At 34.5% G+C, this 144,179-nt stretch overlaps 6 protein-coding genes across 9 annotated transcripts in view; 3 read left to right on the top strand and 3 right to left on the bottom strand.

Annotated features, from left to right (window-relative positions):
- The window catches only part of LOC142984671 (uncharacterized), a 35,131-nt gene extending 5,836 nt beyond the window's left edge, over positions 1–29,295 (top strand). The window contains exons 2-9 of one of the 2 annotated variants that reach the window (XM_076132424.1): positions 18,353–18,464; positions 18,775–18,856; positions 20,637–20,781; positions 21,403–21,503; positions 23,049–23,181; positions 24,096–24,196; positions 24,829–24,952; positions 25,652–29,295. In XM_076132424.1, coding sequence (XP_075988539.1) covers positions 18,353–18,464; positions 18,775–18,856; positions 20,637–20,781; positions 21,403–21,503; positions 23,049–23,181; positions 24,096–24,196; positions 24,829–24,951 — 797 coding nt within the window. In that variant the 3' untranslated portion in view covers position 24,952; positions 25,652–29,295. Of the gene's footprint in view, positions 1–18,352; positions 18,465–18,774; positions 18,857–20,636; positions 20,782–21,402; positions 21,513–23,048; positions 23,182–24,095; positions 24,197–24,828; positions 24,953–25,651 lie in introns of both variants that reach the window. The other variant, XM_076132423.1, reaches the window with a different exon arrangement.
- Positions 29,296–30,077: 782 nt separating this feature from the next.
- Positions 30,078–47,097, bottom strand: LOC142984670 (uncharacterized). Its single transcript, XM_076132422.1, has 12 exons — positions 45,860–47,097; positions 45,312–45,446; positions 44,623–44,739; positions 44,046–44,258; positions 43,575–43,655; positions 42,606–42,755; positions 41,271–41,441; positions 40,775–40,923; positions 40,094–40,315; positions 39,411–39,532; positions 38,671–38,777; positions 30,078–38,245 (listed from the first exon to the last, which is right to left on the bottom strand). The coding sequence occupies exons 1-12, from the start codon at positions 46,617–46,619 to the stop codon at positions 36,681–36,683; spliced, it is 3,792 nt and encodes a 1,263-aa protein (XP_075988537.1). The 5' UTR covers positions 46,620–47,097; the 3' UTR covers positions 30,078–36,680.
- A 299-nt stretch (positions 47,098–47,396) lies between these two features.
- LOC142984599 (carnosine N-methyltransferase) lies at positions 47,397–60,150 on the top strand. The gene is made up of 8 exons (XM_076132337.1): positions 47,397–47,615; positions 49,663–49,960; positions 50,411–50,532; positions 51,007–51,157; positions 52,052–52,204; positions 53,120–53,271; positions 53,940–54,021; positions 54,571–60,150. Exons 1-8 carry the CDS (start codon positions 47,527–47,529, stop codon positions 54,676–54,678), a joined length of 1,155 nt encoding a protein of 384 aa, XP_075988452.1. The 5' UTR covers positions 47,397–47,526; the 3' UTR covers positions 54,679–60,150.
- A 327-nt stretch (positions 60,151–60,477) lies between these two features.
- Positions 60,478–62,742, bottom strand: LOC142984508 (protein KTI12 homolog). The gene is made up of 4 exons (XM_076132188.1): positions 62,414–62,742; positions 61,877–62,072; positions 61,262–61,400; positions 60,478–60,765 (listed from the first exon to the last, which is right to left on the bottom strand). Exons 1-4 carry the CDS (start codon positions 62,679–62,681, stop codon positions 60,478–60,480), a joined length of 891 nt encoding a protein of 296 aa, XP_075988303.1. The 5' UTR covers positions 62,682–62,742.
- Positions 62,743–63,926: 1,184 nt separating this feature from the next.
- Positions 63,927–79,370, bottom strand: LOC142984628 (trypsin-4). Of its 2 annotated transcripts, none has more exons than XM_076132374.1 (10): positions 79,109–79,370; positions 71,085–71,204; positions 70,382–70,503; positions 68,997–69,189; positions 68,502–68,619; positions 67,947–68,076; positions 67,427–67,547; positions 66,719–66,966; positions 66,280–66,387; positions 63,927–65,793 (listed from the first exon to the last, which is right to left on the bottom strand). In XM_076132374.1, exons 2-10 carry the CDS (start codon positions 71,132–71,134, stop codon positions 65,615–65,617), a joined length of 1,269 nt encoding a protein of 422 aa, XP_075988489.1. In that variant the 5' UTR covers positions 71,135–71,204; positions 79,109–79,370; the 3' UTR covers positions 63,927–65,614. The 2 variants fall into 2 exon arrangements, with proteins under 2 accessions (XP_075988489.1, XP_075988490.1); XM_076132375.1 differs by having other exon boundaries at positions 79,204–79,368.
- Positions 79,371–86,024: 6,654 nt separating this feature from the next.
- Positions 86,025–143,576, top strand: LOC142984536 (uncharacterized). 2 transcript variants are annotated; one of them, XM_076132237.1, is made up of 7 exons: positions 86,025–86,928; positions 107,622–108,161; positions 131,539–131,650; positions 133,079–133,138; positions 136,061–136,314; positions 139,221–139,388; positions 139,880–143,576. In XM_076132237.1, the coding sequence occupies exons 1-7, from the start codon at positions 86,235–86,237 to the stop codon at positions 140,110–140,112; spliced, it is 2,061 nt and encodes a 686-aa protein (XP_075988352.1). In that variant the 5' UTR covers positions 86,025–86,234; the 3' UTR covers positions 140,113–143,576. The 2 variants fall into 2 exon arrangements, with proteins under 2 accessions (XP_075988352.1, XP_075988354.1); XM_076132239.1 differs by lacking the exon at positions 133,079–133,138.
- The last annotated feature ends 603 nt before the right edge of the window (positions 143,577–144,179 follow it).

Here is a 144,179-nt window from a genome sequence, read left to right as displayed (position 1 = left end):
TAACCAAACGATTTCTCGATTACCATAGAAGAAATTTGACAGTTCTAAAAATATTTTCGAATACTTTTAAAAGCTTTTTTATTATTAAAAAAATACAGGTCTTTAACCTAATCAGCATAAGTCGCCGTAATCAGAGCGAAACGACTCGAGTTGCCGACTCTTAATTTAATTTTTTGTTAATAACTATTTATTTATGCAATATGGTAACCTTGTCTTTTTTTGTTGCGGCAATCCTTAGCTTGTGGAGTTTGTGGTTATTTCGAAATGTTACATGGAGACATTTTTAATACTAGTTTATGGTATACTTATGGCCGATTTCAACACCTCTGAATAAGATACGGGAATTAACGCGAGCACGGATTTTACCTTGAAATGCCTAATGTTTTAGCGCAGGTTGCACTCGCCGTGGTCGCAGGCTCTCTCTCTCAGACCTCTGAATAAGTATTGGATAGGTTAACAGTCACTTTATTCAGCGGACAAATTATCTGAAACCGTGATCTGTGAAACTGGCCTTAAATCTTATATTTTACTATTTACGTCGAAATATAACTTCCGATAAAAATGTCGATGTTATACTAAAGACAAAACATGGCGGAATTAATTAAATTCGTCGATATTTCGATGAAATTAACTGCCGAAGGCTTTTAATTATTGATGTGTTAATTACCTTCGTGTGGCTATAACATGAGGTTGTCATTGCTGTAAGCGTAAATAAAATACTAGACTTCTATTCCATAAGTAGATAAGAAATGTGTTCTGAAAACTATTATAAATAAGTTTGTTTGCAAAACCATGTAATTTTATCCGTTGCTGTCTCAATGCTGGGCAGAGGATTCTCCTCATCATGATCATGCTGCGCAAGAGCAGCTTGGGAACCTAAAGTCCTTTAAGGAACTGTTTAAAAACTATCAGGTAACTTTTGTCAATTGCATATTTCTAATGAAGAAGAAATGATTTCTAATGTCCAAGGAATTGAAAACATGCATAGAAAAAGTAAGAATATACAGTTATTTTTAAATATCTTTCCACATTCGCGCTTACGAAAACATCGAATAGCACAATACGACTACAAAGATGTAACCGAAAGGTCATCGAACTCCGCTGATTACAGTGATTGCAATTCGCTATGAGTTAATAACTAGACGTTCTTCTTACAATGGTTTTTACTTGAAAATCATTAAATATTGACACAGACTTAGTGCTCGGACCGTAGCTCGGTAACTTTAATCAGCGCTTACACAACGCTTTATGATGTTTTTTACAGGAAATCTCAAAGCATATTATTAGGACTAAACATCCATACCTAATACCTATCCTATTTTTTCTTCATGTCAAATTGCAAGGGTCATTCCTCAGTTTTTCTGGAGAAAAATCATCTTAGTGATTGCTTGGAGTTAGGAAGTTGACGTCGTAAAACTTCGTGGTGCTTATCCGTTGCACCGGATCATAAGACTGAAGGAATAGAGACTGTACCTGTATTATACACACACTTTGACACTAACAAAGTCCCACACCGTTTGCGGAAAACAAAACATCGTTTCAGATTATCTGGCCGCCATTGTCGTAAATCGGTTAGGAGGACGTCGTTAGTATTGAACGCGAGTAACCCCCGGTTTCTGAGTACATTTATACAGTTTATCTATGCAATAGCGTGTTTTTATATGAGTTCAAAGGCTATTGAAAATATAAACTACCGCTAAATGTACCTCAGAAACCGGGGGTAAGACTGTTGTCCTAAAGTAGGACAGTAATGTCTTAACTATTATCATAGCCTGCTCCTTTATTTACTCAGTCGATGTCCAAACGAGACGGGCATTACATAGGTTAGTTGCAAAGTTCTGTCGCAATCAGTGCATCGAGTGCAAACATTGTGAGATGAGTGATGCAAGTGCAAAGTGCATGGATATTAGACAACACACTGTGTTTTATTGACTGGAATACTACAGAATTTGGTCATACATTCATTGGTTAGTGGTCAACCAAGGGTTGAAGTCGTTCGAGCCCCGCGAAGACCTTTAACTTGATAAGGTTAATATAGATCTGCGAGCTTAGCTACTCAACTTTAGTTATGACAAAAACTGGCCCCTTTATACGAAAATTGCGCGAACGCAGGAGGATAAAATTTGACACACTTATCGTTTATGTGTAGGAGGAGAGCAGAACGCTGATATATTTTAATAATAATGCTTATAAAGTACATTAAATAAGTAAATAAAACATAACACATACTACCATACATTTGAAATTTGTCTATATACATAGAGCACTGAGAAAGACATAGAGTACTGCTTTATATGTTTACTGTGGTCTCACTAAACTAAAAAAAATATTTAAAAACTTACAATTTACATTCATAGACTCGAATTTCGACTACTGGGCGATCACTAGTAAAAATAGTTAATTAAAACTGTATAAATAACATAAACATTTCTATAAATAGTTTTACAGCTCTGAATACATTTCTAAACTCTCGTATTGTAAAAGTATCGTCGCATCAGCAACACGTTAAAATTGAAAGTGGTTGCAACCAGTTCCACTAACTGAAACATCGAGTTTAACCTGTTTTGTTCAGCGAGACGATTGGCCTGAACTTCATTACGGTATTGTAATAAAAGTTAAGATTACTAGAAAGACATACATCATATCGGTGATGTCTTCCAAAAAATTGTCTTATTTAAATTTAAAAAAGACAACTCCCGCACTAGGAATTGCTCTCGTGTCGCGGGGACTTTTACAAACATACAAACAGCGGACACAAAGTACAACCAGACCCGAAACAATTATTTGTGGATCGCACAAATAATGAGTGCGTGTGAGAATCGAACCCGCGACCTCCAGACTCAGTGGTAGTGGCGTGGTATATGTATGGATGTGAATGAAACAAGGACAGTTTGAGAGGATCATATCAAGTGAAGTTCTTTGGTGTGTCTGTACTTATGGAAGAAAATTGTGACTTTAGGCGGGCCTTACTGCTGGGTCTACCCTCAAAATTAGAGTGGGTTAGACCTTGAGTCCACAATTACGACCATTTCTGTGTGCTGATTTTCAGGCCACTACTGTATTTTATTTTTTTGAATAATTGCTGCTTCTGCCTGCAATGTCAACCTTGCTGTGTCCATATAGGGTCAGTGGAGGCTATGGAAACATGAATGGCGGGTATTTTACTGTTACTGGTCGCCCTTGTGTCAAAATGTCCAAATATGAGTAAAGAAGAAGAACAAGGGCTAGTTTTAAATAACTGTGCCATAAAATATTTGGCTCGATTTTAAACGAGGAAGTTATTTGTAGCACAGTCCGAAGTAAAATGTTTGATAATAATAACTAAGGAAAGGATAGACTCCTTAAAACTGAGAGTAACTAATATTCGACGATATATTTATTTATATTAGGTCGCGGAAAAAGTATTTTCGCATTATAGTATGTATGAACTTGTAAAAAAATCTCTTTGGCTTCAAGAATCACAAATGAGTACACGGTTCATTAGGTTTCTTTCAGTGAGCTCGTGAGGTAGCCAAATATCGAGCTTTTTTGTGTAGAGGAAAGGTTTTTTTACAAGCTTATTCTTTTCATTGTTCATTCTTCTCCCTTTAAAACAACAGACGAATTTCAAAAAGATTTAAACACAAAATAACATACTTCAACTATAAAATGATGCAAAAGTTACAATTTTCCCACCACGGACTCTTAAGACGTCAAATTCTGTGGTTTCCCTCCACCGCGGCGATCATCATTTATTTTGTGGTTACGTGGTTTCTTCGTGTTTGAAAACAACTATTACAGCAAAATAAGCATAATTTTATATTTAACTTATAATTTAATGTACCAGGAAGCTAGTTAAGTACATTGTCTACTTTTTAAATTGTTTCTGCAATTATATAAAGTGGCGAGAGTTTGTGATTGTCGCTGTGTCTCTTGGATACTAATGTTTTAGGAAGGCTCTGTTACAGCGATTTGTTGAAGGCCTGCAATATTTGTGATATAGGTAATTAGAAAATATTCAGATTATACGTCCAGTCGTAAGGACAAATCTAGTAATTGAAAAATCTTCGATTTGAATCTCATTTGGGCCAATAAATCCATATTTTCTGCCTAATATTCAATGTTTGTCCAGACTCCAGATAACCCAAATTTGGTTATTGAGGTCACCTTAAGGATCGAATTGTCAAGCCGTCAGTCGTCGACTTCTTGCAAGTCATGATAGTCCTTCATCAACTTCCGCAGCAACAGATTCAGAGTAGAATAGAGGTCAGCTAGAAATAAAAATATTTCTTAACTCATTCTTATTAGGATGGGAGTTGCCAAAAAATCCTCAGACTATAGGAACAACAGGCCTATAAAATGTTTAATTTGTCCAAAAACTGGCATTCTTTATTAATAATTGGTTGAACAAAAAACCGCACTGAATATAACACATTTCACTGAAATCGTTCGGCGTGTTCCCTTTCATTACGGAGCGGTCGGCGCCGCGTTACGTCACGACAATCAGACGGCATCAGATAATGATTACGTGACGGTAATCACTGCTCTCGAGTGCATTCTCGTTTATTGTGTAAGATTCTGTTGCATTCATTCCTTTGAATGGAAGGAAGTGGATGGAGATTGAGATTGATAAAAGCGTTGGGGAAGATCTTTGCCTTATGTTGCGTCGATAACTCGATAGAGGTATGATATATTAATTGGGAAATTTTAGGATTTATTTCCGGGTTATATATCAGCCTAGCAGTGAATACTGAATACTGAATACCAATGTTTTACATGGAGCGACTCTTATTTATACTTATTTTGGTCGAAACATTAAACAATTATTTATGTAGTAGTTGTTTGTAAGTAAATAGTGCATAATTTTGGAAGAACGTGGAAGATCAAATCTAATATCTTTATTGGTTCAGCAATATTGCTGTGAAACTGTAGACAGTGTCTTTAACTTTTATAACATCTAATATATAAAATTCTCGCGTCACAGTTTTCGTTGCCATACTCCTCCGAAACGGCTTGACCGATTCTCATGAAATTTTGTGAGCATATTGACTAGGTCTGAGAATCGGCCAGCATCTATTTTTCACACACCTAAGTGACACAAGAGATTTGTGAAAATGTAGCCATAGATTTTTTAATTCAAAATTCGGAAAAAGAAACATTTAGCTGTACTTACGTATTTTTTTAGTGTGGCAACTATTTTTGACTCGTGTCAATAAACTTAAAAATAACTTAAGAAACACTTAAATGTGTACACAATTAATGAATTACCTATTGTTTAAAAGGTTTTTGTTTAAAACGATTAATTAAGCAATGACCTTTTCACCTCGTTTTGTCCTTAGTTTAAAGAACTTCTTAATGAATTAGTTAGGGAAATAATAATTGTTCTCTTAAGACAGATAGAAGAGATAAAACACGGGTATTCTCATACTCTTAGAAAGGCACTGGCCAATCCAGCATTTTGGTTTAATTTGAATGTTTTTCGTGAATTTAACACTTATCGACCAAACGGTTTTGGGCTTCAAATGGCTTGGAGCTTAATTCAGACCAGGCATTGTGTGGAATTCATGTACTTTTTTGACTGCCAGTCTTTAAAATACTCCTGAAGAGTCAGACTTTTTGCTAGTTTTTGACCGAATGCGGAAGAAAGTAAAAAGTGAATGGCTGCGAAACGAAAATTGTGGAAAAGCAGTAATGTGGTTTATCAACTTTTATCATTTTCTTAGACTCTATGTATAGATATATTTTCGATATTGTACGCTCGCTACTAGTTTCTACGAGCTACTGTTATCATGTAGACGCTAATTGTATACCAACAATAAAGTTGTTCTAGAACACAATGATTGTGTTTAGTAAACATACACAATGGCTGTACAATGTCATTCATTGCTTAGTTGAAAGACAGATTTTATGTCTCACATTGAGGTAGGTCAAATTAAACGCACCTTCGTAAATTTTGTCAAATTACAACATTTCATAAATACGTTTAGAGGCAATTTTTCAAAATGTTATGTATCTACTTAAATAATAAAATCGGAAATCGGATTTGATCCATTTTGTGTCTCCTGATTCATATTTATTTTGTTAAAATATTGTTTGCAATAGCCAAGATCAGCCAAGATGTATTTAAAATGACAAAAGGCTTGCATTTTAATACATAGGTCTAACATAAACGGAGAAACATAAACTCATTTCGTATAAGTACCTACAGAAAAAAGTAAAAAAAATTGAAAATTTTCACTATAAAGTAAAAAATTAAAAAAAAAAAAAAAAGAAAAAAGTTATTGTATAACCTTTAACCTTCTACAAAAAGGTGGCGTCATAAAAAGCATCTGTTTCTTTTCATAGTATAAAAGCGTGTATAGAAATTATAAGGTGGGATTATCGATCGACCTTCGTATATAATGATGGTCATGATGACACCGCTCGTTACTTGTTAGAATGAATTGTACACCTGACTTGAATGATGAACTGTTCATCAGAGTACTTACGTTCTTTGATAGAAAATTTCGTAAACCAATAAAATGTTTAGTTGTATGTTAGTGGGAAAAGGTTTTATGGGCGCTATTTTAAACCCCCGTTCTCCCTGGTAATACATAGTGAAGTTTTAGATTAATCTCCATTTCCGTTAATAAAAATAACTTGCTATTTATTTAGTAAGCATTTATCATATCAAGTACGCTACATTCCTAAGAAGGATTAAAGTCAGGCAGTCGGCAAATACTTCAATAATATTTTTTTTTTAGTTATAAGTCTCGTTAAGTGACCAAAGTAGCTCGATACACGTTCATAGCACGTTGCCGAGAGGCGGTCCTTAATTTTAGTTAGAAGCATTTATTTAAATGTGATAAGGAGCATTCGTTTTTCAGCACCAATTTTGTGGTTTCAGTCTATTACCTGGATTAACACAGAGTACCCTAGGAAACTTATTACCTAGTCGAAGTCGCCTGCAGAAAGTAACGAAATTATAATGCACTAGAAGCCGCCCGCGACTTCGTCCGCGTGGAAACTCTTCCCGTGTAAATCCCGATCTCTCGGGAACTCCGGGATAAAAAGCCTATGTGTTATTCTGGGTCTTCAGCTACCTATATACTAAATTTCATCGTAATTGATTCAGTTAGTAGTATTTGCGTGAAAGCGTAACAAACATACATACATATCTACAAACATACATACTCACAAACTTTTGCATTTATAATATTAGTAGGATTTAACTTTGTGTTTTGTTAACTTGTTTCATTCAGGGCTATTTATATAGAAGTGAAGTGTTACGTCCTTCATAAAACTATTGCGCCAATTATGTATTTACTACTTTAATTTGTAGCTGATTATATGGTTAGGGCTCTTTCAATTTAGACGTTTCGTGTCGTACGGCTGCCGCACGTTAACCGTGCCGCTGGTTATAGCCCGCTGCCGTACCGCTGCGGTACGTTAGCCGTCCGACACCAAACGCCTAAATTGAAAGCGTATCTGACTGCCGTGCGTTTGTATGTTAGTGTTGTTTTAAATTCATGTGACAGCAGTGTAGCCATGGACTCTGACGAAGAAACAACACTGTTAGTGCTCCTGTTAAAAAATATCAAACAGAAACAAAAACGCCGCGCCCGTAAAAGAACACTACCGATGTTTTCATTAACATGTAATTTTGGTGATTTCCATATTCTTTATCCTAGGTTAAAACAAGACCCAAGCAAATTTTTTAATTACTTAAGAATGTCAAGAGAATGTTTCTACGAATTACTTGAATTAGTTAGAAGTCAAATTTCATTTATAAATTCTTCCACGTCTATATCATCCATTTTAAGCAAATAATAAACATGAAAATTCAATGAAATTAGCTGTCACGTTTAGTCACCGCACTATTCAACAGCGAAATGAACACGTGGAGCTTGCGACGTTGGCGTCCTGTCGTCGTGCGTTCTCGGTACCGACACCGCACTGTTGCTGCACCGTGCGATTTGTATGAAAACAAATGACCGTCCGTGCACCGTACGACAAACGCACCGTTTCGGCACTGCTGCGGTCCGACACGATACGGCTAAATTGAAAGAGCCCTTACATAAATGTTAAAATTGCACTTAACCTGAATTGAACGCAGATACAGCTATTTATAATTACCGTGTGTAACTAAGTTGTTAAGCCACGTCAAAGGCCTTCGGGCGGCTTGAACAACTTTGACACTAGGTTGACCACTAACCATACGATAAGAAGAAGAAGACTAAGTTGCTGAGATTTTGTATTAGTATATTTGTTAGCGCAACTTTGCTTGCAATAGGACAGAAATGAATTAAGTGCGTAGATGTATTATTTAGTTTATGAATTATTTTAGAAATTGTTATTTGATTTCCTAGGGGCCCCCAGTCCACGGACTCCTAGAAAATGGTGGAGAAGCGCTGGTATATAGAATTTAGAGTCCTCTCTGAATTTCTTATTTTTATTATTATATTTTTAGAGGCAAAAAGTTATTTGGCTCGTGCTACAGTCTGCAACACGAAAAGATGTAGCATCTTTATATTATGTCATAATATTATCAGCAACACAACCCCTTATACAGTTCTTAAAACCATCAATTAAAATCGCCATTCACTTGACATAAATTTCCTTCAAATTTCCAAGAAAACTGACTGGTGCAGGGCTATTAATACAACAAGGTTCAGATCGGTTCGGCGCAAGTCAAGGCTGACTGCCTGCCATATGCAGGACCGGTATTCGATACCTGTTTGTTGAACGAGAAAAAATTTAAGCTTACTTTTTTGTGGTTGATGAAAATGGTAGTGAAGGTGTTGTACAGTTATGGGCATAAATATGTTCGTGTATGATGTTTAAATAACAAAGAGGATTTGATGTTTTTAATACGAGGTAAAATGTAGTGAAGAAGATTATAACCTTCCTTCTTTCTTTTTTTTGAAAAAGACGACTCCCGCACTTATGATTGCTCTTGTGTCGCGGGGACTTTAACAAACATACGAACAACGGACACAAAGTACAACAAGACCCGATAAAATTATTTGTGGATCGCACAAATAGTTGTTCCGTGTGGGAATCGAGCTCACGACCTCCCGACGCAATGGTAGCGGCGCTAGCTAAACCACTGCGCCACAGGGTCAGTCAAGTTTGTTAAGATTGTTATCATATCTATCTAGTCCTGCAAGGTTTTTAGTGGTTTACAAAAAGCCCCGTATTTAAAAAAAATCAAAGTACTTGTTAATCACAAATACATACATCGATTTAAAACGAGGCTAAATGTCGCATCTTTTCCGAAGTTTACGTAGCTTTTTAACCGACTTCAAAAAAAATGAGGAGGTTCTCAATTCGTCGCGATATTTTTTATGAATCTAACTAGTAAGTATACAGGGTGTCCCAAAACTCAACGATAATCCGAGACAGGATGAAAGGCCAAGTCATACCGGTTCTAGGAAAAATAAAAAAAAAATCCATATCACTTAGTTCAGCAATAATAGACATTTTTCAAAAAAGTTAAAATTCCACACCCTTGGTCGCATTTTCAAGTCCTGTGATCACCAATGTCACAATTTCGCTGCGTTTTTTTTTATTTCGTGATCTTTATTAAATATGCTATTAATCGTAAAACAAATTAATGCACAAAACATTGTTAATTTTCTAAAAAAAGTTAAGTTTTAGTGAGTCATGGTTCACAAAAATATCGTTAGGTAACTTTGACGCTTCATATTGAAAAAAAAATGTACTACACTACCCTTGGCAAGTTATTTCAAAAGTTGGCGCATTTAATCAAGATTACAAAATGGTGCAACACTTGCCACTTTTCTTGCCAATAAAAATGTTATTTTTATTTGAACGAAGCATGTCCTCACAGATGGATCGGACGCAGTGGTTGAATTTTATGGCCTCATCGCTCCCCCGATCTAAACCCAGAGATATTTTTGACTAGGAATGCATAAAAGAGAAAGTCTATTCGAAATAAATACAAAATCTATCAGAACTTCGCCAGAAAATTGACACAGCGTCAGAAGAAATAATACCAAGGAATTTGCACAACTGGTGAAAAGGTCTTTTTAAGGCGTTGCAGAGCCTGTTTTCGTGCTAGAGGAAAACAATTCGGAATTACTTTAGTTTATGGAGAAAAATTAAATAAGAACCATGGGTCGTTCATTTTTTTTTTAATTATTCATACCTATTATGTTTATTACATTAAATATTGGTTATGGACTAACTCAATTACCTCTTTACTAAAAATAATTGCTTTCCTCTGGCACGAATACAGGCTCTGCAACGCCTTAAATAGACCTTTTCACCAGTTGTGCAAAATTCCTTGGTATTATTTCTTCTGACGCTGTGTCAATTTTCTGGCGAAGATCTGATAGATTTTGTATTTATTTCGAATAGACTTTCTCTTTTATGCATTTCCAGTCAAAAATATCTCTGGGTTTAGATCGGGGGAGCGATGAGGCCATAAAATTCAACCACTGCGTCCGATCCATCAGTAAGGACATGCTTCGTTCAAATAAAAATAACATTTTTATTGGCAAGAAAAGTGGCAAGTGTTGCACCATTTTGTAATCTTGATTAAATGCGCCAACTTTTGAAATAACTTGCCAAGGGTAGTGTAGTACATTTTTTTTTCAATATGAAGCGTCAAAGTTAACTAACGATATTTTTGTGAACCATGACTCACTAAAACTTAACTTTTTTTAGAAAATTAACAATGTTTTGTGCATTAATTTGTTTTACGATTAATAGCATATTTAATAAAGATCACGAAATAAAAAAAAACGCAGCGAAATTGTGACATTGGTGATCACAGGACTTGAAAATGCGACCAAGGGTGTGGAATTTTAACTTTTTTGAAAAATGTCTATTATTGCTGAACTAAGTGATATGGATTTTTTTTTATTTTTCCTAGAACCGGTATGACTTGGCCTTTCATCCTGTCTCGGATTATCGTTGAGTTTTGGGACACCCTGTATACAAAATTGAATACTATCGTATGCATAGCAGTTTGTTTGTTAAATAACGTAATAATGATAATTAAATGGCGAGAATAATCGGATCTTTATTATTTTTATATCATTATGATATGAGATGATTTCTCCGTCATGAAAAAAAATTATTCGTCTCAATTTTGACCAAAGGTTTCTCCATAATTTTAACAGACGTGTAAGGTCACAATTTTAATTTATTGCAAAATTACCTTCGGAGGTTAAAATCTGCAATACCTATATGATTTATGTTAAGTTGATCAAACTTGTATTATGGTAGACTTTAGTCGTTGCGTTATTTTAATACTTTAATTAATGCCTTGTTTCTATACTTTATATTACAAATGCAAAAGTATCTCTGTCTGTCTGTCTCTACGTCATGTCCTAACCACGAAAACGATTTGCAAAAGCTTGCTTTTTATAAAATTTTGTGTTTTTATAAATCTTATCAAATATTGTGCAGTCGTGAGCATAAAACTGTTTACATTTTCGTCGTTTTAATTCTCGTAACCCATACAAAAGTTTTATTTGATTGCATGTTAATTCTTCTGTAGATAAGTGTGTATGTCACTGAACTTCTCTTAAACGACTGGACCGATTTTCATGAAATTTTTGTGTGTGTGTGTTCAAGGGGATCTGAGAATGGTTTAGATTGACAATTTTGTCCGCTGGACAATGTTTTTTTATTTAATTTTTATGGCAAAAAATGTTTGCCGGGTCAGCTAGTTTATATACAAAATTTTAAAACAACATTTTGGATCAAATCTAACCTAAGTTCAGACAGTGACAAATAACAGCATCAAACAACTATTTCTATGATAAAAACGGCTTTCGTATAAAAGCGGGTTTACTTTAAAAGCGGTTAAACTACGGGTAATTTTCCGTCACTATGCCTCTAGTAAAATACGGCGATGTGATTAAAAAACCATAAAGTAAAATTTCACTTGACGGGTCATAGAGTAACACTTTCTATTCTCTATGGCGGCTGTCAAAAACGAAACTTGTTTTTTTACTTGCGTTCCACTTTTAAAAGTAATAGGGATTGTTCACTTGGTTCCTAAGTTGAAATATGTTTTTTTTTATTGTCTATTGAGTAATGTTGACATTGAATGAGCCTATGATTTTTTTAATATATTCAAAAGAACTTGAAATTTTGTAACATTTTTGCTTAGATTATGCATATTTTTATTTTGAATTTGAATAGGGTTTTGTGTGTTAGTCGTAAAAATCTTAATGTACTATTTTATTTTTGATAAATCCTAGGTTTGTGGAATTCAATATTTATGTTCTATTCATAAGTAGACTGATTGATTTTATTTACATACATAATTTATTAGGCAGCGTCAATGGCGCAATGGTTGTGTTCGCAGCACACCGGTTGTCGTCAGTTCGACTTTTACATATAACATAGCAAACATTAATGTGAGCATGAGTTGATTTTAGACTGATTTATTAAGTATTTATATATTTGTTTATAAACAAAAACTTATTTATGAGTCATTATAATTCTTTAGTTTAGTTCAATTGAACATAAGCTTCCACCTGCGACGTCGTTCTCAAGGAACGATTTCCCCCGAGTTAACGGTTACGGAAAAAAAACATCAAAATCCGTTCAGCAGTTCTGGCGTGGTTCAGCAAAACATTCTACTTATAATATTATAACTAGAATAAATTTGACACATTATCATAACTTTTGTCATATCGCATCAGTTTCCTCATATAGAAAATCGCCTTATTATGAGAACTAGGCCACAAGCCCACAGTTTGTTATATTTCACACACATTCAAGGACTATCTTTATAATATAAAAGCACAATTACTTGTGAAACTCGTTTCATGTGCGATAAATGACAGTAATTATTATAATGTTCAAAGGTTATAGATTATAGCAGTCGATTTCATTGTAATTATAAAAGGTCGTAGTGATAGGTTAATTAGTAGACAAATAATTAATTTTATTCGCATAATATTATACCACCGGTCTTGTGCGACCTTGCTTCTTTGTTCCCTTAACACTAGAAAAGACAAGAGATTAAATAAAACTGACACCCCACTAGGACCCTAGGATCCCTAAATTTGAGTTGGGTTGAGAAAATAGGGATTTAAAAAATATATATAAGTATTTTTGGACAACTCACACAGTCATTTGATTCCAAACTGAGCAGAGCTTGTACTATGGTGACCAAATAACTGATAAACATACTTATATACTTCTTAATACATACTTATATGTATAGATACATCTACAACCAGGCTCAGAACTACTCGTGCTCATCACTCAAATATTTATCCCGGGTGGGATTCGAACCCACCGCACGCGGCGCTGAGGTTATTGCGGCGAGGTGACCATGTTTACTTGAAATTAAGATATCAATAAAAAATATTACGAAATTGCAAAAAGATTTAACGCCATCTAGTGCCAAATATAGTAACTATGACTACTGTGAATGTTTACGTTTAGAAAAAAGAATAGTTTGAACAAAAAAAGATGGCTACCGCATGTAGGTATTACTTTCTCTTTTCGGCCACCGTCCAAAACGAGCCGATTAAGTTTAGATAACGGTTGTTTGTTGGGGTCCCATGTGGCTAGGTAGAAAAACGTTCTATGATTTATATAAACGATGTATTTATTTACTAATCAGAAGATTTTGTAATCTAATTTATCTGCCTGGTCATTTTTTTGAAAAACTGTACCCGTTTTTCCTTCCCTCCTTTAACTTTATTTACTAAAAATGTATTTAATAAAAAATTGCAGAAGCTGAAGAAAAGTCATTACTAACTTAGCTTCAAGCATTTATTTGTTTTTTATTCTATTATTTGAAATTTTCTGTCTAATAATAATTTATAAATGAAGTAATTTGAAACATGTTTGACGTCAAATCTATTCATAATGGCAAAAATCTTTTCATAACGAGAGATGCATTTACAGATTTTTCCTAATTTATTATTTTGCGAATCTTCTTCTTCTTATCGTATTGTTAATGGTCAACCTAGTGTCAAAGTTGTTCAAGCCGCCCGAATGCCTTTGACGCGGCTTGCGTTATTTTGCGAATGACAGGAAACATTGGTAGGTACATTAAACTTACAAATGACAGTGAAAGGACTTTCAGTAAAAAAAAACGTTACCATAAATAAAAAAATATAATCTGATTTTAAATGAACATCTCGTGTATCTGTTAAAAAGTTAAATTAAAACCGTATTTTTAAACCATAAATATAAAAAAAGCACTTAACCACGAAATATTTTGAGAAAAAGTAATTTAATTTAACTCGATGTTCAAAAAGGACCACTAATGTACGATATATCGATTAAAATACACTACAATTAACCAAAATATTTTCGAAATGAGCGCCTCTTACTTTTTGGGAAAGTGAAAAAAGACGGTTTACGAAACGTGAACTCGTAATTAATATTGTTGTCTGCCCTTATTAATAACTTGGTAATGTTTTTTTGTGTTTAATACAGTAATTAGAAAACATTTTGTACTTCCGTAGCTGCTGTTTTGCTTGATTTTGAAAAATCTCTTTATTGTACACCATAGAATATAATACGTTTATTTCATACAATTAATTTAAAATGGAGTACAATTGGTGACCTTCACAGAAGACAAATTCTTTTAGGCAACTATTGCATGTATTGGCTGGTAAATTGAATCTAAGCCCGATTGACGATTTTTAAAGACGAAGACTGAAATGTCAATCAAAACTAAATGTTTAAGGACCAGTTTCATTCCTTTGCATGGTTTTCAAATAACCTATCCTATATCTGGTGTTGCTACCATCAGTTAAGCATAGATTGTTGCGGGTTGCAATATAGGCAATATGGTCAAAATTACGTGTCTTTTCGGGCCATTGGTTATGTTTTTGGAAAATACCAAATTCCTCACAAAAAAGAAAACCGCTGTCCAAGTTCACGGTTCACGCTTGACGTTTACATTTTTTGTTGACAACAACATTATCGTGAAAGGTGGCCGGCGTCGAGCCACTATAATTTATTAGTATTACATTAGAATGATAATTTTTAAGCTTCTTGTATGCTTATGCTGTTTATAATAACGTTATTTAATTATATAAATACAATGAAAAATAAATAAAATTTCGATATAAAGTACTTGGTGGCAACATATTTGTATATTTTCTTAACAAATTGTTGTTTTTTTTGGAAATGGGGCAATATATACTAACAAAAATATGTGCAGGTACAAATTTTTGTCTGTCCCTCTTAAAAACTCAATCAATTTTGATGAAACTTTCGTGTTTCGGAAGGCACGTTAAATTGTGCGGCCCGTCTTTCATTTTCAACAACCCTTGACAATCGTTAACAGTAGTCAGAAGCTTGAAAGTCTGACAACCAGTCTTACCGAAAGGTACCGTGTTATGACACAGGTAACTGTGTTGTGGAGCTCCGATAGGCAGTCGTTCCATGTAAAATACTGGTATTCAGCTGCATCCGGTGAGACTGGAAGCCGACTCCAACATAGTTTATTTGTTAGAGTGTTGCATCAAACAAGTTAGAATTTCTATATTATTAGCATTGCATATAATAACACATTGGCGAGGAACCCGTCTACATTAAGTGTTCAATTAACAAGTAATTTAGTGCAGAACGTTGTATTTTACATAAGTTTTAATTAATAGTGTACGTTACTATGGTAAATAATTAACTATGTGTTCCTACTTCCGTACCTTATATACTGCTGTTATAAATGCGAAAGTAAGTCTATGTATGGATGTGTGTTTGCATGTTTGTTACTCTTAAGTGTAAAAACTACTGCACTGAATTAGGATTCGCTTCTTAATAAATATTTACGGCATATAAATAAGTATTTTATAAACCGGATTAACAAATACGATTATTATCCGGTCTTCTTATTGGAGCAGCAGATGCATATTATGATGTACTAGCTGACCCGCGCAACTTCGCTTGCGTCACATAAGGGAATGGAACATAATATTGCCCGTTTTTGTAACATTTTTTACTGGTACTCTGCTACCATTGGTCGTAGCGTGATGATATATAGCCTATAGCCTTCCTCGATAAATGGGCTATCAAACACGCAATTTTTCAAATCGGACCAGACCGTAGTTCCTGAGATTCGCGTTCAAACAAACAAACTTTTCAGCTTTATAATATCAGTATAGATGAGTCCTCATTTTGTAGTCATTTAAGCAAGTAGCGTTCTTTGATCTCTGTCGACCCCTATGGAAACTAGGCTAGATCATTTTTTATAAAAGAAAATTGTTTTATGCTTATTCAAATCGCTTATTTTCAGGGTTGAAATCTCGACCACTTGTAGAAGAAAAGTTAATAGGTGCCATTTGACAATCACTGCATTTTTACCCGGATTTAAAAACCGACTCAAAATCCGGTACTTTTCCATACTTACTACTAATTTAAACATTCACGGTAAGATTATTTTAAAACAAAGTTTAAACACTCGCTCAATAACTAGATAATGTTTACTCAAAACGTGTGATTTTCCTTGAAGCAAGCTTAGAACGCGATTCTTGTATGCTCAGAGGTTTTATGTTCCATACATTTCCGTGTCACTACAAATTGCATTTGTAAATTGACGTTTAAATTTTATTGTTTGGTATGATTGGAGAATCTTGTGGTTAAGTAACAGAGGGGCTCATGCCTAAGTAATAACAGCCGTACGGATAGATCTCTCATCCGAGATTAGTCTGTGGATGGGTGATCATATTATGCATACCGAATTCCTTCGTGTAATAAGAATGCTACGTGTTAACCAGAAGTAGTGGCCTTTCTACTGTGATGAAGACTTTCTTGACAAGAAATAGCCAAGGTACACGCCGCTACGGTTTGTACTCATAATACATACTTTTAAAACGCATTTTGAGAATCGTAAACTTAAAAACGATCACCCATCTACTTCCAGACCTCGATACACATCACTTAACTCCAAATGCAGATTGCATTAGCACCTCCGTGTAACGTGCACGAATGTCTTAATTATAACGATTAAAACAACTAGATATAGCAACCTCTATATAAACACGTAAGTAACAATAGGTCAATGGTTCAAGATTATTTCAAACAAAGGCACTTTGAAATGCAGTTCAAAATGCACTTTATTGCTATGACAATAGAGAACATTTTACTTTATATAACGATTGTAATTAATATGTTTTGTATTCTAGAATAGTTGGTAAGAAAGTGAATGTACGTTTAATGTTCCAAGTCTATTTAATTTAAAGTAATAGTTGCAGTTTTTTGTCTATTATTTTATTAGAAATGTAGTATGTTTTGCGGTGTACAGTGCAATAACCCTTATTTCTGGTTAACGGATGTATTTCCGTATATTATGATAAAAACTGTAAACAAATAGTAACGCCATCTATCGGAATGGAATTGAACTAGTAAGCATATGACATGTTCTGAATCGCGATTTCAATATTCATTTTGAATTTTTAAAATTCTGATGATTATTTTATTGTGTAATTTTTTTAAGTCGTTCAATGAGTACAAGCATTTCAGTCAAGGATAGTTCACTGCGTTCTTCAGGCTGTAGTATATACGACAGCTGACCACGAGATCTTGGGTTCAATGTCCGGGTTGGGCAAAGTGTAAAGTAGCCCGGACTTTGGGAACGTGCCCGGTATATGGTATTAGGTTCGCTCCCTATTACATGGGATTCATATTGAAACTGGCATCATGTAAGTGATGTAGGTGTATGTAAAACACCACTGCCTTTACGCCTTTGCGTAAAATAAGCGTGATGTAATTTATGTATGTATATTGTTAATTAGTATCTGAACAATTAAACGATACTTAATTTGAACCAAAGTGTTAATGGGCATAATTAAAACCAAAAAAATGCAAGCAAGCCGTATCGTGTTTCCTTGGCCCACGCAAATATGTTATCTGTGCCTGACCTTGTATTGCGATATCGTACTTTTGATTATGTTTAAAAAAATGCATTGTTTTGGTTCATTGAGATCAGCTGTAGCAAAATATTGTTGTTTTGGTATTGATAAAATAAAGTAAGAGTAAAGTTGATAATGTGTTTTATATTGGTAATTGAGTTTCATGCACTTAAAAATTTAAACTTTTTTTAAAAACTGATATCGTGTATCTTTTAAGTTGATGATTTGATCAATATAACTGTAGTACCTTTAATTAAAGAAATAAGGTTCATCATAACTTCACTCTCTCTTCACACTACTACGTATTAAAGAAGATATTAATTCCGTCTAACAATACTAGGAGATCCTTTCAGCTCTTGAAAAAGTAAGAGTACCAACCTGCTTACTTTTAGAGAAGATTAATAGCACTTAGAACCTGGGATCTCATGGTTACCAGTCGCATACACTACCGACCGCGCCACAGCGGCAAGCACCTACCAACTTACAGTCAAGAATATCTAAAACTCAAGTATTTCTCTCATCTTTTCCAGGGTCATATCAGCCGAGCAATGAGTTGATGCTGCGTTTCTACAGCTACTTCAAGCAAGCCACAGAGGGACCATGCGATAAACCGAAACCGGGATTCTGGGACGTAGTTAACAGGTGAGTTTCCATCATCATTGCTTATGACATTTTCCTGCGTACATCACACTCGCACATCAAGGTCTCTTAACCAAACAGCCATTTTAACGTTAAACTACTCCCATAAACAGGCATTTATGGCTCAGTCAAACAATTTTTTTTTTTGCGAAGATAATGTCATTGTGTCATGGCTACTTATGGCCTCATGGGTGCCTATGTGGCCTATTGACTACCACTTATTGAAGTGCCTGTATGTACAGATTACATACAGGCACTGTCCATAAAAATAATAACAATTATAATAATTAATTAATTTTGTTTTTTCTTTCAGAGCAAAATGGGAATCATGGAACAAATTGGGCAATATGACAAAAGACGAAGCGATGCAGGCGTACGTCGACGAATTACACAAGGTATTATATTTACACACTGAGAGCTCACGAATATACAGTTGTTTGTTAAAGTCCCGCGACACAAGGGCAATTATTAATGCGAGAGTTGTTTTTTTTTAAAAGAAAGAGGAGGTTACAAATTCGTTGCCTAAAAGGATATCGTTAGAAAGCTTATTTTAATTACTACTGCGAACTTAATATTTCCGTGGCGCAGTGGTTTAGGTCACCACGCCAATACCACTGCGTCGGGAGGTCGTGGGTTCGATTCCCACACGGAGCAATTATTTGTGCGATCCACAAATAATTGTTTCGGGTCTGGTTGTGCTTTGTGTCCGTTGTTTGTATGTTTGTAAAAGTCCCCGCGACACAAGAGCAATTCTTAGTGCGGGAGTTGTCTTTTTAAAATCAAGAAATCAATCAATCAAATCAAGAAAATCAAGATTTATTTGGAAGAATTTAAAATCCTGAAATGTAAATGTTCAAAAACAATGTAATCGTAGAAATAAATCCGTTTATGTTGAGTGTGTGAGTGTTGAGAACATAAATCAATATTGACATGTACTCAGAGATAGTGCAGTGTGTATTTGATTACAATAACATTATATTCACATTGGTGTCTCAACTGTCGTGTATCAGTAGGTTATCTTGAGCTGGCTATCTGTAGTGGGGTGGAATCAGGTCGAAATTATTTCATACAAGAATTTATTAGTCTGATATAGGTTCAAATATAAGTCCAAAATATTCCCTCTCCTTAATAATATACATTTCAGGAGTAGTGGTTCAAAGTATATTTTTAAGCTACATCAAAGGCCTTCAGGCGGCGTGAACAGCTTTGACACTAAGTTGACCACTAACCATACGATAAGAAGATCTATATTTTATCACTATCATAACTGAATGGTCAAAAAACATGACCGGCATATCGTTAGGTAATATCGACTAAGGGCCTTGCAATCTGAGTTTCTGAATCTGAAGTCATCTGAAATATTTACAATAAAAAACAATCAGGCATTGGCCAAATCATAAAACGCTGTTTCAGCCTGACTGTACAAAAGCTGGGCTCAATACCACCGCATAATAGAAGGCCTATGGTAGCATTCTAGTCAAGCAAAATAATTGTTTACGACACCCATATACCGATTGAGAAGTCGTCACACATCTCCGGAATCTCCCACTGCTGGGCAAGGGTCTCCTCGCGCGAAACCTTCATTGGTGTGTTGCCTCGGGTTCGAACCTCCAACCACTTGTGTGGGAGGTACCATCTTATACCAATCGTCACTTATACATTTATCTATACTAATATAAAGAGCTGAATAAAGCTGAAGAGTTTGTTTGTTTGTTTGAACGCGCTAATCTCAGGAACTACTGGTCCGATTTGAAAAATTCTTTCACTGTTAGATAACCCATATCGAGGAAGGCTATAGGCTACATATCATCACGCTACGACCAATAGGAGCAGAGCATGAGTAAAAAGTGTTACAAAAACGGGGAAAATTGGGATCCATTCTCTCTTATGTGACGCAAGCGAAGTTGCGCGGGTCAGCTAGTCTATACTAAGATTATAAAGCTGAAGAGTTTGTTTGTTTGTTTGAACGCGCTAATCTCAGGAACTACTGGTCCGATTTGAAAAATTCTTTCAGTGTTAGATAGTCCATTTATCGAGGAAGGCTATAGGCTATATCATCACGCTACGACGAATAGGAGCAGACTAGCAATAAAAAATGTTACAAAAACGGGAAATAAATTGCAAGCGAAGTTGCGCGGGTCAGCTAGTAATCCATGTTTTTCCTCGTTCTTTCAGATAGTAGAAACGATGTCATACAGCTCAGATGTAGCGTCGTTCCTGTCAGTGGACGACGACGACCAAGGGTTCCCCAACACAGACCTGGAGCTGGTCGCCGGCGACGTGCTGGCGCGAGTACGGTCTGAACACAACTCACCTGTATGTGAGTATTACACTACATTTGAATCTGCTGGTAAACTTGGATAGATCTTTGTTGTTAAGACCCGTACAACAATAATGTTTTTAATATTTTGGTAAATTTTCGCTTGTCCCGTCTAATGCTGTCCCTCGGGTTGACAGTTGGGAATACAAGTAGAAAAATTCCCAATTGTAACCCCGGGAGACAGTGTTACAGGTACAGGGGACAACTGGGAATATACCATAAATCTTGTCGAAATAGTAAGTCATTGAGTTACTAGTTGTAGTTTTTAGTACAATTTCGACTTATCTTACGTATACGCCCATATACGTGCTCGTTCATTGCGTGCGACCATCACAATATGTCTTGCACAAAGATCAGGTGCTACTCGTAACCGGCGGTCCTGTATGACAAGATATGGATGTGAATGAGACAAGGGAAGTTTGTAAGGATCGTACTAAGTTACGTTCCTTGGTCTCTTAGTCTACCCTTATGGATAATAGGCGTGATTTTATGTATGTATGGATGTATGTTAAACTAACTAACTAACTAACTTGAATCATCTGCAATAGATGGACACAGGCCATGATGATGTATGTTATACTATAAAATATTGTTATATATAATGTATGTTTGTCTATCCAGGTTCTAGGTCAGTAAGCGGCGCATCATCTCCCAGACGCGGTCAGTCGCCGCCGCCGCGGCCGCGCCACGACTCCGAGGACGAGTATATCGACACAGTAGATGTTAGTATTGTACGTATTTGTAACTAATACTCGCTGGATACAGCACGGAATGAGCAGGCAGGGAAAGCTTTAGCTTGCTTACCCCCGGTTTCTGAGGTACAGTTAGCGGTAGTTTATCTATTCAATAATGTCAAAACTCATGTAAAAAACGATATTGAATAGATAAACTACCCTTAAATGTACTCAGAAACCGGGGGTTAGAGTATTACGGTGTGTTTCCAATGAAACAGTGTTGAAGCGCTCATAGCCAGTTGTGCTCGCCGGTCGGTAGACGATAGATGGGTGACCGCATAGTGGTATTTGAACTGAGCGTCTCCGTGCTTTAGAGGACACGTAAAAGTCGGTCCCGGTTGTTGTCAATTAAGATAACAGTCGTTAAGCCATGTCAAAGGCCTTTCTGGCGGCTTGAACAACTTTGAAACTAGGTTGACCACTAACCATACGATAGATAGATAGAATGAAACAATGACAGTGGACCGCGATTGAAATGACCAATCACAGTGCCCGACATCTTCACTTCGCGTCAGTGTTAAGAGTCATTGGTTGATTCTTTGACAACCACTGCCCCACCCAGGTCTGCTTCAGTGGTTCTATCTACTTCGAGGTATCGCGTCCTGGTCACCTTATAGTGACCGTGGAAAGAACACTGTTAGGTTTTTCGTCGGTATGCCCAAGTTGCATTCCATCCGATTCCTCTCTGAAGCGGGGCATGCAGTAATGCATTTTTCTGACTCAAAAAAGGTCCGCATCAGTGGAAACGAGAAACAACCCTAAAAGACACTATGGGATTGTAGCATTGCACTAATCGGTGGTGGCTTGATGGAACGCATTAAGTCGGGGAAAAAGTCTTTTCGCATTATAGTATGTATGAACTTGTAATAAAATCTTTTCTCTACACAAAAAAGCTCGATATTTGGGTACCTCACGAGCTCACTGAAAGAAACCTAATGAACCGTGTACTCATTTGTGATTCTTGAAGCCAAAGAGATTTTATTACAAGTTCATACATACTATAATGCGAAAAGACTTTTTCCCCGACCTAATATTATTTACTTAATTAACTTTATACATTTACTATTATTTAAATTTGTTCCGTTATCTGCATTCTTTGTCTATATCTCTTGTATTTCTCTCTCTTGAAGCTAATATGTCTAGTATTCCAGTACTATCTTATTAGATATTCAACCACATTCTAAATCTTTGGTGATTGAAAAGAGTGGTCGTGATTCACTCGCTAGCTCTTCTCATAAGGCTTTACCCCCTTTCCCAGCTAGTGGTAGATTTAGTACAGTCAACCTGGCTAACTTTGAATCATTTGGGTAGCATTGACACAATTGATAAAAGTTTGCAAAACTAAAACAAAACCTTTATCAATTGTGTTGGTTTCATATGAAAAAATAATCGAAACTAGTTCATATTCCCACTGTTAATGTTACCCAAATGATTCAAAGTTACCCAAATTGACCTTAATAGTAACGACTATAAGTGTGAATATTTGACGATTATTCCAGTAGTATATTGACAGATAACATGGTACAATTACAGAGTGACCCGGACGAGCAGGCCGCATACAGCGTGGGAGCGATACAGGCGCCGCCGCCCGCCCCTCAGAGGAACACCAGCACCGCGCCGCGACTCAGCAATGGACACGCGCATCAAATTACGTCACAACTTACACGTGAGATTAACATTAATTAATTAATTATTTAACCCATTACTGTCCCACTGCTGGGCGAGTCTACTCCCGTAATGAGAGAAGAGTTAGGCTTTGAATCCAAGGATAAATGTGGGTTGGGATTATTATTATTAAATTTAAAGGTATATGAATATATTTAAATCATTACTTTCCTTGCTGTTAGGTGATGTTTTTTTCTTTTTTTTTAACTCATTACTGTCCCACTGCTGGGCAAGGGTCTCCTACCGTAATGAGGGAGGAGTTAGGCCTTGAGTCCAACCACGCTGGCTAAGTGTGGGTTGGGATTATTATTATTTAATTTAAAGGTATATGAATACATTTAAATCACTATTTTCTTGCTGATAGGCAATGTTTTTTTCTTTTTTAACCCGTTTCTGTCCCACTGCTTGGCAAGGGTCTCCTACCGTAATGAGAGAGGAGTTAGGCCTTGAGTCCAACCACGCTGGCTAAGTGTGGGTTGGGATTATTATTATTTAATTTAAAGGTATATGAATACATTTAAATCACTATTTTCCTTGCTGTTAGGCAATGATTTTTTCTTTTTTTTAACCTATTACTTTCCCACTGCTGGGCAAGGGTCTCCTACCGTAATGAGAGAGGAGTTAAGCTCACAACGCTGGCCAAATGGGTTGAGGACTTAACAAATCTTCAAGAACTCTTATTACATACAAGATGTCAACACGATGTTTTCCTTCACCGATGTAACAAGAGATAATTATTTCTAATACACACATAACTATACTATTTGGAAAGACATTGGTTACAAGGAAAAAAATAAACTTATCCTTGGCTTTACTCGTTGTAGACTCAGGTCTAATTTCTCTCATTATGATAGAAGACCCGTGCTTAACTATAGTTTATATATAAATAACATTGAATTTGAATATGTTCCACAGATCTAAAGGTGCTAGAACAGCTACCAGGCACGCTGGCGCGGCTGGAGGCTGATGTCGCTGCTCTAAGGAAAGCAGTAGAGGGTGATCGCAGAATATTGGATGTGAGTATAGTGAAATTACAGCTATAGGGGCTCAGAATTATGATAATGTCATGAAAGGGGCACATAGCTTTAAACTACGTTAAAAACATTAAAGTAATCCTAATTTACAAAAATAAAATATGTATGTAATTTTTGAATAAAGATACAGCATCAGAAAGTTCGGAAAAAATATTTCTTTAACCCCGAAGGAAAGTAGAACTTACTACATTAAAACATATGAGAACAAATTTATTGTGCACAAGATTGAAACAAATAAAATGATTTACAGATAAATTGATCACTGAATTAACAATTTCAATTAATATTTAATTATCTTGTTTAAATGTTGTATGCCTCCGCCAACCGCAAACCATATATACAAGACTCTTTACTTAGTTGTCAGACTATAGTTGTTATCTAATATATAAAATTCTCGCGTCACAGTTTTCGTTGCCATACTCCTCCGAAACGGCTTGACCGATTCTCATGAAATTTTGTGAGCATATTGAGTAGGTCTGAGAATCGGCCAACATCTATTTTTCATACCCTTATTTATAGTTTCATATACTATTTCTTTTTAATTTATATGGCAAAGCAACGATTGCCGGGTCAGCTAGTTTAAATATATTAATATGATATTGTTTGTGTCGCAGCAAGTGTCCCGCGGCTGGCGCTGGCCGTGGCAGGAGCTGAGCGCGCCCACGCTGGCGCTGCTGTTCGTGTGGCCCTTCCTCGCCTACAGGCTCGCCGCGCGCCTGCAGCGCCGCACCACGTAACGTGAGTATACCAGTTCTTATCCCAGCTGAAGCAAAATTAAATTTACTATTAATAATAATGTCCGATGTTTTGCTATGGTGACCAGTTTCGTTGAAACGAGATAACTGTGCAGGACTTTGTTTATAGTGTATGTTTCCAAAGTGGGCGATACCGTCCCCTAGTGGGTGATGACGCATTTCGTTTTATGGTGGGTTGTAAGTCCAAAGACAAATGATAATGATGAAAACACATTAATATATAATTATGTCGGGGAAAAAGTCTTTTCACATTATAGTATGTATGAACTTGTAATAAATTCTCTTTGGTTTGAAGAATCACAAATGAGTACACGGTTCATTAGGTTTCTTTCAGTGAGCTCGTGAGGTACCCAAATATCGAGCTTTTTTGTGTAGAGAAAAGATTTTATTACAAGTGCATACATACTATAATGCGAAAAGACTTTTTCCCCGACCATAATTCTGCAGCAGTTAGCTTCTATGAAACTGCTCGGTTTGGCCGATATTTGACGAAGAAGACATAATTATTATCATTAACTTTTGCATAAATGAATAAGGTTTAAAAAAAGTTACTTTCATGAAGTCACATTTTAATATAGTAAAAGTAGTAATTATTATAGAAGTTGTTTGTTAAAGTAGATTTACTAACATTATTATTATTTATTTATTTATATGTTGTTATTTATTATGTTGTTATTTGCAGGTCACAACGATACACAAGACATAGTGATAAGCACAGTCTGTCGGTTAAGTGGCAGATAACACTAGATATCGGTGTTTTGTAATATATACCCACTGTGGCATAGTGTACTTTATTATATACTATAATATAATAATAAATAAAGAAAAACATAGTAGTATATTTCCATAGTTTTCTTTCTAACCGACTTCGAACAAAAGAAAGAGGTTCTCAATTCGTCACGAATGTTTTTGTATGTTCTCCGATTTTTCGAAAACACGTCGACCACATTCGAAATATATTTTTTTGGCTATAACAATAATAATTTTAATTTAATTGTCTCACTGCTGGGCAAGGGTCTCCTCTCGTAATGAGGGAGGGGTAAGGCCTTGAGTCCACCACACTGGCCAGAAACAGCTGTCTAGCAAATCACATTTTGGTAAACATCAAATATTACCTATTACATCACCTATTAATTCAGTTTTAATATCTCTTAATATGTTCACATTTTCTTAATTAAATGCAAGTTTTTAGTAATTTTGCCATTTTCATAAAAATTGTAAATTTTCAACAGCTTTCACACTCAATTATAATAATATTTATTTATAGTTAGTTTAATAAAATACACTATGTCACTTCATATCCATGTATTTATAAGGGTTGGTCCATTTCATCCAAAATATGATTATTTATAAACGCATTTATCAAAATAACGAAACAAAGATTCAGTTCCGGTTGTTGTCAATTAAGATAACAGTCGTTAAGCCACGTCAAAGGCCTTCGGGCGGCTTGAACAACTTTGACACTAGGTTGACCACTAACCATACGATAAATTGTATACCTTACAACGTCATAATCTGTCTCATAGGAATGTGACAATGTGTAAGTGCGAGCGAGAGAGCCAGATAAATTGATATGACGTAGTTCGCACGTTTGTAATCGCCCGAGTAATGTAAATGCGTTTACAAATAATATAGTTGAATCGTTGCATTTTTCATATTGTTGAGAAGAGGCGAGTTTTGTATGGGTATTCGGTTATTATAAGTTATTTTTTTATCAGTTACTAAATTGAGTGTGCCTCGATTAAAGTCGTTCTTGCACTGAACCTTTTCCCATAAATTGTAGTGTTATGTTGTTAACAGAAATAAGTTTTCAACGCGAACTAACTATAAACTACATTTTTACGAAATCCTAAATAAAAACCTCTTTTTAAAATCTTTATTCAAATGGAGATGGTTGAAATTTGAACAAGATCAATCCCCCATTTACACAATAATTTGGCTCAAAAACACATTTTTTTTAGTTTCAGCTAATTCAATATTTTTTGTCCTTTTCTCGAGGCATTCTCAAACGCCATGGGTCGCCAACTCGCTTTATAATAAATATTCAAAGAATTTAAACATTGTTACCTATATTTTTAGTTAAATAAAAAATAATACATTATATTTTATTTTTCATATATTTTCATTTTATTGTTTAAGTGGTAATTAAGTTGTTTGTTGGTAATTTTTATGTGATATATAGTTTAGTTTTTATGTACAGACAATAGAATATATTTAGTTAAATAAAATAACCTTTGACACAAAAAATATTTTTCTTTTGTTGTGATAAGACGACGCCATATTAATTTTGCTTCTATTAGATTCGTACATACTCTCTAATTTCGAATAATTTCGAAAACTGGAGTATGTTCATATGAAAATAGTTAACCTAATTATTTCAATTTTTTCAAAATAAAGTTTCATATCTACAGTGTGAGTATCGAAATGCACAGACACACTTTTTAACATACATAGACAGTACGACAGTCGGTGTGTGGACTCACGAGGAGAAATTACTGTTACGTGTACACACACGCACGTATACGTAGATGCTTTTCTTTGTCGTTAAACAAGTGATAATTATTTCTAATACACACAAAACTTCGAAAAGACATTAGTGTGTTAAGTTTTGAACTCACGACCACTTTTGTGTAGGTGGCAAATGCTCAACCATTACTGTCCCACTGCTGACTTCTGGCAAATGTCTCATTCTGGAATGAGGGAGGGTTCAGGCTCCTCTTCTAAGTTCTTCTGAATACAGTCTACTTATGAAATGAGGCAGGGTTCTGGTCTTGAGTCCACCACGCTGAACAAGTGTGTGGTAATGACTAGTACATAATAAAATAAATATATACTATTGTCTGTACATATAATATTTATAATTGTGCAGTTATTCCACCTTACCGGCTAAGTCAGATGTAGTTACATGTTAGTTTATATAAATGTCAATAACCCTTACACTTGTATTGTTTCAAAAAACTCTTGTTGGTTTTACTTATAAATCTTATATATCTACTAGCTGACCAGGCAAACGTCGCTTTGCCATTTAAATAAAAAATAAATAGTGTCACTTAGGGGTATGAAAAATAAATGTTGGCTGATTCGCAGACCTATTCAATATGCTCACAAATTTCATGAGAATCAGTCAAGCCGTTTCGGAGGAGTACGGTAACTAACATTGTGACATGGAAATTTTATATATAAGATATATCTTATAAGGTAAAACTTATCTTGTTTGTACGCTGACGTATGTGTGTCGTAGTTACACGATGTTGCATGTACCGCGTCTTGGGCGACAGACTGTTTTATATAATACGTTACGATACGATGAAATAAGTGATATAATTATCTTTCCTAAAATTATAAAGCTGAAGAGTTTGTTTGTTTGAACGCTAATCTCAGGAACTACGTGTCCGATTTGAAAAAATCTTTCAGTGTTAGATAGCCCATTTATCGAGGAAGGCTATAGGCTATATATCATCACGCTACGACCAATAGGAGCAGAGAACCAGTAAAAAATGTTACAAAAACGGGGAAAATTTTGACCCATTCTCTCTTATGTGACGCAAGCGAAGTTGCGCGAGTAATTTCTTATACACACATAACATGGAAAAGTATGTGCCGCAGTTTTATAAGTAAAATCAACAAGGTTACAAAATAAATCACATTCGCAAGTATATATGTGTTAGTTATATGTGAATTTAAATGTTTGGTGTAAATCAAGGATCTTATGTAGTTATTCATAATATTTATAATAAATTACATATACAGTTTCGAAGCAATACAGTTTTTGTAGTAAAAAGACTATTTAAATACTAATGACATTTTGAAAAAAAATAACCCTCTTATTCATAAAAATATATGAAGTTATGAAAGGCTTATGAAGTGTTTTGTTTCTTTCACTCCTTAGCGAAATGAAAGAGAGAAAACATATTTTAGTAGTTGTTTAACTAAAATAGGTTTATAGTGCGTTTATGAATAAGAGGGTTAATTTAAAAAGTGGACACAGTATGACTATTGCACAAGGGTTGTGAGTTCGATTCCCAAACGGTACAAATACTTAGTAGTCTGGTCTAGTAAAGTTTCATGACGAAATAATATGTATAAAAATAAAAGTGGCTCAAGATGAATTCTAAATCTACATTTTATAGCTAAAGTACCTCCTGAAATGTTTTCATGAAATACTGAGGACCATTTTATATTAAAATTTAGACAAGTTAGGTATGTATTGCTTCGAAACTGTATTTTGTAACAAAAATTAATGGAATAATATAATACATGTGATTGAATTATGTATGGCATTTAATTTGTTATTGTAATTATGAAATAAAGGGGATTTTTTACTGAGATACTTATTTTATTAACACTTGTATAATAACCCCTCCCTCATTGCGGGAGGAGACCCTTGCCCAGCAGTGGGACATTAATGGGTTAAATTTATTTATTTTATTGTATTTTATGGTCATGGAATAGTTGTGGCAGAGTTTTTAGGGTAAGTGTATTTAACTATCTGTGTTACGTAGTTTTACTTACTCTGGCTACTGCTATAGTTCCTAGCGTGATGTTAGATGTCTTAGTACTCGATTACTAAGTTCCGTACCGGCATTATCGGAAAGCGTTGCTTACCCTGAGATTGATCCGCGCGGTTGTTGATACTTAGCCAGAATCTCTTAGATTTTTTTTCATATTATTATAGTATCACTTAAAATTAAAAGGTAAAGTTATCTGGGTTATAACATGATACCCCGCGGTAAGACTGGTGACGACTATCAAAGATCTTTAAAAATGACGTCCATAAATCAACGTGCCTTCTCAAACACGGAGGAACTTGGTATGTATCATATGGTTACCCATCCACGGGTCAACCTCGGCAAGCAACTTCTCAAACACGGAGGAACTCGGAATGTATCATTTGGTTAGCCATCCACGGGACAACCTCGGCAAGCAACTCCTCAAACACGGAGGAAATCGGAATGCATTATATGGTCACCCATCCACAGAACAACCTCGGCAAGCGTAGCTTAACCTCAGAGATAATTCCGCGCGGGTATTGTCACTTAGCCAGAAGCTCTTCGATTTTTTTTTCATTATTATCTCTTTTTTCTGGGGTAAAATAAAACAACGGCAGATATAAAACCATATTCCTTATATAAGTGATCGAGTTGATTCAGTTACAATAGTCAACAAAGCTACATAATGTGAACGTAAGCCTACCTCTAACGCGTTTGTACATCACACGCGCGCCCACCGCGCTGTACACTGTGTACACTAGGCTTTATAAAGTCGGATATACACTGTCTAACAAAATTGTGTAGTACCCTTACACACTGTGTAGATGAGGCTTTATAAAGATGGATATACACTGTCCAACTAAATAGTGTAGTATTATGTTGCATACTGTGTAGACTAATCTTTATAAAGATGGATATACACTGTCCAACTGAATTGTGTAGTATTATGTTGCATACTGTGTAGACTAATCTTTATCAAGATGGATATATACTGTCCAACTAAATTGTATAATATTCCTTTACATACTATGAAGACTAGCTTTATAAAGTTGGGTATACACTGTCCAATAAAATTGTGTAGTATTCCGTTACACACTGTGTATTTTTATAAAGGAAGACTTCCTTTAGCTCTTAAATTCTGGGGTAAAATAAAACAACGGCAAATATAAAAACATATTCCTTATATAAGTGATCGAGTTGATTCAGTTACAATAGTCAACAAAGCTACATAATGTGAACGTAAGCCTACCTCTAACGCGTTTGTACATCACACGCGCGCCCGCCGCGCTGTACACTGTGTACACTAGGCTTTATAAACATGGGTATACACTGTGGAGACTAGGCTTTATAAAGTCGGATATACACTGTCCAACAACATTGTGTAGTACCCTTACACACTGTGTAGATGAGGCTTTATAAACACGTATAGACGCGGTCCAACAAAATTGTGTAGTATTCCTTTACATACTGTGTAGACTAAGCATTATAAAGATGGATGTAAGCTGCCCTACCAACATTGTGTAGTATTCTGTTGCACACTGTGTATTTTTATAAAGGAAGACTTCCTTAACCTCTTAAATTCTGGGGTAAAATAAAACAACGGCAGATATAAAAACATATTCCTTATACATATAAGTGATCGAGTTGATTCAGTTACAATAGTCAACAAAGCTACATAATGTGAACGTAAGCCTACCTCTAACGCGTTTGTACATCACACGCGCGCCCACCGCGCTGTACACTGTGTAGACTAGCTTTATAAACATGGATGTACACTGTCTAACAACATTCTGTAGTATTCTGTTACATACTGTGTAGAATAGCTTTATAAAGATGGGTATACACTGTTCAACTAATTGTGTAGTATTGCTTTACATACTGTGTAGATTAAGCTTTATAAAGATGTACATACACAGTAAACTGTCCAATATTGTAAAGTATTTCTTTTTCAGCATTTTTTTTTCTATAATTTAGGAACTAAACAAGGAATACTACAAAATTATGGCTTATACAATGTAACATATGGTTTGATATTTTCAATTTCGATGTAATAATACAGAAAATCATATTTTTAGCAAATCATGCAATATTTAAATACCAAAAAATCTTGCCAATATTTCTGACATTAATTTATATTTTCTTTTAAAAATCACAGTATCCAACTCTATGGGCGCCGCTCTCACAACAATCTATAACACTATCCTCTATGGTATACATTTACAACTTTATGGTGCGTCCACACTTTTATTGATGCTAAATACACGAATATAAGTAAAAAACTTAATATCTTTAAAAATACTTAACAAAAATGAATCATTTATATAATACATGCACATTATATGATTTTATTACTGTAAATTTGTTTATACAAAAATTCACTTGAAAGTCTTAAATCTCAAATTCTATCAACAATGTGGTAGACTTTAAAGCTTAGCTCTTCTTATTCTAGTAGGAGTCCCCTGCCCAACAGTTACTAATACAATTAATTGTAGACAAATTCACAGTAAAAAAATCTAATCTATACCAATATCTATACCAATATTATAAAGCTGAAGAGTTTGTTTGTTTGTTTGTTTGAACGCGCTAATCTCGGGAATTAATGGTCCGATTTGAAAAATTCTTTCAGTGTTAGATAGCCCATTTATCGAGGAAGGCTATAGGCTATATATCATCACGCTACGACCAATAGGAGCAGAGTACCAGTAAAAAATGTTACAAACACGGGGAAAATTATGATTCTCTTATGTGACGCAAGCGAAGTTGCGCGGGTCAGCTAGTTATACTATAAACTGGCAACACAAATAAGTATTGCCAACTGAAAAGAAAACAAAAATTGTGGAACACCAAAACCTAGTTTCACGGCTTATCAGAATTTAGACAGTTAAAACACAACTGTCTCTATTTCCATTAGATAGCTTATCTAACACTTATTCATAACCCGTGAAACTTGGCGGTTAAAGACACTATGGAATGTATTGAATACTGAATGAATAATACATAATAATTAATACATATAGGTAACATATTCGTTTATTGAGCATCAATAAAAGTGCTTGATAGAATACATTTGTTGAATATAATTTATTATATGTTAACAGTTTTTTTGCTTTGCTGTGTTTTTATATAAAGTTGTGGTTTCAAAATATGACCATAGACCAAATAAAAACACAGGCCTATTGCTATATTAAAAATTGCAAAATAAGCATTTTCTTACATGGGAACCTCACTAAATATTTATTTAGTATTAGATATTAGATATAAATGGTGGATAAATATTGTTATTTTCAATATGAAAAGGTCATCAACATGATGTAACACAAAATAAAATATATTTTTGAAAAACTTTAATCATATTTTGAAACCACAACTCACTTTATTATAATCAGATCTTAAACGAATGAATATGAAAACATTATATTTATCTGCGTAGGTACATGTTGCAATTATATGGAATGACTTATTTTTTATCAGATTCACCGGTCAGTGTGCGAAATGACCATCAAACTCCCAATTTTTGGCATGGTTAGTGGTCAACCTAGTGTCAAAGTTGTTCCAGGCATATTATCTAAATTGACGACAACCGGGACCGACTTTTTAGTTCAAATACACACAAACATTCACTGTTCGGTTACCCATCTATAGTATAATCGTGCTAAGGTTTGCTTAACTAACAGATCGTTTACTCATCGATGAGCACAACTGTCTATGAACACGTAGGTAAAAAAGCCATTATGAAAAGTGGGTATTTCGCAAACTGTCCGGTCAAACTTCAAAACATTGTGTACTTTTAACAAGTAATAGTAGAAAACACCACAAATATAAAAATTCGTTAAATGTCACTGAAAATATTTACAAAAAATATTATTTAAAGCTAAAATATCAGAATTACAATAATTATCATTATTAATTAGATATTAATAAAACTGTTATTTTTTCAAAAAACGAAAACATAATGTATTATTTTAATGCAGTTTTAAAAATAGCTCTGACTGGACCCCTTTCCCAGTAGTTAAAAAATACAAAAATTATTCCAAGTCAAACTAATTTTAATGAAGTTTTACATATCTATAGTTAAACTATCTTCATGCTAAACTTATGGATACTTAAAAGTAAACTTCATTCATGGCAAAATTTCATCAAAATTAGTTAAGTAGTTTACCCTCCAAAACATAACAGGGAGTCAGATTCTCAAACTATAAGATCAGTATTAATAATTAATATTTGTAGATGAAATTCAAAATCATTGCTTTTTCGGACCTCTCTTTTACTCTTCACCAATAAACGAGTGCGAGAACGAGACAGAGCTATATCTAAAACTGAAACACTGAAATGTTAAACTTAACAAATAAAACATGGCTGCCAAATATTTAATTAACATAGGAACTAAATTATGTACAATTAAATCACAATGTTACTTGCGCATTATCAATATGAGATTCTTGTATGTACTGTTTTTTTGTTTGTTTGTATGTTTGTAAAGACAAAAAGTCTAAACGTAGTTACATAAGCGACGCTTTGCAGAAGGCAGCGACTGCAAACCACAAAAGACTGAGACAGAACTTAACTCGACTGCAAATCTCAAACAGCAGCGACTGTAGACTGCATTATTTTACAGTATTTATGCAAGCTGATATACCCGAAGATATAGGCAAAAGTGTTTGTAATAAGTACATCCACTTTTCGCCATTTATATTCTCAGTTCTATGTAATAGGAGGGGAGTTACCAAACCCGTAAATAAGAACGTTTCAAGGTATATCGGAAGAACCCAATAGCACTTTGCTCAACCCAGGAATCTAACCAGGGACATCGTGAATAGCAGTCGTATATACCTAACGAAATGTCGAGTGCGGTTTGCAGTCGTAAAGTCCTTAGTCTATAGAATTTATTAATTCAGAGTAGTTGTTTGTCATAATTATATATTTTCTTATCTCATAAAGACGATGTTCAATAACCAAACAAAAATCGAATAACACAGTAGTAAATAAAACTATTATATCGTAAATATATAAACAGAAATGCATAAAAAATTTACAATTTGTATAACTGGGTTTGCCAGAATAAGTGCCAGATAAATTGATCTACTTACCCCCGGTTTCTGAGGTACATTTAGAGGTAGTTTATCTATTCAATAGCGTCTAATCTATACTAATATTATACCGCTGAAGAGTTTGTTTGATGTTGAAAGCGTTCAGGAACTACTGGTCCGATTTGAAAAATTCTTTCAGTGTTAGATAGCCCATTTGTCGAGGAAGGCTATAAGCTATATATCATCACGCTACGACCACTAGGAGCAGAGTAGCAGTAAAAAATGTTACAAAAACGGGGAAAATTATGACCCATTCTCTCTTATGTGACGCAAGCGAAGTTGCGCGGGTCAGCTAGTCTCATATAAACATGACAGTTTGAATAGATAAACTACTGCTAAATTTTAATGTGCCTCAGAAACCGGGCATTAGTGCAGGAGTTATTTTAAGTTCTGTCAATATTCTAATAGATAAGTTAACCGGTACTTATTCAGAAGTAGTAATACCTGCCAATAGTATATGTAATCAAGAGATTTTTCAAAACGTAAATCGGCCAGCAAGTTGGCCAACATGTTCGTCCAACAATTTGACATAACGGTGAAAATGATCGATTACATACGTATTTTTTGATTTTTATAAATACATATTATTATTTATTATTTTATGAAACAGTTGATACAAATATTTGTAATACTTAATTTTCGAGTGAGGTAAGTCAAGCGTTCTTTTTGTGGTTCATGACTATAGCTATGCTGGTTCTGCTAATTCCTTAGTATATTGGCGTAATGATAGTTTTTGATTTCGAGATAGATGTAACGCCAATAAAAAAATCCAAAGTTTCGTATTTCTGAAGCTAAACTCAGTTACAAAAAGTGTTTTTTTCAAAGATGACATGTTAACGATTTTTACTCGAATTTAACACAGTATGAATAAAGTCCTATATTCATTATGTCACAATCGAAATTTTGCAAATATTTTTAACTTTAACTCGCAAACATTACTCTGCCCGAATATAGATCTTGCTATTATTTTTTATCATCAATTTCAACAAATCATTATTATATTTCAGATAATTTACACAAAACTTTATAGAATTATATATTTTTTTCTTTAGAAATCAGTGGTTTTTGAGTAAATCACAAACAGTCAGACAGACGCAGACTTTGTTTTATTTTATGTAGTGAATTTTCAAAATGGCGTCACATCTATCTCGAAATCAAATTTATAATCATGCTTTTGTGTGATGTATATAAATTGTTTTGTTATACCTATATACTAAACACGTAGATCTTTTGTCAAAGATTTTAGTAATATCAGACTTATACTACAGGCGAATACGCAAAGGAATATCGATTATTTCGAATCGGAATTTAATCGAAAAAGATTTATCGATAATAATATTAAAAAACGTGAGAGCAATCGCATTAAATTCATTAATATTCGCAAATGTATAGAAAGTTAATTTAATATTGCTACTTGAAAATTTATGTTTACTATCTCTGTAATGTTATCTCGGAAACGACTGCACCGATTTTGTAAATTCTTTTAGCAATATATATATTCGCTTAGCCTTTGTTCCAAACTGTGTTGGAGTCGGCTTCCAGTCTCACCGGATGCAGCTGGATACCAGTGTTTTACATGGAGCGACTGCCTATCTGACCTCCACAACCCAGTTACTTGGGTATTAACACGATACCCTTCGGTAAGACTGGTTGTCAGACTTTCAAGCTTCTGACTACTGTTAACGACTGTCAAAGATCTTCGAAAATGACAGCCGGGACCCACAATTTAACGTGCCTTCCGAAACACGGAGGAACTCGATATGTATAAGATGGTCACCCATCCACGGAACAACCTCGGCAAGCGTAGCTTAACCTCAGAGATCCATCCGTGCGGCTGGTGTAAGTATCCTAGATTACTCCTGAGTAATCTAGGATACTTTAAACCACAATAAACAGATTACGGGACTTACGGACTTGAATCACGGGAAATCTTACGAAATCGTGAGCATAATTTATCGAAAATCATATCATTTTCGTAAGTCTCAAGGCCTCTCTCATTCCGAGAGGAGACCTTTGACTAGCAATGAGATAAAATCTACATATCAAGTGTGAGCGAGACAAAAAATCAAGTAGCAATACTAAAGAACATTAAACCTCAAAATGTAGAAGCAAAAATCCCTTATTTCAATATTCACTACAAACTATTACCGAACATCATTCTATCATCGTACAAACTCAATCTATTACATTCACTAGCTCTTCCTTTCTGCAAAGCCCTGTCTCTGCGAGCCCTACGGACAGCTACAGGCAGGTCTCCAGGGGTTTTAACCCTCCCAGCAGGGTTCAAAAGGTTCACATCCCCAGAAGAAGAGAATATTTCACTAACCTGTTCCAACGAGTGCTGTCTTTTGATAGCCAAAGTCTTCAAAGTGGGCTTAGGTGACCGGTTACCGGGATACTTTAATTCATTTGTATCAATTTCACCGTTTAATGCAGCTAAATACACAGGATTGTCACCACTATACCCGTTCACCAAATTCTCTTTATCATTCGGATCACTAAATTCATTATCAAAATTAGTATACTTATTTTGGAATTTATTAAACGTAAAATCAGTTTTCACTTGACTCGATTCTTTCAAAACATCATTTTGATACTTTTTCTTATCTAATTCAGATTTCGGAATAGTTTGCATTGTGATTTTTGAAACGCCATTTTCTGATAACAGCATCAAATGTTCGTCTTCTGAGCTCGAACAGTCTGAATTTAGGTCGAAAGGACTGATATTTCCATTGTAATTTTCTTGTGTATCTATGTACTGTAGTTCTAAGTTAATACTCGCTTTTGAAGAGCTCCCACTATCAATGATTTGATTGTCACAACTTAAACGTTTTTTCACTGTTGAATCTTCAGACTCGGAATTTGATTTCAAAATACTTTGTGATGAAGTAGACGTTTTGACTGAACGTTTATTCAAACTATCCGAACTCCCTTGCTTATTCTTCATTTCGTGAAAATCTTGAGGTTTCGCTTTCGGTACTATTACTGCGAAAATCTGATTCGGAGTTTTATTATCTTCTCTTGAAGGAAGCTCTTTGAAACCAAATACTTTGTTTTCCGATTCCATCATCATTGTTGGTGATAAAGTCTTGTTTGGTGGTGATAAGGTACATGGCCCTTCGAAGTTATAAGGCCCTCTGTCCTGATTTATAGTCAAATTAGACGGCCTATCATTATTACTAGGTTTATCAACGATAGAAGTTTGTATTTTCTGCGAATTCTCGGCTAACTTCACTTCAGTTTCCATTTTGCTTCTGTTCAATTTTTCGAAAAATTTCTTGATACCCCATTTTGGTTTTTCTACTTTTACATATTGTAGTAGATTTGTTTGTTTCGGGCCTTTTTCTTCATGAGACGTGACATCATTTTGCACGTAATCTAAAGGTCTTTGGTAGGACCTTATTTCTGAGAGGCCAGAATTTTCTTGAACGGGTATGCGGTTATGAGAAACCCTTGCTACGGAGAGGCAATTTTCTTCAATATTAGGTACTCTAGGCGCGTCGGGTAAAGTGATGTCTTTCAAACTCTTGTGTATCAGTTCGACGGTGGCCTGTTGCGTGTTGGTGTTCCGTTCAATGCAAGCATTGCGACCTATATGTGGTTGCGGGTACAGCAGAGGTGTGTGAACGTCGATGTTCTGCGTCGTGGTACAGTTTGAATTTTTGTCCGATTCCGGTGGCGATGGGATGTTAGCGTCCGCTGGGAAAGGAAAAGAATAGGTTTAAAAATTAGAAGTAGTCTCATATCATCCACATAAATACGATTTTCTACTTATTAACTAATTAATTAGGAAGTATTTTACCCAAATTTTAATATAATTCTAAACATAATATGTACTTTCCTGCGAAGACCCCAAATTTAGAAACATGTTAAATAAACGGTTATTTTACTAAGCTACTGGTAATAAATATAACAGTAATTGGAAAAACCAAAAACAAAATTGATTCAACCCAGAGATCGAACTCGCGACCTTTGTGAATTACAATTTATCTACGTGAAAACAAAAAAAAAAGCACTTTTCTTGACTCGGCAATCAAACCAAAGGTTTTACAACAAGCAATCTCATATTCTATCGAAATATTATACAAATCAAGTTATATAGTTAAAATATAAAATATACTTACTAGGAGGATGTGTGTGTGGATGTATATTGTCGTGTATGAGAGGTCCTTGAGAGTGTAGCATCTGTTTCAGTTCAGCCATACGCTCTTCTACACATACTGCCGTCAATCTGTGAGCAAAATTATCAAAATTTAGTTAATTCAACAAAGCCATCGAGCTCAGTAAAGGAAAAAAAGTGCCTCAGGATCACTAAAACCAATCATAAATTAAAGTAAGTTCGTCATGAACGACAAAATGCTGTACACATTTTAATTAAATTTTGCATGGAAATAGATTGTATCCTGAAGGCCGCCGCCGTTGTATTTGAGCGGAGCCTCTCTGTGAAAAAACACCCGACCCAGTTGTTTAGCAATTAAGATAACAGTCGTATAGCCATGCCAAAGGCCTTCGGGCGTCTTGAAAAACTTTGACACTAGGTTAATCACTAACCAAACTGTACCGGTTAATATGATTTTATATAGATAGTTAACATCGCGCTGCGTGTCAGCACTTCTAAATTTCGAAACCCGCGCAGCGTGTCACCATGATTTTTATTGCAATTGAATTGTACTTTAATTACTTAGTGACATTAAAGCACTCGTCGTGAAAGGTTGTGTTCTCATTCCCTATCCGCAATCTTTATATCATATCATCGACGCACATCGCTCATCACCTAGCATCTCTTTTTTAGGCAGTGACAACTCCCTACACAAACAATAGAAATAATACATATTACATTAAACTATGAAAGATCCAATCCTACCTGGCCTCAGCATCATGATCCCAGCACTCGTCGCAAGTATCGGCAGCTATCTTCAACGCACGCGACTGTTGTACCGGTCCTTTAGGTAGAGGAGGCCGCGCCTTGTTACGCGATACTAGGCTCTGTAATAATATACGTACAGTTTAGTATTGTATACGTAGTGCGTGCGTGTACGTGCACGTATTTAAAGGTGTTATTTAATTTTGTCGTAATTCAAGGCCTTATTTTCGTTCATTATGTGGCCCTTGACTCCATTTGTAATAACCAGCAGTGGGACGGTAAAGTGTTAAAAAGAATATTGCTGACTTTAACGACAACATACAATGTCGTCCTAGCGGATTTCGGCTATCGTCTAGTTTCATCGAAACCAGCCAACTGTGCAGGACTTTGTTAGTGGCCAAGAGTGTATACAATACATTAGGTACAGTCTCTATTTCTTGATTCTTACACATACTGTGCGAGTGTGATGCTTTAGGAAGGAAAACGATAGATCTTATAGGATGCGGTTACCCTAAACCAGAAGACTACAGGCTGCTTTCGATGAGGTGCATAGCAAAACTGGTAAATTTTGCTCTGCCCCCCCCAACGTCTAGAGTAGCGGAGAGGGGGTGAAAGGATCAGGAATGGTCGAAGTGCCAGCCAGGCATTGACTGGCACCCCCAGCCTTAAGATAAGATAAGTACCTGCATCTGCGCGAGCGTGGGTCTCTGCGGCAGGCCGCAGTGCTGGTAGGGCGGCGCGTAGGGCGGCGTGTGGCCGCGGTGCGCCCCGCGCGTCCTCCACAACATCTCCCACAGCACCAGCGCCAGCGCGAACACGTCCACGGCACATAAGGCCGCCAGGGCTCCCGATAGATCTAGCGCTCCTTCTAGTGCCTCCGGGGACAGGTAGCGGAGGGTCCCGGCCTGGGAGATACATTGCAAGTGGTACACACAATCGAGTAGTCATTAATCGGCCCAAATGGGTGGTAAAGTCGAATATGTGTTGATCAGTGGTTCCCAACCAGTGGTCCGTGAAAGTCAAAATATGGTCCATGAGTGACTTTAAAATGTAATATTTTCAGTATGATTATTACACTTTATATTTAAAATACTTACATAGTGGTCCCAAGAATAATAAAGTGGTCCCGGACTAAGAAAAGGTTTTCATTGATTCGAATATCATATGACTCGTGAGCCCGTTGAACGAACTTCACTCGAGTTGATTATGTACAGGCTGTGGATTTTTTTTATTAAAGCTAATTGTAAATAAGTCTCCAACTATTAATAATAATCAAATTGTTTTACTTTACATGACTAACGACCTCTAGCCCTACCCATACGTTGAAGGAAATAAACCATTTCAGCGGCAGGTTGTATACATACTTCAGTGACCCTAGTGGGAGCGGCGCGGTCCCTCCTGGCGTGCAGTACTTGTGCCAGCCCAAGGTCAGCCAGGCGCGCGTCGCCATTAGCGGTCACTAATACATTACTGCTGTTCACGTCGCGATGTACTACACAAGGTTTGTTGCCACCTGATGACAAATGAATACTGTTAAAAGTAGTAGTTACCTGTGTACTGTGCAATAGGTGGGAGCGGTGTTAGTACTGCGTAAAGGTGGCGGGGTCGCAGGCAAGACTGAGACATGAGACTGCGTCCACAACTTTATTTACAATCTGTCTCTTGTCTCGATCTCGCTTGCGAATCGTTACATTTGTATTATCTAGTCAAGTTACGGTAGCAGTATCTGATCGCGTTTTCATGTCTCGGTCTCATTTTTCGGTCCTATGTCTCGGTCTCATATCTCAATCTCACGTCTCTTTCTCCTGTCTCTGTCTCGCCTTACAACCTTAACATCTACAGATCTTTAACAATACTCACTAGGCGTGTGCAGATGCGCGAGCGCGGCGGCGAGCCCGTGCGCGAGGTGCGCGAAGTCCCGCCACTCGAGCGGCGCGCGCTGCAGCCGCGCGCGCAGCGGGCCCGCGCACAGCTCCACCACGATGAGCTGCGAGCGAGCGCCGCCCGTCAGGGACATGCGGCTGTCGCTACCTAACCACACATAACAATAGAAATAAAAAAAAATAACCCATTACTGTCCCACTGCTGGGCAAAGTTCTCCTCCTAAAAGAGGAAAGGGTTAGGCCTTGAATCCACCAAGCCATGGAGTGCGTCGCCTCGACTTGGAGGATAATGATCACCTTCTTCAAGAGGTGATCTCGCTGAAAGACCGATCCCCTCACCACCCCGATGCTTCGCCGCCGAGCAGGTCGCCGGTAGCCAGCTGGCTATCAGTAGTCAGAAACTTAAAGTATATATCTGACAACCAGTGTTATAGATGGGTATTGTGTTATAACCCAGAAAACTAGGTTGTGAAGGTCTGCTAAAACCGCAAATCGACTTCGCGCTATAAGAGGACGAACAATGACGAGCGTTCAGTCTGCACAAAATGGATACCAATTTGAAATTTCGCCAATATGTTTGTTGGAACGCTCAAACTTGGAGCGGCGCGTTTGGAGTCGGTTTTTTAGCACGCATCAATGGATACACAGACTTAAGCAGTCGCTCCATGTAAAATACTGGTATTCAGCTGTATCTGGTGAGGCTGGAAGCCAACTCCAACATAGTTGGAAGAAAGGCTAGACTTATATAGCACTACAGGTCACCCGCGACTTCGTCCGCGTGGAATCCCTTCCCGTGTAAATCCCGATCCCTTGGGAACTCCGGGATAAAAACTAGCCCATGTGTTATTCTGGGTCTTCAGCTATCTATATACCAAATTTCATTGTGATCGGTTCAGTAGTATTTGCGTGAAAGATTAACAAACATCCATACTTACACACATACATAAATTCTCACAAAATTTCGCATTTATAATATAAGTAGGATAGTTGAGTCTCTATCATTGGCCTGAGTACCTAAATATACCTATACTAATATTTTAAAGCTAAAGAGTTTGTTTGTTTGTTTGTTTGAACGCGCTAATCTCAGGAACTACTGGTCCGATTTGAAAAATTCTTTCAGTGTTAGATAGCCCATTTATCCTGGAAGGCTATAGGTTATATATCATCACGCTAGGGCCATTAGGAGCGGAATAGCAACGAAAAATTTTCAAAACGGGGAAAATTATGACCCATTCTCTCTTATGTGACGCAAGCGAAGTTGCACGGGTCAGCTAGGTTATAATATTAGTATGGATAAGTTATGGCCACGTACCATAATATCTCAGTATATTATTGTGTGCGAGGTGCGGTAGTGCGTAGACGGCCGCCTCGCGCTGCCACGTGCTCGTGTTGCAGTACAGCTTCACCGCCACGGGCGCCGTGCCCAGGCTGCCGCGCCATACTGAGCCGAACTTGCCTTGCCCTATGAACATAAGGAAATTATGTACTAAACTGATAGGATGGTAGTTAACTTCTTGTCGAAGATGTTCGAGCCTAGCTTTGGAACTTGGCTTATATTATTTTATATTTTTACTAGCTGACCCGGCAAACGTTGTTTTGCCATAAAAATTAAGAAAAAAAGAACACTTAGGGGCATGAAAAATAGATGTTGGCCGATTCTCAGACCAATTTGTTCACGAAATTTCATGAGAATCGGTCAAGCCGTTTCGGAGGAGTATGGTAACTAAAACTGTGACGCGAGAATTTTATATATTAGATGAATTGCTCTTCGTTAGTCTCGCTAAAACTCGTGAACAGCTGGACCGATTTGGCTATTTGTCTTGAATTATTTGTGGAAGTCCAGTGTAAAAGGTGAATAAATGTGAAAATGCGCGGTATTAAATAAAAACAAGAAAGCGTGAGCGGAGCTGCGCGGGTCAATTAGTATAATAACAATTTTAACCCATTAATATCCTACTGTTGGGCAAGGGTCACCTCCCGTAATGAGCGAAGGGTTTAGCCTTGAGTCCACCACGCTGGCCAAGTGCTTATTGGGGACTTAAAATATAAAAATTAACACAAATAGCATAATATTAATTTTTCTAAAAAAATGTATATTTGGTTGATTTAAGATATTGTAGTACAAAAATAATTTAACGGAATAAAATCTTGTCGCATGAGATACTCGGAGTACAGTTTTAAAGTAAAAAAAAAAACAAAATTGAGTACCTAATGCTGGCACATTTTTTATAATCAATAATGAACAGTTTTAAATATCCAATTATTGATATAAAACACTTACCTATATGTTCAATAAGTGTCAAATTATCCACACAAGTAAGTCCAGTGGCTAACGCGTCAGGTCCAGATCCCATCACGTCACCTGAAAGACAACACTTATATTAGAATCTCAGAAACTAAAAAGAATATCACGCGATAGTCATAAGATGATAAAAAAAATAATGGTGGGGAGTCTAATACCACATATAGGGTACGATATAAAAATGTATATACGAGAAAAGAGAATAAAAGAAAGAAAGAAAAGCATGAGACATAGAGAGAGTGTCGAAGTAAGAGCAAGGGAGGGACAAAAGAGAAATGAGGAAAAAATAAGATAAGGGGAGACAATAAGAATGGGGGAAAAGGAGGGCAAATGGAATAGGTTTACAAGACAGAGGGGATGGGGAAAAAGACAGAAAAGGAGGGAAGGAGGGGGTAGAATATTATTTAATAAAAACTTCATGCACACAAAATGCCATGTGTATAAACATACCTTTCTCAACATCCATGCCCTCACTATCCTCATCCTTATCGATCTGCAGTCGATTGCAGTACAGTTTCCTCAACACCAGCGCCATCACCAATATGGCGACGAACGCCAAGATGGCGGACGCGGCTATGTTAGACGCGGCGAGGTTGTTGGACCGAGAGGACGTGTCCATCGTTGATTCTGCTTTTACTGTCACTGTTTCTTGTTTGAGGGATACTGGAAGAGAATAATTAAATTATTATTTTGATCTAAGTCTTCATTGAAAAGTTTCCAATGAGGGTAGGTCACCACTCCACTAGCATTGGGTCATGGGTTTGATTTCTAAACTATTTTACATTAATTGTATAAATAAATAAGACAATTAATTTAACCCATCAATATCCCACCGCAGACCTTACGGGTCTGGTTGTGCTTTGTTTCTTTTTTTTTCCGCAATTATTTGTGGATCGCACAAATAATTGCTCCGCGTGGGAATCGAACCCACGACCTCCCGACGCAGTGGTATCGGCGTGGCGACCTAAACCACTGCGCCACGAAGGCAGTCAAATTATTTGAATAAGTTAGTAAAAACGTCACTTACAAAAATCCGCATTGCAGTAATGTCTGGTGCAGCAACAGAATTTGGAGCCGGGGAGTCTTGCCGTAACTGGCGTGCATTTATCACATGAACTGCGCCCCGTAGATGAGCGCCAGCAACCTAGGGACAAAGACATTGCCTTATTATTCAAATAGGGGGGGGCTTCTGGGCCACCCCAGACAGATAACTGAAAGCATAAACCTTTTAGTATTACAATATGAGTAAGTTTATAAAGAAGATGTCTTGCCATATGGCCTTCAAAAATATAATTCACTGTCTCTGAAACAAGCATACATCTTCTTTTGATTAAGTTTTGTCAATACAATATTACTAAGTCCTACATTTGACTCATGAAAACTTATCTCAAATAAATTTAAAGGTTTAAACATGTAATAAAAATGAACTTTCGTGATCTAATTTCGATTTGAAATGCTTCTTTTATTTTAATGTAATGTCTATTTGTTTTTTTTATTTTTAACACATTACTGTTCGACTGCAGGGCAAGGGTCTCCTCCCAAAAGAGGGAGAGGGTTTAGGCCTTGATGTCCAGGAATGTCTATATCTACCATTTTTTAAATAAAATTCTTAATGTAATCTATACAGTACGAAGAGAAGATTCTTGCCCGGCAGTGGGACAGTAATAAGTTTAATTAGACAATATAGTTTCATACTAGCTTCTAAAGGTTACTGACCTTGACCAAGTATAGTGATGTTGTCTTCCTTGTCCTGATGCCACAGAGTGTAACAGGAAGCTCTTGAGTCACTGCACTGTTCCACTTCTACCACTGCACCATTAGGTAGTGTTGTCTCTGATATTGGACCTTTTTCTACAAGAGAAAGGTATGATAAGCATGACAGAATTAAACATTGAGACTATCATTAGGTATGAACTATAGTTTCATATTGCATTTCTCACTGTATTCCCATAGGCACTGGATCTAGATTTCAGTTTTAAGTGGGTGCTCTGAACAACCTAGCTGTGTCCCCCAAACAAAGGAGTTTTAGGCTACATTCAGCCATCTTGTAAGGAGATGAAGATAGGGTCTGGTAGTTCTTAAAAACTATCTTCCTCAGAAATGTGTCTCAAGAATGAATTATGACTTATTTTCCTATTTATCTAGTAGATTTAAAAATTAAAGTTCCCTATTCATCTTTTGCTCTTTCAACTATCATAAAGTATTATTTAAGAAGCTTAAGAATAATGATATACCTAATAACAAAAATAAATTTCAATACTTACCAAAACTTTCATTATCAACCATCATCTGTGCATTGATTTCATCATCATTGGAAGGAGTCACACTCATAGCCACACTGTCATGTATTTTATAAAGACAAGAGATTGTTGGACCCATAGTAGTGGTCGGTTCAGTGGGTATTATTGCTGCCTTTACTTTATAAGTCTTAATATTGTTGGGCAAGCCATTCTTACTATTCTCTTTGCCAGAACTGATAGCCTTTTTCTCAAATGGACTTACTATGTTATCCCGAACTGTATCGGAAGTAAACTGATCAAGTCTAGGCATATCATGAGAGGTAGCCACAAATTCACTTGAATTTGGAACCTCCAAACTTCTTTTGTTTATCGTAGGACTATTCACTGGCCAGTACTCTGATAAATCTTTATTATCTTCAATATTAGAATCTGAAATGCTTCTTTTTTTAATTTCATGATCATAAATGTTAGATAGCTCTCTGCTTTCAACAAAATTAGTGTTGTCAATACTTCTTTTACCTATGACTCTTGGCTGGTCATTTGTAACTGGCCAGTCGTTGGTCATTTCCTGATCATTATTGTTATTCCACTGTATTGTCCTTCTGTGATGGTATTTAGTGAAAGTCCTTACATAATGTGCAGGTTTTAGATGATGAATGCCATTCCTTAGATCTTGAGATTCTTGCGGCCGTGAAGTTAATACTTTTGCCGTAAATATAAACAGGAACAACACCATGCATTTTAAAAGAGGTGTTACTCTATTATGTATTATGCCTTCCATCATTGTAGAAGATTTTTATACGTTTTATTTTATAATTAACTTCATGTTTAGGTTGAAAAACAGGTCAGGCATCGATGTTGCACTGCATAAACTAACGTACGAAGACACTGCAGAAATATTGATTTTTTAACACTCACTCTCATTTGCGAATAATGCGGTATTTTATCGATAATTAAATCTTTTCTCAACACTCAACGGCATATAAACTTTTCACATAACGTCCAATAAGAATATCACTTCACGAAATAGCTTTAACATTAGGAATTTATGATTTTATTCTAAGTCGCAGTATGAAACCAAAATTTTGTGAAAGTACACACTTTTATAGTCTTACAAGGCTGGAATACTTTAAACAGGTAACGTGGAAGCGAGTAGTAAAGTTAACATGTAATTATAATTATTTTGTAATAATTGAATAGAGATTATTGATGTTGTTTTTATATTATCAGGAAAATCACAAACACATCTTGCCCGACATATTGTAAGCGTTTTGTTACGCATAATCGTGTTTCATATTTTTATTGAATCTATGACATGTTGCGTTTTGTTAACACGGGTTTGGAAGCTTTTAAATTGATTAAAGCCAGTTTTATTATTCTGATGTTACACAACTATTATTAAGAATGAAGTAAAAATATTTATAAAAGACAAATATAATAAACTACCGATTCTTATTTGAGTCTTGTAGGAATCAGAATAATAGAACAACAAAAACAACATACAACGGCGAACACGGGAATGACATGACAACACTAAAATCTGTCGTCGATCTTCCGTCATTGTGAAGGCTTGGTCGTGGTGGAAATTCACCGAAAATTATTCGAATTATTCATTTTTGTAACAATTCCGAGCTTCAATTTTGAACTATAGTCTCAATCAAGTACTCGTGTGTACGAATAATTTAGTAAAAATGTCTTCTGCAACAGCGGCCGAGGAAATTGACGAGGCGAAGGAGCGACAGCACTTTCGCGCCGTTGTGACCGCTTTCAAATATTATAAGTAAGTAATTATTCAATTTAAACGCGTATAATACGCTATTTAAGCTCTAGAGAGATGTATGATGGCGATCTATTGAAAGTTTGGCGTCGAAATTGAAGTTTTTGGTCTGGGTAGCAACAGCTCTTTGTTTGAACAAAATCGTACGATATAATTAACCTATTTAGATACAAAACTGAACTCCTTTGTGTTTATTCTATGTGGAATAGAATAGTCCTTACGCTGTTACATTATAAGGGTGGGATTCTGCGAGTATAAATTCTAACATTATTTATAGTTTAACATATAATAACTCTTTGGTGATAATTTCATAGCAGAATTTTATTTTAAATATCTAAAAATAGAATTTCCCTTTAGAATTTTTTGTGGCGAGTTTTTATTAGTAGGTAGATGGGTATTATAAAAATAAAAATTCTCTTTTTTATTCTTCTTTGCTATTAAGACATAAGTTGGTGAATTAAAATGCTGGTTTGTTTATTAGCTGTAATCTCCAAAACAGCTGCTCTAGAAAAATATGAAAAGCATAATTCTGAAGTCTTGTGTAAAAAATATTTTATTTGAATATTTTTTTTTTATGTAATAAAGGTGGTTGCAGCCTTATATTGGGATTTATATTCAGAAATAGCATAGAAATTAAAAATCATTGCAAAAATATACATTGAAATTTATTTTTTATGTTCTTTGCTCTCTTTCTCCTAATCTTAATTTATCTCAGATACCTTTTTTATCGTGTACAGATTATTATGATAATGTTTCTACTGAAAATAATAATATTGATAATATTTATAATACATGTTCCTTGTTACATTGTTGCCTGTATTCATTTTTAAATAACACATTGAACCAATACTTTTACGTATAATTATGTGATGCAATGTTATAACATAATTTTGAATAGTTTTTTTCCAACATTTCTATGCTGAACATTGTAAACTACAAAATAACAGTTGCAAAAAGTACTTTTTGCATAAAAATGTCTCTAGATGATTTAGAGACTTTTGTTTTTTAGATGAAAACATATTTTTGTACCCCAATGACTAGAATATGGATGGTTTCTAAATAATGCAGGAAAACTTAAGAATTTTCTAACTGTAAGGAAATTCTACGACATTATACAAAATAATAGTAATTGGCTAAAAAGTACTTCTAGAAATAATTATTGAAATTTCATTTATTTTTACACATGTGTATATTGTGTATGTCACACCTAAATAGATTTAAGTGTTTGTTTCTCTCTTTGTATGCAAAGATTTAAGTTTCTAAAGTAATAATTTTGATATTACAAATAAATAATTTACTGAGTCATATGCGACAGGAAAACTTAGGCTTTTCCTCTGACTAATTAGTATGCAAGATTGACTCATTATAAGTTTTCATTAATGTTTGTTCAAGAAGAAACATGTTAATACCTGTTTAAGAATGATGCAAATGTAATGCAGTTTGCATATTACTGATGAGTAGTATATTATGATACTTAGGCCATTTTTATGTGAGAAAAGTACATTTTCCAATAATATTAAACCTATTATTAAATTACTAGACAGAAATATTCTCTTTTGAAGTTTATTAAACATAATAATAATATGTAGTTTGTAAGTTCGGTGTCTCATAGCTTGCAGTTTTCTTTGTAATATTATTCTTTATCATTTGCACAAATTGATGATTAAATAAAAATATTTTTAAAATTAAGTTGGACAAACTTGTTTGTATGGATCATGTTTATGTTAGGCATTACCTTATATGCAAGTGTAAGATGATGACTTTCTCTTGCAGTGGGCAGAGACAAAAGTTATACCTACTTAATTTATAAATATTAGATAAAATCCTATGGTAAACTAACAAATACATGGCATTTTATAAATGAATGTGCCAGAATTATAGCTATAAGCCTACTACATGAGACTTGGTACTAACATTATAAATGATGAAACAAAATTTACCCATTTCCTACAACACCTATACTAGTATATAGGAGTATTTTAAGAGTGAGATATGTGTATATTCAAATAACAAGAAAAAAAAAAAAAATTATCACTATTTTTATTTACAGGCTATGCAGTTTAGATAGAATACAGAAATCGGAGAAAATAATATCAATACTACCTACAAACCATCAACGTCGTTTAGAGAAATACAAGACTTATCTAGCCAAGTTTAAGAAATGTTTAGACGTAAATAATAGTGTGGTACACTTGATAATAAAAGATGTGGACACCATGTTTGAGAACGTTGATCATACGGTCACTGATACGTCCGGGACTAATGGCACGGAGAGCTTTGGGTGTAATTATAATAATTGTGAGATAGCCTCGCAGAAGCAGCATAAGATGCAACATGATGTTGAAAAGGTGAGGATTTTTATCTATCATTTAATTAACTGTTCGTTTGGCGCAGTGGTTAAAAGTGCTCACTTCGCAGGGATAATAGCTGCGCTGAATGTGGTGAAATCGAGACTCACCCAGGAGAAATATTTATTGTTTTACTTTAAAAAGTACCTAAACAATGTCAACTTATTACCACATTCTTTTGTAGTTCTAGAAGAATATTATGAAATATAAATTGTGTATCATTCTAAATTTCGATAGACTGGTTAAAGATCTCTTACACTCATTTAACTCAAAAAAATGTTTTATTAAAGTCTGTTTTATAGCTTGTGGTTAAGTGTTGTATAACCGATACACTTATTCTAACGATAAAGTGACAGCAAATATTTGAAAGCAACTGTTACAATTCTACCTGATAGAGTATCTGTTACGTATTCATAACCCTCAACTGAATGTGGTTTACTAATGTTATAGGTACAATCGGTGCTCAAGAACATAGTACGTGACTGGAGCGACATGGGCGCTACAGAACGAGAGCAGTGCTACAAGCCTGTACTAGATGAAATGGAGGAACGTTTCCCGCTAGAAGAATACAGGTAATACAACAAAAATATTTACGAAAATGCAAGACGCAGTGGTTAACCATAGTGCCGCGTGTGGTGGGTTCGAATCCCACCCGGAACAAATAGTGTGATGAGCACGAGTATCTGTTCTGAGCCTGGTTGTCAATTTATCCATATAAGTATGTATTTTAAAGTATATATTATTATATATGTTTATCAGTTATTTGATTACCATAGTACAAGCCCTTAGTTTGGAATCAAATGACCGTGTGAGTTGTTCAATAATATTTATTTATTATTTATAAAATACTAGGTTTTATACCTACATATGATTATGTTGAAAAATAGCCTTTTTAGGAATTTTAACTCTGCAATTTATTTACTATGCAAATATGCTGTTTATCTGAAAGTATTTTGTGGAACTGTTACTACTCTATTAAAGTAAAGCGCTCATTATAACAAATGCAGAGATTCTTTGTTAGTAAAGTTAATTTTGTATGTTTTCAGTGATCGTACACAAGTCCGCGTGTTAGTCCCCGGCGCGGGTCTCGGCCGGCTCGCGTGGGAGATAGCAGCCAGGGGATACACGTGCCAGGGGAATGAGTTCTCACTGTTTATGCTGTTCGCCAGTAATTTTATATTGAACAGGTGCAATGAGGTAAGAAACATTCACTTAAAAATTTCCTAAAACAGCAAACAAATGTTTATTGCGGTAATTTGATTTGGACTACTAGATGAAACCTAACTTTTGGACTATTAATAATAATAATAAAATCTCTTTATTGTGCACAATGTACCAGGAAGATACAAAAGTAAATAAAAGCAGTATAAACGTAAGCTGGATTCAATTTCAATGCACAATCGGCGGCCTTATCGCACAAGGCAATCTAACTTCTTTTAACTATTGTACTTGCGGACTCGCCCGACTACGTCCGGGTATACTACAATTTTAATCCCACCGATCCCATACACACTGTCCCGGAGCTGTTACAACCATGGTATTAATATAATTAACCAATTTGGTTTAGTTTGTCAATATTGCGCGTACTTTGAAGTGATATTGCGTATTTTGAAGATCTATTTATATAAATTAATAGCTGACCTGCGCAACTTCGCTTGCGTCACATTAGAGAATGGGCGAAATTTTTCCCCGTTTTTGTAACATTTGTTACTGGTACTCTGCTGCTATTGGTCGTTGCGCGATGATATAGCCTATAGCCTTTCTCGATAAATGGGCTATCTGACACTGAAAAATTATTCAAATCGGACCAGTAGTTCCTGAGATTAGCGCGTTCAAACAAACAGACTTTTCAGCTTTATAATATTAGTATAGATGGCTTGAACCTTTTCGTAATCAAAATAACTTATTTTATTTTATTTTATTTTATTTTACAATTTAAGAAAACTTACAGCTAGCAATTATATACAGTAAATAAAATATAAAGGATTAAGGCCAATTAAAAGTTTTCACACTTGACATGATAATGATCACTTAACATCAAATTATTAATTTACTTTATTAAAGGTACAACTGTTTTGTATATTGTTTCAGATAAACAAATACACAGTGCACCCGTGGCTGCACCAGTACGTGAACAATGTGACGTGCGAGCACCAGCTGCTCCCGGCTCGCTTCCCGGACGTATGTCCCGCCGGGAACAGACCTAATCCTAACTTCTCCATGACGGCCGGGGACTTTCTCAAGGTAAATACGGTTACTGGCTAACTAATAAACGTCCTGTAAGCTCAGATTAGTTATATTAGGTTTTTTGGTAAGTCGTTCCGTTTTTTTTGTGGAAATAAAAGACAGTTTCGAGGATAGTGCCAGGCCTATCAAGTGGTCATAAACAGTCATAAACTGTTTAATATATTTAACTCAACAACAACCTAATATATTGTCAACTTGCTAGCTGTATAAAACAACTGAAAATGCCTCTAGGAGATGCAATGGGAACGATTTTTTAGGTAAAAGTTAAAGATACCGACTAGAAAATTGCATTACAGTTTCATTGTAGCCGGCCAACGATGCAGGACTTTGTTTACCGAGATTTGTAACATCAAAATCCAAATTGAATGCGTGATTTTAAAATTAACGATTTGATAATTAAAGTCGGTAGTGTATTCGATGTTGATCATGAGGTCCCGGGCTCGAACCCCGGGTCGGGCAACCTGTTGGTCTTTTAATTTATATGACGTTTTCCAATAATATCCCGGAGTTTGATAACGTGCCCGGTGTAAGGTAATAGGCTCGCACATGGGACTAACATTGTTAATGGTTAAACATTGATGTACTTCATACACCTACATTTACGTACTAGCTGACCCGCGCAACTTCGCTTGCGTAACATAAGAGAGAACGGGTCAACATTTTCCCCGTTTTGGTAACATTATTTACTGGTACTCTGCTTCTATTGGTCGTAGCGTGATGATATATAGTCTATAGCCTTCCTCAATAAATGGGCTATCATCTAACACTGAAAAAAATTTTCAAATCGGACCAGTAGTTCCTGAAATTAGCGCGTTCAAACAAACAAATAAACAAACAAACTCTTCAGCTTTATAATATTAGTATAGATATAATCGGCGTGATATTATGAATGTATAATTTTATTATTTGCAGGTATACACAGAAGCAGACGAGTGGTCATGCGTGGCGACATGTTTCTTCATAGACTGCGCGCCAAATGTGATAGAGTTTATAGAGAGGATATACACTATATTGCAGCCGGGGGGGTTCTGGATCAATCTGGGACCGCTGCTGTATCATTACAGGTGAATATAACTTATTTACATAACCTCGCTTGTCAAATCTGATATGTGTATTTTCAGAACTTTTCAAGAGAACGCAATAACGTTGTACTGTTTTAAAAACAATTAAAAAGACTTATGCCCGGTTTCCGAGGTACATTTAGCGGTAGTTTATCTATTCAATAGCGTTTTTTATATATGATTTAAAACGCTATTGAATAGATAAACTACTGCTAAATGTACAACAGAAACCGGGGGCAAAATAATGTTTCCTGTTATACATAGTTATTTTTGTATGATTTACTGTCGTTATATTTTACCTAATTTAACAGTGATTTGGGTCGCCGCGCCGACGATGTTTTAATACCTTATGTATAAACTTATATGTAGATCCTACATATTGGTTTTACACACTAGGGTATGGATAAGACAGTAGTTATGTTGAAAGTCGTATGCAAATGTTTGGGAACATTGCGTACCTTTAAAAAAACTCTGAATTTTAGGATTTCTTTACTTTAGATACTTAATGTGTATTATATTATTAAATTATAAGACGTAAATTAAGCATTGTACTACTGTGTATTATAAATACATAGAAATTTAATATGAGATTTTCCTTTTACCATAGACTGTTGACTCATTGTGATTTCATATTATTATCATGATTAATTTATTACTTATGTTTGTTACAGTGACATGCCAACAGAGAACAGTATTGAGCCGCCCTACGACATTCTATTAGAAATTATTAGAGATATAGGATTTGATATATTAGTAAGTATTTCAGTATACATTTATTATCCTTAATTTATAAAGAAAGATATGATAAATCAAGTTAATTAATACTTTATAGTTTTTAATCTGTCTTTATCTATACTAATATTATAAAGCTGAAGAGTTTGTTTGATTTTTTGTTTGTTTGTTTGAACGCGCTAATCTCAGGAACTACTGGTCCGATTTGAAAAATTCTTTCAATGTTAGATAGTCGATTTATTGAGGAAGGCTATAGGCTATATAACATCACGCTACAACCAATAGGAGCAGAGTAGCAATAAAAAATGTTACAAAAACGGGGAAAATTTTGACCCATTTTATCTTATGTGACGCAAGCGAAGTTGCGCGGGTCAGCTAGTTTGTAATAAAATCTCTTTGGCTTCAAGAATCACAAATGAGTACACGGTTCATTAGGTTCCTTCCAGTGAGCTCGTGAGGTACCCAAATATCGAGCTTTTTAATGTAGAGAAAAGATTTTATTACAGTTTATGCATACTATAATGCGAAAAGATTTTTTCCCCGACCTAATATATTTGTTATTGTTTACAGAAAGAGCAGACCGGCGTGAAGACGAAATACGCACAGAATCCAAACTCGATGATGCAACATGAATACGACTCTGTATTCTTTGTATGTCGGAAACCTTATTGTATGTAAACTTATATAACATACATACAAACATACAAACATACATAATATCATACATACAAGCTTGTAAGTACCAAGTGGCGTTATTTGGTCTCTACCTTTGGGAAAAGGCGTGATATTATGTGTGTTTTATAATATGTGTAATACTGTTATCTCTATGTTTGTATGTTTGTTAGTGGTTTGGAGATGTTTAACTGCAACTTTTCGTGGTCTCATGTCTCTGTCGTGGGGCGAACTGCCGGCTTTAGACCTTAATAATAAATTGCTTAAAGGGTATTAAACACTTTGGATGTATCCTACAGTCTGCGCCTAGGTCAGTACAACATTGTCAGTCATGGCAATCGGTCAGCAATCCGGTCAGAGCAAACACTTGTTCCAACAGTAAAGGAAAACATCGTGAGGAAACCTTGCATGCCTAAAATTTGTTTAATACATTTATCGAGGGCATTCAAAGTCCCCAACCGGCACTTCTTTGCATGTCATAGAGTTATTGAAGGTATGCAAAGTTCTCAAGACTTGACTAGCGTGGTGGACTCGAGGCCTAATCCCTCATTTCGGGAGGATATGCATTGTGGGACATTAATGGGTTAAATTTGTTTTATTTTTACTACATGCTAAATTTAACAGTAGGTTGACCACAGACCGTAGGGTGAATTATCTATGAAGAAACATTTCCAAACCACTATACAAAGTTAATATGTAGTTATAATAGAAAGAAATAAGCAGCTGACAGCCGCAACTAATACATTAATACTGATCTCTAGTAATAAATAAATAATATATGGATGTACAAGCTTAGGATATTTAAAATTTAACAACTATATATACGTAGTAAAGAATTTATTAATAAATATTATGAAGAAACACCCTTTTTGCTATGACTTTTTGACTGACTCTGCAAGTCTTAAAAACGACTGAACAGATTTACGTGAGATTTTTATCAATAGACAGAGGGATTAATGAGAAAGGTTCTATTGTATAACTAGCTGATGCACGCTAATAGTTTCACACCCTTTTAAAACCTTTCAGGTCTGGTTTTAGAAAATAAAAATTACTTTTTTATTATGGGTAATCAGCTGTGTTTGAGTTAAATTTCAACAAAACCAGTTCAGCCTTTTAATCGTGGAAGCGTGACAGCCAGACACACAGACTTACGCATGTATAACATTAGTTAGATAGTTAGATACATAGCAATCGCCCGCATTGTCTTGTTAAATAAATTTAATGTCCTAAGCTTGTATACCATTTTTGTATGAACTCATAAATGTCTAGTTATTTAGTTAAATACTAGATCTGTAGAGATTAATCGGTCAGTAATATTGTAGTTTTATATATTATACGTTGTGCGACGTATACGACGCGACGCGACGCAACACGACACGTGTGGCATATATGTCATATGAAACGACAAATAGTTTAAATTCTAAATGTATGTTTAATCCTCGTTATCTGATGTACATTTAGCGGTAGTTTATCTATTCAATAGCGTTTAAGCTCATGAAAATGAGTTTGAATAGATACCGCTAAATGTGCCTCTGAAACCAGGGGGTAAGGGCCAGTTTTACGGCTTATAAATAAGTGCTGGTTGAACTATGTGATACATAAAGTGGAAAAAAATTGGTCCTGGTTTTCCCACTTTCAAATAAGTATCGGTTAACTAACCAGGTGGAATTTTCAAACTCGTTTTCATACATTCGCTGTCACTTCGGATAGTTTAAAAGTTATCCGCTCTTAGTATTCCACTTGATTACCTAACCGGTACTTATTCAGAAGTAAAAATAGCTGATAAGTATTATATTAGGTCGGAGAAAAAGTCTTTTGGCATTATCGTATGTATGAACTTGTAATAAAATCTCTTTGGCTTCAAGAATCACAAATAAGTACACGGTTCATTAGGTTTCTTTCAGTGAGCTCGTGAGGTACCCAAATATCGAGCTTTTTGTGTAAAGAAAAGATTTTATTAAGTTCATACATACTATAATGTGAAAAGACTTTTTTCCCGATCTAATATAAGTAAGCTATACGTTGCGTCCGTCGCTCACGTAAGGCAACGTCTTATACACTGTAGAAATGGAAACGGATAGATAGATAGACTGATGATTTAAATATATATCGTGGGGGAAGTTCAAGAACGCAACTTTTTTGCTTCAAAATTTAGATTTCGTTTCTCTTATTTGGGGGTTTATATATTATGTAGTTTTCCCTTTATAAATCTTACAAAAGTTCCATAAGCAACCATTGTTACTTGGCCAAGATTTCGGCCGGTACACGTCATTTAAATATCGTAATTATAAGTCGGATCGGACGGTCGGATCGTACTCACTCGATCGGCCCCACAGACAAGGGGGTGTGTATAATTTTTACATCCACAGACGAAAGGTTATAGTGATAGTATAGGCACGAATTGTAGCTGTTCGGTATCCGGGTCAGGAAAAAATATTAGGAGTTTCTATTTCTATTGGAATTACAACAGCTCGAAGTTTGGAAATGTATTTAATAATATACCTTTTGAGTCCTGGGATAATAGGCGTAATAATATTCAAAAACATTGACAGATGTAGGTCACCTGCCTATACCCTTCTGGAAATAGCGTGATGTTAATAAAAATGTTTGTCGTCAGTCTGTCTGTCTGTCTACAACAGACAATATAAAATTATTATTTAAGCAGTTATTCGTTTACAACTAGTATATAAGATGTTATCACAAAGTATTTTATTTTTTTATGTTATTGTAGGTCACTGGAATTATCTTAAATGAAAAATACATGAATGTATTTAAATAGTTCTTCAAGTAATGCAAAGTGAGAGGAAACAAACACCGTGGCCGTAGTCGTGGGCAAAAACTAGTTTTTTTTTTTACCAAAATTTACTGTCATTTTTTATTCGATCTGTTCGTGACTGCGATTGGTGTGGTAAAATATTAGGTATTCTTTTTCAGTAAATTGTAAAATAACTGCTATTTCAGTGACCCACAATAATAATTTATGTATCGCACTGCGATAGCGACTGAAACGTTTTGTTTATATAAATAATAAGGTGTATTTTATCGCATAACAACTGAAAATATTGCGATATGTAGGAATTATTGTATGGCTGATTCTATAGTAACACTTAGTTTATAAAATATAGCTATTTAAATACACTACGCTAGTGGTCGAGATTATAAAGATAATACAGTATCTAAAATAGTTGTTTTACGAGAAGTATGGAAGCGTAGTGATGCTGTATAATTCGCGTCGGATTGAAAACATCCTCCCTTTTTGTAGTCGGTTACTAAGTATTGTTTCTAAATAGTAGGTTTAAACAGTTTACAGTTTTTTAATTAAAGCGAAACATTTTGTTATAAGTATTTAGTCCTACCTCTATGGGAAAAGACGTGATTGTATGTATGTATGTCATTTTGTAATGTGCTGAAATTCGAAAAAAAATATTTTACGCCGATAATCTAAATGTTATTATAAAATCAGCCATGACAATTCTAACAAATGTAGCTAGACTTGTTTTAAATAAACCACACTCAAGTCTGAACTCACTACTTTGAGATTGATCTCTAAAACGAATCTATTTATTTAACACAAGATCTTAAGAGACAACTCAAATTCAAGAGTATTAATTACTTTATAGCAGTGGCTCCCAACTGGTGGTCCGCGGGAGCCAAAATATGGTCCGCGAAAGACTTTAAAATTTATAATTTTTAAGTTAATTCAGAACGAATATTACACTTTATTTTTAATATACTTACATAGTGGTCCCTGATAACAAGAATAATATAAAAGTGGTCCCGGACTAAGAAAAGGTTGGGAACCCCTGTTTTATAGTAATTAAAAAACTAATTAACTAACTTTCGGTTCGGCAATAATCGGCCCAGTTGGGCGGCAAAACCGAATATATGGAGATAAGAGCCCTCACTAGGACGCCATGGCGGCGTCGCCGGCTACGTACCCAATCAATTAATATTTAAATGTATGTTCAGTCAACCTGGGTAACTTTGAATCATTTGGGTAACATTGAACGTGGGAATTTGAAAGTTTCGATTATTTTCCATATGAAACTAACACAATTGATTAAAGTTTGCAAAACTAGAATGAATCTTTATCAATTGTGTTGGTTTCATATGAAAAATAATCGAAACTAGTTCATATTCCCACGTTCAATGTTACCCAAATGATTCACAGTTACCCAAGTTGACTGTATGTCACCTAAGAGCCTGAAATATTAATTGTCTTTCAACTGTTGTCATTTAATGAATACTGAAATAAATATGTTTTTATGTACAATATGTGCATAAGTGATATGTTATAGTCATAATGACGTAATGGTGGTTTTGACTAGGGTCTGAAAGGGTCAAAATAAGGTTCATTTTATACATTAAAGGAATAAAACTACGACTTAGTGCAGTGGTTTACTATTCTCATAATTGTGGGGGTAGTGAGTTTGATGAAACTAATTGTATTATTAATTAACAAATTGTTGTTTTGTAAAGTTATTTATTGCGGAAGTTATATTTTAAAATCAAACAAAAATATTCATACTGCATTCTTAAATATAATTACAAGAATAGAATATTTATACTTAACGTTCTTTTTTTTCATTGTGATAAGGTATTTTTGAACACATTGGTATGCAAAGTATCTCATCTTATTGTCTTTATTTCAGACCCTAGTCAAGCCACTAAAACTAACATAGAATAAAAACGTACAAGGAGATAACTGTTATTTAATAAAAGAAAAAACATATATTTAGTTAAAATATTTAATAGAAAAAACCTTTTTTGATTTTGTTAAGAAAATGGAGAAAAAATGTACAATAAAAGACCCAACTACATCACTTTGTTTTAAAAGATGGCCATCATTTCTGCTTGATCCTTTGGTAAATAGCGTGATGTTTGGGTTTCAAAGTATTAAATTACTGAATTTAATTTCAGTTATTGGCAAGGTTTAATATTAGTGTACATGTTATGTGAAAACGTGTTTTATGAAACAGTGAAATAATTTTTATGGCAAACTATCGTTGTATAATTTTTGCATGCTATTTTAAGCAATAATTTATACAATTATTGGAAATAATTATCACATGCTCCAACGGTGAAGGAAAACATCGTGAGGAAACCTTGCATGCCTAAAATTTGTTTAATACATTTATTGAGGGCATGCAAAGTTCCCAACCCGCACTTGGCCAGCGTGGTGGACTCAAGGCCTAATACCTCCCTCATTACGGGAGGAGACCCTTGCCCAGCAGTGGGACATTAATGGGTTAAATTGATTATATTATAATTGATACAATAGGTACTTTATTGTACGAAAAATACCGTGGCATGCCATTCACAACTTAGCTTTTTCAGAACATAAGCAATTTATTTCTCTAGCTTGAGCAAATTTAGACTCTTCCGATGATAAAATGTCATGCTTGTGTTTCACTGTTTCAAAAACTTTTATGTTTATTTGTTAAGTAAAAAGAATTAAAACGATGATTTATTGGTTAATATTGTTTTTCATTCATTTTAATTATGTGTCGAAATACTCAATATTACGGATTTTGCTTTGGTGTTCCACGATTATGATATAAAAAGTTGCTGTTCATGGGGTCTTGGGTTCGATTTCCGGGTCGGGCAGAGTACTATTGGTCTATTCTAATTTAAATTCGAATATTCGTCCACAGTAGCCCGGAGTTTGATAATGTGTAAATGGCAATAGGCTCGTCCCACATTGAATAGGACTAACATTGATAATGGCGAAACATGGGTCTATTTTATACACCTACACCTTCGGGTATAAAAAGGCGTGTTATCTATGTAAATTAAAAACCAAACTCAATCTGTCAACGTTTTATTCAAATACTGTATAAAGTACCTTCCTATTTTATTAGTATCTGCATTAGAATGGTTCATTTTAGCATACGTTAAGAATTGTCTTCTCAATTTCAACAGTTTCTGTGGGTTTACAAACTGAATGTAGCCAGCTTCGAGCACACAGCCCGGGTAGTCGGGGAACTTGATCTCACCGTCTAGAGAGAGTTGCTTAGCATCGAGTATCTGTTTTGATATTGATTGAGTCACTTTGTCGAGCTCGTAGAGGAAATTTGTTGATGTTAGCGGTGGCTGGAAGGAGAATAAAATTATGTAAGTTAATTGAAAAGTTACATTTAGGGTTGAGTTTTTCATAGGATGCATTTTAATTTCTTTTAATGTGGGGGTGTCAGTAGGTTTGTGGGGTTGCCACAGATGTTCTTTGACCCTAATTCTTTAAAAAAATCCTATGAAAAACGCAAGCTAAGTCTTAAAAAGGAACATTTCAATGGACTAAATGGCTTTGTGCAAGATTTTTTGGGAGGAAATTTAATCAATTAAATTGTTTACCAATAAGAGTTACATTAGTTAGTCATTAAGTACTGAAAAAAGTTGTTGTCAAACTTTGAGACAAGAGATTGATTTTTCTGGGAGGTTGGTTTTTTTATTAGCCCCTTATGTGTCCCACTGCTGGGCAAAGGCCTCCCCTCTTTCCTTCCAAATCTGGTTGGTTTGTATATTATTTATTCCTGATGATTTTTCTGGTTGGAACAACTAAGTTCCTTACTAAAGATATAGGTTTACTTACATTTTGTGTACTCATATTAGGGGGAGGTGGTTTCTTCTCAAACAGCACTTTGTACACATCGTCTAAGTTCAGTTCATCTGTTGGTTGCACTGTGAATAAAGGACTGTCCCAGCGGTTGTTGGAGTTAGGCTCTTCAAACCTGGAAACATTAATACTTACTTGTGTTGTTTGTAACATTTTGATGCAGACTGTATTAATTTTGGGCTTAAAATCAGCATATAGATTACAATGTAGATTAACCACTTCTTTCCCAGGAAAATTATTTCTTTGTTATTATTCATTTTGATGTAGTTCATGGAACGAAGAAGCTTTATGGGCAAAACTATAACACATCACAATTCATAAAAAACAGTGAGATATCTTCTGTCTGAAACACATTAATCAGTTCTTAAATATTGCAAACATTCCAACCCTTGGCTTTAAAACTCACTAGGTTGCTTGCCCTTGCATATCAGTGAAATGTACAGTAGCAAGTTAAATACTTTAACACATTCGCTGACTCTGATGCGTCTGTGCGTTTCATAATGCAACTAGGTGCTACTAAAATCCACTGGGCAGTGAACATATTAATTTATTAGTATCTAGTAACAAATTTTATCACAATTCATATCTTACCTAAGCCTAGTCAATGCATTAAACACTTCCTCAGTATAAGCCACATTCTGTACACTGTCCTGTCCGTCACTCTCTGTACTGTTCTTCTGTCTTTTTATATTGTCCTGCCATGCTTCATCGTGATTCCTGATAGTGTACACTGTACATTGTGTGGACTTTGATGCCTTTGATGCACAGTATAACTCGTAACGGTAGCCTGGGAACATAGAGATTGTGTTGTTTGCTAATAATGAAAATTATAAGGTACTGGTTTAGATTTTTGTTTTTATTCGTCCCTTATGTAAAATGTAGGAATATGTGTCGAATTTAAACATGTGCAATATTGGATATAGTGAAGGATAAAAGTGATTTTGTGAAAATTATCTTAAATTTTAAGGACCTTTTTAAGTATGAATAATTTCTAGATATGTGTGATTATCGATCTAGATAATTTCTTTCGCTTATGAGAGTACGGTAATTTTATGTTTCAACACATCAATATGTTAAAATCATGTCAATATTTACAGTTGACAGCACCAAGCAGAAATACCGTCTTACCTTTTATATAGTTACTCCCATCTAATATAACAACATTGTCCTTGCCAATAAGCCTTAAAACCTCCGATTTTAAGTATCCTCTGATCCTTTTTTCTTTCTGTGAGTCCAAATAACAAGTGTTTTTGTCATAACCTAACTTTGTAATGGCCTCATCTTCCGATACGATTTCTACTTTTTTACTGTGTTTATTCAATAAGAAATCTCTTAATTCGTTCGCTCTAGATGTTTTACCACTCACTGGTGTACCACAAATTAAAATAAGAGGCATTTTGATAGTAAATTTATTAAATTGCCATCAAAACAAATTGTCAATTTATTATAATGTTGAATCAGATGTTTTTATCAAATGTCACTTGTGAAACAGAGACAGAACGTTATTATTGCAATTAGAAAAAAAGAGACACCAAATGGTCAATTGTTAAAAAGTTACTAATCAAAACTGGAACGCGCCTTGATAGAAGCGTTTTGTTAGTGCTGCTGTACTTTCTGTGTAAACGATATCTGACTGACAAAGATACCAAGCAGAGAGCGCTATGCGCTAGTGTAGACTAAAGAAGTCATAAACTCGAATATAATAATCAATGTACATTTTTAGCTTAGGAATAACAAAGCTAGCTTGAAACGGTAGGGTCAAGTAGGGATCAATGGCTCAGTCGGGTACTATGACTCATGCGTAGATTTCCTAGAAAGAACAACAATATCTATTCATCTCTTTCACGAATCGCAAGCCTTCGACACCCGAACACGTACAAACCAATCATCCGCCATCTCTGGCGCCGCATGAAAGTGATGCAGATAGTTTTGTGCTTCGGTGCTTCAAAAATTACTTTGCAAGGTAAATTATATGAGATTTTATTAGTTAAAGTCCTAAGATTTATTGTTTGTTACATTTTTTATTGATAGTGCCGTTAAGGCACTAGACAGCGGCATAGATTAGCTTACAATTCGATAAACAATGTGAGATTGGTGCGTCATTTAATGAAAAATGGCGATGGCGTGTTCACTGACTCAAATTTGAGAAGTCTACAGTGGCTCATGAGTCACTGTGTACACTGTACAGTAAGTACAATTAAATAGACATATACATTACGTTTTATTTGATACTATCACTTTTGTTTAATGTATGGCTTTAATTAAGACATATAACTGAAAATAAATAATAGTTTTAATTGAATATTTAAATGAGTCACTGTGTACTGTTTGGGTCACTGTTGAATATTTATATCATGAGCCTCTCTGTACTGTTAGAGTCACTGTGCACTACAGGGTTGAGTCAATGAAGACCAGTACCAGTACACAGTGGCTCATTTCCTACTTTTTTAAAAACATTCTGTAACAACTTTAATTATGTCTTTATTGGAAAAGTGATAATGCAGGAAGATAGTTTAATAACCCAAGTATAACGGGTGTGAAATTCAGCTCGCTACTTTAATTTTATAATGATAATTTCAGCATCCGAAAAAATCCGAGTCAGTGTTGCCTACTTGACCCTACATAAAATAAAAGGCAGAAGTAATTTTTGACATCTTTTATTAAACGATTGCACATTAACATCTAAAACAATAAATAAATTATAAAAGGGAGATCAAATCAAGAGATTATGAATTTCATTATACACAAAACGCAAGGAAATGGCAAGTAAAATTATATTCACAAAACGCGATTGCATTAACATCTAAATAAGTTTAAAATTAAGAGTAGAGCATTAAACCAAATGGAACGATTTCTTACAAAAAGGTGTGCCTTATTCTATTCTTGCTTAGAGATTTGGAAGGTCTTAACAAAGAAACTGAAATGTACGGTGTTACCATTAAATTGAAACAGCATACCGTAAAACGGGGTGAATAGAATTCGCGGGGTGAATAGAAAAAAAATCAGGAAAGTTTTCAAGCCCAATGTTTGAGTACTCCTCGTTTAAGAATTTTGTTCAAATTTGAAATGATTACACGTCGATATTACTTCTCTGCGGTGTCATAATTGTTTAAATGTTTAAATTGATATTTATACCCAAAAAATTGCTTCAAAGTCAACCGTCCTCGAATGCCTTAATGGTCCATACATTTTTTTCAAAACTTTGGATTTAAAGTGGAATTTCTTTTCTAATGAGTTGTTTGGAGTGTTTATCTCTTTAGGTGTATATTTATCTATAAAAATACAATATTGTTAACTGAAAAAACGTTTTAAAACACAATTTTTCCATTCACCCCTTTGGTCGTTTCGATTCACCCCTATCGCTGGGTGAATAGAAATTGACCATTTTTTTAATGAAATATCGTAAAACTATGCATATTTTTGGACAAATATGGTTTTAACTCTTTCTTCATGGCGCCGGACATGATATAAAACAACCTGACAATAAAAATAACAAGTTATTCGCTACAAATTTTTAGGACAAAGTTGAAAATTGTTTCTATTCACCCCGTTTTACGGTACCTTTAGATTAAAATAACAGTCTGCCTTATTGTTGGACCATCCCACCTAATCGCGTAAATTCGAAATATCTCTTAACAAATTTTTTTATACCTAGCATTTCTTTGTACATTTTTGTACACATTTATTCTAGTATTATCTAAAAAATAAATATTTGTGCAAAGCTTACATTTGTAGCGTATTAATTGCAAGCAAAAATCTAAAAAAGAAGGCGTAGTTTTTCAATTAATACTAGTTTTGTAAGAAATGGGACATCATCGCATCACAACGAGGTTTTCAAATTTGTACATGTAATTACTTTTGTTCATATTAATTAAGAGTATGTACATTGTACTAGGCTATTCAAATTTAAGCCATTTATGTCCCTCTACCGGGAGAAGGTCTTGTCCTTTATCAATAGAAGCCTCGAGTCCAACACGTTGGCTAAGCACCTGTGTTAAGAACTTGCATACCTGCAAGAACTGGTCTAAACAACTCTCAGACATGCAATATGCACGATGTTTTCTTTCACCGTTATAGCTCGTGAAAATTATTTATAACACACATAACTTCGAAGAGTCATTGGTGTGTTGCCTTAATTTTCTATCCAACCACTTGCATAGGAGGCAAACGCACCAGTACTTATTATTCGCAGATATATTCTTCTTGGTTAACTGTTTTCTTATATATCTTGTCCTTATCCCACAATGAAATTATTCAGCATAAGCTTTCTTCTCAAATACATGCCGTATTTGCCATATATTTTTACAGCCTGCTTAACTCTTGACTGTGCTAAAAGTCAATATAATTCATAACAGGTGATATGACTCCTCTTATCCAGGAGCTGGTGACCTTCACGTTGTGGTAGATGCCGGGCTGATGGTCTACTCCGCAGCCGAAGCCTGCTGATGTGATGCCAACTAGGTAGTAGCGGCCGTTGTCGAGCACTATGAGAGGACCGCCAGAGTCACCTGTGAAGAGCGGAGATATTTTAAGAAGTCTGTCACTGCTATAGCAATTCCAATAGTTCCTGAAGACTACGTTTTTTTAACGCAACTTTTGGGCACGGGTTTCCTTCCAGGCTTCCAGAATAATAGTACCGGTCGCCATTTGGTTAGAAATCAGCTGGATGTTAAGTTCTAACGATAGGATAAATGTGAAAAAGACTTGTTGTCAGTCAAAATCAATCAAAATCAAATCATTTATTCATTTAGGTCAAATATTGACACTTATGATAGTCGTTACAATTACAGAATCTACCACTAGCTCGGACGTCATTCGAGATCATCGCTTTCGTCCCCTGTTATAGAAGTATAAGAGTTGATTTTGTAGCCTATGTCCCACACTGGGTTTGCTAAATTTTATTAAAATCCGTCCAGTAGTTTTAGCGTGACAGAGTTACAAACATACAAGTCAGTACAAACTTTCACATTAATAATAATATTAGTAGTCATTACCTAAACAAGCATCTTGATGTCCGTCCGAGTGTCCAGCGCAGATCATCTCAGAGTGTATCTCTACAGAAATCTGTTTGCTTCTGTGCCAGTTGATACATTGTTCTGTACCTGGAAAGTAAAACAGAATGAAATAGCTCCTTTTTAAAGATACCAGGCGTTGTGAGTTACTAAACAAACCCGGGAGTGTTAGAAACAAATAAACTCAAGTAACCCAGTAGGTAGTATTTGCGTGAAAGAGTAACAAACATCCATACATATGTACACATACATTCTCACAAACTTTTGCATTTACCTCTATAATATTAGTAGGATAGAATAAGAAAACATAAGAAAACCTTTTAACCAAAACTGTTTACTACTGACAGTTTAGTCATCAGAACTGCTTCAGCAAAATTAAGACTTAATGATAGTAAAATAACGATTGAAATATCCAACTTACTCAATATAGGCACAGTAGCGGACCTCAACAGATTAGTCCCGGTATGTCCCGTGCTAGCGTCAGTCTTGCCCCACCCGGCGATCACTCCGGCCCTCCCACGGAGCTCCATATCCCTCTCAGGGAGGCATATGGGGAGGATGTGGGTGGTGTAGGTGATGGGGCGGGAGAGCTTGAGGAGCGCGATGTCGTAGCGGTCCGGTTGAGTCATACGGAATTGGAAGAGTGGGTGCAGGATCTTTTGGACGACACTGTGAAAGAATAAAGATTGGCTGGTTTTTATCGCGATTGAAAATTAAAGGTTAGAATACCTTATTTGTTCACCCGACGTTTCGATCGAATTAAGACCCGTTACATTATAATAATATGTGTACAAGTCGCGACAGTTTTAAATCGTTAATTGGTTGGACTTTGTTTGCGTGTTAATCTTAAGTAGGAAAGTGATTTTTGAGAAAGCCTCGGTTCGGGGGTGTTTATCTACCCTCGTGAAAGTGTCAGTCGCTTAGTCGTGGAAGTCTTTCTCAGATAAAATTCTGTACCTAGCTGTAGGTGGAAATTTAATAATGCTGTTATTGTTCATTTCTTTTTATAACCATCTAAAGTCTACCTCGGGACCGTTAGCGAGTTATTTTTTAAACTAGGTAACTTATTCTGATAGCTTTCTCTCGGTCATCGATTATAAGGCCTGTAGTATCTAATTATGGTACTTACCCAAGTTTCCTAGCAGTATGTGCTCCAGCGCTGGTGTCCAGGGCTCCGAGCCATACTGCAATGTCTCGTGGTCTGGCGCGAGACACGCAGTGGGCTGCCGTCGCCACGAACCAGCGGGATACTGGAATACGATGACTTTATTAGCGTATGTTTTAAAGATATGAGGAGTTTTTGAGCTTGTAATAATAAATCCAGGATGATTATAGGAATTGGTTTTTATGATGGTTGTTTCAGTAATGAGTTCAATTAGCTACTCGATGCTTTAAAAATGACAGCACAAGACTTTGGTTTGACGAAGGGATTCCTTATTATTTAAATTGGTTGAATGTTTTTTGGAACCCTTAAGAGTGATATTTTGCTTAAGCCCTAGCTTGACATCAAGATGTTTCCCGATTCCACCTGAAATAATTTGTTAAGACCCCGATTTGTTTCATCAGTACCCGAGAATAGTTTTATAATACAGCCAATACCATATTGGTGATCTTTTTAAAGTTAGGATTTCAGTTTCTAGGTTACTTACCCAGTACTCCTCCGCACTGGAACTCAGATATTCTGACATGAGCCTGCCAGGGGAACTCCGCGAACCTCGCCTCCCGACCTCCGATGATACGCTTCTGAATTATCTTGGAGGAGGGCAGACCGCATTCCACCTGGAAAAATAGACTCTTCATTTATATTTAGACTACCTTCTGCTCGCGACGGTAAAAATCGCATAAATATTGCATAAAAATAAAATATGTATCGCTTGTGTTAATTCGGGCTATAAGCTGTGTGCCCATATAGAGTAATAATAGAGCTGTCTTCCAGTCACTTCGAATGCAGCTGAATTCCAGTATTTTACATGGTGCTGGCTGTCTAGGACCTCCACAACCCATTATCCGGGGTTATAACACGATACCCCTCAGTAAGACTGCTTTTCAGACTTTCAAGCTTCTGACTACTGTTTACGACTGTCAAAGATCTTAGAAAATGACAGCCGGGACTTGCTGCCAGCTTAATCGAGCCCCAGGAGCCACCTCTATGTGAAAAAAATGTGTGTTATGAGTGTCTTTAGATGTGCAGAGTTGTTCTTTACCTGTGCAGAGTCATCATCAGCTCTTCTCCTGAACACATTGGCTGGTACCACACTGCGCTGCGGCACTTGACGAAGCTTTGGTGGTACCACTTTGTACTTCCAGTCTGATGACGGTATACTGGAAGTAAGGAACATTTATTTTAATTATTTTTGGATGAAGGCAAGATATATTTTATTTTTTAATGTTGACCAAAGAAAACTGGCTAATAGGTGGTTCAAACACAATTTCTGAGTTCTTTTTACTAATTCATGTCTAATGTGGATCATAAATAGTTGCTACAATTTGGTACTAAACCTACCATTATCGGAAAGAAGCATAGAACACTATTACAAAAGCTAGCAAGAAAATAACGGAATTACAATTTTAATCCCATAAAAAAAGTTTACGGGTTAAACAAATAATATTTTGTATGAAAATCGAACCCTGCACTCAGTACTATAGTCACTATAATAACCACTGCACAATAAACACTACCAATCAAAAGCCTATCTTACCTATTATCCAACACCTCACTCCTATTAGGCTCAGATGCACAGCATGAGAACAGCCAGCTGCCGCCACAGCCCCTGACCCTGGAGCCACCCTTGAACCAGCAGGTCAGTGTAAGGGTACAAGGCCGCACCTCTGTGCCGAGGTTGCAAGTCGATGGGTAGCCGAGGAGGGACGCTAGCATGCGACTTGTGAGTGCTGAAAGAAGATAGAAGAATATACATTATTGCGTCTGTTTGTGGATTTTTTTATAATTCATTCTTTGGTTTAAGAATAAATCATCGTAGACTATTTTTTGAAGCTCTAGAAGTTAAGGTGACTATTTTTTTAAACTGAAAATACGTTGGAAACTTTAAACGGTTGAGGTATCGTTATTAATGTGTTGGTCTCAAGATTTTAAAGTCGTACAGTCTTACTAATAAATGTCGTGTGAGCTCTTACACTCTTTATCAATTTTAATCTATTTTGAAACTGTATATGAGTGTAAAAGACAAAATACCATATAACTCATCAGAGTTTACACGGCAGTTATTAGAATAACTACTTACTATTTTAACTGTACCTCGGTACAGTTGAAATAGTAGGTTGTAAATAAGTAAATTACTGTCCCACTGCTGGGCAAAGATCTCTTCCTCTAACCAGAGTGGGGTTAGATCTCGAGTCAGTCATGGCCAAGTGAAATTTTGGGCTACCGTGGTAAGTGAAGATATGAAATAATTTCAAGTGCATTTATACCAATACCGTTTGAGCACAACGGTATAAATAACAGTACCGTTTATATGACTTACTGGCCAAAATTGACGTGTCAATCACGCGATATGCTGTGATGAAAATGTAGATCATTTCATACAGTTATGTAAAGTACTAGCTGACCCGCGCAACTTCGCTTGCGTCACGTAAGAGAAAATGGGTCATAATTTTCCCCGTTTTTGTAACATTTTTCGTTGCTACTCCGTGATGATATATGTATAGCCTTCCTCGATAAATGAGCTATCTAACAGTGAAAGAATTTTTCAAATCGGACCAGTAGTTCCTGAGATTAGCGCGTTCAAACAAACAAACAATCGAACAAACAAACTCTTCAGCTTTATAATATTAGTATAGATTTGCGAGATTTTTCTATCAATATGATATATGAATACTAATATATAAGGTCGGGGAAAAAGTCTTTTCGCATTATAGTATGTATGAACTTGTAATAAAATCGTTTCTATACACAAAAAAGCTCGATATTTGGGTACCTCACGAGCTCAGTGAAAGAAACCTAATGAACCGTGTACTCATTTGTGATTCTTGAAACCAAAGAGATTTTATTACAAGTTTATACATACTATAATGCAGAAAGACTTTTCGCGCGACCTAATAGGTAATTATTGTTAATGATACATACACTCAGCACTAGCTGGCCCCGTGACATGTAGTAAGACGAGCGGTATCAGCACGCTGACCCGCCATCTTATCCCCAAGGTACTCTTCCTCTTTCTTATCACTTTATCTGTCTCTCTCCTCTGTCTGAAAAGAAACAAAAAGACGATAAAAACTGGATTTTTTATCGCGTGGTTAGTGGTCAACCTAGTATCAAAGTTATTAAGTACAAACGAATGCCTGTGACATGGCTTATCTAAGTCTAAGTCCGACTTTTGGCACCAAAAATTGTATAACGCACTGATCTTTTATTAAGCGGGTAACGCCACTGGCTACGATGTCTTTATAAGTGTAAAGAGTTCGTCGTATATCCATCTAATATAAAGGATCTAATTTTATACGGGACTAGCCCTCCAGCTTTCACCCGCGGGGAATGGAATTTCCATATGTCCTGTTTCTGACCTCTACTAAATTTCCTAAAGAATCTTTATACCCAATTACGCTCAGTTGTTTCGGCTTGTCCATCTGTCAGCCAGTAACGGAAGAGTTTTATATTTATACAATAAAGACTAGTGACCATATATTTTTCCGTAAACAAAATCATATTGCAGTAGTTTTTATGACAGTTTTCGATCCATCTCTACTTAAAGTCCAAGTTTCTGTTTTCAGGTATTTCCTTCCAATTACCTTGTTGAAAACGTATACACTTTAAATAAATAAGTAAGTACCTGTAATGTGTGTGTTGCCATGATGGTGGCGCATGGCTCACCGCCGACATTGCGTTGCTCTGCGCCGGTGATAGTTTGACATATCGCGAGCTGTGCCGGCACTCTGTTGCAATATGTTATCTGTCAACGCAGATATTACAGAATGAGAATCAGACCGGAGTATAGCTTAACAAGCATAGTTGAGGCATGGGGCAATAGGATATTTTTTTACTCTTTTATTTATGTTTTATGTTCTTAAACGAATGCATTTAGTAGGCCAGAGTAGTAGCCCAACAACTAAGAAGAGAGTCTTGTATACATAGTTCGCGGCAACGTCTATGACCCGCAAGCTTATGTAGCTGACGGTGGCGTGTTTGATACAGCTCCGTTATTCTGAAAGTACACTAAATTGTTTATATACAAATTTATTCTGAAAATACACCAAATTGTTTATATATAAATCCTGCTTGCCAAAGCTCTCTAATGAGTTGTCGGATTATTCGTATAGTATCGTAAGTTTGTCAAACGATACACGCCAAAGTGACCAAATTGCATAAAATTAAAGGATGTTGATTGGTCGTTACTGCACTTGGCTGTTTCTCCTAAACCTTTTTCGTAGAAGAGGGAGTGGCAATCAAAAAGGATCGATTTTATTAACGTTCTCTTCTCGTAATGTTAGTTTAATCCAAGGCGATGTCTTTGCTCTTTTTTATAGGTCGTCTTACTCAAAAATAGAATCTTTTCGTAAATTAACATGGTTGAACTCAAAACCAAAAAATAATGTTCAAAATAAGTCTATGTTCAACATAGTATGTAAAATGCGTGTTACTAAGATACTACATAGAGAGGCGCACACCAGGTCGTGACATACAAGACTAGCCACGCGTGTTCGCTTTCGTTAAGTAATTGTCACTCTGTCTTAGAAACCACAGACTTATTCCGTTAATTGATTGATTTCGTTTTAGAAATTCATTCAGTCGTTCATCCGTTCATTCGGAAGTTGTATTTAACTTTGTTAATTATTTTTCTGTTAATTGCTAGTCATTGTAAAGTACCTAATACTAGGTTGTGTCAAAGGCGCGGTCGGTAGTGTTTTCGACTGCTGATCATGTGGTCTTAGGTTCGATTAGATATCAATAGATTTCCCGGGCCGGAAAAGTGCTTTGTACTTTCTAATTTATATTAGAACTAGCTTCTGCCCGCGACTTCGTCTGCGTGAAAGGATTTCCCGAGATAAAAAATATGTGTTAATCCAGGTTATAAGCTATTAGTGTACCAAAATTCGTTAAATCCGTTCAGAACTTTATTCGTGAAAGGGTAACAAACATACATACGTCAATTCAACCGTACAAACTTTTGCACTTAAAATATTATTAATCCCTTAATCATTGGACTAACATTGTCAATGGCGAAACGTGGATATATTTCATACACCTCTGCCTACACCTTCGGGTATATTATGTATCTATGTATGTAATAATTGTTCTTTAATTACTACTCATTGTGAGGTTCCGCGATAATGGCAGTATTTTAACTTCCTTTAAAAAGACAATAGCCTTATTCCTGTTTGTGTTATTATTCAGTATGTTGCTAATTAGGGTGGTAAAGGAGCTTCCGCCAAACTAAAGCCTTCGTTTCCGCATCCGTCTTTGTAAAGACGTCCCGGAGTTTTAATGAAGGTGATAAAGCAGTGATAGCCAAGTGGTCTAAGCTTGCACTTACTAAGCAAGTGGTCGAGAGTTCATACCCGAGACAAAACAATGACTTTTGGAAGTTATGTGTGTTAGAACTAATTATCATCTGCACGGAATCTACGTAAATAATGAACTAGGTGGCTATCACGTATCTCAGTTAACAGCTACTTGAAAGCCACTATGCTGTACCTACATTGTTTTGTCTCTTAGATTATAGTGATTAACATGTTTCGTCTAAGCTGCAATGTATTGGATAGTGGCTATCAATTTGACGTTTACTAGTTGACAACTGAGATACATAATAAGCCCGCTAGACTTGACCTTGAGTCTTAAACATTTTTAAACTCTCGCGACTTGTACGCATAATATTATAATGCAACGGGTCTAACGCCACAAAGAGACGACGCTTGGCAGTCAAATCAGTCGGCCCATGTAATTCGATCGAAATGTCGGGTGAACAAAATAAGGTATCCCAAACTTGAGTGTTTAACTATCAGCAAGCTTCATTTCATTAAAAATCATAGCAGAGAACTAGCCGTGAAAGCATAACAGGAAGACAGACTTTCGCATTTATAATATGAATTATTATAAATGCAAAACTCTAACTAAATGGTCGGACGTAGAATGTGTAGGGCTGCAGTGGATAAGACAGGCGCAGGACCGTATCAAGTGGCGTACTGAGGGGGAGATTATATAATATTTATATCACTACATAGTATAAAACAAAGTCGCCCATTTTGTCTGTAGTCCCTTCGTATGCATAAAACTTTAAAACTACGCAACGGATTTTGATGCGGTTTTCACTAATAGAAAGAGTATTTTCTCCGACAGGTTTTTATATATAATTGAAATACATTGAAACTATATTAGCTGAGTTATAGCGATTTATGTCCAAGAAGTCAGAAAAAAAATCTAATTGAAGATTGCATTTGTGCGTGCGCCGCTTATACCGTTGGATACAAGTAAGAACAATGTATAGCAAAAACATTGGTCTTTATTAGTTCTACAAAAAAGTCCGCGATGACATATATCTAGCTTTTTTATTTAAGTCACAAAAACTACTTTTCTGTATTAAAAAAACATTTAATTCGTTGGGTGATGTTTAACTGGTGATATAACCAATAATACATATATCCTTATCAAAATAAGTAAGTTCATCATCACGAGCATTTAATTTAGATTATTTTTGCAGTTTACAGTGTGTTATTTAGACATATAGTTTAGGGGATATCACGATATTAGTATTGCGGCACGGTACGGGCCGGCCGCGGCGGCGGGGGCAGCGATAAAGCACAGGGTCAAACCTTCAACGTTGCAGGCTTAGATTTGAGCGTTGACTGTTTTTCACATGGCCAACTGTATGTCGCTCTTTCAAGAGTAACCTCTCGAGAAAACATGTTTGTATTGTCTAATGACAAAAAAGCTGTGAACGTTGTATATAAAGACATTCTGTAATATAATAATTGTTGTAAAGATAAAATAAAAATGTAAAAAGTAAATAAGTTTAAAATGTAGGTACACAACGTTAATCTTCTAAAAATTAATTGTTTTAAGTAAATAAAAAGTAAAAAAAAGTCCATAAGGAATATAAAAGATACAAAAAGTACTAAATCAAAAATTAAAATAGATAGTGTACCTACATAAATAAAGTACAATCTAATACATAAAAAAGGTAAAGAAAAAAAACTAAAAAAACATAAAAGGAAAATAAAAAAAAAATAACATGTATATCTACCTACAGGTAGTTTTTAATTGTAGATAGTCTTTAATTTTAAATATATGGGAAACCTTTCTCATCGTTAAAATGAAAATGTATGTATACCTTATATTATATTTCAAAAAATGTAGACAAAGTTAATCTTCTAAAAATAAATGTAAATAAAAAATAAGTAAAAGTAATAAAATGTAGAATGTAAATAATTTAAAAAGTAAACAAGAAAATAATAGTTAGATGTATATATAACAAAAGTAGGTAAGTACATAAAAAAATAAATAAAAAAACGGTACATAAAAAATAAATAATATTAAAAAGTAGGTACTACGACTTTGATCTATACATATAAGACAAAAAAAAATCTGTACATTACTTAAATATTTTTTCCAAAAACTGATAGGGGGGGCGATCAAAGAAGAGTCACAGAAACCAAAAAACATTTTAATATTTTAAACGCGGTTAAGGGAAAGAGAAGTTATTGTGAATTGAAAATTAGTATCCAATATGTGTTGGTGCGTTGACTGTATTTGTCGAAGTAGCGGGATACACGCAAACGAAGTTGCGCGGGTCAGCTAGTTTAAATATAAATAAGATCATAATAATATATAATATCACCCCTGGTGATCCATGGTTTAAGACATCATATACATACTTATAATTCTCGATTGCTCGATTCTCTGCTACTATCGACTACCGACAACCGGCTAGCTATCGAGAAATTTAACAAGAACATCTTTAGCGCCTCTACCTTAGTAACTATTTTGGCAGTACATTTTAAATGTTAAACTCTCGATACTCGACAGTCCGGACTGTAGAGAATAGCGCTACTTATCTTGATAAAATTTGGTATGGAGATAGTTGACGACCTGGCATTAAACATAGGCTACGGTTTTTTTTATGTACCCTTAATTGGTTTAAATAAGGGGTGAAATTAAACGCATTTAGAGCTAGTGACGTCATAAAAAGCGAAACTAAAATCCTAATTGTAAAAGTAAGAGAGTAATAACTAATTTCTAATGTTAATTAGGTACAGTCGGCTTCAAAAGTCGTTGCAAATATAATTAAATCTTTTAAATCCTTACATTCTGAAGCATACATATTACATACATACATAAAATCACGCCCTCTTCTCATAGGGGTAGGCAACTAAAAAACGCAAATTGGTAAGATCTTTATAAATGTTCAATATGCATATTAATCTATAATACATTTGACAGTGACTAAAATGTTCAATTATATAATTTTTGTCTAATTTTGTTCAAGTATTTAAATAAAATTTTGTAATTAAGAGGTTCTGAGAAGTGGTCACCCATCCACTGACCGACCTTGGCGAGTGTAGCTTAACCTGAGAGATGGATCTGCGCGGCTGCTCCTCACGTTTGTAGGTGACTGTGCGTTACAAAAACAACGAACAACTTCTACAATATGGTAGTCGGTGTAAACTTTCAAATCCTTTTGTTATTATAGACACATTATGAAGGGAAAGTTGTAAGCGGATAAAGACTATTTGTTTCAACGTTTTGAGTTAAGCGACGGTCGTGAGGTTTGGATTTTGAGTGGGTGCGCACTTTTATTTTTAACCGAGTTTAAAAGGGGTTTCCAAATCGTCTGTTTTTTTTATTACGTTTCTTATTTCATAATTTTTTACTGGGTTGCTAAATTCTGTAAACCTTTTTTTTAAAGTAAAAAAGCAGGGTTAGCCGATTGATATAAGCATTCGCTATTCGCGTTAGGCAAAATGCCAAAGAATTTTCAAAGTTATGTAGATATGTATCTGAAATAACTATCACTTGTTCTAAGGTTGAAGGAAAACATCGTGATGAAAGTTTAGAAGTCTGGGAGTTTTTAAAACAGTTCTTTAAGGATTGCAAAGTCCAGAAGTTGATCAGTGTCGTGGACTGAAGGTAGTGGAATAGTAGGATAGTTATTTAAAAGTATAGTTGAATATTCTTTCAGGTTTTAAGGTCTTATATTATTTTGTTCTGTGTTGGTATACTTTCTTTAAATAGTGATAGTATTATTCCTAGCGATCGGATGTTTTAGTTTTTACCTTTGACCTTTCTATGAGGAAATTTGGGTTCGAATGCAATGCACCTTTGACATTCAAAAGTTATGTGTGTACTACTTTTCTTGGAAACTTCTGCTCTTTTGAACACGAAAATTGGTTTGTTTATTAGGAGGAATATTGACAGAATTTTCAGGATTTACAGGTTGTCACTTTATTTATTGCATAGATAATGCAGCGTTAGATTTAGCGTAATTTATTAACAATCATTTATCCAAAACGTAAAAAATTTCGTGTTTGTAATATCATAGTGACATAGTGCAGATTGTTCTGTCTGGGAATCGAACCTGCACGTGTCTATGCTGTTGACGTGTCTGCCACGCACTATATGTACAAACGATGTATGTACCTACTTTGTCTCTTGTTATAACAGTAAAGTTTTACACAATGGTATCATAAAGCACTATGTAATTAATATATCATTAAATATGGGAACTATATTAATCGGTTAACTATACATAATGTATATGTACATAGATAATATCATGCCTGTTATATTGTTATACGGGCAGAGTATATAATACACTCACGTTTCGCCATTAACAATGGTAGTCTCGATATGTCTATTAGAAAAGTGTCAATCTCTTATATTCATAACTAAAGGAGATCGGCAGATTTCGTACAGCTTAAAGTTTGTGTTGTTTCGTAACAGAATTTGTACCACTTATTAAGGGGACTAAGTCACTTATTTTTATTTGGGAGTATTATTTTTAGAAGTCCGGATTAATTAGAAAGTATTTGTTTATTTAAATAATAATTTTTGGTCCATGGCTTATATTTGTTGACAACTAAAGAAAAAGAAAATCTCATGAGACGTCACTTTTCGTCTGACGTCTACGCATCCGCCAATTTGCTGTTGTTTTGAATTGTGGTTTTGACAGCATCTGAGCAATTTAGCGAACTATCGGGGCTTCTAAAAATGGACATAACTTTTACCTCCCAACTTTTAAAAATATAAGAATTTTAAAATAAGCTTGTCTATCATATTAGCTACCAATTAAAACAAAAAGTAAACCTAAACATGACATTTTATAAGCTGTACGAATTCTTCATACAAACCTGCCGTTCGCCTTTGGCCCGTGGTTTTGCTCACGAGGTTTTATGTTACGTAAAATCATATTTTTATGATAAAAGAAAACCATGTATGCCTAAAAATGGTTTTATACATTTCTTGAGTGTATGCATACCCCAACTCGCACTTGACCAACGTGGTGAACTCAAGGCCTAACCCCTTTCCCTAGTTCAAAGGAGACCCTTGCCCAGCAGTGGGACAGTAACGGGTTGAAAATAATGATACAAGTCTACAGATTATATTGCTATCGTTGTGGCAATTTTCATTTTTATCTATTCCGTAAGTATTGTTTTAAAGAATAACAAACATCGATCCAAATACACTTTCGTATTTATAATTTTAGTAAGATATGCTATCACAATTCTATATTTTCCTTCTAGCCTAATAATCTTATGATATTTGCTAACCACAGACCACAACAATATCAAATGTACAATTGTTCAACAAATGTCCAATATCAAGCTGCAAAGAGCTTTTCTAATTTATATTAGATTAGCTTACACACGCGGCGTCGTCTGCATGCAAAGATTTCTCGGGGTGAAAAGTATCCTGTATGTTACTCTAAGTTATAAACTATATGTATATTAAATTTCAATAAAATCTGCTGTGTGGTTTTTGCGTGAAAGAGTAACAAACATATACATCCATCCTCACAAAATTTCGTGTTTATAATATTAGTAGGATATGCTAAATAGTAGCACAGAGTTTGATAACGTGCCCGGGATATGGCAAGCTCGCCCCCTATTACATGGGACTATCGTTGTTAATAATATAGTTAAATGTGTGTGTATTTCATACACCTCTGCCTACACTTTACGGTGTATAACTGTCGTGATTATTTCATACATTTATCTGCCTTCTCTTCCGGATATAATAAATGTGATGTTATAAATAAAAATACATATTTTAAACAGAAGAAAAGTAAAACCTTTTTAACTTTTGAAGCACATTGTAAAAAGAGTACGATTTGGCATACTTATAATTCACATAGAGAGCGAGTGTACAAAACTAAAATACTATTGAAATTACGGTCATATTTCAACCAGAGAGGCTACTGGTTCTAGTCATTTTTAATCAGCTATTAGAATATGAAGAGCTCCTTAAGTTTTAACTGATGTTTAAAATTAATTACGAGTGCTAAACATATACACAAAAAATCACGTCTTTTTTCCTGTATGACAAGATGTATGGATGTGAATGAAGCAAAATAAATTTGTAGGGACCATAGTTCGTTAATCCCTGCCTTCTTATACGAAAGCTGAATTGGGTTACTTTTTGACCTAGATTTTATGACACTAAAAGAAGTATAAAAGAAAAAAAATGTGAAGAAAAAAATACCATCGTAATTATAATTAACGCTGTGAATAATTACAGAAAACAAAAGCTACGGTCTCAATAAATCAATGTAGGCCACTGGACACGGTCAAAGCATCTTCGCTCTAACATTTCTCCGCATCTAACCAGATTTATATTATACTCGATTTCGAGGACCCTACTCACCCGACTTACTACTTTCACTTATATACCAACACTTTCACTGGACATAAACAGATATAAAACACCACTTTTATTAATGCGAACAAAATAAAACTAACAATATGTACATCCACTGTTGTTCAATTATCCCAACGGAATGACTTCGCCGCGCGCGTTCGAAAAATTCGAAAATTTTTACGTTTTTTTTTCGCGGTCCTTTCGCATTGGTAGTCAAACGTGTACTGTGTTGTTTTCTCGCCGGCCGAGTGTTGCCGTCTCGATAGAGCAGAGAACAGCTCTGGTTTAAACTCGATATTTCACGTTTTCGCATCGGAAAGTATGTTGTGGTGGAAAAATTTAATAAATACTTCTGTGTACTGATTATTTCGTAGTTCCAGCTTCGTCGGTCATTTGAATTTGTAATTTCGTTGCGCTTTTTTTAGAATGAAAGGTGTTTGTTTGGTGATGTAAATTAGAATTATATTATTATAATCGTGTGATGGATCTTTCTATTTTTGTCTTCTATTTAGTCTTTACGAAAATATAAAAGTTGATTTTTAAAGATGCTGTTTATTTGAAACTTTTTAAATTGATTGCAAATTGTGTATTTTGTGGTTTTAACTAAATACTTAAGTACTAGTACCTAATACTACTTGGATTATTTGGATCTCAGAAGTTTTTTTGCTGCAATGATCTATTTATTATTCTTACATTCTTTTTAGAACATATTATAGTGAAAGTGATAATTAAGTCTTTACTATTCTTAATAGTTTTTAGATTTTAAGAATGACTTTGAAAGACGTCTTTAAAAATATAAACAAATAAAACCAATGAAAATATCTGGTCCTTCGGGGGAGCATTCTATAATTATCCAAAAATAAAATTACTTTGAATGATTTGATTATTTAATAAATAAATAAATATTATTGGACAACTGACACACGGTCATTTGATTCCAAACTAAGCAGAGCTTGTACTATGGTAACCAAATAACTGATAAACATACTTATATACTTCTAAATATATACTTACTAGCTGACCCGTGCAACTTCGCTTGCGTCACTGAAGAGGATGGGTCAAAATTTTCCCCGTTTTCGTATCATTTTTCGTTGCTACTCCGCTCCTAATGACCGTAGCGTGATGTTATATAGCCTATAGCCTTCCTCGATAAATAGGCTATCTAACACTGAATTTTTCAAATCGGACCAGTAGTTCCTGAGATTAGCGCGTTCAAACAAACAAACTCTTCAGCTTTATAATATTAGTATAGATATAGATAATTAATATTAATTGATATTATTTGTTGTTTGATCGTTGATGTATTTGTTTGTTTGTAGTTAGACATCGTTGCAAATGGTGTTACATACTCTACCTACTTCCATTGGAAATAAGGCATGATATTATGTATGTAAATTTAACAAACGCGGTCAAAACCAGAAGCAAGTTAATTAGGTTAAATTAAAGTCATGTTTCTTGCTAAGCTTGACCGACAGTACAGACTCGGGGTGCGAATTAACCTATAAATGATAACGGTCTTGATTACACCTCGTCGAAGATTGTACTGATTAGTTACCGTGGTCAACTTTGTGGATTGGCGGTCGACCCGCAAAGTTGAACGGATCAGAATGTAAAGTCAAATGACTTACGCCCGGTTTCTGAGGTACTTTTAGCGGTAGTTTATCTGTTCATTAGCGTCTAAACTCGTATAAAAAGACAGTTTGAATAGATAAACTACCGCTAAATGTACCTCAGAAACCAGGGGTTAGAGATGTTTTGCAGAGTTGGATAAGTCATTATTGGAGAATCAAGGTGATTTTTTCCAATTAAATTTAACTCATTATTGTCCCGCTGCTGGGCAAGGGTCTTCTCTCGGACTGATGGAGGGGTTAGGCTTTATGTCCACCACGCTGGCCAAATGCGGGTTAGAGATTTTGTGTACCTTCAAGAACTGTTCTAAAGACCCCTCAGGCATGCATGGTTTCATTACGAGGTTTTCCTTCAGCGTTAGAACAAGCAGTATTATAATTTCTAATATACACATAAACTTCGTAAAGACATTGTTGTGCTTCCGTAAGTACGAAACTGCATGCTTAGACAACTCGGGCATCACAATCGCCTTCAATACAACAAAAATACTATCTTATAACGCCAAAATGCAGTATTGTTGTAGAAAAAAGAGTTGATTTTTTTTAAATTAAGTGTAGTAAAAATATAGTAGGTAGTAGTTAAATATAAGTGATGATGTTATTGGTAAAAATAATTGATAAACAATATTCCACCATGAACAGACAATCAAACCTAAGACTTTACCTCAATGGGACCACTGCTCTACTGAGAGTTACACACTAGTCGTTTCCACGGTACCAATAAACTGGTGAAAATGAAGCCATAATTAAATAAAACCTTTACTAAAATGATTGAGGTTAATTGCGGTGACGTCACCGGCGCCGGCGCATCAGAAACACGTTAGTGAAGTGAAAACGATTCGGATTATACAGGGTGTTTGATTTTTTAAACGTTTTCAAAATTTATTTTTGTAACTCTTTGGTTTTAATCTAGAGCAGCGTTTTCGTGGACCTTCTAAATAACCATTAAAAAGAGGCTTTTTCCATTAAATAATTGCTGGTATTTATTAGTTATTATAAGGAGGGCTGAGTCCACCACCATATGAAACGAGTAGCCAGGAAGAGAGAGAGAGAGAGAGAGATTGCATATAAATGATTACGCAATGAAAAGTGATTCGTGATAATTATATCAATTTTAACTTTTGATGTAAGCAAGAAGCGATTCCATGATTTAAAACTAACAAAAAAAAATCCAATGTCCAAAAAAATACTCAAATGCAGGCCTTATTCTTTAATATAAGTAACAGAAAAATACTCCAACACTCATGTCTTTGTTTCCAAAAAGTTTTTTTTTTGTAATTTCCAAAAATACATCACCCTATACACGCAGTTAATAATCCAACGCTTAAAATACTGTTGTCATCGCACGATGACGTCACCAAGAGAAAATACTCCTCGCGTCGCGTCGTTTGAGGAAAACTCACATTTTTTGATAATGTCACGTGTAATTACTGATCGTTACGTAGAATGTTGCATATGTTAAGGCTTTTTTTCTTGAAAAAAAAAAGGCAGCTATGTAACTGTGAAAAATATGGTATAGTGATAAATGGTTATCGGCTATCGACAACTGAGTGTCTATAAAAATTAATTTTAAATGTTACGCTTATTTTAAATATTATTTAGTTAGGTTCTGTAGTGTGCGCCAGGTGGTCTCTATCAGGGTTTTTATACGCCTCCGAGACCAATTTAAAATTTTTGAGTTTAGGGAATAATGACTCAAATAAAGTAATTATTGTATTTTTATTATGTTTTCTTGTTGACTACCTTATAAAGAGCAGTTATAATAGTTATTTTCCTTAAAACTTACTTTAATTAACATAATGCAGAACTTGAAATTGTGCGTAACACAAAAGACATCAACGCGTGTCAACGCGTGTCGCGCGTTGATGTCTTTTACATGCAACTATTTTGGTCATCTAATAATTATAATATATTTTGTTCCGATATATTTTCGTATTAAAATGGTTTATTTTATCCAATTATATAATAATAAAGAAACCGCTGTAAGTAAAAATACTTTTCAATTATTAATAATATTCTAATATAATTTGAATTACTTAGTTAAATAGGGCTTTGACAATGAGAAACACACTATCAACGAATATTAAAAAGAGCCATCTCTCGCATCTACACCGCACTAATCAATAAAAGAAAGCTCTTCAGAGAAAGGCTTCTAACGGTTGGAACGGCGTCCACACAGATGGCACCACTAACGCAAGGTAGAGAGGGTATCTACAAAACAGTATGTAAATTGAATAGGTTTACTTTTTGTTGTGTGAAAGTGTATGAATGTAGAGTTATAACGATCGACAGTTTAGCTAACAATATGGACTAATCCTTCTCATTTTGAGAAGGTTTTAGAACAAAGGAATGAGAAAAATTGAGAAAGTTGTAGTTTAGAGTACTAATAGGTTTTTATTTCTATTGAAGTTTTTCGTTGAGTATCGACATTGAAATGCTTTTGCTCTACTTTGTTTTAAATTGAAATATGTAGGCGTAATTAAAATTAATGAAGGGTGAAAATAATATTTTTATGTATGTAAGAAAAATTGTATTTTATTTGAGTCAACTAACTGTGTTTATTTGTATTTTTGTAAAAATAATCAGAAATTCAGAATTTACTACTTTACTTTTGTATTCAGCCTTAAATATAAAAAAATCTAAATGTAAAGGCTTTTTAAAATGCTGTTACGAAAATATGTTTTTTTTGTTTAGCTTCGTGGCGATCCTGGCTTTATGCCTAATTTCGCCAGTAACACAGCATTAAATATATAAAAAAGATGTATTTTTTCGACTGCTAAGCAACCATGTTGAAATACTTTACTAAACGACTGTTTAATTATAACAAATAACAGTAATAATATTATTTTATGTGTTGAAATAAAAAAACTTTCATATTTATGATATAATAATGCTTCCTTTTAAGCTTTTATGGGTAGCGCGTGAGCGGTTCAGTCGTTGGCTCTACCATTCATGTAGAGTCGAATATTGTTTAGGACAGGGGTACTGAACATGTGGCTAGTTCTATAAATTAAAAATAAAGCCTTACACTTCTTTCAAATGTCGTGTCGTGTAAATTCATTAGCTGTAATTTTGTTCAAATAAATTTGGTGTGACTTTGAATTTGTGGTATTATTGTCATAAGTCTATACCGTCAAAGGCTGTATAACTTTTATAATAATCGTCCTATAGCAGACAAAGGTACCTACCATAGATTCACACTGTGACCTGTCTTCAGCTAATAGTATAATGTAATAATTATGTTACCAAAATGTTTGTTACCCCTGAACTCCTGATGTAGAGACTCTTTGTATGTATTGTGTAGATGTTTTGAAATGTAGAGATGCTTTTTTAAGAAATTTCACTGGAAACTAAATATGGGTAGAGGCGAGTTTTTCAATTTTGAGGTCGTGAGGCAAGACACGACTCTTGCGTTATATTTTAAAGAGAGTACATGTTCTCTAGACTCTAAATGATCGTTGAATAGCTGCTGACTGTAAAGTCTAAGGTTTGATCCAATATTTAATTCAAAATTCTATAGCCGATACCTTCCATGCATAGCGTGGTACAGTTAAGGCCTGACCCCTCTCTCATTACGGGAGGAGATCCTTGCCTAGCAGTCGAATAGTCGAATATAATTCAAAATAATTACAAGAATAAAAAAGAGATCATATCGGTAATGTTCTTCTACAAGGCCCCGTATGAATCAAGATCTCTATGATTTGAACGGTATTTTAGATAACTGCTAGTCACTAAGTTTCGACGCCTAGGTCATAGTAGATACTTTTTTATTTTTTGATGAAATATTCTCAATAGCAGCTCAATGTTTAGTAACGTCGACGGTTGTGGTAAAAAAAATCTATAACATACAACTAATATTAAACGTGGAAGTATTTCATGATGTTGCTACATAATAAATTAGTCAGTTTATACACAAACCAGATCAATCAATGCCTATACATAAAGCAAAATCTAGGTGCAAATGCGTGAACATATTATACCTACTTAGAGTCACGCAACGCGAAAGTTAAGTAAAAGATATATGAGTATGATAGATTTATATAAAGTTAACTAGCTAACCCAGCAAACGTTGTATTGCCATATAATTGAAAAAACAATCCTTATCACTAACGGGTATGAAAAATAGATGTTGGCCGATTCTCAGATCTACTCAATATGCCCACAAGCCCTGTCAAAGGCCTTCGGGCGGCTTGAACAACTTTGACACTAGGTTGACCAATAACCATACGAAAAAGAATATGCTCACAAAATTTCATGAAAATTGGTCAAACAGTTTCGGAGGAGTACGGGAACGAACATTGTGACACGAGAATTTTATATATAAGATAACATAATTATTATAATAAGGTTATTTTTATATATAAGACTTATTTACAAAAATTGACGCACAAAGAAACTGCAATATTAAATTAATTTAATATTAAAACAAGCTTCCATTAGCCCTTTACTATCGGAAGTAGAAATGAACCGTGAAATGAGATAACCGTTGTCCATTCAAGTGCGACTAAATGTTGAAACAATTCGTTATGAGATTAACACAGAGCTCAGTGAGAGAGTTTGTTTTTAAGATTTCACTCACCTTTTAAAGATGCTGTTGGTCCATTTGAAGACTGGAAAGAAGATTCATAGAAATTTTCTTGAATTTCGTGATGTTTTTTTGGGTCTTGTGGAAAATAAAGTATGTTAAGTTCTTATTAATGCTAAACAACACTCTACTTAGTTTGTATAAGGTTTTTCGATTATTTCTTATTTAAAAACATTGACATCTTTACCAACTACTCTTTAAGTGGAATTTATAAATTACATTTGGTTCAAAATCATGGTTTGAAAATCAAACTCCTAATTTGCCATTTTAAAAGTGGCTTTACGAATCAATAATTTGGTTATTAATGTAGAATTATATTTCAAATTATAGCTCACGTAATTTTAATGCAAGAAAGAGTTTATTTTTAGTTCATAATCACTAAGAAATTAATTATTAAGTATAGTATTACGAAACTGTCGCCAAAAATAAAAAATCCAATTTGGTACATTCCAATAAGAATTACATAATTTCACCGTTTACAGAACTAGGGCTCGATATACAGCCTTTTACAACTAATCCCTATAATGAATAGGATATAATAATATCAATACAAAAAAGCATCAAATCGGATCTGAAAGTGGCACTTTCAGGTCGGCGTTTCTTCCAAAACATGAGTTGGCAGGCACAATCACTAATCATCAGTATTACATAAACATATCACGTCACAACATACATTTTTATATAACTGTACAGACACGCCAGTGGCAAGCGAGCCGCCCGCGCCAGTACACGTCCGGAGCTCGCGGCAGTCAAACGTATCGTTCGTAAAAACAATGAAAATCGATCTTAAATATCAAAATTAAAACGTCAACATCAACATAAAAACATGTACTAAAATCTAAAGCTAAAATTTACAAAAGTTTCCCCCTTTTTTAATATGTTATGAAAGTGAAAAGCATAGAGCAGTGACCGACACAACATGTTCAGCGAAAATAGATGGAAAGTGATTTTGCTTGTGGTGGCGTCTGTAGCCGCCGTCGAGCCGAGCCGGGCGCTCAGCCTAGTCTACCCGAAGACGTATAAGAACGTCATGTTTGTGCCAAAGAACTTCTTGAGGAGATCAAGAGGGCGGCAGTCGCGAGTGATCTTTCTGGACGAAGACGAGAATCATCAACCGTTCGGTAAAGGTGAAATCGATTTGACTCAAGACAAGAATTACTCGAAGATAAAGTTTGATGAGTCGACAGATTACGAGTTCACCTCGCCTGATGATGAGAAGAAACTGGATGAACTACCATCAGGGAACGAGAGATTTTACGAGCCGTTGCCAAGGTTTCGTCCTTACCAGAGCTATCCACATTACTACCAAGGTCGTTTTGGCCGGACTTACGCGCCAAGTTATTCATTTGACCCGTACCCTGTAGCGCCATATGCTCCAGCTTTAAGGAACGGTCCTGGGTACTATCCTGGGTGGAAGCCTAGGTCCCCTCGTGTAGTGTTTCCTTACGCTTCGGATAATGTGAATTCAGTGCATACGAACTCTCACGCGGGCCCCGGTGGTTTCAATGATAATGTTGTTTTCCGTGAACAAAGTTTTGGTTTGAATGACGTTGGTGATGAACAGCAACTCCAGGACATTGGCACAGGATCTGGTGATGGATTCGCTGAGCGAGGTGAGTGAATGGTGAATGGGGAACGTAGAGAGGGAGTGTGTTGTTTAGGGGATTTTTCGGTGTCCTTTTTTGGCTGTAGGTTGTAGAAGAAAAAGGATTATTATGAACTCTAGGGATTAGATGATAAGGTTTATTTACGTGGTAAATCCTTAATCTATTGGTGGCAAAAGTTTCTAGTTATAAGACGACATTTTAAAAAATGCTGTTGTTTTTAAATCAAAACCTTTGTTAAAAACCAAATAGGAATAAAATAATTTTTATTTGTTTCTTTATGCTAGTTATAATTTTATTAAACAAATATTCAGTCATAAAAATCTTTTATTAGTCTGTGTAAGAGAGTAAAATTTTCAAAAATATCGAATAAAATACAGGTATATTATTAAAAAATGTAGAGTGACTCTACCAAACAATTTAGAAACTGCATCGGGTGATAAAAATATGTAAATGGACGCACGGAGAACACTTTCAACGATCTCTATACACAAACAAAATCATTATGGCGATAGAGACGACTCTCCTTCGAGTGCTTTGTGTAAAACATACAACCGAGAGATTTTTGGAACATTTGTAGAGCAATGACGCTGTGAAATAACTAGAGTTATGCCTTGTTTGACGCCATGGTTGATTTTCTCATCTTGTATAGTATTGTAGAGCATACGGTTTTGATTCCTAAACATATTAAATAGTTCTTCAATTTAAAATAAGGACTGATTTTAATCTATGCCTGTTTTTATTCGTTTCTGTTTTCATTAGTTGTCAAGCTGATGTCAAAGTTGTTTAAGCACGGAGTCCTTTGACATGGCTTAACGACTGTTATCTTAATTAGTTGTCCATTACCGATTAGCCCTCCGAAGATGCTAACCTTAAATACCACTATATGGTCACCCATCTATATAATAGCCGTGGTAAGATCGCTTAACTCATTGATAATTTAACCAGATATGTCCCTCAATTTTATAGCATTTAACTATTTTCGCGTTACTTTTATAGAGTCATTATTCTTTACTTGTCTTATTTGATACAAACTGCGGCTCAGCTGATAAATGTTGACGTTCTCCGTAGTCATGACAACAGGGTACGCCCACATTCTCAGTATAGATGAACACTTTAGAGATCTTTAGTCAGTGTAACGTCTTAGCTGTACTGATTGAATAAGTAGAATTCGTATAACAAAAGCAACGTAACTTACCCAACAGTTTACGAAAATAGGTCCCGTGTGATTGGATTCTTGAGGCTTGACTAGGTCCTTCCTCATTTTGGGAGATACTTTTAAATCTATACTAATATTATAAAGCTGATGAGTTTGTTTGTTTGTTTGAACGCGCTAATCTCAGGAACTACTGGTTTGATTTGAAAAAATCTTTAAGTGTTAAATAGTCCATTTATCGAGGAAGGCTATAGGCTATAATAACATCACGCTACGGTTATTAGGAACGTTGTAGCAACGAAAAATGTGACAAAAACGGGGAAAATTATGACCCATTCTCTCTTCGGTGACGCAAGCGAAGTTGCGCGGATCAGCTAGCAATTATATATTGATATGCCTTGTTTATAGAAACTTAAAGAAAAATTGTGTTTCCCAACAGTCTTTGAATAATTGGAGGGAAATGGCTCACATTTATTATAAAAAAAATGGTTTTAATATAGTGACCTCAATTTTCAGGGTAATTAATGGTATAATGCTGGTGCTAGCTCATACTTTTTATGTTTATCAAGTCTCTAGAAATATAAGATTTAAAGTTCAGGAGTTATATTATTACAAAACAATATAACATCTTCAACAAAGAACTCTACATTTACAAAAAACGGTTGAATAACAAACAAAATTTCTTTTTGTGTTCGATTAGAGAGCCTACCAGTCAGAAATATGATTGATAGCAAATTCCCCACTATAGGTAGAGTCTAAAAAAATCTATTAACACAACTCTATGCAAGTGAAACCAATGTCACAGGCAATTTTGATAAATTATGAAATGTCCTCGCGTTTCGAAAGTTAGAGCATTATATAACTAGTTTTATGTTTATTCTATTCATATGAAATAGAGACTCTAGGTAGAGATGCTTTTCCGTTTTTGTGTTATTGAATTTTATGTGTGTTTGTGATTTTGAGAATAGCGTTGAAAGTGTTTAACAATGAATATGTTTGATGGTTTGTTAAAACCGTTGCTGCGACTCTACTTTTAATCGAAGTATCTGCGGTTCAAATTCCATTTACAACAAATATTTAATAAGATTTTTATTTTTGTTAGTATGTATGTAAAATCCAATTAATTTTAGAATTGTTGAAACTAGCTTTTTAGTTCGAGCTTTGTTACACAATAACGCGAAAACGGCTATACAGATTTGAACGAAATTAAGCACACGTACAGTTTATATCCTAGATTTTTACATAGGAAACTATTTATCACGGTAAACGGACGACGTCACGGGTATAACTTAAGAAATAAATATAACAAAAGTCATGTGGTGATGCGTGTGTGCGTGTCAACACAAATGCATGTAGTTATTATTCACGCGATAGTAAATAGACATTTGTAATTATTAGTTACAATAATCGCTTCATTATGTACTTTGTTGTATGTTGGAAAGAGATAGAGAATATATAAATTTCTTTCAAAATGTTTAAACAAAAGAAAATATATTTTTTAAATTATTTACGGCCACGAATTGCTTTGAGGAGACAAAAATTATAAAGTAAATAATATCCAATGTGTTAATTCAGTTTATATACCATTTTACCAGTTTAGATACATATTTATCAAGCCTGTTTTTCTCTGAAGTTTCGGTTACGGTGTATAGAAAAATACCTCTTGTTATTTACAATATTAGTCCTATGTCATATATTTTTTTCTACTTTATATCAGAATATGCTCAATAGTAGCTAAAAATAAAGTAACATACCCGGTATATGGCAATAAGCTCGACCCCTATTACATAAGTAAGACTAACATTGTTAATGACGAAACATGGATGTGTTTCTGACACATCTGCTTACACTATCGAGTATAACAGTCGCAAAGTTATAAAAATCCTCTCCTTATTCAAGTATGACAGGCATAAATATATCTATACTAATATTATAAAGCTGAAGAGTTTGTTTGTTTGTTTGAACGCGCTAATCTCAGGAACCAGGACCAGTAGAGTCCGATTTGAAAAATTCTTGTAGTTTTAGATAGACCATTTATCGAGGAAAGCTATAGGCTATATAACATCACGCTACAGCCATTAGGAGCGGGGAAGCACCGAAAAATGTTACAAAATCAGGGAAAATTATGACCCATTCTCTCTTAGGTGACGCAAGTGAAGTTGCGCGGGTCAGCTAGTAAAAAATAATTTGCTGAAAGAGTATGGTTATAAACATACAAAGAAAATCAAAGTGTGACGTAGCATACGTATTTCGTGAGATTATTATCACACAATTGGTAAAAGTGCTATTGTTTCGACACACAATTACTAAAGACTGGGTATGTTACGCATATTCCTTCGTAATTGTGACTCTGGCCAGTAGAATTTGTGCCGAAATATCAAGAAAATTATGGTAATAAGAATGACCTGATACTTTCCAAACGATAATATGTAATGGTATAGTAGTTCTAAATAAGTCAATGGTACGGTCCTGACTTTTATGCTTGACTTAATAAAATGGCAGTTTTTTTTTATTAAAAACTGAAATAAACTTTAATATATGAATTCTTACATACACCCTTTTCCCATAGGGATAAGCAAATACCAAAGAAAATATGAATTTAATGAATAAAGTTTAAGGAAAACCATGTATTCCTTATGTTATCTTCAAAGTACCAATAATAAAAAAATACCCAATGCCTGGGAATTGGGAATCAAACCCAAACCATAAAATACATACATACAAAACTTCCATATATTTTTTTTACTACTGAATGAATTGTACGTGACGTCACACATATACCTGTCAACTTGACAGTTGTATTGTCAAAAGAAATGACAGAGTTGTCATAAATATTAGCTATTGTACACTTTCACTGAGAACTCACACGAACGAAATATGTACACAATCAGCTGATATATGTGGATTATTTTATGAGAATATTGTTTTTTGAATTAAGTTTATTTTTGGTACTGTATTTAGGAGGTTACCTAGGTCAGTTCTTTTAGGAAAAGAGTTGTCTTTTTACGTTTATTAGATAGGAATATTTAAATAGACACATTTTATCATTTGTCATTTTGTCTTAAAATATACATTTTAAAATTTATTTAACAAAATAAATTTAAAGAAATATGTATTATAAATAGAAATTATAAGGATTATTTTCGTTCTCATCTACACAACTAATATTTAATTAATATATTTCTTGTGTTTGTACGCATGAAATCATTAATCAGGGTTATCATTTAAACATTGATACAAACTTTTGCACTTCGCGTTTCGTTTATTTATATTATACTAGCGGACCCGACAGACGTTGTCCTGTTTAATAAATTAAAAAGACATTGTCCAGCGGACAAAATTGTGAATCTAAACCATTCTCAGATCCCCTTGAACACACACAAAAAATTTCATCAAAATCGGTCCAGTCGTTTAAGAGAAGTTCAGTGACATACACACTTACAGAAGAATTATATATATAAAGATTAGTGACATTTAAAATGAGAAAAATGTTATCTCTTATCTCATTAATATAATTTAATCCAAGTCACATTTAGATACCAAACATTTTATAAGCATTTGAATCGAACCACAGTACATAAAAACTGAACCGTCTCATACGAGTTTGTGTCTATTGTGGAATGTAAAGTCATTGCCACTGCGTCAAACTTACTTGAGTGAACGCATTTTGATAGTTAAGATAACTTAACAGTATGATGTAATCTTGTAGATTAAATTGTAGAAATTACTGCACGTACGTTGGTAAAGCTTGTAGCTTAATAACAACGGCCGCGTGAATTGATTTTATGAGTTAAGGCACGCTTACCGAGGTTTTTTCGTGGATGGGTGACTTAATATAAACCGTGTTTCCGAATACACGTTAAATTGTTGGTCCCGGCTGTCGTTTTCAAAGATCTTTGACAGTCGTTAATAAATGCCTTCCGAAACACTTGAACTCCATATGTATAAGATGGTCAACCATCCACAGAACAACCTTGGAGAGCGTAGCTTAACCTGAGAGATCGGTTCGTGGCTTTTAGATAATACCAATAGTACTTTGCCTTTGGGATTCGAACCCGAGACCTCGAGTTCAACACTAGTAAGCACTACCGATAGCTACAGAGGCAGTCACACACCATACCATCCTGTATAACACTGAATCCTTCTTATATCATAAATGCGAAAGTTTATGAGTATGTATGTATGTTTGTTACTCATTCACGCAAATACTACACAACCGATTAGGATAAAAATTGGTATGTAGGTAGCTGAAGACCCAGAATAACACATAGGCTATTTTTCATCCCGGAGTTCCCGAGGGATCGGGATTTACACGGAAGGGGTTTCGACGCGGACGAATTTGCAGTGGTCGCTAGTTTGCCTATAACTTTGCCTGTGTTATATTTTAAGTGACTTGACAAGTTTCTGTCAAGTATCGTGTTGAAGTCAATGTCAGTGGCAAGTGCGTTTATAAGTTGTTGAGTTGCTTCCATGCATTTTAATGTAGCAATGAACTACACCATGTCTAAGGTTTTAATAATGTCCTCCTGGCTGAAGTTTAGTGATACTAAGTGTAATTGAAACTAGCAAACTGTGTAGGAGTTTGTTTATAGTGTCCAAGTGTGTGCACAATACACAGTTACATTTAATATTGCATTAAATTAATCTCATAGCTACTTAGGTATCGAGATTTATAACGAAATGCAACAGACCAATGAATTCTCGAAGTTATGTGTATAACAGAAATAATTACCAGTTGTTTTAAGGTGAAAGATAACAAAGTGATCAAAATGTTGAAAGTTTTAAACAGTTCTTGAAACTCCTAACCCACACTTGGCCAGGAATCAAGGCTTATTTCGGTAGTAGACCCTTGCCTAGTAGAGTTCTAGAAATGGGCTTACTTACCATAGTGTTTGACAGAGACCAAAGAACGCATGATACGATCCTTACAAACTTCCCTCGTTTCATTCACATCCATATATCTTGTCATACAGTAAATGAGTTTATGTATTTATTTAATATCTTAAAAGCGACTATCAAAATTTATATATCCCGACCTGTAATTTCAGAATCAAGGCTAAGTTACAATTTACTAAACGCGAAAGAAATACCGTTTCACTATCAACATTAAAACCAAATAAATTAGCAATGATAACGAATGCTTTCTTTCCGCAAAGTTGGCAACACTACGTCAGTGTTGCCAACGAAAAATATACACTCAGGAAATTCTTGCTCTACTATTTTTAAGAACAGCTTATTTACAAAAATATTTTTTGTAATTTTCGACTCTATTTTTTGGACAATAAGGTTGGTTTTTGGTCGCAAGCTATGTAGAACTCTCGGTTTTGCTTGCGTGACTCTATGTAGCGTGTATTCAAATACATAGGGAGGGAATGAATTAATATGGTGTTAGTAATTTAGACTTTACTTTTACTGACGGATTAGCGTTTTTTAATGTGCTCTACATTTTTTTAAACGAGCTGTTGATTTTCGTAAATGGTTGTTGTCGAAAGGAAATGTTTAATGAAACTTTTTAGATTTCATTTTTTCTACATCCATTTTATTTTCTATTAACGCGCTTATCTTGTTTGCCACATCAAAACAAATATTAGGGCTTAACAAAACCTGCCGTTTTTTGAGTTTTGGGCATCGCCACACTTTCTTACTTACTTACTAAAAACACTCAAGTATGTATATATATAAAATATGACAACATTTATTGTCCCTTAAAGACAAAAAGCAGTGAAAATGTAGAGCTTCAAATCTTACATTTATTCCGGTCTACTTGTGAGTTTGGGTTCGACGGTTGTATCGAAATACTCAGAGTAGAGTAGAGTAGAGAACTTTATTAGTAAAGCCTTTATGAGAAGAAATGAAGTATTAGTAACAGGCGTGATAAAAAAAAATATTTTGTTATAAAATAGATGAAATAAACACTTTTCGCCATAAAATAATAAAAACGCGCAATAATTATAGTTTCTTTTGTAAAACAACTGCTTAAAAAAGAAAGATAATTTGTTTGAAACTACATAATTATTATAGAAACCAGTTACATTCATATAATAATTTTACTTTTAAAGTTGCTCTACCATTGTTTACGAACTCTCCAAAATAACTTTAAAATCTATAAACATCCAAAACCAATCCTTATCACTCTCAATAAACCCTAAATCTTCTTTATTTTAACAAAATCATCCCAAAACTCTACATAGAGTCGTCCTGACCTCAGTTACATCAGCGCGTCGAGTGGTTACATGAGAGTTAAGGAAGCGTTGCGCAACCTCGAAAGCGTTCAGTAGAAAGTGTACTAACGCTATACCCGTCTCTATCGTTTATATAGAGGTAGAGCGAGACGGCAACAACAATTGTGCTCTTCTGTTTTTCGAGAAAAGGTTTTTGTCAAAAATTTTGTAGATGCATTCTCATGGGTTGGTTTTGTGTTTAGAACTCTACCTAATTTTATGTTATCATATTTAAAATATATAATTCAATGGGTACTTTTTACAATGGTATTGATTAATCAAAGAGTTATTTATTTAGGTTCTAAACTGAAAAACATTCATATGTAATAAATATTACGCCTGTTATAACCGAAGGTGTTGGCAGAGGTGTATGAAATGCACTGACGTCCGCTATTAACAATGTTAGTCACATATAATAGGGGACGAGCCTATTGCTAACTATTAGAAGTGAACTAAATATTGAAGTTGTTCATTATTGAATTGCGACAGCATCTATGGCACTTTAGTTAAAGCGCAATATACACTAGTTAAGTCATTGCTTCATATTCCGAATAGATTATGAACATATGTTAAGGTAAACAAAGCCGTGAGTACAATATAACAGCGTTTTTTAACCTTTTCTAGTCTAGAAACTTCTAGGAAATCAAACACAATTAGGACCCTCTAAAAACTAAAAAACACCTCACGTTCGCGGATCTTTATGGTTTACGAACCACGGGTTACGAATCACTTATATCTTTTAAATAAAAAGGAATCACCAAAATGTATGTATGCTTATAACTTTTGCATAATTAAACCAAATTTGATTACTTATCATTTTTTTAGTATGTTTATAACTGTCGGGATGAGGATTGTCCCGTACAAACCGATCGATGGGTTGAAAATTCATTATTAACTTGATAAAATTGCACCATACCCAGACGAAGTTGAGTCAGTCCGCTAGTAAACCGTTTAACTAATTTCTGTCCACTTCTGGGTAAGGGTCTTCTCCCGGATTGGGGAACGGAATATGCCATAAGTCCACCACACAGGCTAAGCTGGATAACACCGCCTAAAACTCAACAAATCCCAGTTTCTCACAACACAAAAAAATCTAAACATTTCCATACAAAAAATGTTAAAACAATAAGTAATTTCTACAAGTCAAGAACGTGGGAGGCCGGGTGAAAACTGTAGTTTCACTGATGCTCAACAAAAAAGACAGATAAACTGTGTGAACTAGTATTGTTCGTAAGAAAGTGTTTGTACAATGAGATATACATTTAATTGTATTAGTTGATGCTATTTATTTAATTTATTACGTGATTTTATTATGTGATTTGTGCAGACAAAATTTCTGAAGAATATTATTTTTCTAAAGACTTCAATATAAGTGATAGCTGAGTGGTATAAGTTGGCACCTCCCATGGCAGTGATCGATGGTTCGAACCCGATGCAACACACCAATAACTTTTCCAAGTTATGTGTGCATTAGAAAATTAGAAATATTTGTTTCTAGCTCTAACGGTAAACGAAAACATCGTGATGAAACATTGCATGTCTGAAAATTTGTTTAATATTGAAGGTATGCAAAGTCCCCAATTCCCACTTGGCGTGGTTCAGCGTGGTGGACTCAAGGGCTAACCTAAGATAAGTAAGACCTTTACCCAGCAGTGGGACAGTAATGGGTTAAAAAGCCCCTAGGCTTCAAAACGAGTTCAAATGATATATATTTTGTTATATATTTTTGTTGTGTATCATGTATGGCGATGCAGATATATTCTGTGATGCCTTAGTTTAATTATAATAATATTTAAGTATTCTTCTTTTTATATAACTAGAATTTAGTATATAGTTAGATTTGAATATAAATTAATAATAAGCTGTAAATATGTGATCGAATAATTAATTAATCTATAGATCAATCCATTTAATAATTCCACGAAACCTCTTATAATATTTAAGGTATATTATTAGTAAGAAATACTTTAAAATATACCTATAAATACAGTCAAAATTTAATACCTAACATACTCGCATGACTGAAACTTAAGCAAGAGTTCAAATATTTAGCAACAAACACGGAAAGTTTGTAACATGTCACAATATGTAACGTATATAAATTACTATTGTTTGAGCACCAATCTATGTAGGCGACCATTTTGTTGTAGTATACCTATAGTGAAGAAATATTGGCTAGTGACTGAAGATTTTATGTAGTCTTGCTAAATTGAGTAATCTTCAGGTCCTATTTCTTGATGACATCACGTGTGTTACACATGAAGATGTAGGTACAGGTATAAGAATTACTGCCACATTTCACCAGTCTTCTTCTTATCGTATGGTTAGTGGTCAACCTAGCGTCAAATTTGTTCCAGCCACCCGAAAGGTCTTTGACATGGCTTTACGACTGTTTTATCTTTATTGAAAACAACCGCATTTACAATAAGCATTATTATTAGAAAATATCCTACTTATCCTATCCTCCTACACATAAACTGTAAGTGTGCCAAATTTCGTACTTCTGCGTCCGCAAGTTTTTCGTAAAAAAAGGCCAAAAGTTTTTGCTTCACGTATCTATATAAAGATTTGAGTTAAGTGTCACCGCGACACAAGAGCAATTCTTAGTGCGGGAGTTATATATTTAAAAAAGAAATACACATGTAAAATAAGGTCTTTTTCATATTGGCGCCAGAATTCTGTGTTAAATAATAAACCTGTCATTTCGAGACGTAAACAAAACAACCACAGTAGGTTAACTTAACCAGTTGGTTGCACAACCGTTGCGTAATTAAATGTCGGACACGTTAAGTTCAAAATGTCAAAAATTTCGTGATGTAATATTATTTAACTGTACTTCCGTGTTTTATCGGAACTTGCGTTTGGTGCCCGGTTTGAGTAAATTAAAAGAAACAGACGAAGTTATTAAGATACTTTTAAATTGATTTAATTATTATAAGAGCAGTGATAGCCGAGTGGTTGTAAGTTGACACCTCCCACGCCAGTGGTCGCAGGTTCGAATCCGAGGCAACACACCAATGACTTTTCGAAGTTATGTATGTATTAGAAATAATTATCACATGCTCCAACGGTGAAGGAAAACATCGTGAGGAAACCTTGCATGCCTAAAATTTGTTTAATACATTTATTGAGGGCATGCAAAGTCCCCAACCGCACTTGGCCAGCGTGGTGGACTCAAGGCCTAACCCCTCCCTCATTACGGGAGGAGACCCTTGCCCAGCAGTGGGACATTAATGGGTTAAATTTAATAATTATTTGTTAATAACATTTAAATGACTAAAATGAAGTGGGCACTAAGGTTGGTCAGTCTATGTTTTTCTTAATTTAGGTCAAGACTAACACGGGTAAACAAATAATAAAATTATAATCTGCTGATTGATGGTTAAATTCTGACTCTCGACGCGTTAGATTCGATTAATTAAGGTAATTATCAAATCAATTTTGATGAATTCAGATAGTTTACCTGGATTAGCACCAAAACCTTTTTACACCGAGCAACTATGTAGTAACTAGCTGACCCGCGCAATTTTGCTTGCGTCACGTAAGAGAGAATGGGTCATAGTTTTCCTCGTTTTTGTAACATTTTTTACTGGTACTCTACTCCTGTTGGTCGTAGCGTGATGATATATAGCCTATAGCCTTCCTCGATAAATGGGCTATCTAACAGTGAAAGAATTTTTCAAACCGGTCCAGTAGTTCCTGAGATTAGCGCGTTCAAACAAACAATCAAACAAACAAACTCTTGAGCTTTATAATATTAGTATAGATTAGTATAGATATTACAATTGTAAAATTTTACATCGTATCGGAATCAAACCCATGCAGTGTCGATTACCCTTTAAAAGCTTTTAATAATAACATTTAAAACATTTTACAGTTGTCACATGGGAATCGAACCTTAATAAGTGTTCACATTGGTCACATAACTAACAAGTTGATTGGTCAGTTAAACGGTAACCGTACAGTTAAAATGTCATGTCATTATTTAACTATTGTGTAAGTTAACTGATAGAAACTTGATACTTCCTCGTGTGAGGTAATATGTGTAAATGGTTAGGAAGGGACAGCTTAGTATGTTGAGAAGCTTAATTAGGGGATAATACATGTCTGCCTATATCTTAAGGTATGTGACTATTAAAATAATTTGAATAAAATCTTTGTTTGTGACAAACAAGTTGGTCCCTTTTTTTTATAAAGAACTATTGATCGTAGCGTAATGATATATAGCCTATAGCCTTCCTCGATAAATGGGCTATCTAATACTGAAAGAATTTTTCAAATCGGACCTATAGTTCCTGAGATTAGCGCGTTCAAACAAACAAACAAACAAACAAACTCTTCAGCTTTATAATATTATAGTATAGATTTATAATATTAGTATAGATTATAATATTAGTATAGATAACAAGAATGCTAAACATTTTTCGATCATTCCATAGATGGATGGTATTTGAACTGAGCGTCTTCGTACTTCGCGGGGTACGTTAAATGTCCATGTGGTTGTCAATTAAGATAACAGTCGTTAGTCTAGTTTTAGTCGTGAAAGACTAACAGACAGTTAGACATTCAAATTTCGCATTTATCATATTCAGGGCTAGCTTATGGATAAGTGTCGGATACCTTATCTAATAGATAGAGTACTAGACAATTTATGAAACGTTTATATTTTTATTATGAATATAAGATACTCATGTAGCGGAGTGTTGCAATCGTGGTTAAGTTCTACGTCGTATGTTTAACTGCCAGATAACCTATGTGACAGATAGATGGACATATTTTTGTAAAAAATCTATACTAATACTAATACTAATACTAATACTAATACTAATACTAATACTAATATATACTAATATACTAATAATATAATAAAGCTGAAGAGTTTGTTTGATTGTTTGTTTGTTTGTTTGTTTGTTTGAACGCGCTAATCTCAGGAACTACTGGTCCGATTTGAAAAATTCTTTCAGTGTTAGATAGCCCATTTATCGAGGAAGGCTATAGGCTATATAACATCACGCTACGGTCATTAGGAGCGGAGTAGCAACGAAAAATGTTACAAAAACGGGGAATATTTTGACCCATTCTCTTAGGTGACGCAAGCGAAGTTGCGCGGGTCAGCTAGTCTTTAAATATTCCTCCTGATAAACTATCTATTACTTATCTAGCAATAGTGAAATCGTTATGAATGTCCAAACAAAAACAAATCGACTTGTCATTACCAACGTTTCCTAGATCATTGCAATGTTAGGAAAACCCTAGCGACGACATGCACCGTGTCAATGACATTACGCATGTGCGACAGAGAGAGATGATGTATAATGTGCGTGTGTGAGTGAGATAGATATATGTTTGTTGCCGCCGATACGTTGTGGCGACCGCGGCAGTGAAATCTTTGTTAAGGGGATGTGCTGCTTTTAGTGTTGTTTTTTGAAAATTATAGCTTTAATTTATTAGTTAGGTAATGTAGAGTAGTCTCTTATTGTATTATAGAATAATAATTAATGCGAATATTACACAGGCCTGCTATGGTCAGGCTGCGACCACGGCCTGTGTAACCTGCGCCGAAACGTCAGATAAAATGCGAGTTCGCAGTAAATCGTGTATTCATTTATAATTATAATAAACATGCAACGCGAAAGTTTAAAAGTTATGACAGTAGGTCCTTTTATCGGACATAGGGTAGGGATTTCCATTAGGGTAGGTTACCAAAGAACATAACTGGCTATAATCCCTGTACAACTACAGTGCTTAAGGTCGCCTCGCCATTGTTTTGGGATGTCATGGGTTCGATTTCCACACGGAACAATTATTAATGCAAACCACAATAATAGTTTCGAGTCTGGTTGTACTTTGTGTCCGTTATTAGTATATCTGTAAAAGTCCCCACGACACAAGAGCAATTTTTAGTGCGGGAACTGTCTTTAAAAAGGAAAAAATATCATTGTTTCAATTTCATTGTTTGATTCCTGAGTTAAACAAAGGTTTATTATTATTATGTAAGTAGCTGTCCCATTTCACGTGCCTAGCATACAAACATATCATTTAAAACGAGGCACTACCTCTTAAGTTGCATTACGCGTGTGCGCAACGATTGACCAATAACAACCGTTAGATTATGCACTTAACACACATCACACACACACACGCACACATACACACAGACACACACGAAGTCAAAGTTAAATATGTTTTATATCATAAACTTTAAACAAGTATTTGATATCGTTATAGTATTACACACATATAATACACACAAACACAAAAGTCAAATATGTTTTATTTCAAAAACTTTTCACAAGCATTTGAAATCGTCATAGTATTTTAAATCTACCACTACTGTTTCGAAAAAGCTGTTGCTCGTGAAAAGTTACATTTTTATTTTTTGGCCATGGAAGAGCGAAGTCTCCAAACACAGACATATGTTTGTTTAAAAGGATCATTGCCAATCACAGCCACCCATTGTTGTAACAAATAGCTGAAATTAATATTTTTCATTTAATTTTTACATAAACACATACACACACACACACACAAACACACACACACACACACACATACACAAAGTCAAAGTCAAATATGTAATATTTTTATAAACTTTAAGAAAAGTGTGTAACTGTTTGTTTTCCCTAAATAAATAAATAAGTATTTGAAATCACATAGTATTTTTAATCTACCACCGTTTCGAAAAAGCTGTTGCTCGTGAGAAGTAACAAGAAACTGACACACACACACACACACACACACACACACACACACACATACACACATACACACACACACACAAACACACACCCACAAACACGTGTAATGGTTTCAAAGGTATTGAGAATTATGCAATATTACGAAGATAGGAAGTTATGTTAAAATTATACAATGTTACCACATTTTAGGTCGCTGTGAGATAAGCCCTTTTGCTTTTGTGTGTGGGCTTTGAGATATGAGCAAGTACATGAATAAATATATTTATTTATAGTGATAATTTATGTTTTATACTTTTGATCTGGCCACCTCTTTCTTTTTAACATTGATTTAACGTCGTTTCGCGATTTTTTTGAATTATTTTCCTTGAAAAATAGATATAGTATATATATGTTACTGTAAAAGCCCGAACTGTGGTAAATCCTAAGATTTTCCGGTATAACCTAAGATTTACCAACTCTCAATGGTAAAAGTCCGAACAAGTCAGAGTTTAAAAACTATGTTACGATATATAAAAAAATCCTCCTTCATAACTATGTTTATAACTATTTCACGGTATAATTATATACTGTGACATAGTTATGAAGAAGGAGTTTTGGGCATAGCGACATGGGTAGGTTAGGTTAGAAGGCTAAGGTGGGAGCGAGCGAAGCGAAGCTCCCACCTTAGCCTTCGTGGTTATTTTTTTTTAACCACCCAGAAGGAGGAGCCCCGCGAAGCGGGGCTCCGGCGACATCTCGATATCATCAAGTGAATATACGTAAAAGTTCGAAATAAAATAATTGTTCGGACTTTTACCATTGCGAGTTGGTAAATCTTAGGTTATACCGGAAAATCTTAGGATTTACCACCGTTCGGGCTTTTACAGTAACATATATATGTCACCGTAGAATGCGTAGCCACTATTATAAGACAAATATTGTAATAATTAATTCGGGTAAGTCAGAATCTTTTCAACTCTACTTTTTTCATAATTCTCTAGCAAAAGAGTCGTTAAAACCGCATTCAAATTAGTGCAGTTTTTTTTAAAAAAGCTTTAAGTAAATTTATTTTCGGTTATATTACTTTAATACAGGCTCTATACATCAACATATAATTATATTATTTAAGTAAATTTTCATCACACCACATGTAAGTTACAAAATAACACAAAATACATATTTTCATTACAAAACAATGACCCATCGTTTGCCCAACACAAATAACTAGTTATTTATTTATAACCGGTTATTTATTTAGCCGTTATTGGCGAGTGAACAGATGACTGTTATTGTGTAATGTTGCTGACGGTACACTATAGGGACTGGTGAAAGCTAATACTGGCTGCAAGTAAATGCAATTGTGAGGTGGCTTATTTTATTTAAAGACAGTTTAGTGGTTTTAAGAACAGTTGTTAAAAAAATTGGCTACTAAAATGTTGATTTTTTGGAAAACTAAAGCTGTTTTGAAATATAAAAATATAGGTACTGATTTGATGTATTTTAATTACGAGTTTATTGATTTAATGTAATTATAACAAAATACTCAAATATTTTCGCAAAGGCTTTAAAACCCCCATTTTACATGAAAAGCTAGGTTTGGCTATACTTTAATGTAGGTTTACGTTGCTGTAAGAAGCAATTTTGAAAATAGTGTCGTGTTTTAATCAATATTATACTAGCTTTCAGCCCGAAGCTTTGCTCGCGTGGAATTTCACCCCCTTCTGGGGAGAACTTACTAAAATCCTCTCTGAGTGCAGTATCAGTTAGTGCTACACTTTTTAAGGAATCTTTAATTTCAAGTTTCTACGCTCAGTAATTTCAACTGTGCGATGTTCATCTACTCAGTCAATCTTTCAGTAGCGGAAGAGTTAAATATTCATTTTAAATTATAATTCAACCCAAAATGTTTTAAACAATAAATGAAACAAATTGATTCAACTTATTTTCACTCTATTTAATATAAAAATAAACACCCGATTACACAATTTGTCTGCTGACGGTACCGTAGCTTGCGTAATATCGATTAAGATGTCTTTACCGATCATCTGTATCGATATTTATGTATCGATTGCATCGATTCCAATCGATTCGGTAGTGAACGTTTCTAAGAGGTTCAATAAACGATTTTTTAAATGGAATAATGCTTATGCTGTGGTTTTGCTTGTATTGAAAGATTTTGAGTTAAGACACTTACTGAGAGATCCATAGACTTTGCTTTTCATGAGTTCAATGCTCAAATTCACTGAGCCCCGGATTCACCACATCTGAAAAAGTATCAGTTAATGTATCAGCGGTAATGTTTCAGAGTTTTTCATAAATTTTCAGTAATTTTATACAACACTTTATTTTTAAGTGGTGTGGCCCTTACTGTCGTCTGATATAAAGGTTATAATAATATTCCCGTAATAAAAAGTATCCTATATTTCAATCTAGATTATAAAGTAACTGTGTGTTTATTTCACAAAAATTTAGCATTTCTTGCGTGTAAGAATAATAAACATCGTAAAAACTAAAACATTTATAATCTTTGTAGAACTAACTCCCGGTTTCTGAGGCCCATTTAGCGGTAGTTTATCTATTCAATAACGTTTAAACTCACATAAACATGACAGTTTGAATAGATAAACTACCGCTAAATGTGCCTCAGAAATCGGACATAAGACCACCCAAAAACGAATATTTAATTGCTGATCTATACACGTATAGCTAACATTACGACTTATCGCGTTAGTAGTAAGCAGAAATCACATAAGATCTGCAAATGGCAGTGTTACGACACACACAGTGTCCTGAATATCGATGCCTATTGGCACAGTTAAATACATGACTAGTATGTAAGTGGCTGTTAATAGGTTGTTAACCGATTGTGGAAGTAAAGAGTGTAATGGTTTAAGCATGGCGCAATAGAGGCGTGACGCTACAGGATGCTGTCTGTTCGATTTCTGGTTGAAACCAATATTTGTATGATCTTGTGTTAGCGTACTCACGATCTTCCTAATAAGAGAAACTGGTTGTTTATGATACAAACATGAAATGACACCTTTGACCACAAAAAAATTGTACTTGCACGAGTGAACTTTATCCTTATCTATACTAATATTACTAGTATATAAATCTGAAGAGTTTGTTTATTTGTTTGAACGCGCTAATCTCAGGAATTGCTAGTCCGATTTGAAAATTATTTCAGTGATAGATAGTTCATTTATAGAGGAAGGCTATAGGCTATATAACATCACGCTACGACCATTAGGAGCGGAGTAACACCGAAAAATGTTACAAAAACGGGGAAAATTATGACCCATTCTCTCTTCGGTGACGCAAGCGAAGTTCCGCGGGTCAGCTCGTCTATACTAATATTATAAAGCTGGAGAGGTTGTTTGCAAACAAACAAACTCTTTAGCTTTATAATATTAGTATAGGTTCTCTCTTATGTGACGCAAGTGAAGTTGCGCGGGTCAGCTATTTCATTATAAAAAACAATAGGCACTCCACTCGGGAGAGTGGAGTGGAGAGAGATGATCAATGACACTTTACATCGACGAAGAGTGGAGATCTAAAACAGTGCTTATAAACACTATGCTCTGTTTCGCTTCTTTGAACATAAACCTTTAATAACATTCTTCACAGTACACTTATTGATATTCAATGCACTTACTTTGTCGTAAGAGACACACGTGGTGACTGCATTCATTTATGTAACAGTTAATACTATGTAATGTGACATAATGTCCCTGTAGAGTTAGCCAGAAATTACAGAGTAAGTTATCTGAGTTAAGCGACAAGCACAGCTTTCCAGGACTATTGGATTTCCTCGATAACATAGTGGTAAAAGAATTAGTTTCTCAACTAAGTGGTCGAAGGTCCCATCCATACTAATATTTTAATGCGAAAGTAACTCTGTCTAGTCTAATAACAGATCAATCATACCTAAACTACTGAACCAATTTGCATGAAATTTGGTATGGAGATATTTTGATACCCGAGAAAGGACATAGGTAATTTTTTACCCCGGGAAAATGACGCATTCCCATAGGAAAATTCAGGTGGCGGACGAAGTCGCGGGTAAAAGCTAGTTCAATTATAAAATAGGTAAAATTATTGGTGTATATTATAAATTATTATCACCTGTTTTATTGGTACCTAAATAGAAAATATAATAATGAAACCTTGCATACCTTAGGTTTTTAAAACGGTTCTTGAAGGCGTGCTCATTTCGCTATGGTTGTGGTTCATTAAGGGAGAAGATCTATGCCCAGCAGTGGGACAACTCTCTGGTAGACTTCCCGCTCTTGCTCTTGATACATCAAAAGTTTGAAAAAATGACGTGGTAAATTTTTTAAAACGGTCATTTTAAGGACCCAATACAAAATAGGCATTTTATTTACTTAGTTATAGTAGATACATATATTACTGTACCATTAATGTTACTAATCTCTTGACTGCTAAAACTACGTGACCGACTCGGGGATCGAATCTGTAACCTCGCGAAGTAGCAAATGATAGAACTACTCTCAATAATTCACCACACGTGCATATTGCATAATTATGCAATAACCGTTAAATACTATGTAATGTGACATAACTTTACGACTGATCCTTATAGGGTAAGGTAGAGGTGTGTTACGTATTGAAAATGCGGATGGTGTAGCGGTTAGAATCATCCCTTTACTATTAGTGTCACAGGTTTGATTCTCACGATTACTCAAAATTGCAGCTAACTTTTGTACTAAATATTTAAATAATAATAATTAAAGCCCGTTGCTAGTCTAGTCTACTACCTAGACTCCCCTACTAGGGTTACCACCTATTTTTAAAAGAAATAAAGTATATTTAGGTCTGAGAAGGAAGATAAACAGGATTTTACGAAAATGAACAATGTTAGTTAGCCCATTTATTGAGGAAGGCTATAGGCTATATATCATCACGCTACGGCCAATAGGAGCAGAGTAGCAGTAAAAATGTTACAAAAACGGGGAAAATTTTGACCCATTCTCTCTTATGTCACGCAAGCGAAGTTGCGCGAGTCAGCTAGCACATATCTAAAGTAACATGAAAATGAAGCCATTGACTTCTTTTTGACATTTATTTTAATTCACGAAGAAACAAATTTGACTGTCATTTTTTAATTCACCCCTACATTTACATTTGATGAAAAAATTGGCCGTTTGAATCGATACTCTAACACGATGAAATATCACAAGAATCAAACCTCACATCCCACAGGGTCAAATTGGCTACTACAATCACAGTGCCATACACCGACACTCATTATTCATTTCCCATGTCGTAAAGATGACTAATTAACGGACACATAGGAAATACCTACCCATACATTATCTTGACACACTGTCAAGTTACGAAACTTGGTGATTTCGACAGTTCAAAAGTTGGTATTACTAATCACTTGAAAGTTTCGAGTAACTATTGTTTTGAAATTACAACAGCACCTCTAGCGACGGTTTTCAGAACTAAAACCAGACGCTGAAATAATTGGTTAGCTGGGCTACCATTCATAATATAATATTGGTAGTGTTAAAATTGAAAGTTTATGGAAACTGTTTTTATTTTGATATGTCCTGGTCTGCCTGCGACCTGTGCCGAAACGTTAGGCATTTTAAGGTAAAATGCGTGTTCGCGTTAATTCACGTATTCTATTATACATTAAACATGCAACGCGAGAGTTCAAAAGTTATGTTTTAATTCTAATTTCTATTAAATGAGTTGATTGGTTACCGTAGTACCTATTTTAGGCTATAAATCACTTAACTAGATGAAAAAATTGTTATTTCAATACTTTAGGTCCTAGTTTTTCAAAAGGTTATGGTCTTCAAATATTTGTTCGTAAAATCGGTTACCCTGGAGCGAAGCGGACAGGTATTTATTATACGAGTATTTTTAAGAATTTGTTAAAAGCGGTAAATTATTTAATTTTCTTCTTGAATGTAGTATTTTAATAATAGTCTATAGTATGTGTTGAACTAATTAAGTTTTGAACTTATAATTAATATACTATTAGTTGATTATCGTGTATCTAGTAGTTATGTATTATTGCGCATTTTGTATAAAAGGGAAACTCTTACAAATCTAATCTTTTTTCGTCTTAATTACTCATTCATTTCATAACTTATCATCTTTAATACTGTATATATTTAATTGTATATAATCGTATATATGTACATACTATTATATTTATATGTGTATTTTTCTGTTTATTTAAAGTTCTGAATGATTCCTTTGTAAACTCAAACTTATCTTGTTCCTTTATGTGATTATGGCTTTAGATCTTCACAAAATAGCAAAATTCCCTATATTGCATTGTTTTAGGTTAAAAGAAGACATGAATATTACTGCTCTAACATAATAAAATGATTTCTCGAAAGCATTAAATAATCGTCCAATTTTTGTTCCATCCCCATTTCACATTAAAAATTTTCATAGTCCCATTTCCTACGCAGAATGTTTTTAAAAGCACTCACTCGTTGTTGACCATAGTTCAAACAATAACTACTTTTAAACTATCTAATAAAAACGAGATCTAAAGCCGTCTATTATCACAGAAATCTATTACTCAACACACAAAAAAAGTCATTCACAACTTTACCCATTCACCTTTTCCGAAATGACCTTATTTTTTTCTAATTCGTACAGATGCCAACGAACCACCACATCGAGCTCAATACCACAAAGATTATAAAATTAAAAGAAAACACGTTTTAGAGAAACCAATGTTCATACAGACAGACAAACAAACGCTAAAAAGAGCTGATATATACGCCTTTCCGAATGTAACGAACAGACTTGCGGATCTGCCGAAATTTAAACCGATTTCTGATGAGCAGATGTTGAAAATTAATGAGATTTTTGACAGTCTACCTTCGAGACTGCCTAAGAGAAAAGGCAGGGTATTGACTCCCCCTAAAACAGTTGCAGAAGTAACAAAAATTCAGACTACAGAGCCCCCCAAATCTGACGATCGAAATGATGGGAAGAAATGCTCGCAAGGGGGTTCCTGCGAGTTTTTCTTTTACTGTTGGATGGTGGGGGGTCTTCTCGAAGGTTCTTGCGGTGGCATGCTAAAAGGCTGCTGTCACAGAGTGGTGAAAGCTGGAATTTTGGGCGTTCAGGACTCTAATAGCATAGAGTATGGCAACGAAGGATTGAGTTACGGACCAGTCGTGAACGACGAAAGTAAGTTGTTGTCGAAGCGTAATATTGTGTTCTGTTAGTTAATTTTGCACGCTTTTTATACAGCACCTACCTACTTACAGGCTGGCCGGATGTTGAGTTCGTTTCAGTATGAAATTGAGCCTTATTATTACGTGGTTTTGAGAGAAGGATTCCATTATCATAGAAAGTAATGAAAATTCTAAAATATCTTCTGACTACTGCTGAAATTTTTGGATTCTTGATGGGGTAAATATGGAGTTATTTCGCATAGGAAACTGCTGTTTTTGTGCTTCAGGCTTTCATCAAATTATATGCTAAAAATCCCATTCATAAATGTTATATCACCTATTCGAAGGGGTACTTATAAAATGCAATTTCTAATATTGAAAGTGTCCAGGCCTTTTCTCCGTATACTTAAGTAGATTTGCGGCTCAAATTTGTATTTGCGCACCCAATATTTCGGCCAGTCACAGAATTAAACCCAAAATATATCACATTATGCATTAGAAGTAACAAAAACTAAGAATGCTTTTGCATGAAAATAATGTAAGTATATAAATGTATTTATCAAAAAATCCTTTATACATATATGTTTATATTACCCTTAAAGCTTTCTTCCAAAAAAAACTACGATATTACGCTTCGGTTTGGAACAGCGCCATCTAGCGACAGTTAAACGTACTAACAGAGCTCAGATGTGGTAGTTCGGCAAGACATAGATAGGATTTGTTTTTTCTTCAGGAACCAGCGACAATAATACAGGTATTGAAAGAAAATGTTGCTTTAGAAAAAAGAGACAAAAATCAAAATTATTCGAAATCTCGATTATAAAAAGTTACATTTTATCGGTAAAAAAAAAAGACTGAAATCATTTTTTTATTGCTAATTATAGTGCGAAAGTCATGGGAGCCATTTGATAAAATGTGATTTTTATTATAAAACGGAATTTGAATTTTTTGATTTGCGGCCTTTTTGTTAAAGCAGCGAAATGTATATAATTTTTTATTATTAATTTTGTGTTTTTTATTATTTTATTCTTTTTTTATTTTCGCCTCTATTCTAACTATGTCTTGCTTTCTCACGTCTATGACGTCATTATGTATATATTTTTGACACTAACATACTAACTCAATTTTATTATTTTATTTTCATTTTTTTTTGTTTTGTGTGTTCTAGCGATGCAGGTAAGTCGTATTTTTTATAATTTGTAAATATTTTACTTATAGTATACAGGTATAACAATTATTTTTCATTGATAACAAGAACATTTCATTTGGTATTTTTATTGTAAAAAACTACTTTACTTTATAATGTTCATGTAAGGTACTTGAACAGTTTAACATGACAATAAAATAGAAATTGAAAATTTATTTAAATATCTCATTCATACATTCATAAACAAGCATTTCTTATTTGCCGTTTCGGCAAAAACTACCTACACAATCAAAGTGCACACACAATAGAATAGTTGGCTATCAGTTAAATCAGCTACCCTTTACAAAATGTCAAAAACACAGTTTAGAATAGAAATACGACATAGTGATGTCACAGTTTCGTATATTCGTTGGTATTAAACGAGTGCCTTATAAAATGTTCAGCCTGTAACTATTACAATATCAGAATTATTTACGAAAATTATATAGCCTGAGCATTTTAGATGAACCTTTTACGAGTAGAAGTTTAATCATGTTTCTTTTACCTGGTCACCTACCAAATTGTCTAAAAATCAAATCTAAATATCAGAAATTCAAAGCAAAATATTCACAAAGAAATATATGTATATTCTTCACTTACATTCCATCTATACTATACTAATATTATAAAGCTGAAGAGTTTGTTTGTTTGAACGCGCTAATCTCAGGAGCTACTGGTCCGATTTGAAAAAACATTTCAGTGTTAGATAGCCCATTTATCGAGGAAGGCTATAGGCCTTCATATATCATCACGCTACGACTAATAGGAACAGAGTACCAGTAAAAAAATGTTACAAAAACGGGGAAAAAATTAACCCATTCTCTCTTATGTGACGCAAGCAAAGTTGCGCGGGTCAGCTAGTATACAATATACATACATTTGTACATAATATACATATAAACGAAACAAACATCATAGATCAGCTGATAGTTGCGCAACGTTGATTTCTACTTCACAATTAAGGTCACACACAAACAATTATATTTATTACTTATAATAAACGTTTGAGCACTTTTTCTTTTTATACATTTATCTTTTTTTCATAGACTTGCTGATCGAACATTGTTTTGGTCAAAATGGCGAGAATTGTAAGAACCTTAGCAAGTCGCGTTCTCTGGTCTCTGTCTACTACTTTGGGAAAACAGCGTCAAACTATGAATGTATGTCTCTGCTTACCCTTATGCAAAATAGCGTGATTTTATGCATGTATGTCTGCCTACCCCTATGAGACAACGGCGTGATTTTGTGTGTTTGTATGTATCGCATCGTTTATTGGGTCATATCAGTGATGTATTGCAAAAAGGTCGAGTGCGTAGTAATAGTAACCGGCGGTCCTGTATGATAAAACGTTTGGATGTGAATAAGATAACGAAAATTTTATCATATTTTTCATGTAAGCATTATTTTCGTTAATACGTTTTTTCCATCTGCTTTTAAGCCCGCGAATTCGTGCACCTAAAAAAACTCGGATAAAAAGTATTAGGGGTATTCTATTTGTTAGTTTATGTTATAACCTATCTGTGTTTCAAATCGTGTCTAAATTCGTTGAGTAGCTATGGCGTGATTGAGTAACAAACATCCATCCAAACATTTAAACTTTCGCATTTATAATACTCGTACGATTGTTAGGCACATGTAATAGATTTTAGCCAATTTAAATTAAATTTTATTATTATATATGCACACTACAACGTTCGTTATAAGTCAGTCTATCTATTTGCGAAAATCTCTTGAAAATCAGTTCAGTAGTTTTCGAGTTCATCTTAATTATACAAGCGAACACAAAGGCTTTGTTTTATTATGTAGGTTACTGATCGCGTTCAATATAATATTTATGTTTTAATAAATCAATGTTTCATTATTTTACTATTATTTATTAGAGGCGATATACCACATATTAAATTACTTAAGAAAATTAAACCCATTAATGTCCCACTGCTGGGTAAGGGTCTCCTCCCGTAATGAGTTAAGGGTTTGGCCCTGAGTCCACCACGCTGGACAAATGCGGGTTGGGGACTTGCATAACTTCAAGAACTGTTCTAAAGAACTCTCAGGCATGCAAGGTTGCATCACGATGTCTTCCTTCACCGTTGGAACAAGTGATAATTATTTCTAATACACACATAACTTCGAAAAGTTATTGGTGTGTTGCATCGGGTATCATTGCTTAGAAAAATTGCAAAATGTCTGATGTTATTTTTGCGTCTGTGTTTCCCCAGAAAGTAGGCAGAGATGTCGTTATAATTTAAATATCGCTTGCGGCTTTACTTATGTACGTTTGGTAATACCTACACTCGTGTTGTCATTAGACAATTAGTTTCATTATGATATGAATGAAAGACCCGCGATTCATAATTAACAATGTTACGTTCGCGTGTTAGGGCTTATTGCCATATACTGGCTACGGTACCAAATTCAAGGTTAGTATTGAAAATATTCTTATACAAATCAGAAAATATTAATATACATACACTTTGTCTAACCTCGCAAGCGAACCTACCTAAGACTTCGTGATCCTCCAGACCACAGACGCATGTATACAAGAATATGTTCAATTACCATAATAGTATGTAGCTCCAAAAATAGAATATAGTCTACACTTTCATACATTTGTAGACCACTAATAATAGAAACTAGTCAAGTGCGAGTCACAGCGGCAAATCGAGGGTTCCGTATTGCATTATTTATAAAAAAAAACACGTCTTATGCGTATTATGTACGTATGGGAGCCTCTGATTATATATTTGCTGTTTAAGCTGCAACAGAAATACATCATTTGTGTAATTTTCAACTGTCTAACTATCACGATTCATAAGATACAGCTTGTTGACCGACAGACAGACAAACATACAGACAGACGGACAGACACACAGTCTTAAGTCCCGTTTTTACTCTTTAAGTACTGAACTCCATACGAAATCCGTCTAAAATACATTTTCTTGTACAGACAGTCAAACATACAGACAGACGGACAGACACACAGTCTCGTTTTCACCCTTTAAGTACTGAACTCTAAACCAAATCCGTCTCAAATAAATTTTCTTGTATGTAAATGTATTATATTGTATTAAATTGGTCATTGTTATTCACAAGTCGAGATAATTCCGCGTACACAATGACTTTCTGACTGTTCTGTTATGTAATGTGCACTCTCCTTTATTGTATTGTGTTATATGCGTATATTGAGCGAAGGTTTATTTCATTTTCTTTAAATTGGCCCTGTTATTTACAGCATATTAAAGGGCAAAGGTATATTTCTTTTTCTTTAGAAGTATTGGCCAACGCTTGAAATTTAGCGTATATTTGAATTAAAGAAACCTAAATTCTTGTATCGTGTAAATTCGTGGAAAATATGCCATGTCTGTAACTATTTCTAGTTAATGTAAAATTATCTTTAAGTTAAGTGGTTTAGCCAAAGCGTGGCAGACAAATAGACAGACTTTTCATAAGCCTGAATATACGTAGTACCAGATACAGAATTATGATTTTATCGAAAGAAATCCTATTTGTTGGCTTTCCTTTATGTACATTTACACACATTTCGCCATTTTTCTTATCTTAACCTAGGTAATTAGAAGCAAACCTATTGCTATTGCAATCTTATTATCCTACTTATTGATAATGAGTGTCAAAATTGATCACAACTAACCTTATAAGTAACTTACTTACATTCCTATCCTGTCCTTAACAAACTTACTTAACCTACATTTGATCTCAAAATTCGGTCACCCATCCCAATCCAAACCTCGACCGCTTCACTTAACCCAGATCTCGTTTGATCCTCTTACTACACCACGACTACAGATTACATAACACAACTTTCACCCCGGCGCCGGACGGTCGCGCACTAAACGGATCTTAATATTATGGCTGCCAACTTGAAATGGACAAGCGAATTTTGGTTTAATCCTACTAATATTATAAATGCGAAAGTTTGTATGGATGTTTGTTACTCTTTCACTCAAATACTACTGAATCGATTACGCTGAAATTTGATATGTAGGTAGCTGAAAACCCAGAATAACACATAGGCTACTTTTAATCCCGGAGTTCCCGAGAGATCGGGATTAGCACGGGAAGGGTTTCTACGTGAACGAAGTCGCGGGCAGCCTCTAGTATATTATACTTGCTTTTGCCCGCGACTTCGTCTTTGGTTTGTGACTTAAGACAGAATTTGCACACAAACATTTATCCTCTATTTTATCCTCTTGGGGGTAGAATTAATCAAAATTCTTAGCGGATGTCTACGTCATAACTTCACCTGCATGCCAAATTTCAGGCCCATCTGTCCAATGGTTTGGGCTGTGCGTTGATAGATCACTAAGTCAGTCAGTCACCTTTGAATTATAACCAGCTTTTGTTCGTGGTTTTCATGACATAACATCTATACTAATATTATAAACCTGAAGAGTTTGTTTGTTTGTTTGAACGCGCTAATCTCAGGAACTACTGGCCCGATTTGAAAAATTAATTTATTGTTAGATAGCCCATTTATCGAGGAAGACGCTACAACCAATAGCAGCAGAGCAACAGTAAAAAATGTTACAAAATCGGGGAAAATTTTGACCCATTCTCTCTTATGTGACGCAAGCGAAGTTGCGCGGGTCAGCTAGTAAGGTATATAAATCTAGTCTGCGAACAGAGCCGCGGGCAGAAACTAGTTAAATAACAAGTCTATATTGTCACATTAGTAAAAGTACATGCACATTAGTACAGTCTAAGTGCTAAATTTAGTAAAAAGAGCTCCATTATGTCCGATTTTGACCATAAATGACCATTTACTTAGCATTTTAGTGGCTAATTTGCAATTCTATATGAATTAAAGACAGTTTTTTATTATAGAGTAGAAATTGTAGAATTTTATTTAGTTGCTAAAGTTTTCACTTATTTTGTTGCAATGGCGAATTTAATTTTATAAATACGAGTCTAGAGTGAATAACTTTAATTTTAGTCCCACTGCTGGGCAAGGATATTCTTCTGTAAAGAAGGAGGGGTTAGGCCTTAAGTCCACAACGCTGACCTAGTATGTGTTGGGGACTTTCCATCGCTTTTTAATCTAAATAAGCTATTAAAATTGAAGTGTAAGTTTCTATTTCCAAGATAACATATTATTTTTTTTCTAAACCCATTACTGTCCCACTGCAAGGCAAGGGCCTCCTCCCAAACGAGGGAGAGAGGTTAGGCCTTGACTCCACCACTCTGGCCAAGTGCGGGTTGGGGACTTTGCATGGCGGTAAAAAATGTATATGAAACACAGACCTCTCTTTTGTTTAATAGATTGAAAATAGTCTTAAAAGGTCAGGTGCCGGCGGCCCTGTATGACAAGATGTAGGGATGCGAATCATTGGCTCTACCTTCCGAACAGGCGGTAAATTCACTCGCTGTATCATTGACTATCATAAGTTTGACCTAAATGAATAACCCCCGGTGTCTGAGGTACATTTAACGGTAGTTTATCTAGTCAATAGCGTTTTTTTATATGAGTTTGAATGCTATTGAATAGATAAACTACCGTTAAATGTACCTCAGAAACCAGGGGTAAATGATTTGATTTTGATTTTGAATGAGGTAAAAGAAGTTTGTAAGGATCGTACCAAGTAGTGTTCTTTGGTCTCCGCTTACCCCTATGGGAAAAATGAGTGATTATGTATGTATTAAAAACAAATTTAGCAATTTTATAGTTACTATAACCTTCAAAATTGTAACGCAATATTTCAAACCTTTTTTGTTGAAGCCACATAAAAGCCTTGTACAATATAATATGTGATGAAACATATAATATGGGTATTCCTCTATTTCTTAATATTGCATTAACAAAAGGTTTTACCTAAGTTAAGAAAGAGTTCAAAGAAGTTCCGTGACTCTGACGCAAGTTGTCAAGAGTTAAATTATAAGATGACTTTTCGAAGTTATGTGTGTATTAGAAATAATTGTCATTTGTTCCAACGGTGAAGGAAAACATCGTGATGAAATCTTGCATTCTTGTACACAGCTCTTGAAGGGAAGTAAGACCCCGATTCAGCTAGCGTCGTGGACTAAAGGCCTAAACTTATTTTGGAGTATCTCCCAGCAGTGGGACAGTAATGGGTTAAATGTATTATTTATCGTATGGCCTCTTAAAGCCTTTTAAAATGACTTCGGGACTGGTATCTTAATTGACAATAACCAACATTTAACATAGTCTGTGAAACAAATCTCAAATCGGTCACCCATCTATAAAACCTCCTCACAAGAAGTTGCTTAACTATATAATAATAGTTTTTAATAGAGATTTCAAACACACTGCTTACTATCTTAGGAAAAGTCCTTGATATACCAAAATAAGGTCAAGAGACCAAAAATACTCTACAACTGGACTGCGTAATCGAACCCGCTACCTAACGATCGTAAGTCACGCATATAACAAATGTAAGTCGTTTCTAAAGTTTTGTAATATTTTTTATTAAGAGGCCATATATTTTTACTGCTTATGTGGTTTTAGCGGTAGTGTGTACTACTGATCACAAAGTTTCAGGTTTGATTACCCGGTCGGACAAATTGCTTTTGGGCTTATATACGAATGTTTTCAGTAGCGTTCTCTTTCTTTCTAGCTTACTGTGGCATGAGGAATAAAGCGTGAATTTATGTATATATGTACAATTTAAATAGTAGGTAATAGACTTACATGGGACTAACATACTACGTAAATTATGGAAAGCTGGTGTATTTATTAGACCTCTGCCTACATATACCGGTGTGGCGTGATGTTATTAATTTAAGAAAAGTTTCGTCTTATCCATGTTTTTAAATTTTATACGTTTTTTTGCCATATAAATAAAAAAAAAGTGTCACTTAGCGGTATAAAATAGATGTTGCCCGATTCTCAGACCTACTCAATATGCTCACGAAAATTCATCAAAATCGGTCAAGCCGTTTCGGAGGAGTATGGCAACGAAAACTGTGACGCGAGAATTTTATATATTAGACGTATTTTTTTAACAGCATCCTCCTGCTTCGTAAAACCATTAAATACTTAATCCAACCCGGAATCAAACTCAAATCATAACGACAGCAAATAGCTCAATAAAAACCCCGACATATAATTGTAATCAACATACAAAACAATATATTTATATAATATTTAGCACATCGATTCAGGCGAATCGATTAACCGTAACTGAATCGAATCGTAGAGATGTAACCTACAATCGAATGATCGGTAGTCGGTTACGTCTGTAATTCATTATGTAAAATTGTTATTCTTTAATTATGGATTTTGTGTCAATTCGAATTGTCTGTTTCCGGTCTTCCATGTATAAGAATCTATATATTCTATGTTATTATCTTTATATATATAATTCTCCTGTAAGTGTGTACGTCACTGAACTTCTCTTAAACGACTGGACCGATTTTAATGAAATTTTTTATGTGTGTTCAAGGGGATCTGAGAATGGTTTAGATTCACAATTTTGTCCGCTGGACAATGTTTTTTTATTTAATGTTTATGGAAAAACAACGTTGGCCGGGTCAGCTAGTGAATCTATATATTAATACGTGAAGCAAAAACTTTGGACCCCTTTTTACGAAAAATGCGCAGACGCATAAGTATGAAATTTGGCACACTTACAGTTTATGTGTAGGAGGAGTGCAGAACGCTAATAATTTTTAATAATAATGCCTATAAAGTACATTAAATCAATTAATAAAATATTACACACTACTACGCATCTGATATTTGTTTATATACATAAAGCACTGACATAGACATTGAGTACCGTTTTGTATGTTTGCTGAGGTCTTACTGAATGTCGTAAACTTAAATTTTAAATTCATTAAAGTCGAATTTCGATTGGACCACCAAATTTCATACTCCGTACGTTTTTCGAAAAAAGGGTTCCGATGTTTTTGCTTCACCTATTAATATATAGATGACGCAATAGGTCTTAAACCATATTTTAGAATCTCATTAATTTGTAGTTTGACCACAAACCATACGATAATAATACTAATAATACGTGGAAAACGTTCTGTATTTCACATATAAGAAGTTCCTATTTGTATCACTTCATAACAATGTCAGTATGTAAATGTTTGTTCTTCTCTAAATAAATAAATAACGCATGGAATCGCAATAGCCAAAGTCTCGTAATCCCGGATTCAAGAAAGGCGGTCAAAACGATTGTACCATGACTCATGTGTTGCAGTTATTATGAGGTTATGTTCATGTTTGTATGCATATTTGTATGTGAAATTGATTTGGCAACTCTGACGTCACGGCGCAAGAGGATATGGCCGTTAAATTGTAATTGGAGGAAGTAAAAAGCTGTAAAAATGCTGATTTCACGAATTAAGGAATGTTAAGTTACATTATTGTATAACTATTGGACAATTTTTTTTCTCCGGAATGAGAAAGGTTAGGTTATCCACCCTAAAGAAGGGTTGAGGAGATGTATTATTTCAAAAACTATTTTAAAGAACTCTCAAGCTTGAAATAATAGAGGCAACACTGAATACATAACTCCATAGCCAGTGGCGCTCATCGGTCATTCCATAGATGGGTGACCGCACAGTGGTATTTGAGCTGGGCGTCTCCGTGCTTCGGAGGACACGTAAAAAGTCGGTCCCGGTTGTTATCTACTAAGATAATAGTCGTTAAACCTTGTTAAAGTTCTTCGGGCGGCTTGAACAACTTTGACATTAGGTTGACCACTAACCATACAATTAAAGAAAATAAAATAAATTACTTGGTCAAACCGTAAAAGAAAACATCGTGATGAAACCTATGCAAACCTTCATCACGATGTTCTTTTTTTATTTTTACTTTGAAGCATGCTGAGAGTTCTTAAAAACAGTTCTTAATATGATTTTTGTTTAACCCATTATTCTCTGTTGTTGTTGTTCTTGGCAAGGGTCTTCTCCCGAACAAAGAATGGATAACGCATTTATCACAATATTTTCCAACACTGTTTTTACCTATCTTGTATCAATGGTTACCCGTTTGCCATCAACATTGGTCAAAACATAATCAGTCAAAATTATCAGTCATTATATTCTCATCAGTCTTACATATAGACATATATTGTTATATAAACTTGTACATATAAATAATAATGTTGTCATAGGATGTAAATGCGGTGAAAGGTAAGGAGTTGCGGAAACCACGCGTCACCGAGCGCGATGGTTAGATATACGGTGATGGTGCAAGTTGTAAGAGGCTCATCTATACTAATACTAATAATATTATAAAGCTGAGGAGTTTGTTTGTTTGAACGCGTTAATCTCAGGAACTACTGGTCCGATTTGAAAAAAATCTTTCAGTGTTAGATAGCCCATTTATCGAGGAAGGCTATAGGCTATATATCATTACGCTACGACCAACAGGAGCAGTACCAGTAAAAAATGTTAAAAAAACGGGGAAAAGTTTGACCCATTTTCTCTTATGTGACGCAAACAAAGCAGCGCAAGGCAGCTAGTAATATTATAATGCAACGGGTCTTAAACGCGATTGAAAATTAAAGGTTAGGATACCATGGTCACGGGCTGACGGGCGGTCGATGTAATTCGATCGAAACGTCGGGTAAACAAATAAGGTATCCTAACCTTTAATTTTCAATCGCGTTTAAGACCCGTTGTATTATAATATTATGTCTACAAGTCGCGAGAGTTTAAAAACGTTACTTGTAGGAGACTGTTTGTTTCGTAGTTATGGAGATTTTTCGGCTAAGGTTTTTAGTAATTACCAATGAGAAAAAAATTACTATAACTTCGTAAAAAAACCATTAAATATAAAATAAGAACCATAAAAACAAGTAAAACTACAAAACACAGCTTTCACCAAAAAAAAATCCGTATCGAATACTAACATTATGAGCTCGCAACCATGTTACAACATAATATTATGTACAATATCATAAACGCAAGTAAAACTACAAAGCACAGCTCGTATCTAAAGAAATTCGTATCAGAAAACATTACAATTTTGCAACCATGACATTATACCTCTACTATGCACAATATAATCGCTGCCGCTTATGTTCTAAGGCATATACAAAAGCGGTGCGCGGCCAAGCATCTTCTTCCGGCGGCTCGACACGCTAATCAAGGGCTGCAACACTTCCTGCCTGTCTTAACATAACAATACGTGTAATGTACTCGTAATAAACATACATATGTAATATCATGCGTGTTGTACACGCAGCTGTAGATAGAAATGTATGAAATACATGGAGTTTTTGCTATCTATACTAATAAATTGTTTGTTTGTTTGTTTGAACGCGCTAATCTCAGGAACTACTGGTCCGATTTGTGAAAATTCTTACAGTGTTAGATAGCCCAATTATCGAGGAAGGCTATAAGCTATATATCATCACGCTACGACCAATAGGAGCAGAGTACGAGTAAAATATGTTACAAAAACGGGGAAAATTTGACGCATTCTCTCTTATGTGACGCAAGCGAAGTTGCGCGGGTCAGCTATTTAGTAATAGTAGTAGTAACAGGGGTCTTCGGGCTGTTATTAAGATATACATACATAATTACATACAAACATATTATCACAAGTGTTGTACTCGAAGATGTGATGTACATGATAGAAATACGCCCATTTTTTTAACAATGTTAGTCCCATGTAATAGGGCGCGAGTTTATTACATGTAACCATACTTCGGGCTGTTATTGAAAAATACATACCTACATATTATCATGCGTGTTTTACACGCAGGTGAAGATAGCAATGTATGAAATACATCCACGTTTCGCTTTAGTAATAGTAACAGGGGGCGAGCCTATTGCACGTTACCGAACTGGTCAATGTCTGGGGTGTTGAAAGATACATACTTATGTCGCAGTAAGATAGATAAAGCCGTAACATAATTATATCCCTAGGGATATAACTATGTTACGGCTTTATCTATCTTACTGCGACACATACATACATAATATCATCTGTGTTTTACACGCAGGTGTAGATAGAAATGTATGAAATACATGGACTTTTTGTTATTAACAAATGTAATAGGGGGCAATCCTATTGGACGTTACCATACTTCAGGCTGTTATTAGGAAATATGTAGATACATACCCAATACATGCATACAAAGTACCAAATATTACGCCTATTATACCTGAAGGTGTAAACAGGAGTATATGAGTCCCATGTATACGGGGGCGAGCCTTTTGCTGTATACCGGGCACGTTTCTAAACGTTACACTATTATTGAGAAATATTCGAATATAAATTAGAAAATACCAACAGTACTTTGCCCGACTTGAAACGAACCCAAGACCTAATGATCAGCAATCGCATACACTGCCGACCGCACCACAGAGGCAGTCTACGTAAGAAATTACAGTGGAAATATGCACTAAATACAGTGTAGTGAATAATAGTTAATTTGATAATTGTTCACTTCGCATGAGTTAGTTTTGTTACGCATATAATGAGGTAAATACGCCCTCTTAATTCCGTATAAAATGTTGTTCCTATGTAATAGGAGGCGAACCTACAGCCAATATTGGACGTAACTGCACGTTTGGCGCGGTGGTTAAAGTGGTCACCTCGCCGCAGTAACCGTTGAGCCGCGTGTGGTGGGTTCGAATCCCACCCGGGCCAAATCTTTGTGTGATGAGCACGAGTATTTGTTTTGAGCCTGGTTGTGAATTATCTATATAAGTATTTATTTAGAAGTATATAAGTATGCTTAGAGCGGGGTAAAGTAAATCTCATCATCAGCCTAACCTCTCTTCAAGTCGTCAGACTTTAAACGCCGGTGTCGTTGACGGAACGATTTTTTAAGTTAAGCTACGCCTGCCGAGGTTGTTTTGTGGATGGCTGACCCGACCCTATTACACTTTCTGAGTTCCTCGGGGTTCGGAAGGCGTGTTAAATTGTGAGTCGTTACTAGTAGTCAAAAGCTTGAAAACCTGACAACCAATCTTACCGAGAAGTGTTACACTGGGTTGTGGAGGTCCGATAGGCAGTAGCTCCATGTAAAATACTGGTATTCAGCTGCATCCAGTGAGACTGGAAGCCGATTCCAGCATAGTTGGAAGAAAGGCTAGGCTGACGATTTATAAAATGTTCTGTATTTTCCTGTACTTGACGTAAGATCAAAATCCAGTTGCATTACTTAACTTGTAGAAACTAGGTGCACTAAGTTAGGTAATCTTAGAAATAGTTAGTCTGCAGGTTATATTTATTTATGAGCTTCATTTTAGGCCTACAACTTAGTCGAGATCCTTGTATGCGGCTGAAAAGTAGTATAAATAAGTACCCATTAATGACCCACTGCTGGGCACGGGTCTACTCCCGTAATGATGGTGGGGTTAGGCCTTGAGTCCACCACGCCGGCCATATTATATTATAATTTATACAGAGACATAACATCTAGATCTTATAAATAGGTATAATTTATCAACTTTCTTATCTTGCACAATACTGGTTAGAGGCCTATTAATTCATAGATTGTGTCGTAACAATTCGTCAGCTGATCACACAATCCGCTGGCGCTTGTGTATTGATTTATGTCCATGTAATGTTACGTATTTAAGAAATAAGGAGTATTTATATATTTTATTCTAATTTGAGTCGTGCATCCAGCTTTAGATAGCTACTACTGGCACAAATCCACTCTAAAAATGAAAAAAAAATAGTACCCTTTACTTGCTGAAGTCTTTGTATTCCTTTAAATCGTTTTTAAAGACTCATAGTTACGGGATGTTTTTTTTAATTATGTTCATTTTACGATAGCTTTCGTACTCCCGGTTTCTGAGGACAGCGTTAGCGATAACAACGATAGCGTTTTTTTACATGAGTTTAAACGTTATTGAATAGATAAACTACCGCTAAATGTATCTCAGTAACCGGAGGTTATTGACTCATCGAAATTTAATTGTATGTTGGTCCTAATAAATGCTTAAAAATATAAGCTTGGCTCTTCCACTTTATAGGAAAAAAAACACTCAAAAATGTAACCACAAATAATTCCGTTACACTTATATTTAACGAACTCACACATATCAAGCTCGCTCTCTCTCCCGCTTATAACTTACACCACACATCAAAGAAGCGCATGCGCACTCGAGCGCCATTTCCGGCTGCAACCAAGGACAGGGCACTTCCGGATCATTATCACAAGATAGCTTAATACTAGGCTTCACAGGATCTTAGTAAATCATACGTTTGAATAAAAAGAAGGAATTTGTTACAAGATTATAAAATGCTTTGTTTAACAAGAAACTCGTGGCTAACAACAGCCGAATCGATCTTTCAGGTAAAGCTACACTTGCCGAGGTTGGTCAGTGGATGGGTGACCATATTGTAAATACAGAGTTCTTCCGCGTTTCTGAAGGCACGTTAAATTGTGGGTCCCGGATGTCATTTTCGAAGATCTTTGACAGTTGTTAACAGTAGTCAGAAACTTGAAAGTATGACAATCAGTCTTACCAAAGGGTATCGTGTTATAATCCAGGTAATTGGGTTGTGTAGGTCTGATAGACAGAAGACCGTATTACAGACACATTATTGCAAAACTAATTATATAAGTTAAAAAAAAAACCCGAAAATGCATTAATTAACCTAATGGTGTTAAACTAATTTCTACATTTTGAAACGGTAACCCAAATAGCAGAATCTAAAACTTTCTACCCGCTTTAAATAAATAGCATAACTGCTTATAGCAGATTCATTAGCGCTATTGTTTTATAACACAATGGTAAAAACTAACAATTCTTTCAACTATTGTTTAATTTTTGAAAGTGTATGAAATATTGAGTATTACTAAATATTTTCTTACGTGCTAGATATTTTGAGGTCCTTTAAGTTTGAAAAGCGAAAGTTGCGCTCTACTTTTGACAGTTGACAATTAAATGTCAGTTTGACAGATGTGTGTGACGTCATATAACAATGTTTTTTAAAAGATACGCAATAAATTATGCATGGAATTATTAATTGCACGGTGTTTGTGTGTAGTATTTATATAGGTACAATGGTTTGTTTTACTAACCTGAGTCGTTTCTCTGTTATTGGGCAAATGTCTGACATGATGAATTGTCAGCTTATATTTGGTTTTTGTGTTTTTGAAGATAATTATTGCACTAAATATGTATTTTTGCCACGAAGAAGCAAAGTACACACAGTCCAGTAAATACAATACAATCCGCGTCATTAAAACTATTATTATTATACGATCTCTATAATTCTGCGTTCTTTGTTTTCTGTCTACCTCTATGGAAAAAAGGTATATTACGTATATATGTATAAATTTAGACCATATACATGAAAAGGCGTATAAACAAAAATTAATCTATATTTCCCCGTTATTTTTTTTAAAAAACTTCATTTTGCGTTAAAGTCTTCGAAATTTGACCCAAACATCTGGATATAAAAAGGAATATTAATCTTTACGATTTCACAGCGTTTAAGACCCATTTAAATTGTCATACATGGAGCTACAAAACTTTTAATACATTCATTTCTAAGTAAATTTCGTCATAGAAAGTATATCGATCGTTTATCCACCCACATGTGAATGTAACTAAAATGGTAGTTTATTACCTATTTAAATAGTCATTATTATTCGTTAGTTAAGTATAATGTAAAGTTAAAAACCTACGCTTTGGAATTAAAATTGTATTTATTGATTTTTGATTATTCTTTTTGTTTTGTTGTTATTTGATTATGTGGGTGCATGTATAGAGGGATAGCTTTTATCTTGATGTTAGGCAAGAGTTTTCTCGTTTGACTTCATTGAGTGTACGTTTGTCATATATATTTCGTATTTATACCTGATATGTGCTGTATGAAAAAATATAGAAGATTTTTTTATAGTTTTTGGGTCACTTTGAGTCAATCAATTTAATGCCTTTCCCTATGGTAAAACCGTTTTAGGACTAAATTCCGTTCCTTTTTAAGTTTACGTCCTAAAACTGTTGTTTTGATGCGTTTATTATACTTTGAATAAAACTTAATTCAAATACTCACTTATTTAAAGTCTGATATCTGATAAACGCGGTCGTAATTGCGTGTAGAAACTAGTTCTAATAATATATAAGCTTGCACTTCATACAAAACGGACAATCTTACTACAGTTTTACAAACACAGTAGGCGGTATATAATAACTTAAGAATTTAAATATATTTACGTAATTTTAACTAAAAAAGGGCAAGAGCGAAGTGCTGACATCGTTACGACGGTGATAAAATAAAAGAATGCCACTGTGATGGTGAATGTTGAATAATAAAATGTAACATTGTGTACGTTTTGTTCGTATATTTTGGTAGTTTGAAGCTTGGTCTCGGTGATAAAAAGATTTTTGAAGATTTTATTGCTGTACTGTTTAAAAGTATGTCCGTATGGAATAAATGTGAAGTACATAAGGTGTTTATGTAAAATATCATAAACCCTTTGTCATGTAATTATGAAATTACACGTACTTAAATGGTGATCTATAATTTTTTTGTACAATTTGTTCAGAAATTTCATAAAAAATCTGGTCCTTATATTGCCCTATTTATTGCATTTGGCTGTTTAATTAACTTTAAGTCTGTAAATATATAACTAAAAATAAGACTCGGTCTCTCCTTCTAAACATCTATCAGATAACCTGTCAGAAGGAATTTTGTCACTTGTATTAACACTTTTGATGTCTCTTTATCCAGCAGATAGTTTATATATTAGTATGACAATCAAATATAAACCAATAAACTGGCCTAAAGGTTTTAAAATCTAACTGTAACTAAATCGAATGCTAAACTTGTAAACTATGTGTTTGCGAACGTGTGTCGACTATGAATAACTTAAGTAACAAACATTATGTCAGAGAGAGAAAGCGTGCCTTGTTTCACGGTTAAACTGATGACCCGATATCTATGAGGTTTTGCATAACTATACATTATTATGTAGGCTCTTGTTATGTACAGCTGGGCGAGGGCCTCCTCCCATAACTAGGGGGGGAGGGTGTGATACCACTTGCTACGAACCTTACAAACTTCCCTTGCACATCTATACATGTTATCATAATCTTAGTATCTAATATATAAAATTCTCGCGTCACAGTTTTCGTTACCATACTCCTCCGAAACGGCTTGACCGATTCTCATGAAATTTTGTGAGCATATTGAGTAGGACTGAGAATCGGCCAACATCTATTTTTCATACCCATAGGTGACACAATTTTTTTTTATTTATATGGCAAAGCAACGTTTGCCAGGTCAGCTAGTTTTTTTATATAAATAAAAAACAAATTGTTTTAGCAAATGTGTCTTGTTTGCTTTTTTCTTATCTAAAATGGCAAACTGAGAATAAAACCTTCATAAGATGATTAAGTATTAGATACTCCTTCTTCTTCTCTTCGCTTCTTTTCCAGAAGCAGAAGAAGATTATGATACTAATAGGGGGGATACCCCCTAACCTGGGTTATAACACGATAGTGTTATAATTTAATTCAGGTAACTGGGTTGTGGAGATCTGATAGGCAGTCGCTCCATGTAAAATACTGGTATTCAGCTGCATCCAGTGAGACTGGAAGGCGACTCCATCATAGTTGGAAGAAAGACTGAATTATTCAAAACAACCTGACTGTAAAATTACCTGTCAGACGTCTATATTTACAAAAGTATTTAACCTAAAAAGCCTTATTAAGGTTGTATAAACAAATAACATAGTGTTTACACCAGTTAAATCATTCGTGTTATATCATAGTGAAAGTGTGTTGGAAACTGACGTAATCTTCGAGTAAAGTCGTTTTTTTTATGTGGGCTGTCAAAGTTGTTTCCGTTGCCCGTTTGTAGGTTAAGTACAAGGTTTTTGGTTATGGTTTCCAACATGGCGGTTTTCGCGGGCTTTTTTGACGAGTGACAATTGTTAATTTGCAAATGTTTCTTTAGAAAAATATAATTAAATAATTTTAGGATAAAGTTTTTTATAAGTAGACGTTTATTTTCAGCTGTCAAACGATTTTTTTACTGATAGTATTTATGAAAAAATCAGTTAAGTACTATAATCATAGGTAAATTTGTAATTTAGACCCCTATTTCAAAATATGAACGCATTTTTTAAATAGTACAAGTACATAAATAATATTTTTTTCCTCTTCCAAAAAGTTGCCGGCTGAATTTGTCTTATATCTTTATAATACTTACATTTTCGGCGATTTAACAGAAATCCCCATTTATTATCTGGGATATAATTCTGTATTTTCATTATTCTTATCAGGACAGTAATTATTATGTACAAACTTTTCAAGGTCATAGTATGTATTGAATAAATAACTCTCGTGCCACTTATATATGTATATTAGTAATTCAATAAATGTTTATCCGTTACATAACTAGTTGTGCGTAAGTTATCGTGGTTCACTTTTACTTGATGTATGTGTGTCAGTGTTTGTGTGCGTTTCTCGGAAATTGCTGGGCCCACTTTGTCATCGGAAGTTTTTTGTTTTGAAACAAACTGGTTTTTGGTATTTAGGTTTATTTGGTTTGAATGGTTTTGTAACTTAGATTGTAGTTTTAATAATATGGTAATTAGCTAGGTTTAATTTATTAATTAAGCCTCAGTTCGTGTACATTTCAAAGTTTTAGTTGCGTTATTAAGCTTTAAAAAATACCAATTTAACTTAAACTTTAAACATTTAGAAGAGATATCGAATCTACCGCCATCTATGAGGCTAACTTATAAACTCCGGTCTTGTCTTTAACTTACAGAAAATAAAACAGCTTAGCAACTAAACTCAACCAAGCTAACTTAAATATAAAAAATACCTCTTAGGAATCAAACCTTTTTTTTTTACGGGGTGGAAAAATTCCTTCGGATACCCGCTATCCCTAGGGGAGGAAATAACAGGTTATGTGGTGATTCCACTAAAAAACCGCCCCGGTAACCATCCGTTACATGCGCGACTGACAGAACCCTGGGACCTAGATCCTCTGACAGACAGAACTATTTAGTTTTAGTGTATCAGATTAGTAAGATTTTCTCGTTTCTCCGTAGAATTAAGACCGATAAGTCCATATTGTTTAGCAACAGATAGCTGAGTCATTGTTATATTATGCGGATATTATGCAAAGAGAGAGTGTGTCATATCCTTAACAATATTGGACTGAGCCGTTCTGTAGTTGAAACCACACATACATACTTAAAACTTACTAATATTATAAATGGGAAGTTTCGTTTCTGTTACAACTCTCTTTACTTGCTTGCCTGGTAGATGACAGTATCATGTCAAATTTGGCATTATCTGACTCAATGATAAAGTGATGACATGGCACTGATTGATACAGTTCGACTTAAAAATAACTACCTTTTGAAATAGGTCGACAATCGCGTATCGAGATATTGTGTTATAACTCAGGTAACTGGGTTGTGGAGGTCCGATAGGCAGTCGCTCCATGTAAAACACTTGTATTCAGCTGCATCCGGTGAGACTGGAAGCCGACTCCAATATAGTTGGAAGAAAGACTAATCTGTTGATTTACAAGGGTAGAGAAATGCCTAGCACTGCAGTAGTACTTTACCTATTTTAGTATTTTTTAAGTTGGCACCTCCCACGCAGGTGGTCGCAGGTTCAAATCCGAGGCAACACACCAATGACTTTTCGAAGTTATGTGTGTATTAGAAATAATTATCACATGCTCTAACGGTGAAGGAAAACATCGTGAGGAAAACTTGCATGCCTATAATTTGTTTGATACATTTATTAAGGGCATGCAAAGTCCCCAACCCGCACTTGGCCAGCGTGGTGGACTCAAGGCCTAACCCGCTCTCCTTCGCTTGGGAGGAAACGCTTGCCCTGCAGTGGGACAGTAACGGGTTAAAAAAAAAAGTATTCGAACCCAGGGCTTCACGTTTTATCTAAATTGTTAAGAAAAGATTACAATAATTTGTATATTTCGTAATTAGCATTGAGCTAAATGTGTACGCTACCGCAACATCACATTGTTTGTGCAACATCCTTGTGTGAATAATATACTATTTGACTTAGAGCAGTGAAGCAATATACATATAAGTAAGGATTCAGACATCATGGTGTTTAGACTAAAGACTATTTTAACAATGATTGCCTGCCCTGTATTAGCCGATGTGGTGGACTCAAGGCGGGGAGAGTCCTTGCCCCAGCACAATGGTTTATCAAAATATCTTTACTTTAAAAATGTCATACTAGCGTTTGAAAATATATTGTGAAAGGTGAAAAGTTTTTCCGGTTAGGATAATATTTATTGCAGGTTATAAAATAACTGTGTACCGAATTTCATCGAAATTTTGGTGCCATTGAGTAACAAACATCCACCTAATTACCAAACTATCGCGTATAATATTGATATCCATAGATAGATCGATCTGTCTCTATCCGCGTTTACCTCAAAAACTATTTAAATACGCAAAGCCCCATTCTCTGCTAAGAAAAATGTTGTACGAAAACCTTATCAGCGCCTTTAGCGGACGTCGTAGAAACTATTTTTGCAGTACATTTTAAATGTCAAACACTCACTACTCCATGGTTAAAATTGTGAGTTGCGCTACAGTTTTACCCATAGATACATTATTTTTTGTAAGGCTTTATATTTAACAATGCTATCAGACTCCGAATTCTGCCTGTTTCCTAACAATAAATCACATTAAAAAGTTTTCAAAGCCATCATGTAGGAAACTCAATAAGTAAGTAGTGAAACGACTTCCTAACCGCAGCGGTGCACCGCAGTCGAAAGTTCAAGTTGATATCTATTAGATACATTCACTAGCTAATGTCTCTGACTATGTTCGTCTTAGATATGTATGTTTATAAAGACAGCTCCCGCAATAAGAATTACTCTTGTGTCGCGGGGACTTTTACAAACATTCAAACAACGGACACAAAATAGGTCTTCATCTATCTCTATGATCTCAATCTAGCCTTGTTTGTGTGAGAACCGGCTGCTCTTTGCAAAATTTTGCCTTTACATTAGGACTAGCTTCTTCCCGCTACTTCGTTCGCGTGAATAGATTTCCTTTGGTAAGAAGTATCCTCTGTGTATCTAGGCTATAAGCTTATTATAATGCGGCGGGTCTTAAACGTAATTGAAAATTGAGGTAAAATTTGTGGGAGTCTGGTTACGTGCCCGATAAATAGCACTAGTCTCGCCCCCTATTACATGGGACTAAGATTGTTAATGGCGAAATGTGGGTATATTATTTACACCTATGTCTACACCTTCGGATAACAGGTGTGATATTATGTTACTATGAAACGGGCCGTTAGATTCGTTAAATTTGGACTTCAGTGTAAACAATCCATAATTACCTACTAAATGACATATAAACAGCGTTAAATCGAATAAATCATCAATAATTCATTTTTCACTCGATAAATTTACACTGAAACGAGTGTTTCCTTCAAGGAAATATATAACAATTATGTACATAATTTCATACATAGGCAAAAAGGAAGTTATGTACTGGCTTATGTAAACGTCAGTTGTTTCGTATTGTTACAACGGTTAACACGTATAACTATTTTTTTAAGTGTTATGTTATTGTGTTAATTGATATCGATACTTATTTGACATTTTTGATAGATTTGCAGCTTAAGAATTGATTTAGAAAACTTTTTTTTTCGTATCGGATTTGGCGGGAAATTATTTTGATCTGGTTGTCAAAAAATGACGTTTGATTTTTTTTTCTGTGCGGTTTTTTTTTATATTGTAGTAATGCTTAGTTTTGTTTTTAAATACATAGACAATTATAATTAGTATTTTTAAAATGTTGTGTTAAATCTAGGTCAAGTTTAATTGAAACGGAAGCGTAAATCAAAAAGTGTGAAATACATTTTTTTATCTAAAAATGAGTTTTTAATTAGCGAAATGAAGTTATTATTCGTGTTGTTGTTAGCATGTTTGCTAATAACAGGGTCTTATGAAAAAAAGAGATCTAAAAAACGGAAAAATAAAGAGAAAATGCAAATTAAAATGGACAACTTCGAGTATGAAGGTATGGTTGATGATTTTTAGAAATGGAGACGTAAAATTGTCTCTTATGAGTCAATAAAATCTTTTTGTTTTTTTATTAACAGTTTTATTTTAGGTCTGTAATGTGTATGTTTGCAAAGTCCTTGCGACGTATTCCTTAAACTGAAACATCTTGTGTTTTATTAAAGAAGTTGTTAAATGCCTTCTTCTAAAAACTGCTGAACTTCTTTTTATTTGTAACTAGTGGCTTGAACTGACGACTGAACTAGCGACTTCTCCCGGTATTCGCTTAGTTAACCTTAACAATTTTTAGACTCAAACCTTTATCAGAATTAGTTATATCTATTGATGAAAAATATATAAAAGTCTGAAAAGAGAAACAACTGACAGACTATAAAAAGTAACTATTATTTAAAAAATATAAAAAGTTTTGATACATTCAAGTGCTCATCATTCCATCCAGATAATAACCTTTTCCGAATACTCAGCATTGAATAAATCAGTGTTGTAAAAGAGTGTAAGGCTGTAGGTAGTTTTTCTAAGATAACTATGAACTATGCTTCATTGTTATGTACTTATTATGCATGCATCACTAATGAACCAAAGAAGCTAAGATGACAATAGCTTAACAAAAAACTAGCGGCCATATTAAATAGTAATGCCGTGGGAATAGGGAACAATAAATTATTTTCATAACAGACGGGCTTTTCTTCAATGGCAACATTTATTATTTCTCCAGGGGTTTTTTTTTCATCTTGACTATTTATATATCTGGCAACATTGTATTCAAAATTCAGGAAGCTGCAATTCAAATGAATTCGAAAATTAGATATCTTTAGCTTACGTTACTATTGACAAGGTGTAGTTTTATAAACTAACGGATTTGCTTCCTGTGTCTTTAAAGCGTAATTATTATATTCGTGTTTATTTTAAGGAAGTACATTTTTGATTTACAGCCTACGTCAATGTGTTCCAATAATTACTTGCTTAAATCTATTTAGTAGGTTTTATTACATCTTCAAAAATAAAGCAGATTTATTACATTATCCTGATGACGTACCCGCCTATTCATGAATAAATATAAAAATAAAACAAAACTTAAACTGATTAGTTTAAGTTTCATTTGTTTAAAGCTCAAAAATTAAGGAAATAAATGAGGTTTACAAAAAACTTCTTAAAGTCACCGAAAAATGGCGTTTATTTTCTAAAAATTGTTTTGCTTTAATGTCCTTCAAAACCATTCAGTTTTTAATGTATTAAAGTTTTATTTTTCTGTTTTTCCAGGCTGTGGCATAGCAGTAGGCAAGCAGACGGCGCAGCGTCGCATCGTGGGGGGCGACGACGCGGGCTTCGGGACCTTCCCGTGGCAAGCGTACATCAGGATCGGATCCTCAAGGTTATAATGTTCTGTACAGCGAGGAAGTGGCTTTGGAAATGTGTTTGTGGCTCAAAAATATAATAATTTAGACTTTAGGATTGCGTTTGTGGCTAAGAAAGTATTAATAGGGCAGTTAATCGTGCCATTTTTGCTCTAAATGCGTGTTTTCTTCGCTGGAATAGTTTTTTCTAAATGAATAACTTTGGTAGATCTTAATAATATTTTGAAATATGCACTTGTTGTTGTGATGTGATGTTGTTTACAGTTATAAACTGGAGTTAAATAGTTATAAAGATTCAAGACTTGCCAATTATTTTGTGGGTTTTAGATGCATTAACTGAACCTTTTATTTAGCATGTTACATGTTCTAATAATGCGATTCGACTAACGTCATTAATTGTTAGACAATAGTGAATATATGTAGAAATACGTTTATTGGTCGTTAATGATATATGTAATTGTAGTTAAAGTGACCAAACTAAGTTGTTGATTACATCATAAGAACCAAAAATAACCTGAAGTAGCATTAAATTATTTGCGGCGTTTTTCTATAACCTATCTAACCAATACTACTGAGTTACTAAGGGTTTGTTAATCTTATTAAATAACAAGTAACTGAATAATTTGGTAGTGGTCTTCTACTTACCTATGTATGTAGGCTTTTCAAAAATGATTGCTACGGCTTTAGGTAATCCGATTACCCCTTTAAAATTACTAGGTAGTGTAGTTTGAGCCACAAAACATTTTGTACTAATATGTATGAAAGCACAAACGTCAGCACCTAACTCGCATTCATAACATTGTAAAATAATGCACTAATTTACTAAAAAACTAATTGTAACATTTTTCATTTGTTTGTAAATAAAACAATTTAATATTTAACGTGGAAATAATAGTCTAATTACAATTATTATTTAGGCTTAGACATAATATTTATAATTATTATTAAACTTAATTATATGTTGAGCTTTTGCGAACTGTACCGTTTTTGATTAAATTCTGCTATAAAGAAACGAAAGTTTAGGTTTTCGCGATTGAAAATTAGATTTTAGATGGTTAGAAACAAATCTACGGTAGCATAATTATTATCATTTAAAATCTTAACTTAGAAGTGACCAAATTTTTACAGTTGTTTAAAATCTAATCTTGAATGTCAAAAAAATGCAAGATTACTAAGTGAGATTGTCACAAAAGATGTTTTTAAACTAAATAACATGATATATTCCCTTTTCCGTTTTTTGTCGCAAATGATTTTCTATAAATAATTAACCTGACATATCTTACTTTTCGTATTATTATTTGTATCTCCCAATATAATTACTTAGGGAAGGTGACGGGTATTATTGTAAATATTTGTATGTACTTTACAAATACATTCTAGACTATTATTTCCATCAATGTGTGTGCTAACTAATATTAACATGAATTAACATTTAATATTTTCAGGTGCAACATGCTTATGTCGATATTCGAGCTAATTGGTTGGAAGCAGTGTTGGATAGAGAGGTAAATGTGCGGAAGAGATAGCATGATACAAAACAATTACGTAGATTTTGTTTAGGCTTACGTTCAGGGTGCTTTTCAGTTAAATTGAAGGTACTAGCTTATGGATATAGGTATTATTATTTATATATATATATATTTGGGGATTTTTATTAAATTTATAAGAATTCACTTGAATGTTAATGTCTTTTTCCTGGTTTCTGAGGTACATTTAGCGGCAGTTTATCTTTTCAATAGCGTTTAAAGTCATACAAAAATTACGCTATTGAATAGATAAACTACCGCTAAATATACTCAGAAACCGGGGGTTTGACAGTTGTTACCAGTAGTCAGAAGTTAGAAAGTCTAACCAGTCTTACCGAAGGGTATCGTGTTATAACCCAGGTAACTGGCTTGTGGAGGTCCAATAGGCAGTCGCTCCTGGTGAAACTGGAAGCCGACTCCAATATAGTTGGAAGAAAGGCTAGACTGATTGATTGATTTAACTTGAATGTCAATGATTATCTCAAGATTTCATTATTATTTGCTTGCAGTTTAAGAACGTTTAAATTCATAATATATTTTTTATTATGGGCCGCTTTTATTCAGTTATTTAATGGTAGTTATATTATTTAGTATTTATATCGCATGCTGGATAAATATTTTATTTAGGCTAAGCTATTAGCTATATTAATAAGTTAATCGTATAAATTAACTTATGACGTTGCATGGCGTAGCGTAAGCTAAGTCTAATATTAAATTTATAGTTTAGGTTTTATTTTTCTAATCTATTGGCTGTTCGAAATTTGAAAAATCGTTATTTTTATTTTCGGCATGTTTTTATTTATATAAGTAGGTTTGAATCTTTCTTATAGTTTTAATTATTTCATGTAAAAATTGAAAGATAGGTCGTAGTTATATTTTCTTCTGAAATATGGATGTTATTGTAGATAATTTCTATTATTTAGTACATTCACCAACTTTTTCGCACATTCCTCTTCTTTTAATATATTATGTTATACTAACTATGTATTAAAATAATCTAACCGAAATTAACATTTAATATTGATGTTTCTTTCCAAAAAGGTAAGTTTTTTTTATTCATCTAAGAATAGCATGAGAATGTATACTCCGCATGCTTTAATATAGATAAATTCTTATTATTATAAGTAAAATAATATTGCGGATATTAAAACTAAAAAAAACGTTTTTAAAACCTATTATTTGCAAAGTCAAATTAACCCGCCATTTACGAAACTATACTTAATTTTTAACAACTTCTGTTGTTCTTAAAAAATATAAAAAATGAAAACTCAGTGTTGTCAACCACTAACGTGAGTCTTAATGTGTCATTGCCTAAAAAAACACAATGCCCATCACTATATGACAAGCACAGCGGCACAGTATAGAGTTAAAAGCAGTATGGAAACTACGGATTATCCTTCGAAATGACAAACTCACAAAGACGGCTGTTCAGTTAGCGGTTCATTTCTTAACTGCTTTATAATCATTTTCCAGTATATGTCTTAAGACAGTCAACTTGCGAATATTTCTGCGCGAAATGTTAGGAATTCCAAGTGAAGCGAAGTGTTTGTGATAATTCCCGCATTTTATTACATTTACCAGTATTCAAATCGAATTGCGATAAGTAAGATATGTTTTAACAATTGCGTAGTTGACTGGGTTAACGAAAAATTATAAAACTTGTGCTGATAAATTAGGCACTTATTTGATACCAACGAAATAACGAATCTGTGGCGTCGCTATGTCATTTTTCTATACTAAAATGTATTTTAGACATTTCATAAAGAGTAGCTGATTTGACTGGTAGACGTTTAGCCTCTTAACTGACTGTATAGAGCAGCGCTATTGTGTTTGACTGCCATGTGAGGTCTCGGCTTGTAATCCCAGGTCGGAACAAAATGTTACCGATATAAAAAATATTGCTTGGAGAATAGAATTTACATACCGCTTATAAACTTACACTGTGACACCAACCTTTTAGAATTGCGAATTTCTTTTATTACCAACATTTTCCCGCTATATTCAGTGCACATCATAATTGAACGAACGTTAGTTACGAAATCTCGGAGAAAATGTCTACCATTGTTATGTACGAGTTACGAAATGTAATGGCGGATGATTTCTGTACGGTTTTCTTACAATTCAATTTAGATGGGAAATTTGTGATGTGTTTTGATAAAAAGTGCGGTAATGTTATGTCAATTGGTTGTCATTTATGGAATCGTCTTGCGTAAGGTTTTAGAGATACCTAGCTTTTAACCGCGACTCCGTCCGCCACTTGATTTTTTCCACCATGGGTATGCGTCATTTTCCCGGGGTAAAAAGTAGCCTATGTCCTTTCTCGGGTATCAAAATATCTCCATACCAAATTTCAATTAGTTCAGTAGTTTAGTCGTGATTGACTAACAGACAGACAGAGTTACTTTCGCATTTATAAAATTAGTATAGATTAGTAATGTTCATGCAAGTGATGTATCATAAAAAAATACTAAATTAGGTTGCAAATTAATTATTCGACACAGAAGATTTGGAATAAAAATTCGAGTTGTCAAGTCCTGAAAAACACTCTACGAGTGTAAAACATCGTTTCTTTTATTTCCATTAAATGGACTAAATATGTCAGAAATAACGATTTATTTCGCAAAATGGTTTCTTGGAGTGAGACCTTAATTATTCCAAAGTTTTGGACCTTGCTTGCTTAAGGCTTAAATAAAATGGCGTGCTCTAATCTACTGAATCAACTTCCGTTATCAAGTCAAAACGTTTACCTACGAACGCAACTACACGATAAAACCAAAAACACACATTATATTTATTCAACAAATTACCAATTATTATTTAAACCAATTACTTATATAAACAAAACAAAAAAAAATATCCACAAAAAACCCTCCCACCTAACATCCACTTACAAAATTTCAGATGCGGCGGCTCTCTAATATCCCGGCGTCATGTAGTCACGGCCGGTCACTGCGTGGCTCGAGCTCAGCCCCGTCATGTCCGCGTCACGCTCGGCGACTACGTCATCAACTCGGCGGCTGAACCGCTGCCGGCTTACACCTTCGGCGTCAGGACTATCAAAGTCCATCCCCTGTTTAAATTTACGCCGCAAGCCGACAGGTTCGACGTGGCTGTGTTGACGCTGGACAGAAATGTGCATTATATGCCGCATATAGGTGAGTATAAGACTTACTATATACCCTTTTAATGTAAAATTTAGTGAAAAATCTAGTTTCGAAGTTGTCTACAAAAATTCACAACGATCAGAACTTTTATCTTGCCTTCTGTAACATGGATAATATTTGCTAAGTTCAAATCATTTTTTAAAAAAGCACTAATGGTAGCTTAAGCAACAGATTGTTGTAGGCAGTGATGTATTAAATACACATACAATTCCTTCATTAGCTTTGATCTCATATATTGTTGGTAAACCAGTAACGAAACAAGAGTTGTTAATGCGAATTTTCCAAACTCGAAACCTCGTAATCTCCAATCCACTTGTCATCTATTAGACACCAATTATCCCCGGTTTCTGAGCACATTTAGCGGTAGTTTATCTATTCAATAGCGTTTTTTTATATGAGTTTTAATACTATCGAATAGATAAACTACCGCTAAATGTACCTCAGAAACCGCCCAACTAGCACACAAGCGCTATAACAAGCTGTACAATGGCCGGTTAAAGGATTTTTATAACGCCTTAGGCTCCTTAGTAAGAAGTATAGTGGTTCTATAAGCGGCTACAGAGCTCTTGTAGCGTCAAATAGGCCCATACTGTCCAGCTTATAGCTCGACATTGGATCTACAGTGGTCGTAAATAGTAATTATAATAGTACGTAGTATAGTAGTAATACAGGAGCGCTAAAATAAGATGAAGGTGGTATAATCGCGCTACAAGAGCTTTTTCGCAGCTTCGTGGCGCTTACCAGCTGTTGTACAGAGGTGGTTAGCGCCACGAGCGTTCGAAAAAGCTCTTGCAGCGCGATTATACCACCTTTACCTTATTTTAGCGCTACTGTGTAACGGTTATAAATGCTAACGCTCTAAATTAGTAATATAGTCGGTTTATTATGGTGTAAACTAAATATATTTTTTTAAAATGAATCATCAGTGACAAATGAGGAGACATTTTATTTTTACGGATTGGATTATTAAAATAACAAGTAGTCTATCGCTTTTATTTCTTTGTGTACGTGATATGAAAGTGCGAGTTCAAGTTTGCTGTCAATATATATGTATATTATCGTCAATATTTTCATGCGCCCTCAAAATATTCAGTTTTAAGTGCAAAAATTATATAGATATGTGGATTTGGAAATTGTATTTTGAACATAAATAAGACTTTGAGGGTTACAGATAATTTAATTAGGGTTATAGGTAATAAAAAATGATTTTAATTATGTTAACGTTACCAGGCTATAGATTTATATGATCTTCAAAAGATCGTAATAACCTCAAAAAATATGTTTACCAAATGCTATAATGGCGTCTCGATCAAGCAGCTCTCAGAGTTGGTTACATCTGCTCTAGCGCCTTAATCTGTACAAAGGCTCTAGTGTTTGCTGTTGTAGACCTCAAGGTTTTGCAGTTGTGGCATAGGAGTGCTTCAATATAACTGTTTTGGTCGCACACCAGCATTTTACTCGTACTTTTAGGGGTCAGTCGTTGAATAAAAATTTTATTTTATTTTATTTTATTTTATTTTATTTTATTTTATTTTATTTTATTTTATTTTATTTTATTTTATTTTATTTTATTTTATTTTATTTTATTTTATTTTATTTTATTTTATTTTATTTTATTTTATTTTATTTTATTTTATTTTATTTTATTTTATTTTATTTTATTTTATTTTATTTTATTTTATTTTATTTTATTTTATTTTATTTTATTTTATTTTATTTTATTTTATTTTATTTTATTTTATTTTATTTTATTTTATTTTATTTTATTTTATTTTATTTTATTTTATTTTATTTTATTTTATTTTATTTTATTTTATTTTATTTTATTTTATTTTATTTTATTTTATTTTATTTTATTTTATTTTATTTTATTTTATTTTATTTTATTTTATTTTATTTTATTTTATTTTATTTTATTTTATTTTATTTTATTTTATTTTATTTTATTTTATTTTATTTTATTTTATTTTATTTTATTTTATTTTATTTTATTTTATTTTATTTTATTTTATTTTATTTTATTTTATTTTATTTTATTTTATTTTATTTTATTTTTTCTTTAAAAACAGTTGACAGACTGAACCACCACTGCACCTATGTAAATATATTATGATAATAATTTTAAGCTTTAGTATAAAGGTATATTACTCGGTTATAGCGCTTTAGGTGCTAAACATAATTCTGTAATCCCCATGGCTGTAAAAATGTTTCGAATGATACCTTATACATCTATTTGCCGTACAGAAGCCATATAAATATCTGATATAACGCTCAAGGCGCTATTAAAGACCTACGCAACTCTTTTATAGATGAGTAATACACTAGCCCTAAAAAAATCTGTTATAGAACCTAAGGCATTACAAAAAGCTTATTTACGCTCTTGAGCGCTATAAGCGCAACGCATAACTCCGTACAAACTCCTTTATCTCCTAAAGTCCCCTTATACAGTTAACGGTGTTATAGAAGATTCCATTAACTCAGTTATACTTCCCTAGGCTGTCTAGCGATGCAATTACATGCTCATATATCACTATAAGTCATTAGTTTCCTACTAAACGGCTACTGTCCCGCCTAGCTGTTAAAGGGTTTTTTAAATAGCTAGTATACAACTTATAGAGAATTGTACAGCATTTGAACGACTCTTATGCAACTATCAGGCTGTATAACGACTGTATAAGCAGCTTGTGTGCTAGTTGGGCGGGGGTTAGTCCACCATAGCAGTTTCTCCACTTAATACTTACCATTGTATGAAAGTGCGATAATTTGTTGGGAACTAAATGTATATATAGGGTGAGTTTCAGAATCAAAAGTCGGACAGACCAATAGTTAACCTTAAGGTCACGCTGAATAAACAACAAATTACGATATCATAACAAATGTTATTTGCCTTATTCCAGCACCGATCTGCCTTCCGGAGCGTGGCTCCGACTTCCTGGGCCAGTACGGCTGGGCGGCCGGCTGGGGAGCCCTGAGCCCAGGGTCGAGGCTACGCCCCCGCACGCTGCAGGCTGTCGATGTACCCGTGCTGGATAATAGGGTGTGTGAGCGGTGGCATCGTGCTAATGGTGAGTGGACCAGGGTTAAAGTACCTTGAAGTACCTTTGTACCTTAAAGTTGAATAGGTGTCTGGTAATTTAGCTTTGAAGGAGTAATACTGAGAGGCCAATAAGTTTGCGTCTGATAGAAAATGGGTCCAAAACCCATTGCATCATTTCTGAAAAGATCACTTCGTTAATAACCTAGTAATGCTTTCAGTCAACAGTCTTACGGCTTAAATGAAGGGCTTTAAATAACTGTATCCGACGAAGACGATTTATCGAAGATAATCTTAGCTTCTCGTCCTATATATGTCATAATTTCGCTGTTTAAAAATGAGCTCTTGTTATTCATGTAATATTTTACTACAACCAATATAATATTTTATCAGCAATTGACAAATTAAATAGCTTTTTGGCTATCTCAGAAAATGAAACTTTGTGATCTGCAAGAATTACCAATCTGACCACATATTTTCTGTTTTAGATAATTTATTCACCAATTAACCTTCTTTTTTCAGGAATAAACGTAGTAATATACCCCGAGATGCTCTGCGCGGGCTACCGAGGGGGCGGCAAAGACAGTTGCCAAGGTGACAGCGGCGGCCCACTCATGCTCGAGCGAGCTGGCCGGTGGTACCTCATCGGCGTGGTCTCTGCCGGCTACTCCTGCGCCTCCCGGGGCCAGCCAGGCATCTACCACAGGGTAGCCCACACAGTTGACTGGATATCACACGCCACAACACTATCATAGCATTGATAGTCATAGTGAACGAACTCTCTGTGTCTAGAAGTTTTTAAACGGCTTTAATCGAATCGGCGAAGCCGGACGGTAAATTTTTATGACTTTTTTAAGCCGGACGGTAAATTGTTACGACTTTTTTTAAGCCGGACGGTTAATTTGTAAGGCTTTTTTTAAGCTGGCCGGTAAAATACTAATGTAAGGATCAACAACAGGAATTTTTGAAGTGATTTGATGTTAAAAATATTTCTTGTTGATGCTTGCATCTAAGTATTTTTACTGCGTGTAAGTGTCTATACTGTGTGACAGCATTTGATCGGCTTATTTTCAAAGCCGGACGGTAAAATGTTAAACGTAGTACTACTAAACCAAACGGCTTTTTTACCTACTTAGTAAAAAAGCCGGTTAGTTGGCTTTCTTACTAATTAGGTAAAAAAGCCGATTGGTTTAATTTTACTACGTTTATTGGAAACAAATGTATTGAAGGCTAAAATAATTTATTTTAACATAAATAAATTATTTATCTACAAATATCTTTGTAAAATTTGAAGAGCTATATTTAATAAATCATTCATATTTGAAGTTTTTAACTTCTAGGCTCAATAACGCTATTTACGTTAAAGCGAAAATTTCGCTTGAAAAGCTAAAATATAACTTTTTGAATATTATTTACTAATAAACTGTTTTACTAATAAACGTCGTATAAGCTATGATTAGTTATATAGTGTTTTGTCTTCACTCATATACAGTTTCTATTTGCCTGCCACCCCGGGGCAAAAACGTTAAAGTCGCCACGCTACTACCATTGCGTCAGGAGGTCGTGGGTTCGATTCCCACACGGAATTATTATTTGTGCGATCCACAAATAGTTGTTTCGAGTTGTACTTTGTGTCCGTTGTTTGTATGTTTGTAAAAGTCCCTGTGACACAAGAGCAATTCTTAGTGCGGGAGTTGTCTTTGCAAGTGATAAAACACTGTATAACTAATTAAAAAGCTTACACTACAATTATTAGTAAAACAGTATATGTATAAACATCAAATGCATTATATATTTTGCCATATATTACATTTGGTTAGTAGTATAAAAATATTCAAAAGGTTACATTTTAGATAAAATTGAGATTAAGAAAAGTTCATAGTATATTAATACGAAAGACGATTTTTAAGAAAAAGTACATAGAACAAAAATACATAATTTTATACCATTTTGTAATAAAAAATAACAGTTAACAACCAAAAAACGGGGTAAAAAGCAGTCGAATTTTTGAGACATTTTTTTACAAATGTTTTTTCAAAAAATAATTATTAATAATATTTTTTAAAATTAATATTCACTTGACGGTTAAATCACAAGTTAAAGATAAGTGTTGGATAGTCTATCCAGTAGATAAAGACTCAGTAAAAAACTGCCTTTAATCTACTTGATAAACTAACCAACACTTACCTATCTATTAGGTCGGGGCTAAAGTATTTTGGCATTATAGTATGTATGAACTTGTAAAAAAATCTTTCCTCTACACAAAAAAGCTCGATATTTGGGTACCTCACGAGCTCACTGAAAGAAACCTAATGAACCGTGTACTCATTTGTGATTCTTGAAGCCAAGGAGACTCTATTACAAGTTCATACATACTATAATGCGAAAAGACTTTTTCCCCGACCTAATATAACTGTGAAACTAGCAATTAATATATTTTCGAAGACCAGTGTAGTGAACATACGAAAGTCGTTTAAAATCCATTTGTATAGATTTACCAACGAAATAATTTAGTTTTAACATCCCTATTCCACCAAATAGTCAATAGGATAGCAATATTTCTGATGCTTGATAGAAATATATACAGATTTCCAATTACAGTATACAAACCCTGGCGCTCGGCCGCCATCTTAGAAAATTCTAGGGTGGGGGGAAAAGGTGGCGACACTACATACTTAAATTTATGCTACTATTTTGATTTAATTTAATATTTTTATATGAGTTGGGGAGCCTATGCTTAAAAAAAAGCAGCGTCCCTTAAAAAAGTCAAGCTTAAGCCTGAAAAATTTAACATTTCAGTAGACTATAGAAAATAAAATAACTCATATTGTATTATTGGAACAATAATAATTTAATTCTATGAAAATACATTAGCGATTGTATACTAGGTATGTTTGAAAATCTATAAATATTACTACCAAGCGTATCTTTTCCAAAATTCTGTTAAAACACTGTCTGTAAAAGTCACTTTTCCTTACTCATTTATTTTATAAGATTTTAATGTGATACATATAAAAATTCCATGTAAAATGATTTCAAATACTCGCTAAAATTTGCAATATTATAAATATTATATTACGAAATTAATTAGTGCCTTCGTTTGGAAAATAAATGAAAAATAATATTAGAAAAGTTACATATAATTGAAAACTTCAATTAAATTACTAATTATGTACAAATTTTCATAATATTATGTACATAAAAGCTGACCAAGTATGAGTTTAAATTCACGCAATAAGGATTCCGTATCATTATTTATAGAAACGGCAAACAAATCACTTTTGTCGTAAATGAACCCTTAAATATTTATTAAATTCTGTTTTTTAGTATTTGTTATTATAGCGGCAACAGAAATACATCATTTGTGAATATTTCAACTGTCTAACTATCACGGTTCATGAGATACAGCCTGGTGACAGACAGACAGCGAAGTCTCAGTTAAAGGGTCCCGTTTTACCCTTTGGGTACGGAACCCTAAAAGTACTAGTAAACTTTTAATTACTCATTAAATACTAATTAAATTTAAATAAATATAATTTTTCAGTTAGAAAAGTTAGTATTTATTTAATTTTAAATTTTAATAAAATTTGTAAATCTCTGAATTTACTTTATTTTTCGATTTTATTCTTGAAATGGAGATTCAATATTCAAAATTATTATGTAATTGTTTAAAAAAAAACATTGAATTTAAATAAGAATAGTAAAAGTCCCATATTGAGGTCTTTTTTCATAAACTTGAAATAGTATTTTTTTATTTCGTAACTGAATTCTCGCAACTCGCACTTGGCCAGCGTGGTGGACTCAAGGCCTAACCTTCCCTCACTACAGGTGAAGACCCTTGCCCAGCAGTGGGCTAATTTGCTAAATTAATATTGTACTTCTAATATTATTTTTCATTTAATATTTCCAAAAAATAATAACATTTTGTAAATATCCTGTTACGTGTAAATAAATAACAAAAAAATAAATTTTACCATTTTTTATAATTATAATTATATTGTAAATAATTTAATATAAGTAATTATTAATTTAAAAACGAACGCTTGGATTAAGTTATTCTGCTTTTAATTTATTTTGTACCATTTTTTCTATTTTTTGTTAAAAAAAATGTATAAATTTAAGCTTTTTTTTATTGACATAGACAAAATTTGTCGTTGATAAAATACTTTATTTAATGTTTAATTTAAATTAATAAATTGTATTTATTGTTAATTTTATATATGTGTGTTTTATTTTCTCTCTATATATTTATTCTTATCATGTAGAATAGTTAATTAGAGCTGGTTGTATATTAATGAGAATGTAAGTCGTGCAAGCTACCCGAATTCCTAATGTTTTCATCTGAAAATGTTTATTTCCGGTGAATCTGTGACTATGCATTTATAAGCATATTGCTACTCCGCTCCTATAGGTCGTAGCGTGATGATATATAGCCTATAGCCTTCCTCGATAAATAGACTATCTAACACTGAAAGATTTTTTCAAATCAGACCAGTAGTTCCTGAGATTAACGCGTTCAAACAAACAAACAAACAAACAAACAAACTCTTCAGCTTTATAATATTAGTATAGATATAGCCTTCCTCGATATATAGCCTATCTAACACTGAAAGAATTTTTCAAATCGGACCAGTAGTTCCTGGGATTAGCGCGTTCAAACAAACAAACAAACAAACAAACAAACTCTTCAGCTTTATAATATTAGTATAGATATAGCCTTCCTCGATATATAGCCTATCTAACACTGAAAGAATTTTTCAAATCGGACCAGTAGTTCCTGGGATTAGCGCGTTGAAACAAACAAACAAACAAACAAACTCTT

Source organism: Anticarsia gemmatalis, chromosome 27 (genome assembly GCF_050436995.1).
Source record: "Anticarsia gemmatalis isolate Benzon Research Colony breed Stoneville strain chromosome 27, ilAntGemm2 primary, whole genome shotgun sequence".
Taxonomy (NCBI): domain Eukaryota; kingdom Metazoa; phylum Arthropoda; class Insecta; order Lepidoptera; family Erebidae; genus Anticarsia; species Anticarsia gemmatalis.
Note: the sequence above shows the minus strand (reverse complement) of the source record. Positions and strands in the feature narration are given on the sequence as shown.

Excerpts from the sequence above, each read along its gene's own strand:
- LOC142984508 (XM_076132188.1), bottom strand. The coding sequence starts at position 62,681 with ATGCCTCTTATTTTAATTTGTGGTACACCAGTGAGTGGTAAAACATCT. Across the intron at positions 62,073-62,413 it reads TGGGAGTAACTATATAAAAG|GCTACCGTTACGAGTTATAC; the intron begins GTAAGACGGTAT and ends CTATGTTCCCAG. Across the intron at positions 60,766-61,261 it reads CTAATATGAGTACACAAAAT|CCACCGCTAACATCAACAAA; the intron begins GTAAGTAAACCT and ends TTCTCCTTCCAG.
- LOC142984599 (XM_076132337.1), top strand. The coding sequence starts at position 47,527 with ATGTCTTCTGCAACAGCGGCCGAGGAAATTGACGAGGCGAAGGAGCGA. Across the intron at positions 47,616-49,662 it reads ACCGCTTTCAAATATTATAA|GCTATGCAGTTTAGATAGAA; the intron begins GTAAGTAATTAT and ends TTTTATTTACAG. Across the intron at positions 49,961-50,410 it reads TGCAACATGATGTTGAAAAG|GTACAATCGGTGCTCAAGAA; the intron begins GTGAGGATTTTT and ends CTAATGTTATAG.
- LOC142984628 (XM_076132374.1), bottom strand. The coding sequence starts at position 71,134 with ATGTCGGCGGTGAGCCATGCGCCACCATCATGGCAACACACACATTAC. Across the intron at positions 70,504-71,084 it reads TGGCAACACACACATTACAG|ACAGAGGAGAGAGACAGATA; the intron begins GTACTTACTTAT and ends GTTTCTTTTCAG. Across the intron at positions 67,548-67,946 it reads CCAGTGCGGAGGAGTACTGG|TATCCCGCTGGTTCGTGGCG; the intron begins GTAAGTAACCTA and ends ATCGTATTCCAG.
- LOC142984670 (XM_076132422.1), bottom strand. The coding sequence starts at position 46,619 with ATGATGGAAGGCATAATACATAATAGAGTAACACCTCTTTTAAAATGC. Across the intron at positions 45,447-45,859 it reads GGTTGATAATGAAAGTTTTG|AAAAAGGTCCAATATCAGAG; the intron begins GTAAGTATTGAA and ends TTTCTCTTGTAG. Across the intron at positions 40,924-41,270 it reads CGCGCATCTGCACACGCCTA|GTGGCAACAAACCTTGTGTA; the intron begins GTGAGTATTGTT and ends ATTTGTCATCAG.
- LOC142984536 (XM_076132237.1), top strand. The coding sequence starts at position 86,235 with ATGTTCAGCGAAAATAGATGGAAAGTGATTTTGCTTGTGGTGGCGTCT. Across the intron at positions 108,162-131,538 it reads ACCAGTCGTGAACGACGAAA|GCTGTGGCATAGCAGTAGGC; the intron begins GTAAGTTGTTGT and ends CTGTTTTTCCAG. Across the intron at positions 133,139-136,060 it reads AAGCAGTGTTGGATAGAGAG|ATGCGGCGGCTCTCTAATAT; the intron begins GTAAATGTGCGG and ends ACAAAATTTCAG.